Source organism: Saccopteryx leptura, chromosome 3 (assembly GCF_036850995.1).
Source record: "Saccopteryx leptura isolate mSacLep1 chromosome 3, mSacLep1_pri_phased_curated, whole genome shotgun sequence".
Taxonomy (NCBI): domain Eukaryota; kingdom Metazoa; phylum Chordata; class Mammalia; order Chiroptera; family Emballonuridae; genus Saccopteryx; species Saccopteryx leptura.
In genome coordinates, this window is record NC_089505.1 from 223,812,214 (window position 1) to 223,956,392 (window position 144,179).

Genomic DNA, 144,179 nt, shown 5'->3' on the forward strand with positions numbered 1-144,179 from the left:
AAAAGTGGCAGGCACTGCAGACTCAGAATCTTGACACGAGTGGAGGCACAACAATGTGGCAGGCAGCCCAGTTTGTCCGGAGTGGGGAAACCGAGCAGAGCCCAGGACCTCACAAGAGGATGTGTGCAGGGACCTGGGCTTCCTCATCAGTGGATGGAGCAACCCCTGGCATGCCTTCCAACCTGGAGAGGTCACTCAAGTCTATGCTACGGTAGCAGCCGTGGCTCTGGCCAGGGAGGGAGCAGCAGCTTCCACTGGCTCTCAGACACTCCAGCTGTCGTCTCTGGGAATGTGTTTATCCACCCAGAGGGAAGTGGAGGATTGAGAAAAGAGGCAGGATGAACTTTACAAACACTGGCCTGCTAGCTCCTGTGTGCTGGCCATGGACAGCAGGCCAAGGCCCGGGACACGCGGGGTATGGCGTACTGCACACTGCACTGATGAGATGGATTTTGCAAACTTATTATAAACAGATTACATTTCTTGTCCTAATGTGGCTGTTGGCTACCTGCCCATGAATTTTAGCCGTCAGGAGAAAAACAATTGCTTGAGCTGGGTGTTTGGTACTTTTACTTTCCAAACACGACTGGACTCAGGGCACCTCCAGTTTCCCCTCACCCCCAGCACACACACACACACTCGCTTTCGTATGCGTGTGCCAGTCATGGCGTTGACCCCCTTTCTGACGCTCTTTCCACCACCTGCATATGCTGGGAGTGCAGGGCCTCCTACTATGACTGTGGCAATATTTTGAATTTTCAGAAAAAGTCCACCATACATTTCACATTTGACAAACTCACTCTGGCTTCTGTCTCCAAACTCTTTGCCTATCAGAAAAACATTTAAATAGTCCTCCTCCTTCCCTCTCTCAAATCCTACCAGGCTCATCTCCCCGTCTGTGTTTACAGTCCCCCTCCTCATCCTTCTTCCTTTTAGAAAGCCCTCCCCATTTTGCCCTTATCCAGAAATGCCAACAGCTGTGCTTCCTGCCCAGCGTGGACCTACAGAGTCCTTCCTCTGAGCCAGGGAAGTGGGCACAGAACCGGCACAGAAAGAATGCCAAGGCCAGGTCCTTTCAGGGGCCCAACATCAAAGGCACAGGAAACCGCTCTGTTTCCCTCTCTGATGGCAGGTCAGCTGCAGCATCTCGCTGGGCACTGTCATTTCTCCAGGACCCAGCCCTGGTTGTCACTCCAGGCACCAGCTGCTTTGATCTCACGTGGCAGGGGGCCATTTTCTCTAGGTCTTTCCTTGATAAAAAATCCAATAAGCAGTAAATTTTGGAAGGGGATTGTAGATAGGCCATAGGGAGATGTGTGCAGCTACAGGGCGGGGGGTGCCTGCACATGCCTGGTGCCCATGCATACATGATACATACATGTACAGACTTACACCTGTACAACTAGAGCACATGCACACATTCACACATGCATGCACACTCACAATAGCATGTGTACATGCACTTACATGTGTGCACACATGTACACTCAGAGCATTGTGCACACTCACACAGCATCTACTCTTACATGTATAATCATAGCATGTGTGCACACTCACATGTGCACAACACTTTATGAGTGTACATACCCCCACACATGTGCATACTCATACACTCACCCTTGCATCCCATGTGCACACTCACAAAGTACACTCATTTGCACACAATCATAATTGTGCATTCACACATGCACATCCACGTGTGTACACATCCACACATGTGTGCACACTCGTACTCATACCACATGTGCACACTCATACAGCGTACATACTCACACATGCACAATCACATGCACAACCACAATTGTGCACTCACATGCAGAACCACAGCATGTGTGCATGCATACACACAGCACACATACTAACACATACAAAAACACAGCATGTATGCACACACACACTCACACTCACAGGCAAGCTCATCCACAGAGGAGTCACTGCTCTGGGCCTCTCACTCAGCACTTTGTTGGCCTATCTAAAACCAGTCTCTGCCTGGCCATTGGTAAGAGTAGCCAGTCTGTGTTCATGTTCACGCAGGCCAGGACCACCCCTTTTTTGGAACCCACCTGACAGCCAGCCTGAGGTGGGGCCTAAGGGAAGCCCTGGGGAGATCAAACCCTTCTAGAGGGGCCAGGACAGTCTTCAGCACCTGTGCCCAGAAAACTCGCTCTTAACATCCATACACAATTGGATGGTTCTTGAATGCCAAGATTGACTATATTTTGTTATATTAAGATATTAAGAGTAGCAAACTGTGCCATGGTTTATTTAACCGATTGCAAAACGTCAAAGATTTGTGTTGTATCCTGTCTTTGGCAAATACAAGTAATGTTGCTTAAACATTTTTATATGTCCTGCTGCTTACACTTGTGTGAGACAATCTGTAGATGAGTCCTCAGAGGCAGAGTCCCCAGGTAAAATGGTAAATGGGTTTGTGGTTTTGACAGATGTTGGCAAATTGCCCTCCATCAAAACTGCACTATTCTGCAAACACCTAGGATGAGTAAAAGTACCCGGTTGCAACCATCTTTGTGAACACATCATGTGATCACAACTGGACAGTCTGAAAGATAAAAAATGGATCTGGATGCAAATGTGAATCGCCTCTTTTCATGAATGGGGTTGAGGTTTTCTCAAATGCTCCAGGGCTCTTCGTGATCCACTCCTACGCCTCCCCAGCTCACCTCTTTTCCCACTTTCCTTTCCCATTTTGATTGTTGGTCTTTCATTGATATCTAAGAGTCTTTATATATAAGGAATATTTGCACTTTGTGATATTGATTAAAATAGTTTTTCTCAGTTTGACATTTGCAGTTTGAGTTTGTTTATGGTAGGTTTGGCCATGCACAGAAAACTTGACTGTTATGTAGTGATTTTCAACAATTGCTTTCCCCTTTTGGTTTTGTATTTTGTGTTTATTCTAATAAGGCATTCCTCCCTCTAAAGTGAAAGAGTAATGATTATTCTTTTAGAATTTTATCGTGTTTTTTGTTTGTTTGGTGACAGAAACAGAGAAAGACACAGAGAGAAAGGGACAGATAGGGACAGACAGGAAGTGTGAAAGATGAGAAGCATCAATTCTTTGTTGCAGCACCTTAGTTGTTCATTGATTGCTTTCTCATGTGTGCCTTGATGGAGATGGGCTACAGCAGAGTGAGTGACCCCTTGCTCAAGCCAGCGACCTTGGGCTTCAAACCAGTGACCTTTGGTCTCAAGCCAGCGACCATGGGGTCATGTCTATGATCCCATACTCAAGCCAGTGACCTGCGCTCAAGCTGGTCAGCCTGCCCTCAAGCGGATGAGACTGTGCTCAAGCTGGCAACATCAAGGTTTCAAACCTGGGTCCTCTACGTCTCAGTCTGACGCTCTATCCCCTGCACCACCACCTGGTCAGGCTATGGTGTTATTTTTACATTTAAAGATTTGATCAATGTAGATTTTGTTCAGCTATATAATTGAAGTATAAATTCAGCCTGTCTCCTCAGCAGGCCAGGTGACAGATGTCCATGTTTGCCTATCTGCTCTACTTTCCTTACAGATACATTCACTGTCCCTGTCCTCATCGACAATGAATCGGCTCCCACTTGGAAACCCACCCTCCACTCAGATCTGATCTGTGGCACTGGGTTACTTTCTTTTGAACTCAGCTTTCACAGAGCTAGTTCACCAAGATGTTACTTAAATTTTGCTGAGCTCTAATGAAGCAACTTCTGAGTGAATTTTGTCTCTGCTACAGGATGTCACAGAGCTGCAGGGTGGAAAGACTCAGAAATAAATGCAATGTTCATTTTTCTGTGTAAGAATATCCCTGAGGATGCTGTTCCCTCCTCTTCCAAACCCCGAGTCTGTTGAGTTACACTGTCTCCTCCACTTTGTCCCAGAATTAATCATTTTACAGGTTTTCATCTTAAAGAGAAAAACAAAAGAGGTTATAAAATCCAGATTCTATGCAGAACCAGAGACCTCTCTGGAATCCCCAGAGGAAGAGGTCCATGCTTGTCCCCTAGGTCAAGATGCCCACCAGCACCTGGGAAAGTCTCCCTGACAGTTGAGTGTGACTCTAAGTTCCTTAGGACTTAAGTTCAAGTTTCTTAGGGCTTAAGAGTAGTCCTAATCTTCTTCCCTAGAATGTGCAGTCACTGAGAGGCAGGCAATGTGTTGTTCTAGAGAACAAACATCAGGACACACCCTGATGTGACATCCATCAAATATGTGCAGACAGATGTCACGGCCCCACAAAAACCTTATCTCTTCCAGGACACACATAATCATCTTTTCCAACTGTTTCATGTAATTCAAGGTTTTCAGTAACTAAATGTGCTGGTTTACACTCTCAGGACACAATACAGGATATTTTACTCTATTGGTTAAGTCTCAGTATCATTTTACTTGGTTAAGTCTCAGTATCATTTTTTACATTTTATTTTGTCCTTATGAATTTCATTTTTCTTTAAAAAAAGAAATCACCCATAAGCTCACCACCTAGAGATAACCCCTACAAAGAAAAAGAAGTAGACTTTTTTCTGTATATGTGTATATTTTCCTTTTATAACATTGGGATCATAATATCTACAGCAGTTTTAATTAAAAAATAGTCTTCTACACATGCTTAACATCTGTGTAATATTTCGTCTTATAAATGTATCATGAGTTATTATCGGACATGCTGTTCTACAGACCTGAGATCACCAGTGACTACCCTTTGTGGCCACATTGATTTTTTCTAGGTATTTTTCTCTCTTTGTTCCTTACTGGCCTTAGTCACTATTATATAAGCAGAATTTGGGGTTTCCCCCAACCACTGTTCTCATTTGTGATCTGTGTGGACTTGAGCCCCAGTCCTTCAGGTCAACCTTAGGAGACTGTGTCCAATCTTCCTGTACATTGGTTTCTTCTTGTCAAACTGGACATGATAATAACATTTACTTCCTGGAGTTGTTATCAAGGAAATAGTACATAGCTGTGATTAACATCCAACTATTATTGGAACCCTTTCTAAGTTACAAGTAATAGAAACCCAATTCAAACTGGCTGAAACACAAAGAGAATTTAATAGGCTCAGAGGATTTTCCCCAAGGGCTGGCCACCAAGCAAAATCCAAACATTGATCTTTCATTTACAGATGGGTTCAGAGCTATGTTAATGTCACCAGGCTTCAGGTCTCCATCTGGACCCACTGCTGCTTCATGTGGAAGCAAGAGGGCGGTGCAGCACCCACACCATCCCCTCAGCTCCCAGCACGGTGAGCAGGCAGACCACAGAGTGTGGACTTGGCTCCTGTCTCTGGGAACTGGCACTAGGCCCAGATAAGGGGGAGCCCCACTCTGTATTTGGGAGATTTTCTCTTCTCAAGAGAAAAGCTCATGAATCTTCCTGACCATGAGTGACATCACTGACACTTCTGGGCATGCCCTCCACTCTGCAGCGAAGGGCAAGTAGACCTTTAAATGCAGCTCTTTCCAGCAAGACAGTCCCCACCAATGTGGAGATGGATGACACTGAGCCTCATCAGCAGGTCCCTATTCCTGGCTTTGACTCTTGTCGGACATCCACTGGACACCTTCCTGTGCTCCACTCAGGGTGGTCTTAGTGGCTGGTAGTTCACTGTCTGTCTTTACCCTTTGACTCTACCCAGCCTCCCAGATGAGCTTTCCATACTTGGTGACAGACATTGGCATCACTCTTTCCCTCTGCCCAGTAAGCCTGCTAAATTGAATCTGATATGTGCTTCTATTTCTCTAAGATGAACATTTGTCTTGCCTTAGTATAGGTCTGGTCACACACTGTAGTTGTGGGATGACAGTTCTGTCAGCTACAGTGCCGAGAACTATTTTTTAAGTGGCTTAAAATTCACAGTCCCTTTCTTTTTGCAACTCAATGTCCCCTTGCAGTATGGCCTGACCTCTGTACAGTCTCCATGGAGTGGGGGTCCAGGTGCTGTGTCCCTGTGCAGAAGTAGAAAGGCAGCCATGCTGTTGTCCACAGCACCTCCTCCCCTGCCCAGAGCAGTCCCAAGCTGAGCTGAGTCCAGCAGCCTCAGAAACAGGGAGGCAGCCCTTTCACTGCCCTTGGAGGCCTCTGACAGTCCAAGAGTTTCTACCTGAGGCTGAGCCTGCTTCTTCAGCTCAGAATCCAGCTCTCCTGTTGACTCCTTGAGCATCTCTGTAGCTTCCAAAACATATCCTCCACTTTTACTTGAGTCAGCGGTTGTCATTTCTTTTGCTATCCAGAGCCCTAGCTGATCGTCTTGTGCTTTCCTGGTTTTTATAGATTTACTTAGACTTTTTCCTTTCTCCCTCTGAAGTTTCCATTTAAACCCTCTGGTCACACTGGCAAGCCTTCTGCAGCATGTTCTTCTTGGATTTGGTTAGTACTTTCTGCTATCTGCCAGGACCCTGCTGTTCTGGGGTGGATCTGGGCTGTGGTCCAGGAGACACAGCTCTCCACTCTGACATATCCACATGCCCAGATGTTCTCTCTGTATACTTCCTCTCTTCTCCTTTCTCTTCCATAGTTACAAACTTTGAGAAAGAAGGAATGAAAGCATCACCTGAAACACCAGCTCCTTACATTTCCTTCCCAGAACTTCAAAGTGAATAGCAATGTACTACATTTACTCATAAACTATCACACCTGGAAGGAAACTTAGAAAACATCACAGATCTTTGATCAGTGCCACCTCTGATCGATTGGTTGTGGCTTCTCATCTGTGAGCTAAGAGAGATGCTATGCGTGATTAGTAATGTCTGCATGGATGTGGTAATGGTATCAACAGCAGAGGAACTGATTACTGCACTCCATAGCCTGTTTGCATTTTGCCAATGAGGAAACTGAGTCACAAACCTATCAAGTTGTCTAAAGCCTTTCAGGAAGACAGGGCATATTTGGGAATAAAATCTAAGTTGTCTAAGTTGTCATACCTTTCCTATCAATCTCAATGACTATCTGTTTGTGCTGGAGTTCATCAAAGTGTGCCTGCTGACAGCAGGCATGCCTCTAGTCCTTGGTGCTGATCCTGTGTCACCCACCTGTATACATGAGAGCAGGGCCTGGGGGAGCTGGCTGGTGCCTCGGGACCAGGGTAGCACCCCTGGGGGGACATTCAAAAGCAGGGCTGGTGCCTTGGGACAAGAAGATGTGAAGCACTGGGAAGGCATCCTGGGCAGTACTGGCCTGGAGCTCCAGGATTTGGAAGGCACCCTGGGAGCTGTACCAGGGTTTAGACTTTTTATCAGATTGCAATTGGAAAACTTCAAAAACTGCTTTCCCAAATGGAGTGTATTTTATCTCATTCCAAGTGGGGAGAAGACAAAGAGCCTGAAGGAACTCCCCAAAATGCTAAACTCATCACACTTAAGATGGGAGGTGGGGTCCAAATCTGGATGTGGCATGACTCCTTAGAGCCGCTGTGGGAAGATGGGGACCAAATGTCTTCAGCCTTCTTGCAAAAGCAAGCTCCTTATTTCAAAATCCATCCTGTTTGACTGTCAAAGTCGGAGTCTTCATAAAAGCCAGAATACATGCACAGAATTAGCAGGGGAGCCACTCACCTCCCAAATGGGGAGAACCATCAAGAAGCAGCTCCAGGGACTGGGTGGCAGCCAGCAAACACTCACTCAGCGAGTCCTGAATCAGGAAGGCCAGCGCAGGGTCCCCTAAGGAACAGACAACTGCTGCTCTGGGAGAGGGAGTGCATATGGACTGGGACCCATCTTCAGGACAGTCCTCGGTGGCCTTAGTAGGAGGACAGCATCCTGCTTTATTAAAAGTCAGTTGTTGGCAGGGAGAGCTGTCTGCCTGCTGTGTGGGCAGGGGCCCAATAGTGCTGCGGGCAATTCCAAGCCAGCACTCTAAGCTGACATCAAACCAGGAAAGAACACAACTGCCTTTTAGCTGATGAAGCAGTACTTTCTCTTTCTTTCTTTTCTTTTCTTTTTCTTTCTTTCTTTCTCTCTCTCTCTCTCTTTTTTTAACAGTTCTCTTGCCTGATTCCACTGTGGACATTTTGTGTATGTGGGCATGAATGTGAAACTCCCTACAGGCTGCAGCTGTGGTTAACAACGACCCCCACCCCACCCCTGGCTCATTGGCCTTCCCAACCTTCAGGCCCCAGCCCAGTCCTCCCTCCCCCGATCCCACCCTAGACAGGGGAGCAGAGGGAGCCCAGACTGTGGCCTGAAGTTATTTAATGGGTGGGGGTGGGGAGGGAAGAAAAATTGCTTTGTTTATCTTCTGAGTCTGGAAACTACAGAATTCCTCTGTTTCTAAGGAAGCCTTCATTTGTAAGTTTCCAAAAATAAAAAATAAAAGGAGGTTCACATCAAAGAAACTAGAGAAAACAGTTGTCTTTGTGAGTGGATTGGTTTATTATTGTTTTGTTTTTTAACATTAGGTTTGTTGAAGGTCAGCAAAGGCTGTTACGTTTTTCCCTATGTGCAATACATTCTCGATTCCTTCCTCTGTCACCTTATTAGTGAAGAAGATGAATATTTTAAGAGACAGATATAGTGTGTTTCGGCTCTGCTCAGTTCACACACTACGGGAAATGAGGTTTTATGGAAATATCTTCTTCTGAGGTTACAGCAGACTTGGGAGTCTTCTATATATATTGTAAATTAAAATCACTCAAACTGTCTCACTTTCAGAAATTAAAAAAAAAATTAAATGTGCTTCAGTGCACAATTTTAAAAGGCTTGTTTTACATTATTAATAGGCTAATTGGTTGTTGTTGGTCAAATAAGTTTGTAAAATATAATTTTTATATTTGCTTGCTTATAGTTTGCATTGGGGGCTGGGAAGAGCCAGGTATATGTCGTCTGTAAATTGCAAATTACCTTCCTGTTTGGGAAGGACCATTGTTTTGTTAATGTTTGCTAGACTAGAGGTTTTTGCTCCAGAAAGTTTTGAACTGAGCAGAGAAGAAGGAAGGAAGAAGCAGAGAGAAGTCATGTTTGCAGAGGGAAGAAGAAGCCATGTTTTGCAGAGTGAGAGCAGAGAGAATGCAGAATGCTGAAGAAGAAGCCATGTTGGCAGAGAAGGGAGAAGGTGTGCAGATGGGGAACCAGAGGTGAGGGGGTTTTGCGAGCTCTGCAGAGACTGGTGGGGCCTTTGATTCTAGGAGAAACCAGAGAAGATTCTCCTGGTTGTGGAAGCAGAGAATATGTCAGTGGCTTTGGGAGCCCTGAGTGAAACGGAAGTGCTTTCCCTGTGTCTGTGTTGCTCGTCGTCCAGTGCGAGGCTTTAATAAAGAAATGGCCCACTATTTTTTGGCTCCACTGTTTCTTTACTGTCTGCCCGAATCCAATGAGAACCTGCATGGGCATGGCCGTGATGGCGGCGGTCCCTCCCTGGCCTTACAGTTGTCTATACATGATTTCTCTGGGTCTTTTGCAAATGTGGAGTGAACAGTGCCCATATCAAATACAGTTTGTTCATTTATTGGCTGCTTTCTAACCTTGCACTCAAACAATAAAATTTCCATGGAGTAACAGAAGATAGGATGTTTTGAAAAAAATTTTTTTAAAGAGAGTCAGTGGAGATAAAGAATTTCAGCAAAAAAAATATTCTTGAACAAGTGTTATTTCACATGTGAACGTTCAGTGACATTATCAGGATATAAATATTCCATTTTAAAAGCATCTGTTATTTACCACATTATATGAATCACTGTACTCATGTAAATCTAAAATCATGTAACTGAATAATTTTTGCTATATACATTACTATTTTATGCATTTATTTTATAAGAGTTTTCAAAATCTTGTAAAAGGCAATTATATATGACACTAGAAAAGAAGTGACAAACATCATGTTAAATCCAGTCCACTTTTTCTTAAACTGTGTCTTTAAAAGTAAAAGATATTCAAATCACTGGATTTTTTTTTCTTCTCTTTCCACTCTCTGGTTACTTAAGAGAAACCAGAGCATTATCTTTAAGGTGAGGGAAAGGCTATAGGAGACAGTATTTTTTAAAGGAGTCTCAGGGTTCTTTCAGTTGGCACTGTGTTCTGCTTATTGTGTCTTTTCTGGTAAATTTAAAACATTAGCTACAAGTTTAACTACTGAGCTTTCCCGTGCATCACAGGGCAAAAAGCCCATCCTGTATTGTTGGGCAAAGGCCTAAGATGAGAAAAAAGTAAAACCCAGAGATAGCAGGTCTTTCCTGGGCAGCTAAACATCTGTAATTAAGAAAGCTCCAGAGCTTCCATGGTAGGTAATCTATTTCTAGATAAATGTAGCCATAGTCTTTTAGAGCCAAAGGAGAAACTCTTCGTTGAAGACCCTGAATGAGGGACCGGAAAAGCTCAAAGAAATCCATTTTCTGTGTTACAGGCAAGTATTTACATCACTAATTAACTTTTGGTCCAGGAAAGAAGTGATAACCTCTTTGGACTTTCAGAAGAAATCCAATATCCTGGTGATCAAATGAAATGCAGAGCAGGCACAGAGAATTGTGACTACAGTATTGAATAATGCAGTTGAGCCCTTCCAAGAAAGGCAGGGTGGGGGGAGGAGGTTGATCATAGGAAGCACCATTGATAGTATTTTCTTCTGCTGTCTGGAAAATCATCCAGGAAAGAAATCATGTCTGAAACATCTTTAAAAGTCTGTCTTGGCTTCTGGTGCTGGAACTAGATGCTGTACACTCACTGTTCCCTACTCTGTTTCTGTAAATACAACTAAATATCCTGGAAATGTTCCAATAGACAATGATAAAAAGAACTCTGAGAGTTGAGAGAAGAAAGACTGGCAAGAAACTGCAAGACTTGAGAAACAACGATTTGTTGTTTTCTGAGATTCTTTGACTCCCTGCTGTACCCTGACCTAGGCACAGGAGAAGATTGTGATCTAGGATCACCAATAGGCACAGACAAAAAATAAAAAACAAGCAAGCAAACAAACAAACAACAAAAAAACCAAACTCTAGAATATCCTTCTCTCTTTGGCTAAAGTCTGGGAAAGAGGAAACCCAGCAGAAACAGAAGTTCCAGCCACCACTTTACAACCCTGACAATTCAACCCACTAACAGCAGCAAAGCTGGGGGCAGTTCTGGCTCCTGGTCCAAACTGATGTACCAGTGGGCCATCTGAACCACCCACAGGCACAGTAGCAGTGAAGCCCTGTGTCTCCCTGGCCTTTATCCACTGACATAAGGAGACCCAGGCCCACCAACTTCTTCCCTACTCCTAAAGGTTGCCTAGCAACAGTCTCTGAATATGACAATCATTAACAAAACAATACAAAGTGATAAGTGATATATTAAAAAACAATAAAATCAAAATGTAACTATAAAAATTAATGTTCAAGTCACAGGAAGTCAATAAAAAAGAAACAGAAGAATGAAGAAGGAACAAACAGAAAACAAGTAACAAAATGTCAGACTTATCCTTAATAAATCAATAATTACTTTAAATATAAATGGTCTAAATATACCAATTAAAAGGTAGAGATTGACAGAGCGTTTTAAAAAATATGACCCCAAACTGACTTCAAGTTCAATGACACAAGCGGACTGAAGGCAAGAGACAAAGATACCACATATGGTAAACAGTAATCAAACTAAAAGTTGAGTGGCTATGTCAATATCAGACAAAGTAGACGTCAGAGCAAGAAAGTTACGATGGTCTGACCAGGTGGTGGCACAGTGGATAGAGCATCGAATTGGGACGCAGAGGACCCAGATTCGAAACTCTGAGGTCACAGACTTGAGCTCTGTCTCATCTGGCTTGATCATGGGTTCACCAGCTTGAGCACGAGGTCACTGGCTTGAGCGTGGGATCGTAGACATGACCCCATGGTCGTGGGCTTGAGCCCAAAGGTCACTGGTTTGAAGCTCAAGGTAGCTGGCTTGAGCAAAGGGTCACTTGCTCTGCTGTAGCCACCCGGTCAAGGCATATATGAGAAAGCGATCAGTGAGCAACTGAGATGCCACAGTGAAGAATTGATGCTTCTCATCTCTCTCCCTTCCTGTCTGTCTGTCTCTGTCTATCCTTCTCTCTGACTCTCTGTCTCTGTCAAAAAAAAAAAAAAAAAAAAGAAAGTTACTATGGGCAAAGAAGGGAATTAAATGACAAAAGAATTAATCCACTAAAAAGAGCTATCTGTAAACCAAAGAATGTTTCACAATATATGAAACAAAAACTAAGCAGAAAGAAGAATTAGATAAATCCACAACTGTGATTGGGAGCTTAAATTCCCACCCCTACCCACAAACACTACTGAAGAGAAAATCAGCAAAAGTAGAGAAGCAGCACAGCTGAGAAGATCTAGTTGACATTTATAGAACATTCTGTGGGACAACAGCAGAATATACATTCTTCTAAAGGGCCCATGCAACAGTCACCAAAATAGAACATATCCTTGGTCACAAGACAAACCTTAACAAATCTGAAAGAACAAAAATCATATAGAGTATGCTGTCTGACCCTAATAGAATTAAATTAGAAATCAAAACAAAAGGTCAACAGGAAAATCTGCAAACACTAATTCTTGCATTACAGAAGCAGTTTTTGAAGAAATTGAAAAAAAAATTAAAAATACATAAAACTGACAAAAATCAAAACAACATATTAAAATGTGTGAGATGCAGCTAAAGCAATGTTAGAAGGAAAATTTATGCCACTAATGTTTACATCAGAAAAGAAGAATCCCAAATAAATAAGTTTCTATTTCAGTGAATTTAAAAAGAAAAAAATGAACTAAAAGCAAACAGAAGAAAAAAAATAATAAAGAACAGAAATCAATAAAACTGAAAGCTAGAAAGAAATAGAAAAAATAATTGAAATGGAAATATCAGTAAAATTAATAACCTTTAGCAAGATTGGCAAAGATATAAAGAAAAGAGACACAAATCACCAATGGCAGGAATGGAACAGGAGAGACAACATGAAAAAGACAATAGGAAAATACTACAAACAATGCTCATAAATTCAAGCACTTTGAAGAAATTGCCCAATTCCTCAACACCACAAACTACCAAAACTCAGCTAAGATTAAATAATCTGTTCAGTTCTATGACTACTAAGGAAATTGAAGTTGTAATTCAAATTCACCCCCAAAAGAATCTTCAGGCCTACAGATTTTCCATTAGAAAATTTTACCTAATAGTCAAAGAATAATTAATGTTACTTGGACATAAGCTCCCAGTTCTTTTTATGAGGCCATCATTACTTTGGTATCAAACTAACCAAAGACAGTTCAGAAAAAAAAGCTACAGACCAGAATCTCTCATGAAACCAGATACAGAAATCATTAACCAAATTTTACTAATCAAATCTAACAACATAAAAAAAATAAGACAGCATGCCCAAGAATAATTTATACCAAATATGCAAAACTGATTTAATATTTGAAAATCAATGAATATAATCTACTATCTCAAGAGGCTTAAAAAATCATATGATCATATCAGTTGATGCATAAAAATCACTTAACAGAATTAAACACCCATTAATGATGGGGGAAAATACTCTCAGTACACTAGGAATAGAGGGGAAATTTCTAACCTCATGAGTATCATCTACTAAACCCTGGATCAAACATTGTATTTAATGGTGGAAGACTGAATGCCTTAGCTAAAAGTTCTGGAACAAGAAAGGACATCTACTCTCACCACTCTTATTCAACACAGCACTGAAAGTTCTAGCCACTTTAATAAGTTAGAGAAAAGACATAAAATCATACGGATTAGAAAGAAGAAATAAAACTATCTCTTGTTGTAGGTAACATACATATCTGCTTAGAAAATTTCAAAGGACCTATGAAAAACAAGATGTGTTACTTCCACTGGCTGCACTGACAGGCAAGTACGTGCATTTTTCTTAGGGGTTTGCTGTGATCAACAGCAGCACAGGCACGGAGGGTGCAGCTTAGCCATGGTAGACCAGGTGGACACCCCAACTCCGCCATTCCCAACTGTGTGCCCCTGGACACCCTCCCTGATCTCTCTGAAGTTTGGTCTTCTCATCTGAAATGAGGTTAATGATAGAACCTGGAATCTATCGTTGTTGTGAGTATTAAATGACAGCAAGTATGTAGATAACTGATTACTGTACTGTCGCAGCTGTTTGTTGTACATGCTGTTGTACATGATGATGCACTTTCTGCTATGCTGTCCCCAGGTACCATCATTGGAACCAAGGGACCTGAATTCCTCTGTGATTTCTCTTGTGACTTGCCAACTCACCCAACCATTCTGATAAGGTGGGGACAATAACCCCTCTCTCATAAATTCTTGCTAAGAACAAATAAAACAACACATGAAAGCACTTTGAGCACTCTGAGAATAATAATAAGAATTAATAATAATAACTGCCATTTGCTGAGCACCCCCTACTGCCAGCACCAAGGCTTCATTTTTACCTACAAGCTTTTGCTTAATCCTAATAGCCATAAACTATTAGTCTTATTTATGGTAATTGGAAAACTAAGGTCCCAAGGAATAATTTGCCCAAAGACATAGCTTGTGAGAAATAGAGTCCAGATTTGGACTCCCAGAATCTGACTGTTTTCTCATGCTTTCCAGAGACAGGAAGTCAGTGAGAGCAAGAATAGCTTGGCTTGGGTCTACTCCTACTGGCAAGGTGGGTATAATCTGGTGTGACCAGCAGTGGCGGAGCCAAGAATCACCCTTGGCAGTGCCAACTGGCTCCAAATTAGCAAACTGTCTGGGAAATAAGGTTCCCTCCAGTAGGCTACCAGGTGGGATGTTAATCAGAGAGTCATCCCTCCATTTCCTCAAGGATCCAGTGCGTTAGCTTAGGCTGAGGTGCATCACATGCTCAGATCTAAAAACAACTCTGTCACTGCTAATGAGGACTCTGTCTGGACTGAAGTCATTTATTCAGGTGCAGAAAAGCATAGCGTCATAGACTTAAAATAGGAACGGGGTCAGAGGGTCAGCTGGGCTTATGAGCGTCAATATCTCAGCTGGTGTTTCCTAATAGTTCCTGATTTGGAGAGCAAGTCCCTGCCCCCTTTTTGAGTTAAGAGGGGGTGAGATGCATGTTTTAAAAGCCCATGTCCCTTGCTTCCTTTTTTTCCACATGAGGTCTTTGCATTCATCTTTACTGTCTGTTCATGAGTTGTTTTGAAATATGCTAGGTACAGAAATGGAAATAGCTGTCTTTATCTCCCTAGGTCTGCACAATGGACCCACAAAGTTTTCTTCGGATATCCCTACCCAGAGTGCAACAAGGAAGCCCTTTGGCCAATTCCTATGATCCCATGGGAGGAAGTGGGCTGACCCCATGTTGGTTACTTCTATGAAAAGGTGCCTCTTTTGTGAAGGACGGTGAACTAGAGTCTAAGATCTTACCAATTCTGAGAGTCTCTGATTTATTGCCCTTTTATAGTATGGCTATCACCAATTCACTCAATGAATTCTTTCATTCAGAAGTTGTTGAAATGAATTCTGATCCAGAGAAGATTGCACAAACACATTTCTCCCATCTCTCCTCCTGGTTAGATACAATGACAAACTCTGAAAATAATCCAAGGGGCAACCAGAGGAAAACCCTGGAAGTGGGTAAGAGAAGTGTGAACAAGTTAGGGATTGTAGCACTGGAGGAACACCGTAGCAGTAGTGTGTCTTCTACCCGACATCCAACAGGAGAAGGTGATCTACGCTTGGTACTTCCTGCTGCCCAGTCTGGTAGTTGAAGACAGCCAAAGTAGATACGTTTTTGCCCCTTCCTGGTGGGTTTGAGATTTTCTTCCCTCATTGACAGACATCTGGAGTGACTAGGTGGCATTAGCAAAGGGGATTACACCATAACCAGCAGCCCAGCCTGGGAAGAAGCACTCTTGGTCTCCAGAGACCTGCGATTCCCTTTCCCATCTTGAGGCAGCAGAAGCACCAGCTGAGGAATTTCCTTCAGCCCCTCCCTCAGGCGACAGCAGGAAGGGCCAGTGAGAGCCCGGGAGACTATAATAGTCAGACAAAGGATCTAAAATTAAATTGTCATGGGACCCACAGCCCACTGATCTAGGCCAGGACCTGCTTGCTAAACCTAAATAGGGTGATAACTTGCTTAAAAAATAGAAATAAAAATTGAAATAGGACCCAGAGTCTCTTAACATAAAAGGCAAGATGTTGTCCAGATACAATTTAAAAAATACAAATCATATCAAGAACCATGAGAATAACATAGATGTGAAAAGATAATCAGCTGACACCACACCAAGATAAAGCAGACAGTATCTGAAAAAGACTTTAAAGCATAAAAATGCATAAGAAAGCCATTCCACTTCTCCTGAAACAAATGAAAAATTAAATAGAAAAATCTCAGGGAAGAAATAAAGATTATTTAAAAATTAAAGGAAATTATAGAGCTGAAAAATATAACAGAAAACAATCTCACTAGATAAATTCAATAGTACATGGATATGACAGAAGATAGAATCAATGACATTAAGGAAAGAACAATAAAAATCACTGAGTCTGAGTAACAGAGAGAAAGTAGACTGAAAAATTCTCTACTGTGAATGGGACTTTGAATGTCAAACTGGTGGCACTAATCACGCTGCAGAGGGGTTGTTTAAGAGAAATAATAGTTTTAAATAGCAACAATTAATTGAAAAGTGAAAAATTTTAAATGACATCATATATAATAGCATCAAAAATGGGGGAATAAATGGGACACAGAAGATTTTTAGGGCTGTGAAAACACTGTCTGTTACTATAATGGTGGACACATGTCTTTGTACATTTGTCCAAACTCACAGAATGGACAACACCAAGAATGAGCCATAAGGTCACTGTGGACTTTGGGTGATAATGACTTGTCAGTGTAGGGTGATCAATTGTAAGGAATGTATCATTTTGGTGGGAGATAATGACTGGGGAAGAGGTTGTGTGTGTGTGTGGGAGGGGGACAGGGAATATAAGGCACATCTCTGTTCTCTTAATTTTGTGGTGAACCTGTATCTGTTCTAAAAAAAAAAAGTCTTTAAAAAATACAGAGGAATAAATCTAATGAAATTTAATTGAAAACTGTAAGAGTATTATTGAGAGAAATTCTCTCCACACTGATCAATAGAACCAGAGTAATTTCAGTAGGGCTTTATTTTTAGAATCAACTTTATTTTATAATCTATTTGGAAAATTAAAGGACTGAAACATGTTGAATAAGAACATTTGTCAAGACTTGTTCTGAAGCTTCAGTGGACAAGACAGTGTGAAGTCTGTATAAGCCTAACAAACGGACCAATGGAACAGAAAAGCAAGGCCTAGGAAAGAGACTGCACATATTCAGTAACTTGAAGTAACTTGATTTGTGACAAGAGCACTGCCATGCAGTGAGGACAGGATGGATGGTCTTTTCATATCCTCTGCTGGGTCAACTGGATATTCATATTTAAAAATGAGTCCTGGCCCTGGCCAGTTGGCTCAGTGGATAGAGTGTCAGCCTAGCGTGTGGATGTCCTGGGTTCTGTTCCCTATCAGGGCAACCCATGAGAAGCAACTATCTGTTTCCTTTTCCCTCCCTCTACCCCTTCTCTTTCTCTTCTCTTCCCATAGCCAGTGGCTCGATTGATTCGAGTCTGGGCCTCAGGCGCTGAGGATGGCTCATTTGGTTCGAGTGTTGGCCCTAGATAGGGGTTGCCCGGTGGATCCTGGTCAAGGCACATGTGGGAGTCTGTATCTCTATTTCCCTTCCTCTCAATTAAAAAAAAAGAAAATATAAAAAAATTTTATAAATCATTAATAACTCAATAGAAAAAATGAGCAAAAGACTTGACCAGGCACTTCACAACAGAGGTGATACAATTTACTAATAAACATGAGCAGGGGTGCAAAGTAAAGTCACAAGGAGATGTGACTGCACATCCACCAAGCAGCTGACAAATAGACTAATCACCCCAAGTGTTGGAGAAGATGTGGGGCTACCACAGCTGCCATCTACTGACCAGGAGGGTGTAAATTGGTGCAATTACTTGGAGAATTGTTTGGCCATATCTTCTACAGCTGAGCCTTGTATGTCTTGAATTGCACGTAAATTGCATGTCAGCAATTCCACACCCAATTGAAACACATACCTTTGTTCACTGAAGACTTATATACAACTGCTTATAGCTATCTAGTTACAGGAGCCAAAGACCACAACACACACACACACACACACACACACACACACACACAAAACAACACAAAATTCTTTCCATTGACAATGGAATGGAAAAGTACATCGTGGTGTACTTAGCAGTGACATAGAACAATCTAACACAACACACAGAACTGGAATCTTCATATTTCAGTGAAAGAAGCCAGACAACTAAGAGGTACACTGGGTGGTTCTATTCACATGCAGTTCAAGAAGAGACCAAACTCATCAGTGAGGACAGAAGTTGAGATGTAGTTATTTGAGGAACAGGACTGGAAGGAGGCACAAGGGCACTGCTGGGAAGCTGGCCACACCCTGCTTTGTGAGCTGGTCAGTGAGTTCATAGGTTTGGACCTTTTGTGAAAATCTGTCAAGCAATCATCCTTCTCATTTGTGCACTTTTCCTTGTGTGCTTTACTTCAATAGTTCCCTTAAAAGAAGACTTGGGTTTGAAAAATTAAAAACAGCCACAAAATCTTCATTGCATCACAAGACTACTATTTTATATAATGTTGAAAACCATTAGATCCTGACCAGGCGGTGGCACAGTGGATGGAGTGTTGGACTGAGATGCAGAGGACCCAGGTTCGAGACCCTGAGGTTGCCGGCTTGAGAGCGGGTTCATCTGGTTTGAGCAAGGCTCACCAGCTTGGACCCAAGGTCACTGGCCTGAGCAAGGGGTTACTCGGTCTGCTGAAGGCCCACAGTCAAGGCACATATGAGAAAACAATCAATGAACAACTAAGGTGTCGCAATGAAAAACTAATGATTGATGCTTCTCAGCTCTCTCCGTTCCTATCTATCCCTATCTATCCCTCTCTCTGACTCTCTTTGTCTCTGTAAAAAATAAATAAATTTTTTTTTTTTTTGTATTTTCTGAAGCTGGAAGCGGGGAGAGACAGTCAGACAGACTCCCGCATGCGCCCGACCGGGATCCACCCGGCACGCCCACCAGGGGCGACGCTCTACCCACCAGGGGGCAATGGTCTGCCCCTCCGGGGCGTCGCTCTGCCGCGACCAGAGCCACTCTAGCGCCTGGGGCAGAGGCTAAGGAGCCATCCCCAGCGCCCGGGCCATCTTTGCTCCAATGGAGCCTCGCTGCGGGAGGGGAAGAGAGAGACAGAGAGGAAGGAGGGGGTGGGGGTGGAGAAGCAAATGGGCGCTTCTCCTATGTGCCCTGGCCGGGAATCGAACCCGGGTCCCCCGCACGCCAGGCTGACGCTCTACCGCTGAGCCAACCGGCCAGGGCCTAAATAAATTTTTTTAAAAAAGAAAAAACCATTAGAAACCAAGATGTCCTCTCACTCTCTCATTCTGAGCCAGAAAACAAACAAATCAATAGAAAAAAAAGTGGGTTCACAAGTGACTTACTTGTAGATAGTCCACACCAAGTGTCCTGGTCTCTTCCATCCAAAGACAGGCCAGCCTCCTTTCCAGCAGAGTGGCCTACTCATCCATCACAGCCCATCAGCTTCACTGAGCCCGAGGGTTCGTTTATGCCTGACTCCCAGCCTCTCAGGCCTTATACTGGTCCTCCCCGCTGTTCACCCAACACAAGGGAGGCAGGCCTGTCAGCCCTCCCTCGCTGGCATGCAGCTCACCAGTGACCTGTGTTTTCATCCCTTGCTGATTCTCCCCTCCCCCAAGGCATAGAATTGGGCACAGGATTTTTTATGAACTTCCTCCCTCCCTTCTCTCTCTTTCTCTCTCTCTCTGAAATATCTAGAGAGTTTTTGTTGAGATACTACAGAGCCTTGGCTGAGCAACTTGACTAAAATCATCCTGGCCCTTTTTATGAGAAAAGGCTCTAATTTGGAAGGTGTCTCTGGTGAAGGAAAAGACCTTTAACTTCAGAAGGGCAGATTTATTCCATTAGGAGAGGCTTACGGCTTTCCAGTCTCAACTGCTGCCAACCAGCATCATGAGAAGTGTTTGTGTCTGAATGTTTTTACAGACCATCCTTGTCCAACCTGTCATGCTGTAGCTGCTCCCCTCTGAGTGGTGGCTGAAGTTATGTGAGGAGATTGGAGCCTTTGAGAATACCCAGCATGGTCCCTGGTTACTGAAGAGGAGGACACCAAGGCTGAGGAAGAAAAGGATTTGCAAGTTGAGCCGTAAGGACACAGAAACACCTGGCCTTGACCCACACCTGGGGTTTGAGGACAGAACAAGATCTGTTGATCCAAAGTTAGCTGTCACCCTCTCCCCTTGGTACTTTTGTTTTGCTTCCTACCTTCAATGTCAGGCTCCACAGCCTCCCAGGAGGGCTCAGGGCTGTCTGTACCTCCTGATAGAGCAAATTGCTCCAAGCCCTTCTCTTCTGCACTGGGCGAAGGGGGTAGAGGAGAGCAGCTGCTGTGTGGAAGGGCAAACCCAGAAAGCACACGTCATTGCACTGGCTTACCCAGGACATAGGGAAGAGTAATGACCTTGGCCTCTGGGAATGTGTGGTTCAAGTCTCACTGGCACCTCTTAACCTCTCTGGACCTAGTGCCTGCACTTGCGAAGCTAGGATGATGGCTATGTCTACTATGTGGGTGGGACTGCTGTGAGCCGTGAGTAGCAAGTGAAGTGTTCAAACAGTGCCCACGCCGCTGAGGGACTGCAAGTGGTGAGGGCAGGTGATCACCCAAAAAGGTGAGAAAAAGAGACAAAGGTAGCTCTTGGCACTTGCCCTTTTGGTAGAGCCTGTCTATTGCCCAAGCTAACCACTAGCCTTCATGAAACCCTAGCCTCTGGGAAGGACCACCTAGGTGGGTTGAGACAGGAAAGGAGAATTTGATTAGTGGAACCCTGAGTAGGGCTGGGAGGGGTGCAAAAGGCAGACCAATGCCAGCTCCTTGACTGGTTAACCTCTGGGTGAAGATTTTGCCCAGCAGCTGGCCTGTGGGGTGGGGGACAGCCTCTGTGTGGAATGGTGGTGCTCTGACAACCTGGAAGTCTTCCCCTAGGAACTATGCCCCAGGGACCGCTCAGTTGATGGTGACACAGCTACTGTCAGAAAGCCATTCCTTTGGCTTAAATTTGGAGCTGTTAAAAAGCAGTGTCCTCACTAGCAGAGGAAAAGAGTAATTTGCCTTGATTGCTAACTCTGTGAGTTGCATGCAAGCAGGTTTCAAAGGTGGTAGGGGAGAGAACTTCAAGTTTGTCTCATGTCTGCAAGGAAATAGCAATGACAGCACAAGTTGCAGAGACCACTCGGTTCCTGGGCCAGCCCAACCTCAGATGTGCTGTGCTAAAGTGGCTCCTCATTTTACACTGTGCCTCTTCTCTGTGTTGCCTAATAACCCCGGAATACGCCTGAGAAGCACGGACCATCTCCGTTTTAGAGATGGAAAAACAGAGGCCATCCGTTTCCAGGGAGCAGAGCAGCCAACCCTAGGGGCTGAGGGTTCCTGGGCCCAGAGGCATGGGGATGGGGGGGGGAGACCTGGAAGGAAGGGAAGGGGCTTCTGAGGTCCAGGTCCATGAATGAGAGAAGAGTCTGCACACCAAGAGAACTGGGATAGAGTGAGCTATGTTTAGGCCGGAAACTTGAAATCTGGTTAGTTAACTCTAAGGGGCTCCTGCCTCAAAGCCTGTCTTTGCTTTCTGCCTGGAGTGCTCAGCCAGATGTCATGGACATCTCAGGTCTCAGCAGTCCCTCTCGACGGAGGCCTCTAGCACCACACCATTGCCTGCTGCCTTGCACTCTGCCTAATTTTCATCAGCGCTTGGATGGGTTCTGTCTGCAGTCTGTCCCCCATCACTAGAAGGCCAGTTCTTTCTTTGCCTCGATTTTACAGTATCCTGGCACCTGAAACAGGACTTGGTGTGGGACAGGTGTTCAGTAGATGACTGATGAATGAACGAACAAACAAACAAACGAATGAATGAATGAACAAATGGGTAGATAATTTGTGAACGGAACAGTTTCTCCTGTCACGCTTCATAATGACTCCGTGGGAGGTATCAGAGCAGCACCCGCTGCTCAATTCCAGGTGTTCAATCCTGAGAAGGTCATGTGGGCTCTTCTACAGTGGCTTCAGTAGAACTTAAAGTATTTAAAAGACAAAGACGGGCAAAAACAAACTCATTTGTGTGGATGAGGAATTATTCTTGAGTGACATTATACTTCATTTTAGTGATGTGACATTAGTGATCATCTGCAACATTTCTGCTTTTGCTACTAGGGTTTAATGTGCTTTTTTTTAACGTATTTTTTTAGAGACTTAACGTAGCAAAGCAGCTCCCAGACTCTCCTAATAAAGACGGCACCAATGGCAATAGGCTCTGGAGTACTTGCAATGTGCTGGCACCACCCCAGAAGCTGACACGCACCATCTCACTTAATCCTCACAACAGCCCTGAGTAGAGAAGACAAAACTAAGGGCTCATCCTTCTGCCATTCTGCCCTCAAAGCCTCCTTTCTTTTCCAGTTGTCAGGAGAGCTCACAGTGGGCAGTCAGACTCACCCAGGAAACCATGGCAGTGTGCCAAGTCACCTCCTTTTATTTTTTTTCTAAGATGTGAAGGTCATCCTGAAAAATATGGGTTGGGGGCCTCCCACTCTTGTAAAGTCTATTTTGTTCTTGGCAGCTTGGAAGTTAGCCTGGCCTGCATGGTCCAGTTCTGGCTTGGTGTCCTTCATAAACTGGACGCAAGGTGGTCTGGCCACCATGTTTCCATCTCCCCGCTTTGTCACATTTCCTCCCCAGTAAAGCCTACACAGGCACATTTCCACGTCTGTCAGATGGGATCCTGCCAGAGGACTTTGTGAGATGTTCTAGGATCAGGGAAAAAACAGCCCATTAGTTCCAACCTCCAATGCGTGGAAGATTTATTTTCTCCCCACTTGAGAACAATCATCAGGAGATCAGAGTTTTCACCTTCTTCTGCTTTTAATTTGTTATGCAGCCTTAATAAAGTCATAGGCAGTAAACCCAGAGTTTTCCCATGTTTTAAGTATTTTTGAGAGTTTGCTATAGCCAGACTCTGTAAGGGATATGAGGAACATTTCAGAGGTCAGAATGACTTGGTCTCTGCCCAGCGGACAACCCACAAGGTGAATGTGGTAATGCAGTGGTGGGATGGGGAGAATGGAGGAGGCCCTAACCCAGCCCAGGAGAGACAGGAGAAGACCCCCAGGCTGGGATAGTAAGCATAAAGGAGAAGATAGGCCTGACTGGTGGTGGATAGAGCATTGACCTGGGGTGCTGAGATCCCAGGTTCAAAACCTTGAGGTTGCCAGCTTGATCGTGGGGTTGCCAATTTGAGTGTGATCTCATACTTGCTGGTTGCTGGCTTGAGTAAGGGGTCACTAGCTGGGCTGGAACCCACCAGTCAAGGCACGTATGAGAAGCAATCAATGAACAACTAAAGTGCCACAACTACAAGTTGATGCTTTTCATCTCTCTCCCTTCTCTTGCTCTCTCTTTTCTCTCTCACTAAAATAATAATAATAATAATAATAATAATAATAATAATAATAATAATAATAAAATAAAGAAGCAAAATGGCTGGGGTGGTTCATTTTATGTTTCTACTTGACTGGGCTAAGGAACCCCCAGAATGCTGGCAAAGCATTACCTCTGGGTGTGTCTGTCATAGTTCTCCTCAATGTGGGTGGGCATCATCTAACCAAGCCCTGGTGGGCACCCAACTAAAACAAAAAGGCAGGGGATGAGTCTGTTTTCTCTGCTTGAGCCGAGACATCAATTCTCTCCTGCCCTCAGCTGTGGCTCCCGGTTCTGCACTTTCCAAACTCAGATGAGGACTTCACACCACCAGGCCCCTTGCTTCTCAGTTCTGTGGACTCGGCTGAGTGTAATCACCAGCTGTCTCCAGCTGGCAGTCTGCAGATCATGGGGCTTCTCAGCCTCAATAACCATGTGAGCCAGTCCCTAGAACAAATCACCTCGTATATGTCTATATGTGTCTTATTGGTTCTGTCTCCTCTGGGAACCCTAAAACACAGGCCACAGTGGGCAAAAATGAGTCCCAGCCTCAGTAAAAGGCCAGGGAAGATAAGGTCCTGGTCCCTGCAGGGATTTAGAGGAAATTCAGAGGCAAGGACAAAAGGAATAAGGGCAGAAGCTGTCCCAGAAGAGGCAGGCCTCATCCCAAATGCTGCTCCTGATTTGGGGAAGAAATGCCCCTGAAGAGGCAGACAAACTAAGATGGCCAATTCTTAGGAGGTTAGGGCCTCCTCCATTCTTAGCCCATCCTGTGTGTGGACTTCTCCCTTGGGTGGGGTGACAGAAGACAGGGGACTCATTCTGGGTGGCCTCTTGACCTTTTCACATTTCTCCAGCCACCCATGGGGGCTCAGAGAGAGAGAGCTCAAACTCAGCAAATGTGTGTGCACAAACCTCTATGCCCGTGTTTATTTATAAGGCCGTTTCAGACACTGGCCCATTTAGTGGCCAGATACCAAGCCTGCCCTTCCATGGAGCTGACTGTGGGCCAATGGACCGGTGCTGCAGCAGAGGCTTGGGCTGCAGACAATGGAGGTTTTGATGCCAAGTCTGGAATTACAGGAAGACTTTACCCAACTCATACTCTTACCCAACAAGCCAGTGAGACACGTGATGTCTGGAGGTCAAACGTCTTGATGTCTGTTCCCTCTAGTATTTGCTTGAGCTCGTGGAGGCTTCACGCTCTCATCTTTGCACTTTATTTGAAGTGCTTTTCTGGCTATGCTGGCGGCTCCAACACTACATTGACACTGACTTTAAAATGATGGTTACATCTCTATCTTCCTTGGGATGTGCACATGAATAAGAAAATATAGGGTGGTTTTAATGTTTGAACAAAAGTTACCATTTAAGGGGAAGCTCCAACTATAATTGCTGAATAAAATAAACACAGCTTACAGGGAGCAGCTTCCCCCACCCCTGGCCATGAGCCCTCGGTCTGCAGTGGGTGTGGGGAAGGCAGAGCAGCCACACTCAGACAGGTTCCTGCCCACTGAGAGCTCTCTCTTGTTTGTAGTTCTGGTTAGAGGTCTGGGAAAACAGAAGGAAGTTGTAGAGATATCTCCAAACCCTCGGTCCCAGAGTCTGGTGATGGGAAGCTGTCGATTTCCATTGCCAACGCACCATGACTTGCTGGGGTTCAGACCCATCCAGATGGAATAAGAACCTGCTGCAGCGGGACTGTACTCCCTGACCTCGATTTGACCATGCTGAACCTTCTTCCTCACTTCTTCTTGTGAAGGGGCAGGAAACGGGAGCTGGAGAAGCTTGGTTCACTGGTCAGGAGCCTGTGCAGGCATTTTCTTCCAGGCAAATGTTTTCTCTTTTTTTGGAAAGATCCCTTTTCAGGGTAGGGAGGGGACCAAGGATTGCTCTGGACAAAGCCAGAGTCTGGGGAGGGCAAGGCTCCAAACTCAGTTCATAGGGGTGTCTGCAGAGAGGTATGAATGTTGGGAGAGCCCCCAGGAACAGGTAAGAGGGACAAGGAAAGGACAGTGTGTCCACACAGCTCACCTAGACACTCTCCGCAGTCACCCAGCTTGCACTCTTGTCCTCGGATCATGCTGACCAGATGGGAACACAGCAAGAATAACTAGACAAATCGCAGTAAGGAAGGAACAGACAAGGTGGCTGGGGATTGCATCAGCAGTGGGCACTGGTGCAGCTCTGAACTTCCTGGTAAGAAAGGAAAACAGAGAGGCAGCAGCTCCTATTGTCACTAAGAAAAATATACCAATTCTTCAGGGAACAGTTTTTTTTCCTGGCAACAATTCTTGGAAGAATTCATGTGACAGAGGACCCCAGGGGAACATCCTTGTTTTGGGAAGGAGGCCACCTGGCCTGCAGGGCCTTGGAAATTCCAGTCATGCACTAGAAAGAGAGCCAGGGAAGGCCACCATGCTGGCCCAGTGTCCAGGAGGAAGGTGCAGTGGGGTGATCAGAGGATGTCTTCTCTAAGAAAGAGAGAGTTGAGGAGGTGCCCCCAACTCAAAGTGGAGGCCAGGGACTATTACAGACCACGGACCTGTCACTTCACCATCTGTAGGTTTTGCCTCAGTGAGAGAGCTTATGTCCATTCCTTAGGGAATGACAGTCAAGGGAAAGACAGGAAGACAGGCTTGCTCCCTGCCCTGGGCCAGCTGGAAGTGGGGAATTGTAAAAGTCGAAGTAAGTGGTCAGCATTTGACCAAAGCCAAGAGAGCAGCCCTGGGCCTTTGGGAGAAAGGCAGAGGTCTGGGGAGCCAGACAGGCTTGAGGATTATGTTCTTGGGTGTCTTCAGGCTCTGGGACATAGAGCAGGACAGACTGTGTCATGCAATGGTCATTGGAGCCCATTCAAATACCAACAGGAATCTTCAATTTAAGGTACAAAGAAGAAAACTTTATTTAGTGCAAACAGCAACAGGGTGATACACTATGGCTGTGAAAATAGCACTGCTGGCCCTGGGTGGCTAGCTTTGGTCAGTTAGAGTGTCCTCCAGAAATACCAAATTGTGGGTTTGATCCCCAGTTAGGGAACATAGGGGAAGCAACTAATGAACGCACAACTAAGTGGAACAACAAATGAGTGCTTCTCTCTCTGTCTCTCTCCCTTCCTCTGTCTAATATCAACCAATTAAAAAAAAAAAGCAGGATGACATCAGAGTAATGGCGGGGTAGGAAGCGATACCGATAAATCTCCCCCAAAACTCAACAAGATCTTCAACCAGAAACAGAAAAACCTATACTTGGAGCCTCCAGAAGCTTCGCAATACACCCAAAGGTATGATTGAGTGAAAAATTGGCTAAATATATAACCAAACCCTGAAGGAAATAGGGAGTAAGAAATGCTCTGCCTTCCTTACTAACCTAAACAGGGCGGCTTTCTCTGGTAACTGTGAATATAGAAACTGAGGCGGGCAAAGGGGGTGAATAGATCCAGGCCGTGGCACAAACGGCCGAACCAGGCTGTGGCACGGAGATCCAAGCCGAGGAAAAACTGATCCTGTGGCAACCCGGGCAATACAAGCTAACACTCGCGCCAAACCCAAACAAAGAAAGACAAGCGGGGCGGCCATTTTACCCGGTCTCCTGGTTGGCGTGCGCGCAGTTAGTGGGCGAGAGATTTCTTCCTAGGCCCCGAGAGTGGGTGCCCGTGTTGCCCCACGGAGAGGCAGGTTCAGAGGCCTTTCTGTGGGCCGAGGGCAGAGTCTCTGGGCAGCCCCAGCGCCCTGGGAAAGCCACGCACAGGAGGGAGTGAGAACTAATTCCAACGGTGGAGATTTTCCGTGCTGGAGGGGTTTCACTCAGAGGGAAACGCGGCCGGCCTCATATCCTGGTTTGCGCGCGCAGATAGTGAATGAGAGATTCTTCTGAGTGCCTCGGCAGTGCGCACCCGTGTTATCGCACAGAGGGGCAGAGTCAGGGGCCTTTGTGTGGGCCAAAGCAGAATCTCAGGCCGCCCCAGCGCCTTGCAAAAGCCGCGCACGGGGACGGAGCGAGACTCAATTCCAACGCTGCAACTTTTCCCTGCTGTTGGGGGTTTCACTCAGAGCATGAGACTGCTGGCCAGATATCCTGGTCTGCGCGCGCAGCCAGTGAGTGAGAGTTTCCTCCAAGCGCCCCGGAAGTGGGCGCCTGCCTGTGTTACCAGACAGAGTGGCAGACAGAGCCAGAGGTCTATGAGTGGGCGGAAAGCCCGCCTGATTATGCTAGCAGCTCTGACTGACTGAGCCTTACCCAGAGCCCTGTGCTGAGTGGAAATAGAGTGGGGAGTTGCCAGCTCTTTGAGCCTCTTAATATCCAGGCAGAGGCAGCAGCAACCCCATAGCTGGATTATCAGGCTACTAATTGAGGAAGGAAAGACTAGGAGAAAGGCTCCAGGAACACGGACTCTCTCACTGTCGGAGCCTATAAATGCTAATGAGCCTCGACTGCCAACGAGACTAAAGCACAATACATGACATTGCCATAGAGACTTATCAACTGCAAACCTCTACCTGAGCGTGCCAAAGGGGCAGAACCCGGGGTACAGAGTCACCGACCAGGAAGAGGGAGAGAAAAGAAAAAGCAAGAAGATAACCTCTCAAAATCAAGAATAATCTGCAGACTTTATAACCTATCCCATTTTATTATATTTGTTCATTTGTTTCTCTTCTCTTCATTCTTGATACTTTTTTTCCTCCTCCAATTTGGCCGATTAACTCTCTGCCGGTCTTACTCTCTCCTCTCCTTGAACTACACTACCCATAAGTGTTACATCTCCCATTATCTTTTCTCTTCTCTTCCTTTCTCTCTATGAGGGTTGAACTCCAAAACCCTTAACTCTCTATCTCTCTCTCTCTCTCCTTTCTTTTTTCTTCTTTTAGTGGTTCCCTCTTTTTCTCTCTCTCTCTCTTTCTTTTCTCCCTCTATATTAGTTTCTTCCTTTCTCCTTTACATCTCCTCTCATTCAAACCTCAATAACAAACAAATTATCTTATCTGGGACTCAAACTCATGTTTGTGGCATTTTGGGGGGTTTTTACTTCACCTTTTTAACTCACTAGCAGTGCTCCCATCCCTGGCTCTCCATTTTATCTAGTTCTTGTTCCACTAAATACAATAGTAATTTTTTAATTTGTCCCCCCATTTTTCCGTTTTCCTCTTATTCCTCTCATCATAACTCTTAGACAACCAACACCTAAAAGCAAATCATTTTATTCTTGACCCAAATTTTTTCCTTATTTGCTTTTTGTGGGTCCATACGCTCTTTTTTTTTCCTTTTTTTTTTTGCCCCTTTATTACTTTTCCCCAATTCAGGCCCTTCATCACAGGCATTGTTTGTTATAATTCACAGTTCACCACAAGATTTTCTCAAGAAAGAGGGGAGAGGAGAGGAGAGGAAAAAAGGAGGGGGGGAATAATTTCCTTTTTTAAAAATTTTTATTTTATTTTATTTTTCTTTATTTCATTATTAATTTTTTTTTTTTAAAAAACAACTCTTTTCGATTTTTTTAATTTTTTTTAACTTTTTATTCTTTATTAAATCTCATTAATACTATCAACAAAACCACCCTCAGATGCCATTAAGGAAGAGAAAATCGAATATCATGGATACAAAAGAAAGAGAGGTAACACAGCTAGATGAGGACAAATCTATGGAGAAAAAATTTAATATATTGGAAACCTTGGAGCTAAATGACAGAGAATTCAAGATAGAAATCCTAAAAATCCTCCGAGATATACAAGAAAACACAGAAAGGCAATTTAGGGAGCTCAGAAAACAACTCAATGAACACAAAGAATATATGTCCAAGGAAATTGAAACTATAAAAACAAATCAAACAGAGATGAAAAACTCAATTCACGAGCTGAAAAACGAAGTAACAAGCTTAGCTAATAGAACAGGTCAGATAGAAGAGAGGATTAGTGAAATAGAAGACAAGCAACTTGAGGCACAACAGAGAGAAGAAGAAAGAGACTCAAAAATTAAAAAAAAATGAGATAGCCCTACAAGAATTATCTGACTCCATCAAAAAGAATAACATAAGAATAATAGGTATATCAGAGGGAGAAGAGAGAGAAAATAGAATGGAGAACATACTCAAACAAATAATAGATGAGAACTTCTCAAGCCTGTGGAAAGAACTAAAGCCTCAAGTTCAAGAAGCAAACAGAACTCCGAGTTTTCTTAACCCCAACAAACCTACTCCAAGGCATATCATAATGAAATTGACACAAACCAACAGCAAAGAAAAAATTCTCAAGGCAGCCAGGGAAAAGAAGAATACAACATATAAAGGAAGGCCCATTAGATTATCATCAGATTTCTCAGCAGAAACTCTACAAGCTAGAAGAGAGTGGACCCCAATATTTAAAGTCCTGAAAGAGAGGAACTTTCAGCCATGAATACTATACCCATCAAAGCTATCCTTCAAATATGAAGGAGAAATAAAAACATTCACAGATACAGAAAAGATGAGGGAATTTATCATCAGAAAACCCCCACTCCAGGAATTACTAAAGGGGGTTCTCCAATCAGATACAAAGAACAAAAAAAAAACAGAGCCACAAGTAAAAGCTCCAAGAAGAACACAATAAAACCAAATTTAAACTGTGACAACAACAAAAAGAAAGAGGGGGAGAAGATGGAGATTAACAGTAGCAAAGGACGATGGAGTGCAAAAGTACTCACAAAATAGTTCGCTACAATGAACAGGGTAGGGACCCTTTTCATTACTCAAAGGTAACCACCATTGAAAAAACCACCACAGAAGCACATGAGATAAAAAAGATAGCAACAGAGGAAAGATGTATGGAATACAACCAAATAAAAACAAAAGATAGAAAAACGAAAAAGAAGGATCAAACAAGACACAAAACTAACAGAAAGCAAGATATAAAATGGCAATAGGGAACTCACAAGTATCAATAATTACACTAAATGTAAACAGATTAAACTCACCAATAAAAAGGCACAGAGTAGCAGAATGGATTAAAAAAGAAAATCCAACTGTATGCTGCCTACAGGAAACTCATCTAAGTAACAAGGATAAAAACAAATTCAAAGTGAAAGGCTGGAAAACAATACTCCAAGCAAATAACATCCAAAAAAAAGCAGGTGTAGCAATACTCATATCGGATAATGCTGACTACAAGACAGGAAAAGTACTCAGAGACAAAAATGGCCATTTCATAATGGCTAAGGGGACACTGAATCAAGAAGACATAACAATTCTTAATATATATGCACCAAACCAAGGAGCACCAAAATATATAAGACAGCTACTTATTGATCTTAAAACAAAAACTGACAAAAACACAATCATACTTGGAGACCTCAATACACTGCTGACGGCTCTAGATCGGTCATCCAAACAGAGAATCAACAAAGACATAGTGGCCTTAAACAAAACACTAGAGCACCTGGATATGATAGACATCTACAGGACATTTCATCCCAAAGTGACTGAGTATACATTTTTCTCCAGTGTACATGGATCATTCTCAAGAATTGACCATATGTTGGGCCACAAAAACAACATCAGCAAATTCAGAAAAATTGAAGCTGTACCAAGCATATTTTCTGATCATAAAGCCTTGAAACTAGAATTCAACTGCAAAAAAGAGGAAAAAAATCCATCCCACAAAAATGTGGAAACTAAACAACATACTTTTAAAAAATGAATGAGCCAAAGAAGAAATAAGTGCAGAGATCAAAAGATATATACAGACTAATGAAAATGACAATACGACATATCAGAATCTATGGGATGCAGCAAAAGCAGTAATAAGAGGGAAGTTCATATCACTTCAGGCATATATGAACAAACAAGAGAGAGCCCAAGTGAACCACTTAACTTCACACCTTAAGGAACTAGAAAAAGAAGAACAAAGACAACCCAAAACCAGCCGAAGAAAGGAGATAATAAAAATCAGAGCAGAAATAAATGAATTAGAGAACAGAAAAACTATAGAAAAAATTAATAGAACAAGGAGCTGGTTCTTTGAAAAGATCAACAAAATTGACAAACCCTTGGCAAGACTTACCAAGGAAAAAAGAGAAAGAACTCATATAAACAAAATCCAAAATGAAAGAGGAGAAATCACCATGGACACCGTAGATATACAAAGAATTATTGTAGAATACTATGAAAAACTTTATGCCACTAAATTCAACAACCTAGAAGAAATGGATAAATTCCTAGAACAATACAACCTTCCTAGACTGAGTCAAGAAGAAGTAGAAAGCCTAAACAGACCTATCAGTAGAGAAGAAATAGAAAAAACTATTAAAAACCTCCCCAAAAATAAAAGACCAGGCCCTGACGGCTATACAAGTGAATTTTATCAAACATTCAAAGAAGACTTGGTTCCTATTCTACTCAAAGTCTTCCAAAAAATTGAAGAAGAAGCAATACTTCCAAACACATTTTATGAGGCCAACATAACCCTCATACCAAAACCAGGCAAGGATGGCACAAAAAAAGAAAACTACAGACCAATATCTCTAATGAATACAGATGCTAAAATACTAAACAAAATACTAGCAAATCGAATACAACAACATATTAAAAAAATAATACATCATGATCAAGTGGGATTCATCCCAGAATCTCAAGGATGGTTCAACATACGTAAAACGGTTAACGTAATACACCATATCAACAAAAAAAAGAACAAAAACCACATGATCTTATCAATAGACGCAGAAAAGGCTTTCGATAAAATACAACACAATTTTATGTTTAAGACTCTCAACAAAATGGGTATAGAAGGAAAATATCTCAACATGATAAAGGCCATATATGATAAACCATCAGCTAACATCATATTAAATGGCACTAAACTGAAGGCTTTCCCCCTTAAATCAGGAACAAGACAGGGTTGTCCACTCTCTCCACTCTTATTTAATGTGGTACTAGAGGTTCTAGCCAGAGCAATCAGACAAGACAAAGAAATAAAAGGCATCCATATCGGAAAAGAAGAAGTAAAGGTATCACTTTTTGCAGATGATATGATCCTATACATCGAAAACCCCAAAGAATCCACAAAAAGACTACTAGAAACAATAAGCCAATACAGTAAGGTCGCAGGATACAAAATTAACATACAGAAGTCAATAGCCTTTCTATATGCCAACAATGAAACAACTGAGAACGAACTCAAAAGAATAATCCCCTTCACGATAGCAACAAAAAAAATAAAATACTTAGGAATAAACATAACAAAGAATGTAAAGGACTTATATAATGAAAACTATAAACCATTGTTAAGGAAATCGAAAAAGATATAATGAGATGGAAGAATATACCTTATTCTTGGCTAGGAAGAATAAATATAATCAAGATGGCTATATTACCCAAAGCAATATACAAATTTAATGCAATTTCCATCAAACTTCCAATGATGTTTTTTAAAGAAATAGAACAAAAAATCATCAGATTTATATGGAACTATAAAAAACCCCGAATAGCCAAAGCAATCCTAAAGAAAAAGAATGAAGCTGGGGGCATTACAATACCTGACTTCAAACTATATTATAGGGCCACGACAATCAAAACAGCATGGTATTGGTAGAAAAATAGACAATCAGACCAATGGAACAGAATAGAAAGTCCAGAAATAAAACCACATATATATAGTCCAATAATTTTTGATAAAGGGGCCAACAACACACAATGGAGAAAAGAAAGCCTCTTCAATAAATGGTGCTGGGAAAACTGGAAAGCCACATGCAAAAGAATGAAACTGGACTATAGTCTCTCCCCCTGTACAAAAATTAACTCAAAATGGATCAAAGATCTAAACATAAGACCTGAAACAATTAAGTACATAGAAGAAGACATAGGTACTCAACTCATGGACCTGGGTTTTAAAGAGCATTTTATGAATTTGACTCCACAGGCAAGAGAAGTGAAGGCAAAAATTAATGAATGGGACTACATCAGACTAAGAAGTTTTTGCTCAGCAAGAGAAACTGATAACAAAATAAACAGAAAGCCAACTAAATGGGAAATGATATTTTCAAACAACAGCTCAGATAAGGGCCTAATATCCAAAATATACAAAGAACTCATAAAACTCAACAACAAACAAACAAACAATCCAATAAAAAAATGGGAAGAGGATATGAATAGACACTTCTCCCAGGAAGAAATACAAATGGCCAACAGATATATGAAAAGATGCTCATCTTCTTTAGCTATTAGAGAAATGCAAATCAAAACGGCAATGAGATACCACCTCACACCTGTTCGATTAGCTGTTATTAGCAAGTCAGGTAACAGCAAATGTTGGAGAGGCTGTGGAGAAAAAGGAACCCTCATCCACTGTTGGTGGGAATGTAAAGTAGTACAACCATTATGGAAGAAAGTATGGTGGTTCCTCAAAAAACTGAAAATAGAACTACCTTATGACCCAGCAATCCCTCTACTGGGTATATATCCCCAAAACTCAGAAACATTGATACGTAAAGACACATGCAGCCCCATGTTTATTGCAGCATTGTTCACAGTGGCCAGGACATGGAAACAACCAAAAAGCCCATCAATAGATGACTGGATAAAGAAGATGTGGCACATATACACTATGGAATACTACTCAGCCATAAGAAATGATGACATCGGAACATTTACAGCAAAATGGTGGGATCTTGATAACATGATACGAAGCGAAATAAGTAAATCAGAAAAAACCAGGAACTGTATTATTCCATACGTAGGTGGGACATAATAGTGAAACTAAGAGACATTGATAAGAGTGTGGTGGTTACGGGGGGGGGGGGGAGGGGGGAATGGGAGAGGGAAAGGGGGTGGGGAGGGGCACAAAGAAAACAAGATAGAAGGTGACAGAGGACAATCTGACTTTGGGTGGTGGGTATGCAACATAATTGAACGACAAGATAACCTGGACTTGTTATCTTTGAATATATGTATCCTGATTTATTGATGTCACCCCATTAAAAAAATAAAATTATTAAAAAAAAAAAAAAAAAAGCACTGCTATGGAAGAGCTCTATCATCATCTGTGAGGTGGCCCCAGGGCCAGGCCCCTTTTCAGCTAGGCGCTCAGCTGGCGATGGTCCATTCCACTCCAGAGAGATGGCTTCCGCAGTTCATCTCTAGTCAGGGAGGAGCAACCTCCAGTCCTAGGTGGAAAGTGTCCCCAAGACAAAGGGAGCTGGCTGATATAGACAAAAGTTCCCACCCCTGGTCCCTGATTGGCCAGAATAGAGCTTCTCTGGTTGGTCAGACTGCATAACTCCACTGGATGGGGAAAGCCTCAGTCCTATAGGTTGAGATAGGGCTCCAGGAACTCCTTTATAAGGGCTGGCAGCAGTAAGAGAGTGCGAGCAGGCAGTTCAGTACAGAGGCAGGCTGGTTAAAGCAGAGGCTTCTCCTGGAATGTGCATAAATACCTGCTAGGCTCTGCTCTATCTATCTATCTATCTATCTATCTATCTATCTATCTATCTATCTATCTATGCTGAGTTAGCCATAAACCTTTCTTATCTTCTTAATCCTCAGTGATGCCTGAGGGGAAGAAAGAAAGAGGAGGGGAGGGCAAAGGAGGGGAAGGCAAGGGAGGGGAAGAGGGAGAAGAAGAGAAGAGGTGAGGGAGGAGAGATGAAGTGGGGGAGGGGAGAGAAGAGGGAAGGGGAGACAAATAAAAAAGGGAAGGGGAAGAGGAGAAAGAGGAAGGAGAAGGAGGGAAAGAGAGCTGGAAGGAAAGAGAAGAAGGAAAGTGTAAGGCTAGTGGCCACTGCCATGGCCATGCAGGTTCTCATTGGATTCAGGCAGACGGTAAAGGAACTGTGGAGCCAGAGGATGGTGGGCCATTCCGTTTATTAAAGTCTCCTAATGGCTTACGAGCAAGCAGGCAGGGCTCCCAAGCCCCTCAGCATTCCAGACTCAGCCGGATTCACAGGCCCCCACCAACCTCAGCCCGCTCCAGCTAAAACTGGCTGGGGGAAAAAAACCCTTCTCCAGCAACAATAGCAAGCAATTGCCCCTTCCGGTTTGCAGTCTGCTGCCCTGAGGACAAGCACCCGCAGCCTTCCATAGACCACACACACGGTGCTGCCCCAGTACAAGCCCGCTAACCTAAACTCACTTGTTATAAACTTGTTCGCCCAACAGAAGGGGAGGAGAAGAGAGGAGAGAGAAAGGAAGGGAAGGAGAGGAAGAGGAAGGGGAGGAGGAGGGGGAAAAGGAGGAGGGGAGAGGAGGAGGTAAAGAGAAGCTGGAAGGGGAGGGAGGGGCGGCAGAAAGAAATGGAAAGCAGAAAGGATAGAGAGCAAGACAGGAGGCAAATGAAACTTGGTCAAGAAAAGAGTCAAGGCCAGGACCGATTGGGAGCTCTTTGTTCTGCTGTCTGGATAGAACCATCACATAGGCTCCATAAAAGAAAAACTGAACTAATCGAGAGAGGTTGAGGAAGCTGAGCCAGTGGGCCTGTGGTTTCAGAGTGGTCCAAGCTATGTCATGTCACCATGGCGACAGTGAGGGAAGGTGGGAGTGGCTGGAGAAGCAGTTCATGAAGGGGTCTGTGAAGGGCATTCCTGTGGACACAGATTGAGCTGAGGAGACTCATAAAAGCTGTGGTGATTCTGGCCTTTGGTCCCCCCTCACCCTCTAAACACACCCACCAGTATGGAAGGAAGGAGGAAGAGAAATAACAGCAGACCAAAGGGTTAAGTAACCGGGAGATGGAAGGCTGGGGTTTACCATCAGGAGGAGGTGCCGTGCCTGGCTCTTGCCTGGCTGGAGGCTCTTGCCTGGCTGGGAGGCCTGAGGACAGACTGATTCTACCCCATAACCACATTGACTGTATCAAGGCCATTGTAGACATTAAAAAAATTGATACTGTGGCCCTGGCTGGTTGGCTCAGTAAATAGAGCATCAGCCCAGCATGTGGATTTCTTGGGTTTGACCCCTGGTGAAGGCACACATGAGAAGTAACCATCTGCTTCTCTCCCTTTTCTCTCCCCCTTCTCTCTCTCTTCCCCTCTCATAACCAGTGGCTTAAGCATGGGCCTCAGGCACAGAGGAAAGCTCGGTTGCTTCAACTGTCGGCCCTAGTTCGGGGCCACTGAGGATAGCTCAGTTGATTTGAGTGTCGGCCCCAGATAGGGTTGCCGGGTGAACCAGTTGGGGTGCATGCAGGAGTCTCTCTATCTCACCTCATCTCACTTAAAAAAAATAAAAAAAGCAATGATACCTTGATCCCATTTTGAATGTTTTGTGAATCTCTCACCTGATCTTCCCTGTCTCCACTCTCCCCACTCTTGTACTGAATTTAAAGCAAAGTATAAATTGGGAAGTTGATTTAAAATTTTAAATATGAACCACTGTTTATTATTTTAGCCTGAATAAGAAATTATTATTTTCTTACAGTTTGAGTCTTAAGGTTTTATAGAAAATTACAGGTTTTTATCAGAAAAAAATTATCTAGGTCTACTGAGCATTACATTTTACACAGACTTCTGAATTTCTCTGCAAGTGCCCGGTGTGGGGTTTGCCATGGGGCCTGCAGCTGAGCATTGTACTGAAGCAGTCATGGCTCACCTGCTTCACAATAAACTTGAATGTGAGTTCTCCTCTTCAAAGGTTTGAACCTCACCCTTGGCACATGCCTCGCGATGGCTGCGTCACCTCCATCACATCTGCTCAGTGATGTCCCAATTCTACTGAGTCACGGAGAACCACAGGCTGCAGATGACTGAGGAGCTCTCCTGTGGGTGGGCTGAGCATCACCTGCAGTGTGACTCAGCAGCCATCAGATACCATCATGGAAGAGTGGGGAGAAAAAAAGGGCAGCTTGTCCACAAGAAAACATGATGACGTGCTTGTTTTGTGGCTTCAGTGGTATGCTGGTGGTCAGATGTCAATTGCCATACTCTCCAAACCAGTTGGTCAAATGGAAACTGTTGTTTCCTTGGGCAGTGGGGAGGTCAAGGCCAGTATGGAAAAGGCAGGAGCAGCTGCGTATGTTCAGGCCCTTGGTCAGGGCTGGTGTGTGCCTGGAGGCCTCTTCTGCCCACAGGAGATGCTCCTGTGTGTGGGTGCTGAACGGCACCCTGCTCGGGTCGAGTCTGCTCCCGCTCACTGCAGTGCCAGCTCACAGGCAATTGCACAAAAAGGGAAGTCTGGGCCAGGAAACTAACCCTCTCTGTTCTTCCCACACCCTGCTCTTGACAGTCCTGCCCCTGCTTTGCTTTGGAAACAGCACGTGGGGTGAGTGTTGAGGAACCTGCCACCCAGGCCCGTGGTACACCAGAGCTGGGGAAGCAGGAGTTGGAGCATCTGGAAGGTCAGGGTGATCCCAGCTCCAGGGACTCTGTCCCTGTGTCGTGACCAGTGAGGGGAGAAAGAACGTTTGGCACAGCTTATCTTTCAAAAACACATAGAGAGTGTCAGAGTGATCACTATGCTTGTGTGACTGATGTGGCACCCAGTCTTCTGAGACTCACCATCTGTGAAGAAGAGATCCTCAGCCTTTGGGGAGCTAGGTCCAGTTGCTCAAGACAGATGTTTTGGGCCTCTCTCAGTCAGAAACTTATAGGGAGTGCCTGGTCTGAAGGAAGCCCAGGGAGCAGAGCCCCCAGAAGTGGCTATAGAGGTGGGTCATCAAGGCTGGGGTTCAGGGGATACCTACCAGAAGGAAGCTTTTACACTGAACTTTGAAAATCAAGTTTGAAGGTCCCCATTGAATTATTTTTCTTCTGTCCTTGTCTCAAATGCTGGGTTCTCCACCTGGACCTGCAGCAGCCCAGGGACTCAGCACCATGCTCTGGAATCGAGGCTCCTGCTCTGTCCCACCTTGGCCTCCCTCCTTCTCACTGTCTCTACCTCTCTTTCCGTAGTTACCTCTCGGGTCTCCTCATCGGTAGCTTGTCTCCTAGTTGTTGTTTGTTTTCTTTTTCTTTCTTTTTTTTGTAGTGTAAATAGTTTACTTGCTTATATGTAATGAAAAGATTAGAAAAGTAACATGAACTGCTTTCATAAATTTTCTAATATTTAACGAATTTTCAAATTTTTCCAAAAAGTAGGCCCATTGAAAGATAAACAGAAAAGAACAAACCAACATTGCTGTTGATTTATAGATTAATAAATAGGCAATTATTTTACCATATACTCATCAGCATGAGCTTTGGAAAACAACTGCTTGCAGTAAAGCCCCAACTATGTGTGTTGTATGGAAGGCAGGTGCTTGGTTATTGGAGTTGTGACTCTGAGGATCAAATAAAAGTAACTCATCATTTCCCAAAAACTGCACAAAAATAAAACTATAAAACAAATACACAATTTTAGGATACTGATGGCAACTAGGTTAAGAGCCTGTGGCCCATGTATACTTAAGATTTCTCCATGCCCACATGGAGCTTTCTAACAAGTGAGAATCTTACTTTTTAAGAATTAAATGAAAGCCATGGATTTTTGCCCCATAAAATGCACATGTCAAAATTCCTTGCCATTCATTTTTCAGAAGTTTCAGACTCCTCTAAAGCCCCTTCATAAAAGTTCAACTCTGTTTTCTGATGACATATAATTAAATGTGAGTGTAAGCACCCCCGTCCCCTGATGCTTTAGAATGGGGTCTTCCCATCTCCTCTGCTTTCCCCACTGAAACCCTCTCCACTTTCTTGGGTTTCCTTGCTCACTCCGTGGCTCCTCAGTGATTCCCAGGGGTCAAGGCCACGGGTTCCCAGTACCACTTGTCATGGCACCTAGAAATGTGGTCAACATTCCAGTTTTAAATGGGGCACATGGAGTAAGGGATTCTGAGTCTCTTTTTTAATGCACTGAATATTTGGGTCTTCCCACACACAGGTTGAAGCAGGATAAGCAGCACAAAAGTTGGTTGGATCAAAGTTTGCTTATTGGATCAGAAGCCGAACAGACCTAGGAGAAGGGTAGCTGCTGAACTCTGTGTGAGGAGACACCAGAAAGTGATAAATTTTCATCTGCGAAAATGGTGCCTGAGAAAACATGTGCATACTTTCAAGGAAACCATGAAGGCTATCAGTAGCTCACATTGGGGTTTGCTTACCAAAACTGAAAATACTGATATTAAGAGGGCCTGCAAAAAAGGAAAGAGACAGCATCTTCTACTGGCTTTAACACTAATCTATATAGTGGATAAGGAAACATATGGGTCTCATTATCCTGAGACATTATGTAAGTCATAGAATAAATAGGTTCAAGAGGGTTTAGAAATTATTGAAGGAAATTTAAAAAGACCTAAGTGAAAGGAAAGACATCCTGTGTTCATCGGTAGGAATACTTAATATTGTTAAGATGTCAATTATATCCAAGCCATATGAAAATTCAATACAATACAGAAATGAAAAAGCCTGTTCTCAAATTCATGTGAAGCTCGAGGGACTTCAAACACCCAAAACAACCTTGAGAAAGAAAAACAAAGTCACAGGTCAGAACTCACACTTCTCAGTTTCAAAACTCACTGCCAAGTTACAGGAATCAAACAGTGTGATACTGGCATAAGAGTGGGCATAAGAAGCAATGGCATAGGAATGTGAGTCTGGAAGTAATCTCATATTTCTGTGGCCAATTGATTTTGACAAAGGTGCCGTTTCCAGTCAGTGAGGGGGGGAACCATCTTTTCAACAAATGGTGCTGGGACAACTGGAAAAACACAGGCAGGAGAGTGACGTTGAACCTCTACCTCAAACTATATACAAAGTTCAGTCAAAATGGATTCATGACATTAATATAAAAGCTAAAACCATGCAACTCTTAGAGGAAAACAGACATAAATCTTCATGACCTCATATTTGATAATCGGTTCTTCGATTTCACATCAAAGACATAAACAACAAAATAAAAAAAATAGATAAATTGAACATCAAAATTAAAAACTTGTTCACCAAAGGATGTTATCAAGAAAGTAAAAAGAAAAAAATTGATGGGCTAGAAGGACATATTTGCAAATAGTATATCTGGTAAGGTATTAATATTCAGACTACATAAACTACAACTCAACAACAAAAAGATGAACAACTCAATTAGAAAATGCATGAAGGAGTTAAACAGACATTTCTCTAAAGAAGATACACAACTGGTGAACATAAAAAGATGTTCAAAATCATTAGTTATTAGGAACATGCAAATTAAAACCACAAAGGCATGCCACTATACACCCCCTAGGATGGCGATAACAACCATTTAAGAATGGAAAATGACAAGTGTCAGAAGATGCAGTGAAATGAGAAGCCCCGATCCATGCTGGTGGGGATGCCAAATGGGGCAGCTGCTGTAGAGAACCGTGCAGTGGTTCCTCAAAAAGCAAAACATAGAATTAGCATATGACTCAGCAGCTGCACGCTTAGGTGTGCACCCAAAAGAACTCAAATCAAGGACTCGAATAGATCCTTGGATGTCAGTGCTCATTGCAGCGTTCTTCGCAATAGCTAAGAGGTAGAAACAATTCAAGTATCTATCCACAAATGACTAAATAAACACAATGTGGGTATATACAACGGGAAAGTAGTCAGCCTCAACAAGGAGTGAAGTACAGACATATGCTACTGGAACCTTGATTCACGGATAAACCTTGAAAACACTGTGCTCATGAGAGGAGCCAGGCACAGAGATTTTTGACACTGCTTAGCTGAGATCCCCAGAAAAGGAAAATTCATGGGTACAGAAAGCAGAATGGTGGTTACCAGGGGTTGGAGGAGAGGGAGTGCGGTTAGTGTTTAATGGGCACAGAGTTTCAGTTTGAGATGATGAATAAGTTTTGGAAATAGAGGTTGTGACTGCGCAACATGGTGGACATACTTAACAGCACTGAGTAGTAAACATTTTTAAAGAAAGATTTAGAGAAATGTGTAGATTATGCCATCGTTATGAGTCACAGAGAACACGGTAGGACGAACCACTGGTTTTTGTCCCTAACGCTTCATTCCACATCAGTAAGAGTGACAGTGTTCCAGACTAGAAAGCCTGTCCCAGTCACAGAAGTGCCCCTGGAATTCGTGCGACTGGATGAGGGGAGCCTTGGGTTCTGCAGGCACCTGTCCTCTGTGCCGACACCTATGGTTACTGCAGACGTTCCTCAGGCAAAACGGATTGACCATTGCATTTCTGGCAAATTCAGAGCAGCTGGCCACAGTGTCCTTTGAGCAACACAGGTCACTCAAGTAAGAAGAGTCCTCCCGGCATGAAACAGTAACCTTTATTCAGGAATAACAACAAAGGAAACCATATTCTATTAATTTACTGGTAAGAAAGAAAAACTCTCTAACACACACATTGCACCAGTTACAGGCATTGGCAATGACTCTTCTCCATTTAGCATGCTTGCCTGCCAGGACTTCCCATTGAGTTCTAAGGCTGCTCACTGTGGACAAGGCAGCATCTGCACTAACAGTTAGAGCTCAGTCGCTGCAAGACATTCTGCCCTATCACTAGCGTTCCCTTGCTGCAAGAAAGAGGCTTAGTTAGCGCAGAAAGAACACAGTGGGAGGTGATGAGGGACTCAAGGAATTGGGGGGGGGGCTGCACCGGAGGACATGGAGAGCAGAAAGCACAATCCCTCTTAGTGGCAGAAACTGTCTGTCCTAGTGACCTGCTCACCCTCTGTCCCTGCCTCCCTCACTGTAGGCGCCTCCAAGCCAGGATAGGTCACACTTCCCTCTATAAGTAGCCCAAGCCAAGGAGAGAAAGCATTTTGCTTCCCAGAGTAGTCCCCTTTCTGCCCAAAACAGAGTGAGAAGCCATCCCCAGTAGGTCGCTGGAGGCCAACAGAAGGTAGAATGGAAAAGGGACAGCCAACACCCAGTCATATTTTATATTAAATCATTCCCTCCCTGGGGAAATATCAGATCCCAGTGGACTGAGAACAAGGTCAGGACCCATACAAGGCTCTATAAATATCACCTCTCCAGGAATCGTCAGGTGTGTTTGTGCCTCTGGAGTAGCTGGTGCCTGATGGAAAATGCATGGGTTTGTAGCTTTGGCGGAAGAGCCCAAGCTCCCTCTGCTTTCCCACAAAATATGACAACCCATGGCTTTGCTCTCAAAGCCTTGGTGGCAGTGGCCATGGATCCTCCAGGCGGATGTTTGGGCCTGGAGGGGCAATGCTTTCCCAGGGGAAACGCAGATGGACCCCCCTGGGCAGAGACTGTGGAAGCCTGGTGATGTCACTCCCTTTTCCTCATGCAGCTGATCAGGACATGAAATGACTCTCTGACTAGTGCAACCTGTTCCTGGTCTGAGCATTCTGCATATGGGTGCTGGTGCCAGGTAAAGAGGGCAGGAAGCCACAATGGAGGAGCCCGGCCGGCAAAGAGGCATTCCAAATTAGGCAGTGGGATGTAGGGAGCAGGTCAGGGTTAGGCACTCTTACCCACAGTAGGGCTAAAGGCAGAGGCAGATTAAGGTCGGTTGAGACACCAGGTGCAGAAGAAAATATTGGGCCCCTTAAAAAAAGAGAGAGAGACAGGGAAAATAAAAATACATGTGAACCATCTTTTTAAATAAATAAAAAATATTATGTACTATTAATGTTAAAATTGCACATATAGGCCCTGGCCGGTTGGCTCAGTGGTAGAGCGTCGGCCTGGCGTGCAGAAGTCCCGGGTTCGATTCCCGGCCAGGGCACACAGGAGAAGCGCCCATCTGCTTCTCCACCCTTCCCCCTCTCCTTCCTCTCTGTCTCTCTCTTCCCCTCCCGCAGCGAGGCTCCATTGGAGCAAAGATGGCCCGGGCACTGGGGATGGCTCCTTGGCCTCTGCCCCAGGTGCTAGAGTGGCTCTGATCACAGCAGAGCGACGCCCCGGGGGGGCAGAGCATCGCCCCCTGGTGGGCAGAGCGTCGCCCCCTGGTGGGCAGAGCGTCGCCCCCTGGTGGGCGTGCTGGGTGGATCCCGGTCGGGCGCATGCGGGAGTCTGTCTGACTGTCTCTCCCCGTTTCCAGCTTCAGAAAAAAAAAAAAATTGCACATATGAAACCAAATTTGGTGTCATTAGAAAAAAATGTAAAGCTGGGGTTTTGCAGGGCCCTTCAGAAGTCGGGGCCCAGGGTGCACACCCGGTGCGCCCACCGTTAAATCCGCCTCTGGCTACAGGAGCAGAGGCTGAGGTCAGTCACCTTCCTAGAAAAGTCCCAGAGGAAGGGTCAGGTCGGGCCAGGTGGCAATCAAGAGAGAGAAAGGAAACAGCTGACCCTGTGGCCATGCCTGTCACTCTCAGAAACATGCCAGCCCTCAGACAGTCCCTGTTTCATATGAGAAAGTGGGCACAACACTCCCCTCCTCAAGGCAAGCAGTAGGTGGCAGAGCCAGGGCTTGAACCAGCAGTCAGAGGAGCCAGCAAAGAGGACACGAATGGGGACAAGTAGGAATGTGGGACGTGGCTTTCCTGGGAATTAGGACTTGGGGGCTGGGCATTGCTGCCCCAGAAACCAGCTTCAACTGCCTCAGTCTTTCTCTGTCCCTTGCCACCTACTTCTGCAATGACTGAGTGACAGTAATGTTGAAGTTTGACTCCATGCCAAAACAAGGTTTTACCTCTGTGAACTTCACAGAGGTGACTGGAATCCAAGGCCAGGTCACAGCTCAACCTGCATACATCCAGCAGGAGGGTGGCTCCCACAGCACTGTCCCAGTCATGGGAGCATTGCCTTGGGAAAGAGCTTGTAGACATGTGAAAGGCATGCCCCGAGTGCCTGATGCTGGATGCCATCCGCCAAGGGAGAGGGTCTGAGGAAGGTGCCCTGTGGTGGGTCCTGTTGTCCCTGCCACCCCCTGGGTGAGGAGTAGGACTATCCAGCTTGTTGTCTAGTGCCACATGCCAAAATTTGCAGAGAACATTTACATGGCACCTGGCCTGCTCTGGGCTCATACTTTTCTTCTTTTACCGATGCCCTCTTTTCCTCAATATTTGAAATCTCACAAAGATGAGGCTACACCAGAAGTCACCAACAACTATTAAAGTTCAGTCTTTATTTTCTCTCTTGCCTTCTCAACCCACTCTCTGAAATAAGAGTTTGCACTGGAGCATAATTGTTGATACAGTAGCTGCTAATAAAAGTTCTGCACAGATCCTGACCTGGGACTATGCCAGTTTACAAAGAAGGCTCAGTTACTGGTCCCGTTTAACAGATGAGGAAACTCCTCCAAGAGGAGGAGCCCAGCCCTAGGTCTCGTGGCTAAGACAGCAACTCAGAGATGGAACGTGCAGTGTTGGACGCCAGCCCACACTCTGTTCCCTCAAACACAATGCTACCACCTCTCTCCACCCCCACCCCTGATTCCCACAGTCTTGCTAATTGGAAAGGACTTTTCAAGTAAGAATAATCAATTTCTGGAGATACACTTACCTGTCACACTCCACTCCTGCCCATAATATCGAAATTATTCCTAAAGCTTTCAGAATTGCCACCAAGTGCTTTGTCGGCATTAGATAATCCAGCTACAGCCTTCAAGACGGTCCTCAAAAGAGGGTTAGGATCAGCTCACTTTGTTCTCAGTTGGGTAATTGGTTAACGAGTGTTAACAAAAGATATTTATTTGCTGTGTGTTTGTTAAGCAATACTATTTGAAGTGGGATGGGGAGAGGGAGGAACATTTAGAAAGTTAAGTGAAACCCAGAGCTACACTGTCTATTTCAAGATGAAGGAAGAGATACCATGTGGAGAAATCACTTCTGCTACTGGCTGGTGTTTGAACAGAGCATTTCCTGTGCTTAACTCCCTGGTTAACTTTGGGAAAGTGCTTGTCTTTCCTCGGGGGTTGAGGGTACTATTTAAAACCTGGAGCTGCCTGGTGGTGGGCAATTTTTGGTTTTAACCACTAATAAAGCTAGCTCAGCTTGTTCAGAAGGAACCGCCTTCTTGACCAAGTGAAGCAACTCCATGCCTGCGGTAAAAGAGTCCATTCCTGGCATGTCCAGGACCCTTGCCTTTGCACACAGGTAGTTGGAACCACGCTCTGCCTTGGTGCTCAACTCTTCTGAACAGACCCAGTCTCTAACCAGCAGAACCCAAACCAGGTCAGACATAGGGATTAAAGTATCCAATGTTTGCACTACTAGCAAGATTAAATAATAATGATCATAATGAACATAAAACAATCAACCAACATCAAAAGACCTAGGTGTGAACTATGCTAATCCTAGCAGCCAAGATAAAACAGGCCTTTCTTTGAGAACCAGGTGGAGGGAGTGGGTGCAGATCATTGACTGAGTGTTAGGTCTCAAGGGACAGATGCTGGTTCTTGTTGTCGTACGTACTATAATTTGTAATCTGGCAGTGACTTCAGGGGCTCCTCCACATGTGGCTCAGAGGATCCAGGCTCAGACCTTCCACGTGCACCTCGATGGTCCTCAGGCTTCCTCGAGTGGAACTAGGGCATTTCCATGCTGCTCTGGGAGGGGAGGCAACCTAACGCCCCTGACCAGACAGTGGCAGGACCCGGCTTGGCAGAAGCAGGAGGGGCAGCCAGCAGGTGCTGAAGAACTGCGCACATACTGGTTCAGATGAAGAAGGGAAGGCATTCTTCCGAGTTCTTTGTGTGTTTCCTGTTACGTCACTTCTGTTAAAACTCAAACCTGGCTGCCACCCCTCTGAGGCTGGCAGTAAAACCCACTACCAACCCAAAAGGACCTGGGAATACCTCTGCACACTTTCCCCATCATGGGAAGGTAGACCACCCTGCCCCATGCCCACCTGCATTGCCCTCACGCCCCACAGTGACCCTGTCTGCTGGGGCTTTTATCACACAGCCCCGGAGACCTGGAGTAGAGAGCTCACTTTTTTCCTCCTGTTTGGGTGCAATTGGTATAGTTTTTAATACATTTATTTTTGTTCCTCACTAACTTAAAATGTATTAAAATATCCTGAGGGCAAAAGAACTGATTTAACTCTCTGATTAGAAGCACTGCTCTGGGCCTAATGTCTTGTTCATTTTGAAATACTGACATTAATAGGAAAATCACTCAAGCTCTTTCCTTACTTCTTGTGCTTAATTAACTGGCTCGGCAGGTGACTCAACCTTTTTATTTTTCAGAATGACATCAGACTTATTTTCCATTTTAATAGCCTGATTACTTCATTGATTTTTAAAAATCCAATTTCTCTTTCTAGTGCAACTTTTATCTATTTTTCCCCTCTACCCCAGGAAATGCTAACTTCCGTAGCAGCTAAACCTGTTACAAACACCTCTATTTATTTTGCATCCAGATGCCAAAATCTGAATTTGAAGAAGGAATTAGAGGTGTAATCCATATTTTCTAATTACCTAAACAATTTCACAAAGTGTTGGAGTTCTTAATATAATTAATGGACTTGTGCCATTCCTGAGTCCTGGAGATGGCATTGGGGTACCTGAGAGAAGCCACATGTGGCTCTCAGATCCCGCCTGCCCACAGGATTCTGAGCACACTTGTCACTTTCCCCTGTCAATTCAAGGAGGATGCATCCAACTTCATAAGCTTGTTTCAAGTGTATTTGACATTAGTCGGGAGGTTATGTCACATTTATTCATCCAGAAGCCCGCTGTCACTGCTGTGAGGTAAATTCCGTTGTTTACGGGGAAACATAGAAAGTACTCATCATACAGTTTGGACTCACAGCCTCATGGAAAAGTGGATGCCAGTTACAAGGGATCTTCAAGTTACGACACAGTTCCGTTCCTATGATGGAAACATGACCTGAATTTTGGTGTAAGTTGAAACACACCCTAGCCTAACACAAACAGGACACTTGTGCTTTTAACAGTCCAAAATGGCGTGCCTACAGGGATGCACTGGGGGTGCTGAGCTCCCCTCTCATGTGCCCTGTTACTGCGTATTCTGCTGCTGCGTGCAACCAAACTCATTCGCGGAGTCCGCAAATACAGTGCTAATGGCATAAGCCAAAACACTCATGTCTCAGTTTTTAAGTTTTTATGGTAGTGAGCATAGTAAACTTGAAATGTTATATGTCGAGACTGTTATAACCCAAGGACCCCCTGTATTCTCGTGCATGTGATGTTTGTTGGTTTCTTTTGTTGTGGTTTTGCCTGGCACTCGGGTAAGAGGGGTGAATTTCATTTTCTGCCACCCTGAAGGGGTTTTCCTCCATCGAATCCTCACACTTTATTTGAATTTTCCCATGATGAATCATCCTGATAAGGACAGGGGTGCTCATCCTGGGCCCTGTGTTGCTCATTTCTTGGGGGGGAGGGGAAATGGCACACACCCTTGAACAGTGGCCCACGGTAGTCTCAGACTTCCCTCCAAACAGGAAGGGGCCTGGACATGAGCCGAAGGCGAATTCTGTGCTGCTTGAGCTCTTCCCTAGGCTCAGTTACAAACAGAGAATTCCCCAGACAGGGCATTCAGGCCTTCAGTGATACTATTTTTGTTTAATCCAGGAGGAATCAAAGATATAGTGCATACACTAAGTACTCATTTAATGTTAATTTCTTCCTTCTGTAATATCTGCAGAATGATAATTTGAGGAAATTATCCTGGAAGAATATACTCTCTAATGGTAATATTCCCCATAAGAAGGATCTCAACCATCTGTTATCTATCTTCTTGCTCTGAGAATGTCCTTCTTTGTCCAAAAAACTATGAGGTTTGTTCTAAACAAATGTCCCATTTGAAGAAAATCTGAATGATTATGAAGTATGTCATGACAATTCCTTCAAATAGTTCTCTCTACCCCCTCCACTGTAATAAAAAATTGTACTAGGCACCAGGTGAGCACACATGCATGAGCTGGGTCCCTGCACTGAGCCGCTGACCCTCACTCAGAGGAACACAACATGACAAGCACCCATGGGCGGTGCGGTAAAATGAGGGAGGAGTCAGCATTGGTGAATGAGTTAGGGTGCCCCTTACCCCTTTAGATGAAATCACCCCAAACTGCTATGGGATTTTACAGGTTCTACAACCTGCTCTGAGGTTTGCTTCCACTGAGTCAGTTGCAGGTGTAATGGTCTCCATACTGCTTGGTCCCCTCACACCCAGGGCCAAGCCCAGCCCCTTGCTGATGTTCCACAAAACTCAGTCTTAGAAGACATTTGTGTGTGTTTAGCAGGCATTACTGAGTGATGAGAGGGCATGCCTGGCTCATAGAGATGAATAAATATTCACAAGAGAAATTGACCTCAGGGCTCCAAACTGAACATTAGAATAGGCATCTTGCTCTGGGATGTCTTCAGCCCCCACCCCTGCGGGTCTTAGTCTAGCCCACCAAGCCACGCCACAGTCCTCCCCCTGGCACCAGTGACCTGAGTGACTCCCCAGAGGGCCAGCTAACCCTCCACTCCTCCCGGGCACTCAGTCACACTGAAGGTCCTGGGTGTGTATGTTTTGGGTCACCTCTGCCCCCGGATGCCCAGGAGATAAGGAGATGGAGAAGCGGCTGGATCAGAAGGAGGTGGGGCCTCTCAGGACACAAGCTGTTTCCCACTGTCCCATTGGCCAAGTCCCACAATCTCTCTGCTGGTGTTGATATACTGGTAGAACTGGCCGACTCCTGGCCCCATCCCCAGGACAGCAGTGCCTTGTTATGGGGAAGCTGAAGCCTCTGCTGGGGACCCTGCCCGTCTGGCCTTCCCCGGGGCATCCATCCACGGCTTGTGCTGTCCTTTCTTTGCTCTCTGGGTTTGTGCTTGCTACCTACTTTCTTGAAACCTTCTCAAAACCAAGCAACATGTGTTTAGAGACCATACGTAAGTAGTAAAACTTATAAAGAACAGCCAAAGAATAGCTAACATAAAAGTCAGGAGGGTCACTATGCTGGTCGAGGGAAGGAAGAAGACACCATATGGGGACACAAGACTCCTCTGTGAGATGTTTTATTGTTTTACTCTGGAGTGTACGTATTCAAATGCGCATTTTATGATGATTCTTTTAACTGCTCAGATACACTTTATGTTCTTCTGTGTTGGGACACATTTCACAGCATGTGTGCTGTATTTCACAACAAAAATCTCTTTGAAGAAGCACTTTGCCAGAGCCACCTCTCCCTGGCAGCTCCCCACGGCCAGTCAGGCCCAGTGTGCCCTGGGGCGGACCCACATCTGCACTGCGGCTGCCTTCTTGCCATCCACAGCCACCCCAGCCATGTCCTGTCCTGTTTCGCATCACCTGTGGCCACTTCCACACGGCAACAATCTGGACAACCCAGTCTTCTACCCTCCCCACCTGTTCAGCACAACATGGAAACTATAAAAGAATGTGCTGCTGAGAACTCTGCTTCCAAATTTGGAACCACCTTCATCCTGAGTTGTGTCCCAGGCTGGTGGGTCTGCTCAGAAAGGCAGGGGCACATTACGATCTAGGACAGTATTGCTAGCCCAAGGTCACCTTCTCAGCCCCATGCTTAATGGGTGGCATAAGTGATTCTTCCTCCCTCTTCCCTGGCTTGGACTAACACTCCCCCATGACCTGGAGCCTTGTTGCCCTTGTTCTGACTTCTCAGGCCTTCTCTCCACCCTATCAGCTCTGGCTTCCTCAGACCGCCCACTCTACCATGCTCCTCACTCAGTCCCATGCTGGCCTCACCTTCCCCTGCATGTTGGCTTGGTGACTTCTCCTTTATAGTCTGTGAAATCTTCTTTGCAAACAGATCAATGCTGAGGAAGTCTGGGCGGCTGTAAGTCCAACGCCCAGCTCCACCTCCAAACAGTGGTCCCAGGCCTGGGAGGAAAGATGTCCAGGCCCTTTGGACCCTGACTCTGCCATTGACCAGACACCACTATCCATCTAAACTGTTTGTCTATGAGGTAGATTTGCAGAACGCAAACTATCAATACATGTAGGCCATCAGGAGGGGCATGCAAATTTTTGCTTCCTACTACAAATGCTTAGCCTGGTGAGAGGCTGTTGTACTCTACTACATCAACTCTTCTGCACATTGCAGGTTTGTGATAGGGAGCCAGATGACTCAGGGAGGACAGGCAGAGGCCACTGATCACAGTTGCTCTCCCCACTGTTCTTATCCCTTCCTGTGTGTGAGGTGGCACAGTGTAAACACTCACCTGGGCCTGATGCACATCCAGCCCTGCCTCTTCCTAGCTGTGTGCTCTCGGGCAAGTTGCTCAACCTCTCTGAGCTTAGTTCCCTCAAGCACCCAATGAGGGTGGCAATCTCTGCTTCTCAGACTGACAGAGGCTTGCATGAGACATGGGGCTAACCCACTAGCCCTGATCTGGCGTTTGGCTGCACTCCTGTGTGCTGGCTTTCCTGCTGCTGCCACCTTTCCTTCCTCCATGCCTCAGGGAGCACTACCTCTGTAAAGGAACATTACAACCTAAAAGAACAGCCAGAATTGTCCAGTGTCTCCCTGGTTCCCAGGAACCACATGGTCCCTGGTCTACGGCCCATCCCAACCCCAATGCAGTGGTCTTAGTGGCCTCTCGGGGGACTCCCCAGTCCTCAGAGGTCCTGCCCAGGGAGGTTCTCTGTCTAGCATCTTGGCCGTATGCAAAGAGCTGGACTGAAGTCTGAAATCACAGCTGGTGACAGCCAGGGCCTTTATTTTGCACAGGCAGAAGCAGACCAAAGAGGGCAGCAGGCTGGCCAGGGTGCCCGGCCTAGCTTGCCGGCATCAAAACCCAGGTGGAATCCACAGGGCTCGGCCTTGGGGCCATGCAGCCTGCTCCTTTGCTTTCAAGTACCCTCAGAGTTGGCTTTTTGTTATTTTCTCCAAGCCACATACTGAAGCAATGGATGACATGCCAGGTAAATATTCAAACCTCAGTTAACAAACAGAATACCACACTGTGAAGAAGAGACTGTGGAGAGTCTGTTGGTGGGAAAGCAAAGGGATCTTGTAAATGTGTTGGTGCAGGCTCCTTCCGCAGAGCCATTCTCGACCTCACCTGCACAGTGAGAATGGACCTCAACAGGTCCACTTCCCACCAAAACAGAGCCATAGATTTCATTACTGGGTCATGGTCTGGACCCCTTGGAGAGAAAGCAGGTTTATTTTCCTCGAAGAGTCTTCAAGAATGACTTCCCTCTGAGGGTGCCAGGAAGGCTGCAGTCCTGTCCATCAACAGTGGCGAGGCCGCTCGCCCCGATGGCTCCATCCCTGGACTGGCCTCCGGCTGCTGCATCACTACCTCTATCTTTGGGATCTGGCACTTCCTCCTGGAGTCTGGACCCTATCTCCTGGAATGACCTTCACAGCCAGAGCCCACCCAGCCAAGGAGGCCATTGTGTGGGGGGACAGCCACCTCCAGAGAATCTGGGAAGCAGGAAAATTTTGTGAGTTCATACTTCCAGCGGATGCTGCCAGCACTGGGCTGCACGGACCCCACAGCTGCCACAGAGTAGTGCCGTTTTCCCTTGAGCAGCTGTGAGTGGATGCAGAGCTGGAAGGCATCATGGCTTGCTCAGACATAAGGAGGCTGAGAGAGCAGCACCGAGCTGCCTGAGGTCACAGCTCATGAGAGCCTATACTCGAGCATTTCAAGATGGATTCGCCATTCACTCAGCACATCTTTATATTGAGCGGTCCTGATGTGCCCGGCACTGCTGGAGCAAAGGCACAGTCGAGAATAATTAGCCTTAGAGAATTCAGTGTATCCCAACAGAGAGATGTTGAACAAATAAGTACAGATTACATTATTACATTGGTAAGAGAAAGTGTTTCCAGGTCACAGGAAGGTTCTCCCAGGAGGTGGTATTTAAGGGTGCAGCATTGGCCCTGCAGGGAATTGAGAAAAATATCTCTGGTGAGGAAACAGCTTGTGCAAAGGCCCTGAGGAGGCCCACAGGGCCAGAACAGAGGAGAAGGGCCAAGTCATAAGAGGCAATAAGAAGTTAAAGACCTGGTCACCAATGACCTCACAAATCAGGAGTAAGTTTGGCTGTTACATGACATGTATCAAGACTCCTCTGAAGGGTCTAATGATGACATAACACAGTCTGACTTAATTTTGGAAAGGGCACTTGGCTACGGCACTGACTAGAGGGAGAGGGGCTTTGGCAGATAAATAAGAGATATCTGTAGGGAAGGTGACAAGTGGTGTCCAGTTGTTCAACAGATGGGTCACTGTGACAGGCTACCGACATCTCTGGTCTCAGTTTCCTCTTTGTGACAGGGACACTCACACCTTAAAGCACTGTTGGGGATTGTGTGTTTGCAAGGGGCCTACTACCTGTCTGGCATCAAGAGAATGTGGCCATGCTTTGCCCGTGAGACTCCTTGCCCCCCCCCCCCATTGCTTTTGTAGGAATAACTAAAATTGGCTTTATCTTTTGTTTTAAGATAGAGCAAGGTTCTTAATTTTAATGTGGTCAAATCTACCACTCTTTTGTCCCTTTGTGTTTTGTGTCTTGCCTAAAGAATCTTTCCTTCCCCACATGAGGTCATAAAAATATTTCTCTTATGGTTGGAAAGTTACATTTTTATAGTCAGGCTTTTAATCCATCTGGAATGTGTATCTGTGTGAAGCCGGCTCCCTACCGCTTGGCTGAGTAACTTTGAGAAAATTGGGTCCCCAGGTCCCCACGTGCCTGCCTGACAAATGAGAAGTTAGATTAGGTCATCCCGGAAGCTTCCTCCCAGCCCACAGCTGAGACCAGCTCGACCCCTGCGCTGCAGCCTGGGAACAGTGATACTGCAGTCAGCGCGAAGCCGGCGTGGCAGTGAAATCATTGTACAGATTTCTCCGAGGCAGGTTTCCCAAGACCCACTTCCTGGCCAGAATTTTGCTTTAAATCATTACTTTTTGACCTTTGAGCTTTAACTCTGTTGCATGTACCAGGCTAAGGAAGGAAGAAGAAGCCTCAGCAAGTGAAATTATTATCAAAACCATATATCCAACTACCCTTGCCTTTCTGGAAGTGCAAGAGATTCAAGTTTGTCCACAAAACTCTTTCAAACTAGCACTGACAGGGGCTCCAAGAGATGCCCTTGTTTTGCAGGTCAGTAATGAGCTTTGCGTAAAGTACCTTTGGAGTGAGTGCCTGGTGATAAAATAATGTACACACAAATAAAAACCCAGGCTCAGCGTTCACCCTGGCTATTATAACAAGATCAAAGGTCGGAGACCCTGTCAGTGATAACAGGGTGTGGGTCCATGAAGACCCTATGGTGGAGAGAGGGCTGGGTGAGGAGGAGCCAATGTTCACAGAGGGTGGTACAGGTTTAGAAAACACCTTAGCCCAAGCTCACGGAAGGCCAAAGGGGTGCACATAATCAAGATTCTGAGCAGGAAGGGGTGATGACTCGTGGGACTCAAGAGTTGAGAAGGAGCCTGTACGGAAGTCTAGAAAGAAAAGCCACTGGGCCCCGGGTCCTGCCCTGGTGGAAATTTGTCTGGATAGGGAGCTATTGGCCTGAGGTCTATAATGGCTCATTTCTTGTCAACTGGACTGGGCCATAGGGTGCCCAGATGTTTGGTCAAACATTACTCTGCATGGGTGTTTTTTGCAAGGGTGCTTTTTGGATGAGGTAAACATTTAAATGGACAGGCTGAATAAAACATTGCTTTTCCTAATGTGGATGGGCCTCGTCGATCTGTTGAAGGCCTAAATGGAATAAAAAGCTCCCCTTGTCTTGAGTAAGCAAGCAGAAACTCCTCCTGCCTGACACCTTAAGCTGGGACCTTGGTCTTACGCTGAAACCTCGGTGCTGCTTGGAATTTGAGGCTGCTGGCTTTAGCACTGGGACTCACACCATCAACTCTTCTGATTCTCAGACTTCTGGACTTAAACTGGAACAATATCTTCAGCTCTCTTGGGTCTCCAGCTTGCCAACTGCAGTCCCTGGTACTTCTCAGTTTCCATCATCATGTAAACTGATTCCATATAATAAATCAGTGTGTGACTGTGCATGTTCATAGTTGTGTGTATGGCCATTGGCCTGTTTTTCTGGAGAACCTGAAAAAATTCAATGCCCCATGAAGAACATGTGGCTCCCTGAGGCTCCCCACCCTCTGTATGAGGATGCAGTCCCCAGACAAGAGATCTCATGAGCCAAGCAGACACCCAGAGGGTCTACAGTGGTCACTTCACACTAGGATCAGAAGGAGATCCCCTCCTCTGTGTTCCAGAAGTACGTTGGTGCACACCATGTAATAGTGTGTGTGTGTGTGTGTGTGTGTGTGTGTGTGTGTGTCCAGTCTCTGCACTCTGTGGGGCCAATGGCTTAGCCCTTGAACAGTCCTTAAGTCTTTGTATGGCGAGATCTAGCCCAAGGCTGTCATGTGGATGATGCTCAGGTGTGGTTTTGAATCAATAATCACTCAGGTGGCAGTCATCAGGCAGGGCCAGAAGGTCCCCAGCCACCTTGACAAGTGGGGACAGAAAGGGCCGGCACTCTAGATATTTCCATCCCCAGTACACACCATCAGCTCTTGCTTTCAGGTAAAGCACTGTGGGATCCCTGAAGCCTCCAGGCAGGTTCTACCGTGTCAGGAGGGACTACCCATCCAGGGAAGGCTAGGCTCCAGGGCAGGCTCCTCCAAGCCTGGATGGTGCTATTTTCAAATGGCTTTAAAACTTGTAGAGATCAAAGGCCCATGGCCAGGACTGTGATGTTCTCATTCATGTAAGACTGACCTGCAGGGTGAGTGACACAGGCCAGCCCCAGGGCAGTGCTCATCGGCTGTGAGTGCACCCAGCAAGTTGCTTGCCTTGTACTATCCCTGGACTGTAGCATTCATTCTGCTTCCTTGTTTTTTAGAGCTCCATGATCAGAGCCCCAAACCTTCCTAACCACAATGGGAAAAGGGATCAGCAGAAACAGTACAGGACATTCAGTACCCTCCTGTTCCGCCTGCCCCTTTGTGGGCATCAAAACGCCCCTGTCCCAGCCCTATGAGCCTCTTGGACCAGCACCTGTCTGCTTCAGGGCCTTTCTGCCTTCTGTTTCCTCTTACTGGAAGCCTGTCTCTTCCTCCATCAATATTTGTCCACTTTCAATGAACACTGAATTGTGTCAGCTATGGTGTAGACCCTGGAGTACTTGGTCATACGTTTGCCATCTCTGATCTGATGGTTCTTGATGACCTTGGACTCTATGCTCCAGAGTCTCATAGCCATTGAACTTTAAAGTCATCTGGTAATGTCTGAGCTCCTCCCTTGACATAAAGATAAAAAGCAATGCATACAAGATCAGCAGTGAGGAGAACACAGATCCTAGAGGTGTCCCCATACCTCTTTGCCATGGTATTTCTCCCAGTTCTGACCTGGGTTCTTTTGGGGGTTTAGGAAGGCTGCTAAGAGGAAAGGCATCTATTCATTGTCAAGGTCTTGATGGATACTGTGCAGGTCCGACAGCTGCACCCACACCAACTGACAAAGCTCTGCCATGGGGTCCTTTGACTATGTCACTTGTCACAGATAAAAGACTGGCCATGGGCTTTGCAACCTTAAGCCCCAGTTAGAAGCTGAACCAAAGGAGAAATGAGGTAAAACAGGGGGACAGCTCTTCTGATGCAAGGGAACCTCTCTTCCCACCCTCCCAGCAAAGCCTCGCAGGTGGCCGGCATGGGGCCATCAGGCAACCTACCCCACTTCTTCCCATGGCTCTACCCCAGCCACCCCTAGTCAGCTGACTCGATGGACTGGTCTTTATTGAATGGTTGCTTCACTTTTTTTGTGTGTGTATTTTTCTGAAGTTGGAAATGGGGAGGCAGTCAAACAGACTCCTGCATGCGCCCGACTGGGATCCACCCAGCATGTCCACCAGGGGGCGATGCTCTGCCCATCTGGGGCGTTGCTCTGTTGCAACCAGAGCCATTCTAGCACCTGAGGCAGAGGCCATAGAGCCATCCCCACCGCCTGGGCCAACTTTGCTCCAATGGAGCCTCGGCTGTGGGAGGGGAAGAGAGAGACAGAGAGGAAGGAGGGGTGGAGGGTTGGAGAAGCAGATGGGCACCTCTCCTGTGTGCCCTGGCCATGAATCGAACCCAGGACTCCTGCACATCAGGCCAATGCTCTACCACTGAGCCAACCGGCCAGGGCCTGGCTGCTTCACTTTTAATCTGCAGTGCTGGTCCATGGAAGTCATTACTTGCCAAGCGACAAAGGTACAGCAGTGCAGATACACACATGTCCTCACACATCCACACACCGTGGATAGTATGTGGTGAGGGGGCAGTTCATGCCAATGAAGAATTCAGTCCACGTGTTGGAAAGCAAACCCAGTCACTGGCATGCCATTCCCATCACAGAGAGACAACACCCACGTTTGGTGCCCATTATTGGTCTGCAGTTGAATCACAGGATTTTGTTCCAAGACGAACAGAGAGGCCATGGGGTCCAGCTGTGGAGATTTCTTGTAGATATCATGGAGCATGGTGCTCTTAGCCCAGGTGCAATGTGGGAAAGCTTCTCCAGCTGGTAAGGGAACAAGCACGTCGCCAGGAACCCAGGAAATCTCTTCAAGAAAAAAAAAATAGTAACCCTCTTAACTTTTTTCCCAAACAGACAAATTTGACTTGTCAGATGCAAGTTCAACTTGTGGACAACCCACTCACAACTGATAATCTCCATGGTAACTGTTGAGTCATGTGATGGCACAGAAGGTGTAGTGTCTGAGAGCCCCACTTTCAGACACTTTCCTTCTGGTAGATTCCACGAAGTCAGCCTGGTTAATGGAAGCAGAATTGAGGCCTCAGGTTAAGTCATCGGCAGACATTCTTAAAATGAATGGAGATATTTCAGCACCTTCTCGTTCCTGGGCCTGTGCCAGGAGGGGCTCCAATGTGGCATCGCCTGGCTTCCCTCCTATTTAGCCAAAGTTCAAGCAGCATTCTGAATGCAGCTCCTACTGGGATTTTGTACAAAGAAAAACTATTCTCTTGTAGCCTTTAAAATATCAAAGGCTAGTAAGAGATGGAGCCAGGAATTCATTTCAGAATGACCCCAAGTCCTCTTTTTAATTAGTATTATAAATTTCTACTTCTGCCCTGGCCAGATAGCTGGGTTGGTTAGAGTGTCATTCAGAAGCTCAGAGATTGCTGGTTCCATCCCCAGTCAGGGCACATACAGGGACAGATCAATGTTCCTCTCTCTCTCCCTCTCTCTCTCTCTCTCTACCTTCCTCTCTTTCTAAAATAAATAAAAAATTAAAAAATAATTTTTTAAAGTCGCATAACTTTGCAAATGACATTTAAAAAAAATAAATATATTTCTATTTCTTAAATTTCCAGTTGCTTCACCCTGAAAACTACAAGTGTAATGTACATAAAGCTTGCCAGCCATGACATTTTATTCTCATACAGAAAACACTGTCCCCTTCCCAAGGTGTCTTTTAGTCAGGCTTAGTGTAACTCAGGTGACTTAATAAGGGCGGAAAGTTTGTTTTCATAGATTCAAAGAATAAGATACCTCTTGCCTTCAAAAATATTTATGACTTGCCCTGGCAAGGAGGTGACAAAGCTGCCACCCCTGTAGGTCCCACCGGGTCATGTACAGGTCCTGGGAGCTGCCCTTCATTCACAGTGACGTTGGTCTGCGGTGTCTGTGCCCAGGATACTCTGCTTATCCAAGTCTGCAGCACTTTGCATTGTCCGCCACAAGACAATTGTCCTGCTTTCTCCAGGCTAAGGATGTTGTGGGTCACTATGATTGCAAACATCTCTGGGGCCTCTTTCCCCTTTGTCTGAGATAGATCAGACTATTAATCCCTCGGAAACTGCCTCCCTCAAGTCTATTATGCAGGGTGTGTGTGCACAGGATGTTTTCATCTGTGACCTTAGCTGTGGCTGCCTCACTGAACAACCCCAATTCTTTTTTTATATTAATTTGAATGGGGTAACATTGATAAATCAAGGTACATATGTTCAGAGAAAACATCTCTAAGTTATTTTGACATTTGATTATGCTGCATTTCCATCACCCAAAGTCCAATTGTCTTCCGTCACCTTCTAACTGGTTTTCTTTGTGCCCCTCCCCTCCCCTCCTCCAACCCCCTCCTTCTCCTCCCCCCCCCATAATCTCCACACTCTTGTCCATGTCTCTGAGTCTCACTTTTATGTCCCACCTATGTATGGAATCATATAGTTCTCAGTTTTTTTCTGATTTACTTATTTCGCTCAGTATAATGTTATCAAGGTCCATCCATGTTATTGTAAATGATCTGATGTCATCATTTCTTATGGCTGAGTAGTATTCCATGGTATATATGTACCAAAGCTTTTTAATCCACTCGTCCTCTGACAGACACTTGGGCTGTTTCCAGATCTTCGCTATTGTGAACAATGCTGCCATAAACATGGGGGTGCATTTCTCCTTTTGAAACAATGCTATGGTGTTCTTGGGGTATATTCCTAAAAGTGGGATAGCTGAGTCAAAAGGCAGTTCGACTTTTAATTTTTTGAGGAATCTCCATACTGTTTTCCACAGTGGCTGCACCGGACTGCATTCCCACCAGCAGTGCAGGAGGGTTCCCTTTTCTCCACATCCTTATCAGCACATATTCTGTGTTGTTTTGTTGATGAGCACCATTCTGACCTCTGTGAGGTGATGATATCTCATTGTGGTTTTAATTTGCATTTCTCTAATGATTAGTGATGTTGAGCATTTTTTCATATGCCTATTGGTCATCTGTATGTACTCTTTGAAGAAGTGTCTATTCATTTCTTTTGCCCATTTTTTGATTGGATTTCTGGTGTTGAGATTTACAAGTTCTTTATAAATTTTGGTTATTAACCCCTTATCAGACGTATTGTCAAATATGTTCTCCCATTGTGTAGTTTGTCTTTTTATTCTGTTCTTATTGTCTTTAGCTGTGCAAAAACTTTTTAGTTTGATATAGGCCCATTTGTTTATTCTGTTTTTTATTTTACTTGCACGTGGAGATAAATTGGCAAATATATTGCTGCAAGAGATGTCGGAGAGCTTACTGCCTATGATTTCTAAGATGCTTATGGTTTTACGGCTTACATTTAAGTCTTTTATCCATTTTGAGTTTATTTTTGTGAATGGTGTAAGTTGGTGGTCTAGTTTTATTTTTTTGCAGGTAATTGTCCAATTTTCCCAACACCATTTGTTGAAGAGGCTGTCTTTTCTCCATTGTATGCTCTTACCTCCTTTGTCAAATATCAGTTGTCCATAAAGGTATGGGTTTATTTCTGAGTTCTCTGTTCTGTTCCATTGATCTATATACCTGTTCTCATGCCAGTACCAGGCTGCTTTGAGTACAATGGCCTTATAGTATAACTTGATATCTGGAAGTGTGATACCTCCCACTTTATTCTTCCTTTTCAAGATTGCTGAGGCTATTCGTGTTCTCTTTTGGTTCCATATAAATTTTTGGAATATGTGTTCTATATCTTTGAAGTAAGTCATTGGTATTTTAATTAGTATTGCATTGAATTTATAAATTGCTTTGGGTAATATAGACATTTTAATGATGTTTATTCTTTCTAGCCATGAGCACGGTATATGCTTCCACTTTTTTGTATCTTCCCTGATTTCTTTTATCAATGTTTTATAATTTTTCGAGTACAAGTCTTTAAACTCCCTGGTTAAATTTATTTCTAGGTAGTTTATTTTTTTGGTTGCAATGGTGAAGGGGATTACTCCCTTAATTTCTCTCTCTGACAGTTTATTGTTAGTGTATAAAAATGCCTCTGATTTCTGAGTATTAATTTTATACCCTGCCACCTTGCTGAATTCATTTATCAGGTTCAGTAGTTTTTTGAAAGAGACTTTAGGGTTTTCTACATACAATATCATATCATCTGCAAATAATGATAGTTTTACTTCTTCTTTTCAAATTTGGATGCCTTTTATTTTATTTTCTTGTCTGATTGCTGTGGCTAGGACTTCCAGAACTATGTTGAATAAAAGTGGTGAAAGGGAACACCCCTGCCTTTCTCCTGATTTTAAGAGGATTGCTTTTAATTTTTGCCCATTGAGTATGATATTGGCTGTGGGTTTGTCATAGATGGCCTTTATCATGTTGAGGTATGTTTCCTGTATTCTCATTTTGCTGAGAGTTTTGATCATGAATAGGTGCTGGATTTTATCAAATGCTTTTTCTGCATCTATTGAAATTATCATGTGGTTTTTCTCCTTCATTTTGTTTATGTGATGAATCACATTGATTGATTTGCGAATACTGTACCAGCCTTGCCTCCCAAGAATAAATCCCACTTGATCATGGTGTATGATTATTTTCATATATTGCTGGATTCGGTTTGCTAATATTTTCTTGAGGATTTTAGCATCTAAATTCATCAGGAATATTGGCCTATAATTTTCTTTCTTTGTGTTGTCTTTGCCTGGTTTTGGAATCAGAATTATGCTCACTTCATAAAAGGAGCTTGGAAGTCTGCCTTCCTCTTGAATTTTTTGAAATAGCTTGAGAAGGATAGGAGTTAATTCTTCTTTGAATATTTGGTAGAATTCACTTGTGAAGTCATCAGGCCCAGGACTTTTCTTTTTTGGGAGTTTTTTGATAACTATTTCAATCTTATTTGTTGTAATTGGTCTGTTTAGGTTTTCTGATTCTTCCAGATTAATTTTTGGAAGATTATATGTTTCAAGGAATTTGTCCATTTCATCTAGGTTGTATAGTTTTTTGGCATATAGTTCTTCATAGTATTTTCTTACAATATTTTGTATTTCTGTTGTGTCAGTTGTTATTTCTCCACTCTCATTTCTAATTTTATTTATTTGAGTCCTCTCTCTTTTTTTCTTGGTGAGTTTGGTTAAAGGTTCATCGATCTTGTTTACCTTTTCAAAGAACCAGCTCCTGGTTTCATTGATCCTCTGTATTGTTTCTTTAGCCTCTATGTCATTTATTTCTGCTCTATTTATTATTTCCTTCCTTCTACTACCTCTGGGCTTTACTTGCTGTTCTTTCTCTAGTGTTTTTAGATGCATGGTCAGGTTGCTTATTTAAGCTTTTTCTAGCTTCTTAAGGTATGCCTGTAATGCTATAAACTTCCCTCTCAGGACTGCTTTTTCTGTGTCCCATATATTTTGAGTTGATATATGCTCATTATCATTTGTTTCTAGGAATTTTTTTATTTCTTTTTTGATCTCGTTGTTAACTCATTTGTTATTTAATAACATGCTATTTAGTTTCCAAGTGTTTGAGTATTTTTCAGTTTTTCTGTTGTGGTTGATTTCTAGTTTCATGCCATTGTGATCAGATAAAGTGCTCGATATGATTTCAATCTTCTTAAATTTGTTGAGACTGCTTTTGTGCCCTAACATGTGGTCTATTCTAGAGAATGTACAATGAGCACTTGAAAAGAATGTATATTCTGCTGCTTTAGGATGAAAGGTTCTGAAGATATCTGTTAAATTGAGTTGATCTAATATGTCCATTAAGTCTGCTGTTTCTTTGTTAATTTTCTTTCTTGAGAATCTATCTAGTGATGTTAGTGGGGTATTGAAATCCCCTACTATTATAGTATTGCTGTTGATCTCACCCTTTAAATCCATCAAAGTCTGCTTTATATATTTAGGTGCTCCTATATTAGGTGCATAGATATTTGTAATGGTTATATCTTCCTGTTGGATTGCTCCCTTTATCATTATGTAATGACCTTCTTTATCTCTTACTATAGCCTTTGTTTTAAAGTCTATTTTGTCTGATATAAGTATTGCTACCCCAGCTTTTTTTTCATTTCCATTTGCATGAAATATTTTTTCCATCCTTTAATCTTCAGTCTATGTGCATCTTTTGTTTTAAGGTGTGTCTCTTGTAGACAGCATATGTATGGGTCCTGTTTTCTTATCCACACAGCTACCTTATGTCTTTTGATTGAATCATTTACTTTTATTTATTTTTTATTTTTATTTATTTTTTTGTATTTTTCTGAAGTTGGAAATGGGGGAGGCAGTCAGACAGACTCCCGCATGCGCCCGACCAGATCGGATCATTTAATCCATTTATATTTAAGGTTATTATTGATATGTAGTTGTTTATTGTCATTTTATTTATTTTTTTTAATTATTTATTTATTCATTTTAGAGAGGATAGGGAGAGACAGAGAGAGAGAGAGGAGAGATAGAGAGAGAGAAGGGGAGGAGGAGCTGAAAGCATCAACTCTCATAGGTGCCTTGACCAGGCAAGCCCAGGGTTTCGAACCAGCGACCTCAGCATTTCCAGGTCAACGCTTTATCCACTGCGCCACCACAGGTCAGGCGCCATTTTATTCTTTAAAACTGTATTCCTCTTTTGCTATATTGTTTTTCCCCTTTGATTTATTTACAACAGGCCCCTTAGCATTTCTTGCAGCATTGGTTTGGTTGTAGTGAATTTCTTGAGATTTTTTTTTGTCTGGAAAGCTTTTTATTTCTCCTTCAATTTTAAACAATAGCCTTACTGGATAAAGTAGTCTTGGTTGTAGGCTATTGTTCTGCATTACTTTGAATATTTCTTGCCATTCCCTTTTGGCCTCAAGTGTTTCTGTTGAGAAGTCGGAAGTCATCTTTATGGGGGCTCCTTTGTAGGTATAGCATTTTTTTCTCTAGCAGCTTTTAATATTTCTCTTTATCACTTAGCTTTGGTATTTTAAGTATGATGTATCTTGGTATAGATTTCTTTGGGTTTCTCTTTAATGGCATTCTCTGTGCTTCTTGAACTTGTGAGATGTTTTCCTGCCTTAATTTAGGGAAGTTTTCAGCTATGATATGTTTGAACAAAGTCTCTATCCCTTGTTCTTTCTCTTCTTCTTCAGGAACCCCTATGATGCAGATGTTATTTCTCTTCATGTTGTCACAGAGCTTTCTTAGAGTTTCCTCAGACTTTTTGAGTCTCTTTTCTTTTTTCTGCTCTGCTTCTGTGCCTTTTGTTTATCTTGTCCTCTAATTGGCTGATTTGATTCTCAGCTTCATCCATCCTGCTTTTAATTCCTTCCATTGTGTTCTTGATTTCTGATATTATATTTGTCATTTCTGACTGATTCTTTTTATTATTTCAATGTCCTTTTTTATATTTGCTATCTCTTTATTTAGGTGTTTGTAATGACCGTCTATTGTTGTTCTAATATCTTTGAGCGTCCTAACAATCATTATTTTAAACTCTGCATCTGGTAATTTGGTTATATCTGATTCATTCAGGTCCTTTTCTGGGGATTTCTCTTGATTCATTTGTGTTGCATTTCTCTGCCTTCTCATTTTGTCTGTTAAAAGAAGATTTTGGCCACTGGAGTCCACTGGGTGTGGCCTCTGTGTTCCCTAGGTGTGGTCTGTCTGAAGGCCTGCCACCTCCTCTGCTGTTGCTGCCTAGGGCGTTCGGGTATGGGCATTGCCATTGACAGCCCACTGGGGCTGTTGCTGTGGTTTCCGCCTCTTCTTTACGGGAGAGGCTGTGATCATATGCTTGGGTGTACAAGCCTCGATGTTCTCGGCCTTCACCCACCCCCGCTGGTGAGGTTATGCTCAGCCCTGAGGGCAGGGGTGAGCACTTTTGCTCAGCTGCAGGTCTCCACCTGATTCTGGGCTTTCGCCTCACCCCTGCAGGTGGAGCTTGCTTGTGGGATGGCTGCAAGCCTTGGCTCCATGGGCTGGGCAGGGCTATGTGCCCACGCTCAATCACGGGACTCCACCTACAACCCCAATTCTTAAGCCGCTGTGTGTGTGTGAGAGAGAAGTGCAAATGAACAAGATCACTCAACTGAGAACCGGCAAAGGTATTTATTAGAGTTTGCTCTAGCAAGGATGTCAGACACCATCACCTGTGTCTGGCAGAGACCAAGGCAGGCAGGGATATGGGAAGCATCACAATGGAAAAGGGACAGTTCCAGGTGGCTCTGACAAGAGGCTGTGGCCCCTGGGAATCTGTGAGTGGCCTGGCTAGAGCTGGGCATTCTTTGAGATTGGTTAGAGTACACATTTGACTTTCTCTCATTGTTCCTATTTGGAAGTGGGGCAGAAACTCAGGCAGCTCTCGGTTATCAATCAAGTCCTGGCAGTTGGGGGCTGAGTGCTGTAGGGGCTGTGGTTGGGCTTCCTGAATTCTGTTTGTGTGGTTCAAGTTCTGTCTGTGCACACAACTATCTTCTTCAAGAATTAGCTTGAAATTAATAAGAAGTCAAAACAGGTGGGGGTGAAGAAGAAAAGTATCTTTTAGCGCAAACAGCCACATGGAGATGGGAATCAGTGTGCTTTGAGAGAATCGCGTCCTGGGTTTCACATCAACTGCTGCCTTAGCCCAACTTAAGTTCCCCTGTGGCCTTGCTGACCTTTCCCTGTTACTGCTGGGAACTTGGGATCATATGTTGAGTTCAGCTTTGAGGACCAAGTGGGCCAGAAAGGGAACCATAGACTAAGCCAAATTAGCCTCCAGCTGTGTGCCTCAGCTTCTCTTACCACTTGCTCTCTCCCACCCCAGGGAGCCATCCCTCCACCATCCCACCCACTCAGCCTCCTTCAGGGTCTCCTCCTCAGACTTACAGCATGTCACCCAGGAGAGAGTTGTCAAGAAGGCAGACAAGGTTAATCTGTCTTTAACCAGGAGACAAAGCTCTAAGGAAAGGACTAAATCCCGGGTAATGGCATGTCAGACACTTATTGCAGGTGCTGGCTCTGAAATGGGCCAGATGGCGGCCCATTCCACCCACCCGTCAGGCAGCAACACTGTCTCCAGATGTGCTGCTTGTTTGGACATGGAGTTTCTGCCCCATAACATGCCTTCAAGCAGGAAAGTGATTCTAGATCTTTATAGAGGTCGCAGATTAAGGCTTGGGGGCCACATTCAGTCTAGATGTGTATTTTGCTTGGCATATATGGGTTTTAAGTCTTTTAATGACTTGTGAAGATTTAAAAATAGGAGACAGCCTTTCACATAAAAAGTATTTTCCAATTTTTCTTGGAAAAGGGGATGACAAGCAACACTGGGTTGTCTTCTCCCTAAGGCTGTTCAGCAGGAGAATGGTGCCCTGTAGGAAGTGGCACAACTTCTCTTTTTCTCTATAGTCTGTCTCTTTATTCCACTTGTCATTGTCACAGACTGAATGTTTGGTTCTCCCCAAATTCATATGTTGAAATCCTAACCCCAGTTGATGGCATTGGGAGATGGGGCTTTTGGTGGGCAAGTAGGTGATGAGGGTGGAACCCCCATAAATGAGATCAGTACCTGTAGGGCCAGTGGCTGTGCACATGCAGATTCACATTGGATTCGGGCAGACAGTGAAGAAACTGTGAAGCCAGAAAATGGTGGTCCATTCTGTTTATTAAAGTCGTGTACCAGCAGACTAGCAAACAGGCAGGGAAGACTGCTTCCCTCTCCCTCTCAGGACTCACCCGGACTCACTCACTGGACTCACAGTCCCCACCAGCCTCAGCACTCCCCAGCCAAACAGGCTGGGCAGAAATCAGGAGAAATCAGGGCTCGCAAGCCCCTCAACACTCCAGACTCACTGACTCACTCTCCAGGGCTCCCAAGCCCCTCAGCATTCTCCAGCAAAACCAGCAGGGAGAAAATACCCCTTCTCTGGAAAACAATAGCAAACAATGACCCCTCCCATGTGGAGGCAGGCAATCCTCAATTTGCAATCTGCCACTCTAAGGGCAAGCACTACAGCCTTTCACAGACCACACACACATGGTGCTGCCCTGTGCCAATGCAAAATGTAAGTGAGCAAACCTAAACACACTTTTTTGCCCAACATTCCATCCCTTTAGGATAGCTCACTTCACAATCTATACCACAGGTATCAGTGTGAGGAATGGCATATATTACATAAACAAACTATAGCAATAGCACAAGTTATACAATTGCAACAATTACAAAGGTACCCTTCACAATGTCTCCCTGAACACTTTGCCCAAGGCGCAAACTGTAGGCCCATTTCTAGCCCCCTACTCCATTGTAGGTGAGAGGGCCTGTGTAGGGTCAGTAGTCGTGGCCTTCGTGGCCATTCACTTGCAGGTTCACATGAGATTTGGGCAGATGGTAAAGAAACAGTGGAGCCAGAAAATGGTGGGCCATTCCTTTATTAAAGTCTTGTACCAGCCAATGAGCAAACATATAGGGAAAACACTTTCCTCTTCATTCAGAGCTCACAAAGCCCTGACACACTGTCCGGTTCCACAACCATGAGCATCTTCTCGGGTTCCTCCTAGAATCAAAGGCCCCACCAGTCTCAGCAAAGCTCGCAAAGCCCCTCACCTCTGGTTCCCCATCTGCACACCTTCTCCCTTCTCTGTCAACATGGCTTCTTCAGCACCCTGCATTCTCTCTGCTCTCACTCTGCAAACATGGCTTCTCTCTGCTTCTTCCTTCATCTCTGCTTGGTTCAAAACTTTCTGATGCGAAAACCATTCCTCCAGCAAACATTAGCAAAACAATGGCCCTTCCCAAGCAGGAAGGTAATTTGCAATTTCAAGGAGGACATATACCTGGTGCTGCGCAGCCCCCAATGTAAACTATAATCAAGCAAACATAAAAATCATATTTTACAAACTTATTTGACCAACAGCCTGTATAGTCCAGGGCTATGTCCATGGAAACTGCAAAGTGTCTTTGATGTGTCTCTCCAACTGGATGTGAACAGCTTCCTCATGCAGGAAGGCTTCCACTAGAGCTGTCCCCTCTCTCCATCAGGGTCTCTCATACTGTCCAAAAGTGGCATGTCCATTCAACAAGGGAGCTGGTGCCCCTCTCTGGTTGCAGTCCAAGAGTCCATTACCCCTCTCATTGATCAGTCTACAATAGACAGCCAAGCTATCTGTGCCAGTCACCAAGGTCAAAGTTCATTACAGGCAACTAGGTCCACATAGGGCCTCAGGCATACCCTCTCATCTCTGCCATCACAGCAGCTCTGAAGACGCTGCCCCAAGGAGGAGCATGTGGCAACAGTGGCCAGCCTCTCCATCTCTGCTCCAGAGAGCATGATGCCATCCACTCCTATGTACCATGACCACAGCAACCCTACCAGGGGCATAGTAGGTACTCTTTGCTGCTAGTTGTCTTATTTTTCCCCATGAGTTTTTTACATTATTTTTTTATTACTTTTAATTTATTGTGTTAACATGGATTCAAGTATCCCACTCACCCCTACCTCTATTTTCCCCATTACACCCCTTTTGACCCCCTGTTCCTAACTCCCACGCCCCCTTCCCTCTGGGATTTGCTGTCCTGTTATCTGTATTTCTGTTATGTATATATAATTTCATTAATCCCTTCACCTTCTTTGACCCCATCCATTTATCCCCCTTCCCTCTGACAGCTGTCCCTCTGTTCCCTGTGACTGTGCCTCTGCCTCTATTCCATTCCTTCGTTTACTTTTTTCATTAGATTCCACATATAAGTGAGATCATATAATATTTTTCTTTCTCTGCCTGGCTTATTTCACTTAGCATAATGATCTCCATGTCCATCCATGCCATTGCAAAAAGTAAGATTTCCTTCTTTTTCATGGCCGTGTAGTATTCCATTATGTATACGTATCACTGCTTTTCAATCCACTTGTCCACTGACTAACACTTGAACTGTTTCCAGATCATGGCTATTGTAAACAATGCTGCAATAAACATGAGAGTGCATATATTCTTTAGAATCAGTGATCTGGTATTCTTAGGATATATTCCTAAAAGTGGGATACCTAGGTCAAAAGACAGTTCCATTTATAACTTTTTGAGGAATCTCCATACTGTTTTCCACAGTGGCTGCACAAGTCTGCATTGCCACCAGCAGTGCAAGAGGGTTCCCTTTTCTCCACACCCTTTCCAGCACTTATTCTGTGTTGTTTTGTTAATGAGCACCATTCTGACAGATGTAAATGGTATCTCACTGTGGTTTTAATTTGCATTTCTCTGATGATTAGTGACATTGAACATTTATTTTTCCATATGCTTATTGGCCATCTGTATGTCCTCTTTGGAGAAATGTCTATTCAGTTCTTTTGCCCATTTTTTAATTGGATTGTTTACCTTTCTCATGTTGAGTTTTAGAAGTTCTTTATAAATTTTGGTTTAAACTTCTTATCAGATGTATTGGAGAATATGTTCTTCCATTGTGTAGGTTGTCTTTTTATTTTGTTAATTGTGTATTTTGCTGTGCAAAAGCTTTTTAGTTTGATAAAGTACCATTTGTTTATTTTGTCCTTTATTTTACTTGCCCATGGAGATAAATAGGGGAAAATATTGCTATGAAAGAAATCGGAGAGTTTACTGCCTATGTTTTCTTCCAAGATGTTTATGGTTTTGCAACTTACATTTAAGTCCTTTATCCATTTTGAGTTTATTTTTGTGAATGGCGTAAGTTGGTGGTCTAGTTTCATTTCTTCGCATGTACCTGTCTAATTTTCTCGGCACCATTTATTAAAGAGACTGTCTTTACTCCATTGTATGCTCTTACCTCCTTTGTCAAATATCAATTGACCATAAGGGTGTGGGTTCATTTCTGGGTACTTTGTTCTGTTCCATTGATCTGTATGCCTGTTCTTATGTCAGTACCAAGCTGTTTTGATTAATATGGCCTTATAGTACAACTTGATATCAGGAAGTGTGATACCTTCCACTTTTTTCTTCATTTTCAAGATTGTTGAGGCTATTCATGTTCTTTTTTGGTTCCATATAAAGTTTTGGAATATTTGTTCTATATCTTTGAAGTATGTCATTGGTATTTTAATAGGAATTGCACTGAATCTATAGATTGCTTTAAATAGTATAGACATTTTCATGATGTTTATTCTTCCTATCCATGAACATGGTATATGCTTTCACTTATATCTTTCTTTATTTCTTTTTCTATTGTCTTATAATTTTCCAAATACAAGTCTTTTACCTCCTTGGTTAAGTTTATTCCTAGGTACTTTATTCTTTTTATTACAATAGTGAAAGAAATTGTTTCCTTACTTTCTCTTTCAGATAGTTTATTGTTGGTGTATAAAAATGCTACTGATTTCTGAATATTAATTTTATATCCTGCCACCTTGCTGAATTCATTTATCAAGTCTCATAGTTTTTTGATAGACTTTAGAGTTTTCTATGTACAGTATCATGTCATCAGCAAATAATGATAGTTTTACTTCTTCCTTTCCAATTTGGATGCTTTTATTTCTTATTTTTGTCTGATTGCTGTAGCTAGGACTTCCAGAACTATGTTGAATAAGAGTGGTGAAAGGGGGCACCCTGCCTTGTTCCTGATCTTAAGGTGATTGCTTTTAATTTTTATTCATTGAGTATAATGTTGGCTGTGAGTTTTTCCTAGAGGGCCTTTATTATCTTATGGTATTTTCCCTGTATTCCCACTTTGCTGAGAGTTTTGATCATGAATGGGTGCTGGATTTTATCAAATGCTTTTTCTGCATCTACGGATATAATCATGTGATTTTTATTCTCCCTTTTGTTTATGTGATGAATCACATTGATTGATTCGTGAATGTTGTGCCAGTCTTGCTTCCCTGGAATGAATCCCATTTGATCATGATGTATGAACTTTTTGATGTATTGCTGGATCTGGTTTGCTAATATTTTGTTGAGAATTTTAGCACTATGTTCATCAGTGATATTGGCCTATAGTTTTCTTTCTTTGTAGTGTTTTTACCTGTTTTTAGAATGAGGATAATGCTTGCCCCAGAGTTTGGAAGTCTTCCCTACACTTGAATTTTTTGAAATACCTTGAGAAGGATAGGTGCCAGTTCTTCTTTGAATGTCTGGTAAAATTCACCTGTGAAGCCATCTGGTCCAGGACTTTTGTTTGCTGGGAGATTTTTGATAACTGTTTCAATTTCATTTGTTGTAATCAGTCTGTTTAGGTTTTCTGATTCTTCCAGATTGAGTTTTGGAAAATTGTGTGTTTCTAGGAATTTATCCATTTCTCCTAAATTGTCCAATTTTTTGGTATCTAGATCTTCATAGTATTTTCTTACAATCCTTTGTATTTTTGCTGTGTCAGTTGTTACTTCTTCACTCTTGTTTCTAATTTTATTTATTTGAGTCTTCTCTCTTTTCTTCTTGATGAGTCTGGCTAAAAGTTCATCAATCTTGTTTACCTTTTCAAAGAACCAGCTCTTGGTTTCATTGATCTTTTGTAATTTTTTTAGCCTCTATGTCATTTATTTCCACTCTAATCTTTATTATTTCCTTTCTTTACTTCCCCTGGGCTTTATTTGTTGTTCTTTTTCTAGTTCTTTTAGATGCAGGGTTAAGTTGTTTATTTGAGCTTTCCCTTGCTTCTTAAGGTATGCTGGTAATGCTATAAAGTTCCCTCTCAAGACTGCTTTCACTGTGTCCCATAAATTTTGAGTTGTTGTATGTTCATTTTCATTTGTTTCAGAAAATTTTTTATTTCTTCTTTGATCTCTTTGTTAACTCATTTGTTATTTAATTGCATGCTATTTAACCTCCAAGTGTTTGAATGTTTTTCAGTTTTTCTATTGTAGTTGATTTCTAGTTTCTTGCCACTGAGATCAGAGAAGATGCTTGATATGATTTCAATCTTCCTAAATTTATTGTGACTTATTTTGTGCCCTAACATGTGCTCTATCCTAGAGAATGTACCATAAGCTTTTGAAAAGAGTGTATATTCTGTTGCTTTGGAGTGAAAGGTTTGAAGATATCAATTAAATCCAGTTGATCTAGTGTGTCATTTAAGGCAGCTGTATCTTTTTAATCTTCTGTCTGGAGGATCTGTCCAATGATGTTAGTGGAGTATTAAAATCCCCTACTATTATAATAGTGCTGTTGATCTCACCCTTTATGTCCATCAAAATCTGCTTTGTATATTTAGGTGTTCCTATATTAGGCGCATAAATATTTACAATGGTTATATCCTCCTGTTGGATTGCTCCCTTTGTCATTATGTAGTGACTTTCTTTATCTCTTTGTTTTAAAGGCTATTTTGTCAGATCTAAGTATTGCTACCCCAGCTTTTTTTCATTTCCATTTGCGTGAAATACTTTTTTTCATCCCTTCACTTTCAGTCTATGTGTATCTTTTGTTTTGAGGTGGTTCTCTTGTAGACAGTATATGTACGGGTCCTGTTTTCTTATCCATGCAGCTACCCTATGTCTTTTGATTGGAGTATTTAATCCATTTACATTTAAGGTTATTATTGATATGTAATTATTTATTACCATTTTATTCTTTAAATCTTCAATCCTCTTTCTCACAATTTTTTTTTTCCTTTCTGTTTTTTACAACAGGCCCCTTAACATTTCTTGCAGAACTGGTTTGGTTGTAATGAATTTTTTGAGTTTTTTTTTTGTTTTGTTTTGTCTGGGAGGCTTTTTATTTCTCCTTCAATTTTAAACAATAGCCTTGCTGGATAAAGTAGTCTTGGTTGTAGGGTTTTTTTTGCATCACTTGAATATTTCTTGGCAATCCCTTCTGGTGTCAAGTGTTTCAACTGAGAAGCTAGATGTCATCCTTATGGGGCTCCTCTGTAGATAATTAAATGCCTTTCTCTACAGCTTTTAATATTCTTTCTTTGTCTCATAACTTTGGCATTTTCATTATGTTGTATTTTGGTGCCTTTTTAATGGGACTCTCTGTGCTTCTTGAACTTGTGTAACTTTTCCCCTCAGCATTTTAGGGAAATTTTCAGCTATGATTTCTTCGAACAGATTTTCTATCCTTTGTGTGTTCTCTTCTCCTTCAGGACTCCCTGTGATGCAAATGTTGTTTCTCTATGTTGTCACAGAGGTTCTTAGTGTTTTCTTAGTCCTTTCTGCCTCTTTTTGCTTTGCTGCTCTGCTTCTGTGCTTCTGTTTTAATTGTTTTCTAAATCACTGATTTGGTATTCTGCTTCATCCAGCCTGCTGTTGATTCTTTCTAATGCCATCTTCATTTCTGATTTTGTATTTGTCATTTCTGGCTGGTTCTTTTTAATGATTTCAGTGTCTTTTTTGATGCTTGCTATCTTTTTATTTAGTTGCTCATTATGTCCATCCATTGTTGCTCTAAGATCCTTGAGCATCCTAAAAATCATTATTTTAAACTCTGCACCTGGTAGTTTGGTTATTTCCATTTCATTTAATTCTTTTATTGGAAACTTCTCTTGTTGATCCATTTGGGTCACATTTCTCTGTCTGTCCATTTTGTCTGTGTATTAGGTAGTGCTGTCTGACATTGAAATTTTTGTATTGTCTTTATGAGGAAAATGGGCTTGGTGGTACTGAACTCCAAGGTACCTGTTTTCCTTGCTCTAGAAATGCTTCTTGAGGGTACTATTTTCCCTCCTGTTGTATGTGAGTATTGAATACAGTTGGTCCTTTCATGGGTACCGTTATTGCTTCAGGCTAGCTGGTTCTAAGGGTCTACCTTGATCATATGTATTAAAATGTCTGTCCTGTTGGGCGTATTTATTCTCCAGTATCTGGTGCCTGCTAGACTCCTCCTTTGGGCATGCTTCTTGTGTAGCTAACTGTGTGTAAGGTTGATGCTATCTGCCACCCACTACGAGTTGTGTTGGCTCTAGATCTTCTTGGGTTGGCATCAGACATTGTTTGTAACCTGCTGCAGGCTACCTGTCCACAGCTACTACTGTTTTTGCTGTTTGTGTCAGCGTTTTCTGCGCCTGGCAGTGTGAGAGGTGCCAACCTCTGTATAAGGATCAGCTTCCTCCTGCTTAGAGATGACAGCAGCTCCAGAAAAGCCCCAACTGCCATAAGATTTGCCTCCACTTTTCAGCTGCTTTACCTCCTCTTGCAGCTGCCTGGTCTTCCCATGGAGTCTTTTGTATGAAGACTGGCCTTCAGTCAGTCTGGCCTCACCGAACCAGTGTGAGTTCAGTCTGGCCTCACCGAACCAGTCCCTGTACAGGTTGCAAGCATGTTGTGTTAGGGCACCTGAGGTTGGCAATATGTTAGGGGGGCCCCCTACTTCAGGGGTCTTTTGGTCAGGAGCTCAATACAGGGAATGTGGCCCCTACTCCAGAGCCTAATTCCTTAGCCACTGTTGGATACTCAAATTTTATTTCTCTCCAATAAGGTGAGCAGCTGGTTCCACTTGAGTGGGGTCGACAGTATGTTCTGCAGAAGTTCTGGTGAGACCTGGTGAGAACCTGGTCTCAGGGAGGAAGACTGAGAGAATACTCTCCTGGGGCTGATTGTGCCTCCCCGTGAAAGTGGCTAAACCTCTCAACCTGACCCAAGAATAGGCTCACAGGGACCCACACCGTAAATGTCCATGCTCCAAGCCTCTCTCCCTTCCCCCTGTGGAATCTAGCCCATCAGGGCAGGATATCCAGCGTCCAGGCTGGCTGACTGTGAAGCTCCACCTTATCCAATGCACGTGAGCCTCTGTGCCGGTGCTGATCACAGAGAGCTGAACTCACCTCAGCTGGGCCAGGTGTGAGGAGCCCTTCCTTAGGATACCACTCTAGTAAGAAGTCTTAGGTCCTGAACCGATGCTCTCCACAGCTGGCCACTGGAAGTGGCAGCCCTGGGCCTCCCTGGCAGGAACCCACTACATACCAGTGGTAGACACTGCCTATGACTGGCCCTCAGCAACCTTCTTGGAGCTATAAGCAATCCAGAGTTTGTGGCTGCCTCTGCTGGGCCCAGGTGCACATGGAACTAGCAAGCTGCACACCTAGGCTGACTTTTACCCACACTGGGCCCCAAGAGAATGTTTGCTTAAATGGCCAAGTTTCCCTGAACTCTGCCTCCTGCAGCCTCTGTCTTCTGACTGCGTATTGGGCTTGGCCACTGAAGAAACCTCTGTTAGAGTCTAGAGCCTGTAGCAATTCAGGTATTAGGAGGAGTGTTGGGTATGGCTCAGCCCCTCAGCCACAGGTGTCAGTCTATCCAGACTTTTTTCACAGACCTCAGTAGGGTGTGGCCCCAGGAATCTGGTGGGTGTGGCCTCTGAGATTCAGAGGTGTGCTCTGCCTGCAGACTGAACAATTTCCTGTGGGAAAGAAGCACTAATCTTAGTCTCAGGAGTGTGTGGGAGAAAGCTCTGGCTTCAACACCAGAAATTTGAGTCACTGATGTGCCCCTTGCTTCCTAGTTTCTCAGCACAACCCAGTCTCCATGACTGAGGCAGGAGAGACTCCTGAGGGCAGAGCAGTTACTTTTCCCCAGGCTTATGCCATTCAGAGGGAACTGCTCCACCCAAGAAAGATGGCGACTGCAGGATTGGAGAATGATTCAGCACAGGGTTCCAGTGGCTGTCCCTCACAGTGTCTCTTCCTGGGCCTCCAACTTTACACTTTCCTCATGCAAGTCTAATCCTCTCAGCTCTCCCCCACCAGAGCCCCAGGTAAGTGGCTGTGAATGAGATTTTCTGCACTGGCCCTTTAAGACAGAATCTGCCTCTCTGTGAGCTCTGTCTTTTTCTTGTAGACAGAAACTCCGGTTCTTTTCACTATCATATGCTGTCTGGGCACTTTTTCTAGGCTCTGGGGCTCTAGGCTGGGGCTCCTGGCCTGGGACTTAGGACCCACACCTTTCAGGCCACCCTCCCTGCAGTGAGAGTCCCTCTGGACCTTCAGCTGCCATTCACTCCTGGGAGCGAGGCAGCCCTTTCTGTGTCTCCACCCTTCCTATCAGTCTCTATGTGACTTCTTCTGTGATCCCTGGTTGTAGATTCCTCTTCGTTTAATCCAAAGTTGGTTTTTTCAAGATGATTGTTCTTAAATGAAGCTGTAATTCAATTTGGTCCTGGGAGGTGCTAGTTGGAACGTCTGCCTACTCCATCACCATCTTGGACTCTCTCTGCTGCTGGGTTTTTATTTTCTGAACTACCACTGGCCTGGCTCTGAGGCTGCACATGGCAGCTTCAGCCCAAGCCTCCTCATCCTCAGAAGAGGAGCTAGAAACGCCTGCTCCCACCAACTCAGAGTCACTCCACTGGCACAGCTTCATCTTCAGCTCTTGTGGCTGCCGGCTCTTGGCCTGAAGCTGAACCTGTAATTGTGCCTCCAACAACTGCCACTGCCAACGTTCAACTTCCAAGGCAAACTGCAACTTGCGAACCCATTTGGCCTCCTTCTCCAGAGACCATTCCAGTTCCAGGCATCGTATCTGCATTTTTTAAACTATAGTTCTTTCTCTCGTGACCATTCCAGCTCATGCCATTGCTGCCACTCAGCCTGCAGCTCATTTTAGAGCTCTCGACCTCGGACAACATCTCATTGGGCTGTAAAAAACAGCCAGCTCATGGTCCCCAAAAGGACAGCCATGGGGAACCATACAATGGGGAGAAACAACCAGTCCTCTACCCCACTCCTCAAGGGTGTCAGCAGCTCCCTACCAATCTAATCCGAACCCTGTTCGCTGCACCAGATGTAGGGCCAGTGGCCACCACCATGCACATGCAGGTTTACATTTGATTCAGGAAGATGGTAAAGGAACTGTGGAGCCAGAAAATGGTGGGCCATTCCATTTATTAAAAGTCTTGTAACAGCAGACAAGCAAACAGGCAAGGAAGACAGCCTCCCTCTCACTCAGGGATCCCAAGCCCCGGTCACCTCCAGACTCACGGACCTCACAGCTGACAGACAAGCAAGCAGGCAGGGAGGAAATACCCCTTCTCTGGCAAACAATAGCAAACAATCGCCCCTCCCCAAGGAGGCAGGCAATCCGCAATTTGTAATCTGCTGCCCTGAAGGCAAGCACCCACAGCCTTCCACAGATCACACACATATGGTGATGTCCTGCGCAATGCAAAATATAAGTGAGCAAACCTAAACACACTTTTTTGCCCAACAGTGCCCTTATAGGAGAGACCCCAGAGAGTCCTCTCCTCCCTTCTCCCACATGAGGACACAGCAAAAAAAAAAAAATGACAGCCTTTAACCCAGAAGACGGCTCTCTCCAGAACCATACTGGCACCCTGACCTGCCAGCCTCCCAAACTATGCAAAGTAAATGTATGTTGTTTGTAAGCATTCTGTCTGTGGTACTTTGTTATAGCAGCCTGAACTGACGACTAGGGTCACCAACATGTCCCAGTGGATGTTGGACCCGAGCAGCTCAAGAATATCTGTGAAGAGGCTATTATCCCTTTCCCCAGTAGTTGCTTCTGGTGCTGGAAGGATACCTTGGGGAGGACTCTGGACACAGAAGAGCCACATGGTGGGCACAGAATGACCTCCCACCTGTGATCTGACCCCTTTTGGATTGAGGTGATGAGCATATTTTCTTTCTCCTGGTCCCTTTCCCCTTTCCCATGAGAAATGCCTCAGAAACATAGGACTGCTGGGGACAGAAGGGGTCAGAGTTGGCAAAGCCTGGAGTGAAAGTCTGAGAGCATGGATATAAGGCCTCTGATGCCTGGTACATGCCAAGCTGAGTGGCGGTGGGGAGACGTAAGGGGAGATCTGAGTCAGCTGTGTGACTCTACCCCCAGAAGCTCAGTTTCCTCATCTATCAAATGGGATAGGACTCTTAGCCCCTAAATTTATGAGGCTGCACTGGGTCTGTATGAAATGTGGCTATTAAGAAATATGGTTGGCTGTCAATTGTATCCTCTAGTTATGCTGTGGCAATAAAGAAACCCGAAACTCAATGTCTGCACCAGCCCAAGTTTCTCTCTTGCATATGTTATATATACATCCATCTTAAAACAGCAAGCCTCTCTCTACTCAATGTCACTTCCTCAGGCATACAAGGTGAAGGAGTGCTATCTGTGTCTGTGACAGGGGAAGGGGATGTGGTGTGTCAAACCCGAGGCTCAGAGGCCTCTTCCCAGAAGAGACACCCCTTATTTCAACTCCCATTTCATTGACCCCAGTAAGTCACAAGTCACCTCTAACTTCATAAAATGGTCCCAAATGTCACACTACACCTTCACAGTACAGCTGGCTCCCCAGCTGTGACACCCTGTCCCACTGCTCACCTCCAAGAAGACCTTCCAACGAAGTTTGCTCTAAGATATAGAAGAATACTTCCTTCTTCAAATTTTAAGTCTAACAATGAAATAATAATGCATATCTCAATAAAAAGATCCCTAAGACAAGATGCCTCTTTTGCTTCAATATATAAAACCAGCTTCTTCATAACCAGCTAAGGCTTCTCTTGGGTTTCCAGGCAGTTGAAGATTTGGGCATATTCAGTTTGATAGCACCACACCCATATGTAAATGCTTGAAAACAGCACAGCTATGTTAAGTGGGTGAGGCTGGGCTCTTTCCAACTCAGGTTTCTCCTTAAATTAAAAAGAATTCTCATGTTGGTTTCAGATTGTTAAATGTATACAGAGTGCTAGTGGATACTTCTTCCAATATCTCACAAGGGTTTGCCTATTTTCACTGTGGTGTAAGGACCTCCCTGGGAAGTGATGGGAAGTCGTGTCAGGTATGATAAGGAACTAGGGGAAAATGTAACCTCCACCAGAGCCCTCGGTTTGCTCCCCAGTGAGAAACAAAGTGGTTTTTCCTCTGCTGGGAAACACACAATGTGCCGATGGACAAGGAAGGTCCCTCTGATATCCATCTTTCTGATGCAACACATCATCATCCTGAGACCCCTTTAGAAAGTCCAGGTGAGAAGACTACAATATAAAAATGGAACAGAAACACCCTAATCCCCATTGTGCCTGGGCTATTGGGACATTCTTTGATAAAACAAATAAATAAAGGGAAAACGATTTGGAAATGCTCTCAGGTGGCATTACCAGTCCAAAATCCATGTGCCTGACATTTTGAAAGGCCAATACTCAAAAGTCAGAGTCTGGAGTATGGAAAGAGTTATTGATTGAGAAGTTGCCAACTGAGAAGATGGGAGCCCTAGTAGTATCTCAACTCCATCTGTAATGCCGGTGGCAGAGATCGTCCTCGTGCAGGTTCCCATTGAATTTGGGCAGATGGTAAAGGAGTAGTGGAGCCAGAAAATGGTGGGCTATTCTGTTTATTAAAGTCTTACAGTGGAGAATGAGCAAACAGGCAGGGAAGACCACTTCCCTTTCTCTCTCCAACTCACCCAGACTCAGTAGGGCTCCCCAACCCCTTACTCTGGTTCCAGAACCTAGGCTCATTCTCCTCTGCACTCTCTGCAAAACAAGCTGGGGCAAAAAAGTCCTCCAGCAAACAGTAGCAAACAATGGCCCCTCCCAAGCAGGCAGGCCATCCACAATTTGCAATCTGCCGCCCTGAGGGCAAGCAGCCACAACCTTCCACAGACTACACACACATAGGGCTGCCCAGGCCAATGCAAAATATAAGTGAGCAAAGCTAAACATGCTTGTTTCACACTTGAAACACACCGGTTTGCCCAACACCATCTTAAGAAAGTATGGAGTTCAGGCTTCTTTTATGTCAAGGAAAGGGGAAATTGGCAGGGCTAGAGGTAATTGACCACTGCAGACATCTGGGTACCAGCAGGGGTCTGTGGAAGAGCTAGAAATTTTTAAATCTCTTTGTTCCCAGTGAATTGACCCTAGCTGATCTTGAAGCTCTTGCAAATCTTTGATAAACAATAATTATTTTTGTATACATTTCCCCCTTTCTTTAAGAGAAGAACCTCTGGGCAAGGGGATATTTTTGTAAAATCTGAAGCTGCAAGTGGACTTCCTCTAATGATTAGCATGTCTGTAAAGCCAGTGGCCACAGCCACCATCACAGCCACCTGGCCATGCAGGTTCGCATTAGATTCGTACAGTTAGAAATGAAACAATGGAGCCAAGAACTGGTGAGCCATCACCTTTAATCCTAGCTTGCACCCGGCAGGCAAGTAAAAACACACACTGGGCTCCAAAATCCACTCATTCAGTGCTCACAAAGCTACTGACTTATCTGAGTTTCCTAGAATCAAAGGTTTCTAGCTCACCAGACTTATTCACCTCTATTCCCCATCTCCTTCCTTCTCCCTGCACAAACTCTGCACAAACTGGCTTCTCACTCAGCACTCCACCATCTTGGCTGCTTCTTGTGGCCTCCTCCCTCCATGTGACCTTTCTCTGCTCTCCTCTCTAATGCTATTCTCAGGAACTGGGAGAGCAAGCTCCCGGGTCTGTCCCCCTTTACAGTGCAGAAATCAAAACATTTAATCCAATATACAAAAAAGGGAAGTCTCTAATACAAAGTCACTTATCTGAGGCATGATGGGATTGCACCACCCCACATCAAAAAGGGTGGGAAAGGCTTAGTCCTAAAACCAAGCCCCAGGCTACAAGGATCCTGCCTGCCCACAGCCTGCCCCCAACACACAATATCACCTGGGCGACGGGCTTCCAAGTGGGCAGCGCCATCTTTAATAAAGTGAGCATAATATATTTTATCTGCCCAACAATGTCTATATGCAAGAACTCAGCAAGTAGAGCAAGATGGAGTCAGAGAGGCCAAGCATGTCAATATGCTGACAGGGATCTTGTATTGTTGTTGTTGGGTACTCATTGTGTCCTGGATCTTGTTCTCAGCACTTTATGTGCATTATTATTTAATCTTCACAGTAGCCCTATTAAGTAACTAGCATTATTATTTCTGTTTTACAGATAAGGATTATCTGTAGTATTCTGAATCTTACAAAACACTGCCAAGAACTGCATGGGCTCCAAAATAGCCCTGCCTAGGGCTTTATATACAGTGAGATAGAGGCCCCACCTCTCCTCATCTTCCCCTTGCTTTCCAGGGGCAATCACCACCTCCCCTTTTTCCTGAGAGGACCTGGAGCCCTCCCTGCCCCCTAACCTGTGGTGGGCCCTGATGTGAGAGTTGCAGGAGCTCAGCAGAGGTCGCACACCTCTGCTCCTTCTCCCCTCCTCCCATAAAATCATCGAAAGAGGCCAAAACTACAGATGTAGTCATGGCAATGCTGAGATTCAAACTAAGCCAGTCAAGCTTTGAGCCACTAAATCGTGCTGCCTCCTATTATGATACAATTATCTTATAATCTAATATGAAAGACCACCCACTGCTTTCTTTATTGGATCCTTTCAATAACTAGTCCTGCTGGTAACACAATTCCCTAAGGAAATAGAAAATGACTATTCTAAAATAACTCTGAAGGACACACCCACCACAAAGTGGTGGTGTTTTATGCAAATACAACCAAGGCGGTCTCTCCAGCCTGTCTTTACTCAGGGCAGAGAACCCAGGACTCATCCACCAAGGGGCCGTAGGTGTAGGTGGTTCTAGGCTGGGGAGGTGGGAGATGCCAGCTGGCATCAGGAGGCAAACGGGGGGAGGGGGGAAGAAAAAAGACTTAAAGGGTGATCCAAACAAAAAAATAACAATAAACAGATAAATAAAGGCTGCTTCCAGAATTTCAACAGCTCTGAGGAAGCCAAGCCTTTGACCCCAGTGAAGGTAAAAAACCGGTAGGACCTGGCTGGTTGGCTCAGCTGTAGAGCGTCGGCCTGGCGTGCGGGGGACCCGGGTTCGATTCCCAGCCAGGGCACATAGGAGAAGCGCCCATTTGCTTCTCCACACCCCCCTTCCTCTCTGTCTCTCTCTTCCCCTCCCGCAGCCAAGGCTCCATTGGAGCAAAGATGGCCCGGACGCTGGGGATGGCTCCTTGGCCTCTGCCCCAGGCGCTAGAGTAGCTCTGGTCTCGGCAGAGCGACGCCCCGGAGAGGCAGAGCATCGCCCCCTGGTGGGCAGAGCATTGCCCCTGGTGGGCGTGCCGGGTGAATCCCGGTCGGGCGAATGCGGGAGTCTGTCTGACTGTCTCTCCCTGTTTCCAGCTTCAGAAAAATACAAAAAACAACAACAACAACAAAAAAAAACCCGGTAGGCGGGGCTTGAGGCTACACCAGATGGGGGGCTTATTTGCATTACACATAACACTAGGTAGAGGTGCATCAAAGACCCTCCTCCTAACTGACCCTGGGGTCCTTATAAAAGCACTTCCAATCCTTGGGTGCTGTTTCTAAAGGAAGGAAGTATGTAGTTTTAGAAATAGTCATAGAAAATGCTAGAACAGTGTGCTCCATTTAAGTCAGGAGTCCCCAAACTTTTTACACAGGGGGCCCAGACTATAAAAAAACGATGAACAAATCCCTATGCACACTGCACATATCTTATTTTAAAGTAAAAAAACAAAACGGGAACAAATACAATATTTAAAATAAAGAACAAGTAAATTTAAATCAACAAACTGACCAGTATTTCAATGGGAACTATGCTCCTCTCACTGACCACCAATGAAAGACGTGCCCCTTCTGGAAGTGCAGCGGGGCCGGATAAATGGCCTCAGGGGGCTGCATGTGGCCCATGGGCCATAGTTTGGGGACCCCTGGTTTAAGTACTTCAAGGTCCCTCTTGATGCTGGAGTTTCTCAAAAGCTGGCTTGTGGGAAGCACCTCATTGACTTTCTTTCATAGACAAACAAGGGGAATAATACAAGGACAAGGAGAGAGACTGCTGTAACATTTTCTCACAGTCCCAGTCATTCAGAGAGCACCAGAGGAGACATTACCTGAGCTCCTCACTTAATATGACCAGCGCAGCCCTCAGGCTGCACGTGCTGTTGACCCTGCTTTGCAGAGGAGGGGCCAACTAAAAGAGGGGAACCCCCCCTCACCCCCTAGAGAGGAATTCATTTGGGTCACAGGGCCGTTGTCCCTCGGGCTGGCTGCAGCCAACACTGGGGGTTTATCCCCATTCCCGATGTAACTCCTTTGATTAGCATTGCTGGGAGGATTGAGAGAGGGGAGGCCAACAGCAAATTGCCCTGAAAGAGGGAACAGAAATGCAAGAGGAGAAACTGAGTGAGAGGAAGTGGGGGTGGAAGGTGAAGTTCCTGCCCAGGCATTGAGATGGGGAGACTTGCTGGGGCTCCGTCAGGACTGGAGCCCTGTTACCAGTTTTAACCTCAGGGGACTTCCAGAAGCGTCCTCCCCACAGTGGGCAGGTGCAGAGCCCTGCTGCCTCAATGCTGCTCCTGCTCTCTCCTGTCATCAGTCCTCTGTGCCACGCGTCCCTCTTGTCACTCAACCCTGTAAGTGATCCCAAGGGCCTCAAAAATTACTCCTTTCCCGTTTCCCAAACTGTTCTTTTTCCTAAGCATGGTTTCTGTTCTTTTTTTTTTTTTTAAACCTATTGATTTTAGAGAGAGAAAGAAAGAGAGAAACATTGATTTGTTGTTTCAATATTTATGCACTCATGGTCCATTCTTGTATGTACCCAGACTGGGGATCGAACCCACAATCTTGGTTTATCTGGACAATGCTTTAACCAACTGAGCTACCCAACCAGGGCCTGAACTGGTTTTCAGAATCCCCACAGAAATGCCTTTAAAATCACGCTCCACACAGTCAGGTTCGCTCAACACAAACTCATGATGAATGGGTCTGGGCAGGAACACTGTGGGCAAGTTTTGACAGTTTTAATAGGCTTAAACATCAGGTTAGGTTTTCTGAGGTAATCAAGCCTGGAGATAGGGAACTCACACAGGTGGGGAGGGCCCACTGCAAGGCAACCTTCCCTCTGTGGGTCCTTGTTTGGACAGTGACCCTGCAGACCCTGCTTCACACTACTCACCGGGCTCCCCTCAGCCCGCTGTGGGCTTTGGGCCCAAATGCCAACTCAGAGGTACCCCAGACCCAATTTTAGAAAACCATAAAGCCCGAGAGACATTTCTCCCAGCGATCTGAATTTTGGGTTTACCTTCTAAATTTTACAAAACTTATAAGAGTTATATTGTGTTAATATGTCAAACTTTTATTTCAAAAAGTAAAGCCAGTGGACTTGTTCAATATTATAGCATATGAAGCCAATCACTGGGAGCCGTGGAGGAGTGAGGGGGCAGCAAAGGCAATGGTCTGGCTCTCAAACCAGGAGGCAGCCAACAATCCTGTGTCTTTCCATTGTCACAAGTTTTCATGTTACCACGTGTCATTTTTTTAAACACAGGGATATAAATAGGATCTTCTCCATTTTGCAAGAAATAAGAACACTGTAGCCCAGAGAGGCAAAGGCTCTTGTTCAAAGTGTCCGGAAGGAAGGGGCAGAGCAAGGGGTCTCACCTGTCTTCTGACCTCACTGACTACTATTCATTTTACCACACGAAGCCCTCAGGGGACAGCAGTCCTCCTAGAAAGTTTTCATGGGGGGAAACGTCATGTCACCTGTCGTTTCAGTGGGGTTGGCTTTACATTCAAGGTGAAATGCCCAGCCCTGTTTTGACCCAAAAGGAAGAGGATGTCCCTTATACCCCCAGGTCAGGACCTGAGTAGCATCTTGAGTTTTCATTTTGTAGTTACCTCTTCGTGATCAGTGAGTAGATTTTCCAGTTCATGTATTTTCTGAAGCACCTGGGGCTCTTTGCATTTCACAGTGATGCAGGTTTTTAAAATCCTCAGGGAGAAGGAATCAAGAGAGCAAGAAGGGTGCAGCATTGACCTGTCACACTAATGGAGAGGGGGATGCAGTACTCAATACAGAGCGCCCACACAAGAAACTTAAAGACACAGCCTGTGAATGCTGTGTGGGACTTGAAGTTACAATCTGGGAGGGTGACAAAGAGCAATGATGAACCCTTGCAGTGTAGTGGCCATGGTTTTAAAGTCATGGTTGAGGTCAGGTTTGTTTTCTGCTGTGTTTTTCCACTGCAGAAAGGGGTGGGACTTTTTCTACTGGTGGATGTGTCTCCTTTTGGGGAGCCTAGCCTATGAAAAGTTGTGTAGAATGCAGTCACTCTCAGAAATGCCAGAAAGGCAGCACAGACAATGACCTTGCTCTCTGAGGAGCAACCTTTCAAAATCAGAAGAGGAAACTTCTTCTTCTTTCTTTCTTTTTTTTTTTTTACAGAGACAGAGAGAGAGTCAGAGAGAGGGATAGACAGACAGGAACGGAGAGAGATGAGAAGCATCAATCATCAGTTTTTCGTTGTGGCACCTTAGTTGGTCATTGATTTCTTTCTCATATGTGCCTTGACCGTGGGGCTACAGCAGACCGAGTGACCCCTTGCTCGAGCCAGCAACCTTGGGTCCAAGCTGGTGAGCTTTTGCTCAAATCAGATGAGCCCGCGCTCAAGCTGGCAACCTCGGGGTCTTGAAGCTGGATCCTCCGCATCCCAGTCTGATGCTCTATCCATTGTGCCACTGCCTGGTCAGGCAGAAGAGGAAACTTCTGACATTCATCTTTGGCAAAATGTTCACATGATTTAGCAAATAGTGACTGGAGATAAAGTAGAAGAACTTTGTTCAAAGATCAATCCCTGGACTGAGTCCATTCCCCTCTATCTAGCCTTAGTGGGGAGAGAGGCCCAAAAGCATGCTGCAAAGCAGAGCCGGGGCCTGGGGTCAAGGTGGCCTTGAAGTTGTCAGGTTACCTTGTACCATTTTCTGAACACAGGGATGGGATATAGATGGGACCCTCTAGCGCACCTCCACTGAAGGAGGGTCTTTAACAACTGTGCTAGGCAATCGGCTATTCACTGAATAAAACTGAAGTTTGAAAGGAAACATAGGCCAATAAGTTTATGACCTTGGAGTCCATGAGCAAGGACTCAAGCAAGACACAAATCACAAACGCAAACAAAGAATGATGTCAGCCTTCATCAGACCGTGACACTTCTGACTCAAAAACAGAAATCTTTAGAAGCTGAGATTAAAGACAAGTAAAGAGTAGGAGAAGATATTTGTAACATATTGTAACATACACATATTTACAGAAACATTTGTCCACTTACATAAATTCTGGATTATTATCCAGGCTCTATCAAGAACTTTAATTAACATATTAAAAAAAAAAAAACCAACCCAAGACCAAAAACCAAATAGAAAAATGGAGAAAGGGACCCTGGATGGTTGGCTCAGTGATAGAACATCAGACCCGTGTGGATGTCCTGGGTTCAATTCCTGGTCAGGGTACACTGAAGAAGCAACCATCTGCTTTTCCACCCCTCCCCTTCCCCCTTCTATCTTTCTCTCTCTCTTTGCCTCCCACAGCCATGGCTTGATTGGTTCAAGTGCATTGGTCCCAACACCGAGAATGGCTCCATGAAGCCTCCGCCTCAGGCACTAAAAATGGCTCAGTTGTGAGCATGGCCTTAAATGGGCTGAGCATTGGCCGGATATGGGGTCACCAGGTGGATCCTGGTCGACGTGCATGCAGGAGTCTATCTTCCCTCCTCTCACTTGGAAAAAGAATTAAAAAAGAGAAAGAATAATAGAGAAAGGAAATGACCAGCCAGTTTACAGAAAACACAAACAGAAAGTGGAAGGGCCCCAGAGACTCTTCGGTATCTTCATGGGGCACTTTTTTTTCCCAATGAGAGCTTATATTTATATAAATTTTATAAAGAAAAATTAAGAAAATGTTACCTATAGATTAAACCTAAGCAATGTGATTTGTTATTTTGTCAACACATATGAGGAAGCTCCTTTTATTGAAGTTTTGCCACCTTAAAGCTGCCTTTTGGGATACTGATTTTAAGGCAGTTATTAAGAAACAAAAGATTCAGAAAATGTTGACACCTACCCACCCTCACCCCACCTCCTTGCTCAAGAAATTCAAATAGAAAAAGTTGCTCCAGAAAGAAAATATGGACATATTTCTTAGCCCGATTTGAATCAAGTATGATAAATAGGATGGTCCCAAGAGGTCACTGGTCCCCTCCCTGTAGCTTGATACCCTCTGTGTCCCAGCGAAGCAAAAATTTACCTGCTATGGGTGTTCAGCACTTCCTCAATACTTATAAATCCCCCATTGTCACTTTTGAAATCTAATACCCTATTCTCCCTTTTCTCTTTTGTCCAAAATGTCATATACACCCAATATTGCCTCACTGTCTTTAGAATTTTCATGCTTATGTGACTTTTCTGTGTGCACGTATTAAAATTTGATTTTCTCTTGTTAACCTGTTTCTGTTAATTTGATTATTAGCCCAGTTAGAAAACCTTAGAGGCCCTGGTCAGTTGGCTCAATGGATAGGGTGTCAGCCAGGCATGCGGACGTCCTGGGTTCAACCCCCGGTCAGGGCACACATGAGAAGCGACCATCTGCTTCTCTTCCCCATCTCTCCCTTTACCCTTCCCACAGCCAGTGGCTCAGTTGGTCCGAGTGTAGGCCTTGGGTGCTAAGGATAGCTCGGTTGATTTGAGCACCGGCCCCAGACAGCGGTTGCCGGTGGATCTCGGTCTGGGTGCATGTGGGCGTCTGTCTCACTATCTCTGCTTCTCTTACCTAAAAAAAAGAGTTGCCTGACCTGTGGTGGCGCAGTGGATAAAGCGTCAACCTGGAAACACTGAGGTGGCCGGTTCAAAACCCTGGCTTGCCTGGTCAAGGCACATATGGGAGTTGATGCTTCCTGCTCCTCCCCCTTCTCTCTCTCTCTCTCTCTCTCTCTCTCTCTATCTATCTCCCCCTTCCTCTCTAAAATGAATAAATAAGTAAAATTTAAAAAAAAAAAAAGAAAGAAAGAGTTGTGGGCATCTTCCAAGTACCAAGTGCTATATCGGCTTTCAGGCGACAATGGCCACCCTGTTCCTAAACTTGTGGCTCAGCAGAGAAGAGGGTCCCAGCCAGGAATAAGAAGGGCACTGAAAGGATGGTGCTGGGGTCTTCCTGGAGTGGGTGCTGACCTCCCCTGAGCCCAGAGTAGCTGTCAGGCCCGTGTGGTGTGGCCTGGGGATCCCGGGAAAGGCATACTCATTCCTGACCAAGCAAGTTACATCAGAGACTTTAGGGCTTCTTTGGAAAAAGATAAACAGTCTCTGACCCCTTGCTGTATGCTGGGATCACATTGGGATGTTCCACTGATGTTATTTCATTTAAATTGGATGCACCTCCTCAGCCAGTGCTATGTTCATTATTGATATCAGGATTTCACCTCCCTTTCATGATGGTCACATGGTGTCTTAGTCTTGGGCCCATCATGCAGAGTTAGAGAGCCATATGCCAGACTCAGTGACTTTAGCAGGAATTGCCCTTGTAAGAGGCGGATTTAACAGCAGGCGCGACAGGCGCGCGCCCTGGGCCCCGGCTTCTGAAGGGCCCTGCAAAACCCTAACATTACATTTTTTTCTAATGACATCAAGTTTGGTTTCATATGTGCAATTTTAACATTAATAGTACATCATTTTTTTTATTTATTTAAAAATATGGTTAACATGTATTTTTATTTTTCCTGTCTCTCTTTTTTTAGGGGGCCCAATATTTTCTTCTGCGCCCAGGGCCTCACCCAACTTTAATCCACCTCTGGCCCTTGTCTCTTTTGATACGAAAAAATTTGGAATTTGTTCTGCTTCTTAATAATGTGTGTCCCCATCCCACACTTGTGGTAAGCATTATTCATTTTTAAAAAATCTGTGACCCATAGTAAACCTTCAGTTGATAGTACAGGTTAAATCGTGTTGGACCAAGTAGGAGGTGGCAGCAAGAGAACAGCCTCTACCACATTCTAGTCCCGCACCCTGACACACCCATTTCCCTGTCCCTGAGGGCTCCACTGGCCAGATACCGTGTAGGTTTTAAAGGAGTCCACATGAGAAAGCTGTTGTGTTCGTCTCCAAAGCTGGAGCCAGGACATGCAGCACGGCACAGCATGGGGGAGCAGCAATATTCTTTCCAAGGTGAAGTTAAACTAATCTACAACTACAAAAAAGTAGTTTCTCAAGTGAGAAGCGGGGAGGCAGAGAGACAGACTCCTGCATGCATCCAACCAGGATACAGCCTGCATGCCCACTAGGGGTCAATGCTCTGCCCATCTGGGGCATTGCTCTGTTGCAATGGGAGCCATTCTAGCACCTGAGGCAGAGGCCATGGAGCCATCCTCAGCGCCCGAGCCAACTTTGCTCCAGTGGAGCCTTGGCTGTGGAAGAGGAACAGACAGATAGAGAGAAAGGAAAGGGGGAAGGGTGGAGAAGCAGATGGGCGCTTCTCCTGTGTGCCCTGGTCAGGAATCAAACCTGGACTTCCACACACCAGGCCAACACTCTACCACTGAGCCAAGCGGCCAGGGCCAAAAAATATATATATTTTTAAAAACACATTTAAAATTCAGTTTGGACCTCCCTAAATTCTTAAAATTAGAAATGTGTTGATCTTAGCTTCTTCTTTCTTATAGAAAGCTGGACTCTTGAGCACTGTATTGTCAGTGATGTCCGGTAAAGTGGACAGTTGTCTCACCTGAACCAAGTGCCTCACCTGTTCTCTGGAGTGTGGTGACTTGGGATAGATCAGGAACTGAGCAGAATTTTGATTGATCTTCTTATCTGTATCTCTGCACCTCAACTTCCTGCCAGAGTATATCACTTTATTCTCCCTGTCCTTTTCTGAGGTGCCTTTAGCCTCTGAATTTCAATCCACCCTCCCCTGATTGAGCTGCCCTCATGCTCTGCAGTCTTTCTCCCCTTGATCCTGGGAATGCCAAGTCTTTGGGTCTCAACAATCCAAGACTCTCCCATATGGTGGTACACCGATGTCATTAAAACCCATCCTCCTCCTCATTCACCCAGCATTCCTGTTCTGCCTTGCTCCTCCCCAATCCACCATCTTCCCACAGGGCACCCTCAGAAACTCAGTGTGCACTACTTCTGCTGTTTTGTGCTCAATGAAGGGGTCTAAACAGGAGTGTGCCCAGGCCAGCATGTGCTGGAGGAGGGGCCCAAACTTTCAAGGAGAAAAGGCTCAAGAGAGTGGAAACCCAAGGAAGATTTTCAGAAAAGCAGGGTTCCCTAGGTGCGACAGAAAAGATATTTAGACAAACAAAGAGGCTGAGAGGGTGTATTCTGAGTGGGGTAGAGAGCCAGCCCCACAGAGGATGGATGGAGCTATAATGCTTGGAGAGGGTGGGGCGTGCAGACTCCAGGCAGGTCAGGAATAAGAGAAAGCTCAGAAAAGAGCAGGAGGGGGCCTGTAGGCTGTGGAGGCCTGAAAGTTGAGCTAAGGAGCTTGACCCTTCTCCGGGGGCAATGGTGTCTCTGCAGGCTTTGAGGAGGAACTCCAAAACTGTAATTTGTGTCTATTTTTTCTTCCATCTTTGGAGTAAAATTTGCAGTCAACTGCTTTTAAAAAACAACAACAACAACAAAAAAACTCCGTTATATTCTATAAGCATATGGACCACCCTCCTTTTCCTGTTCTGGCTGCAGTTTCTCAACCACACTGATGTCAGATGGTACTGAGAGAGGCCAAAGGCAGATCTCAACCCAGTTCAAGTCCTTGTCACTGAACAAGAAGGAATAAAAAAACACGGCAGAAAGATTGAGCAAAGCACAGTACATTTACTAAGAAGACAGTACTCACTCAAGAAGTGAGAGTGGGCAACCTCGGAGAATAAGACATGCCAATGGGCTCTGGATGAAAGATTGTTATTAAACATGGGCAAGAGGATGGCCCTGGCCGGTTGGCTCAGCGGTAGAGCGTCGGCCTGGCGTGCGGGGGACCCGGGTTCGATTCCCGGCCAGGGCACGTAGGAGAAGCGCCCATTTGCTTCTCCACCCCCACCCCCGTTCCTCTCTGTCTCTCTCTTCCCCTCCCGCAGCCAAGGCTCCATTGGAGCAAAGATGGCCTGGGCGCTGGGGATGGCTCCTTGGCCTCTGCCCCAGGCGCTAGAGTGGCTCTGGTCGCGGCAGAGCGACGCCCCCTGGTGGGCAGAGCATCGCCCCAGGTGGGCGTGCCGAGTGGATCCCGGTCGGGCGCATGCGGGAGTCTGTCTATCTCTCCCCGTTTCCAGCTTCGGAAGAATACAAAAATACAAAAAAAAAAAAAAAAAGAAAAAAAAACATGGACAAGAGGAGAGGACAGAGTGGTCCTCTGCTTCTGACATTGGTGGGGTGACTGCCAACATGGCTCGTCCTTGCCTCTCCTTTCCAGAGAGTGATTTCTTTTTGGTCTTCCCAATTGGAGGAAATTGGAGAAGAGCAAGTGGTTCTTGAAGGGTCATGTCTGTGATGCTCCAGCCAAGACAGAGAAAAGGGGGAGAAGAGCTTGAGTCCTTTGTTTTTTGTTTGTTTTTTTTTAATTCAATGAGAGGAGGGGAGTCAGAGACAGACTTTTGCACATGCCCTTATTGGGATCCACTCAGCAAGTCAACTAGGGAGTGATGCTCTGCCCATATGGGGCGTTGATCCACCACTCAACAATTGAACTTTTCTTAGTTCCTGGGGCGGAGGCCATGGAGCCATCCTCAGTGCCCTGGGTCAACTCGCTCCAATCAAGCTATAGCTGCAGGAGAGGGAGAGAAAGAGTGAAAGAGAGAGAGAGAGTGAGAGAGAGAGAGAGAAAGAAGAGAGAGGAGGAGAGGTGGAGAAGCAGATGGGAGCTTCTCCTGCGTGCCCTGACCAGGAATCAAACCCAGGACTTCCACCTACCGGGCTGACACTCTACCACTGAGCCAACTGCCCAGGGCCAAGGCCTTCGTTTTCTATTCTAACTTTCCTACCGCATATATTACCCCTGAGAAATTTCAATTCCATAATCACATGAGAAGATAAAGCAAGTTTTGTAGTTGCTTCAGGCTGAGATTGGGCATAAACCCTGTCCATTTTGAGATTGAAAATCTCTTTCTGTCTGATCTAAGGGCCTGAGCTTTATATACCCTGGATGCTGAGGTATGTGCTAGAATCCTTGGAGTGTCATCATCTTTAAATGAAATTGTTGTAACCTAGAAGATATAAAATTAACAAGAAGATTACAAAGCCATGGATCAAGTAATAAAAGGAAGGAGAATAGTTACTAATGGACCAAGGAGTGAAAAGTGGAGGGGAAAAAAGTTGTTCCTGTTTTAGATTGATGATATATTTAAGTTCTTTTCAGACCTCTGTGTCAAAATATATGTCAGAGGTTAGGACGGACATATACAAGATCAGAGAGGGAGCCACAAACTGCAGCCACTGTCTGCTCCCTGTTTTGCAAGCAGTTGAGTTCGGCGAACTGGTTGTTAAAATGGCACATATGATCAGGGTTCCCTCTAAGGTGGGTACCTGGGCAGCCGCCCAATGTGGAAATCACAAATTTACATTCCTTACTCTTTTTAACATTCATCTGTGCAACAGTGTATTCTAAGCAACCGTAGCAATGTTCATTCTGTCTATAGGTAAAAAAAATTACAAGTGAGAATGCCAGTCAAGAAGCAATATGGAAATACCTTAAATAACAGTTTGTTTTTTGTCAAGTATTATTTAATATTTTTTCATTAATATTTTAAAACTCTTTCTTATAACATAATCAAGTTCTGTGTACTTCTTTTATTGTGCTTAAGTATTAAATATGTGAAATAATAAACTACCTTTTGGTATATATTTTTTAATATATACATAAAACGGTTATTAAGGTAAAGAACCTGTTGTAAAATTATTTGAATCCCACCACTCGTCACAAGTCTCACAGAGTAAAGCTGTGAAAGGAAGAGACCCCCTTGTTTAGCTAACAATCTAATGCAAGTTTGTTGACAAGCACTGCATTTGCCAAAGAAGTGTGTATTGCCCCCAGGGTCTCCCTGAGTGGTCTGCATTGTTAGTTCCTGGGTTGTTTGTTCCCATAACCCCGTAACACAGCCTCATGGTAAGCAAGTTCTTGCTAGGAGACTCAGAAACAATGGGACACAGTGGGTATATAGCTCACAGGCTCCTGCCTGAAACCCTTTGGTTTACCACACTTAATTCAAATTAGGCTAAGGCAAACTGACGCCAGGGGATATGGTGTTCTTCTATGGAGAGCATTCCAGAGACCCATGTATGGGGGGATGAGGCTTTCATGGTAAGATTTATTTGGGGTGAAATGGAAGGCTGCCCACAAGTTCCCAGTGTCTCATCTCCGCCCATCCCACTATGGGAAAAGTCTAGTCTTGTCTCCATTAAGCCTAGCAAAAAGACTGGTAGCCAGAAATCCTGTGCCAAGGTTTAATCCATATGAGAGTTTAGTCCAGTCCAGGCACTGTGTTCCTGTACTCTGGCCTGCACTCAGAGCCTGCACTCAGAGCCTGCACTTGGGAGCCCACGTGGCTGCCAGCCGGCACTGCTCCTAGGGCACAGGCCTGCTTGGAAAATACACAAATGAATGGAGGCAAGCATGAGTTCCAAGTGAGAGAAAAGAGAGATAGATCTTCTCTGCTAGGCCTGAATTATACACTGCTCACAAAAATTAGGGGATCACAGAACGTGCAGATACTCTAGTATTTTTAGCCTTTGTATAGTGCATTTTCACATATGAAATAAAAATTGGTTTTGCATCTCATTTGAATAATCAAACAACTTTGTTTGACTTGTTGTTTGCTTTTCTGATGTTCTTGTTTAATTAAAAAAAATCAAATGCTTCTTTTTTTATTGCTTCATATTCATTTTGAAATATCCCCTAATTTTTGTGAGTATATTAGTATCTTGAGATAGTCACTTTTTTAAACTAACCAATCAGCTTTTTAATCTTTTGTGGCTTTTTATGGTTCCTCTCCCTAACCAATCAAATCCTCTTTCTAGGCTTGACTGACAGGCCTCTAGGGCCACTATTGCATACCTCAAGATGAAAGCTCCCTTGCGACCACACAGTCTGGAGATGTTCCCTGGGGAGACAGAAAAGCAGGTCCTTACACAGGTGAGGGAGGAGTGTAATTCCTTTAGTGGGGCAAAACTGCAATCCCCGGGGGTGTCTGAAACTAGGATATCCCAGTAAAGCAAGCAGGCTTTTTAATGTCTGATTCCTCTCCCTCCCTTCCCTTATTTCTATCTAGGCATCTACAGTAACATCCCAAGATCTCTTTCCTGAAGCAGACTTTTCTGTTTGATTCTTTGGGGTAAGAAAGGGAGGAGGCTCAAAGAGATTTTTTTATTTGCTTTTGTTTCCTGTGCTTCTTTTGTTTCCTAATAAACAACTTAAAATCAATATTCAAAAAGCAGTTTCAAGGTGACAGAACTTTGGTCCTTGCAGTCCCACCTTTTGAATAATACAATTTTACATTCCAAAAGAGAGAAGTTAATAGACAAAGAATCTTTGCTTTTTAAGTAGATACAGGAACACCCCTCCCCCCCAACAGACTGGAAAAGAACCATACCAGTTCTGTATTAGCTTGCTTTTGATACTTAGACTTAATTACTTAATTACATGCATTTTAATACTATTCAGCTTAACCATATAAAATTTCTTTTCAAGATTTTTTTTTACAAATCTTCTACAACTCTTCTAGTTCCTTTTAGTTTGCCCCTTTTTTAACTCTTTTAAAAATAATCAAGTTTAGAACAAACTGTTAGCATAGGAAGCTAGATATTAATAAAGGAAAGGAGCAAAGGGAATCAGCCATTAAAAAGCCTGCATCATTAGGCCCCCCAGGGGACCTCTGCATTCTCTGCCCTTGGGACCTAATACCCCCAAGTGGGTAGAAAGGAGGCAGGAAGAATTGTTACCAGTCATTACTCAGGAAGGAATAAAAACAGAAGAAAATCCTCTTCTGGGCGCATGCCCAGTAGAAGGCAAGATGGGAGAGAGGGAGGTGTTTCCACTTTGAGACATGCACAGTAGCAGCTAAGATGGTGACCATAGGGGCGGAGCTTAGCCTGGGAAAGAATCAGATTGGAAAAGGGGCATAGAACCTTGGAAGATCTAGGAAATAGATTGGTTAGGGGGAGGACAACACAGGCCCATGAAAGACTGGGAAATTGATTGGTTAGTTTGAAGAAGTGGCTGGTCCTTCCCAAGCATAAGGTAACATAATCTAAGCTAATCAAGTTTTCTCTCTCTCTCTTTCTCTCTTTAACACATGCTCATCCTGTGTGCTTGTGTGTTCTCTCTCCACAGCAGCCATGCAGCTGCGTAGACTTCAAGTGCAGGCTGGAGCCCAGTTGGGAATAGAGACTATACTAGTCTGACAGGAACAAAATCTGAACAGACTAAGCTTTGACATGAACAGAACCAATGGCACAGAATTTGTGGACCCTGGCCCTTGTTATGGGCCTGAAGACAAGGTTGGACTTTCATCACAGCAGGATGGAGTTGAACCCGGGACAGTGTTTACTGCAACTTCAGGAAACCTTACCACCACACTGTGTCCTCTCATATGTGGGTTTCCCAAAATGCTTTTCTCATGACCTCGTGAAAGGGCTCCATTTCCATTGGCAACAAACCCACTTTTTTCCTATTTTCTTAAAAATATATCTCCACACATTGTACCTTCAATTACCAAAACCATACAATTGCTTTCCAACCTAATTAAAATTCCTAACTCTTAGAAACTTTACTTTCTAGTGACAACTAAAAGTAAGAAACATTCTTTTAGACTGGCAAATTTATGAACATATTTCATAACTTCTAGAAACAGGATTTTTCACTGGCCAACACACTCATACTTTCAAGAGACATAGTTCCTATTAAGTACAAGACATATTCATTAACAGCTCCAAATTTACTTTCTAGCTTATTTGTAATAAAAAGCCCAAAGTAGGTAAATCTAGATAAATTGTTTTAGTATTTTGTTATTTCAAAATATCTAGATATTTAGTAACTTTATGATTTAACTTAGCAAAACTCTGAAGTTTTAAGTTACCAAAGACTTTGGAAAACTATGTTTAGGCACATATATATCTATCTATATATCTATATATATATAATAGATATAGATATATAGATATATAAAATTATTACTGAAAAAAGGGGGTGGGGGAAGGGTATAAAGAAGGAGAAATATAAGGTGACAGAAAATGATTTGCCTTTGGGTGATGGATATACAACATAATCAACAGTTCAAATGTTATAGAGATGTTTACCCGAAATCTATGTACTCTTTTTTTTTTTTTTTGTATTTTTCTGAAGTTGGAAACTGGGAGGCAGTCAGACAGACTCCCGCATGCACCTGACTGGGATCCACTTGGCATGCCCACCAGGGGGCGATGCTCTGCCCATCTGGGGCGTTGTTCTGTTATGACCAGAGCCATCCTAGCGCCTGAGGCAGAGGCCATGGAGCCATCCTCAGCGCCCGGGCCAACTTTGCTCCAATGGAGCCTTGACTGCGGGAGGGGAAGAGAGAGACAGAGAGGAAAAAGGGGGGGGTGTGTGTGGAGAAGCAGATGGGCGCTTCTCTTGTGTGCCCTGGCCGGGAATTGAACCCGGGACTCCTGCATGCCAGACCGACGCTCTACCACTGAGCCAACCGGCCAGGGCCTTATGTACTCTTATTGATCATTGTCACCCTGTTAAAGTTAATTTTCTAAATAAAATTTTTTAAAAAGCCAGTCACAGAGGCCCTGGCCGGTTGGCTCAGTGGTAGAGCGTCGGCCTGGCGTGCAGAAGTCCTGGGTTCGATTCTCGGCCAGGGCACACAGGAGAAGTGCCCATCTGCTTCTCCACCCCTCCCCCTCTCCTTCCTCTCTGTCTCTCTCTTTCCCTCCCGCAGCGAGGCCCTATTGGAGCAAAGATGGCCCAGGCGCTGGGGATGGCTCCTTGGCCTCTGCCCCAGGCACTAGAGTGGCTGTAGTCGCAATAGAGCGACGCCCTGGAGGGGCAGAGCATCGCCCCCTGGTGGGCAGAGCATCGCCCCTGGTGGGCGTGCCGGGTGGATCCCGGTCGGGGGCATGCGGGAGTCTGTCTGACTGTCTCTCCCCGTTTCTAGCTTCAGAAAAATACAAAAAAAAAAAAAAAAGCCAGTCACAGAAATACAAGGACCATAAGATTTCACTCCTATGTGGAATCTAATGAACCAAAAGAACTAACAAGCAAATTAGAGATGGACTCATACATATAGAACAGACTGACATCTGTTGGGGGTGGCTGGATGAGAGGGGTGGAGGGGTGACCTAAAAAGGACCAAAAAACTCATGGACATGGACAACAGCATGCTGATTGTCAGGGAAGAGTGTAGAGGAGGATATAGTGGGGGATAAATGGTGATGAACTAAGATCTGACATAAGGGGTGAACATATAATACAGTGCACAGAGATGTGTTGTAGAATTGGGCACCTAAAACCTGAATAACTATGTTAACCAGTGTCACTTCAATAAATTCAATTAAATAAAAACTTGGATCACCAAACAAAACAAAACAAAACAACAACATGCTTCATTTTAGTTACATCTATTTATTATTTCTTAACAACGCTTTGAGATTTTAAAGTCAATTATTACGCAAGCTATTTTCTTGACAAATTTTGTAACAGAGATAAATAACATGAACTTATTTTTGTAAACCCAGGCAAAACAAACATATTTTATGTTAATAACTACAAAAGACATCAACCAAACTTAAACTAGCTTTAATAACAAGTATTTTCCCAGACCACATGATCCTTAAAAAAACAGTTGGGTTAGTTTTTATTTTTTACCACACACATAAACAGTATTACTAATAATTGTAGAGAAGACAAGACTTTTCATTTGTCCTTGACCTTTAAGGAGGCTGGAGGAGAGACAGGGAAGGTATCAGGCTTGGGTGACTTCAGCATGGTGAGTTTTAAAAGTGCCAGTTTTTTTCTTTCAATTATCTCAGCTATGTTCATTTCTAATTACCCAGCAAGAAGACCTGTTGAGACTCTCAATGAAAGTTTCAAAGGCCATGAATGAGCAGTGGAAACAAAGAAAGTCTTGGCTCTACTTCAAGGCATTATATATGTAACAGCCTGAAGAGTTGTTTAAACAGGAGGCTAAGTGCTTAACAAGGTTGAGAATATCTGGCTCCCAAAAGAGAAAAAAATACGAATAGAAAGTGTATTGCAAAAATCAGGGTGGATCCATTTGGTTGCCAGAAACAAGCAGTTCCTAGCCTGCAGTGGTTCCCTGTCACCCAGGAACCACCGGGATTCTTCTAGAGGCGTTTCCCACATGCTCGTAGGCAGGCTTACCATTGGTGTTGGTGGTGGCTAGCCACTCTGATGTTGAATTTACAGGAGACTGAACACCTCACCAATGATAGTGACAAGAAAAAGGACTGAAATAGAAGAAAGTGAAGACATCTTGGCTGATTCGCTAAAAGTTGATACCAGACAGCACCCAGGGAAGCCTCAACCGGATCCAGTTCCTTGTCACTGAACAAGAAGAAATTCAAGAGTATGACAAAAAGATTTTGCAAAGCACAGTACATTTATTAAAGTGATGATATGCACTCAAGAAATGAGAGCTGGTGACCTTGGAGAACAAGATACACCTTTCTGGATGGACAGTGTTTGTTAAATTGAGCAAGGGGAGGGGACAAGGTGGTCCTTCACTTCTGACACTGGTGGGGTGACTGCCCACGTGGCTCGTCTTTGTCTCTCCTCTCTAGATAGCAATTTCTTTTTGGTTCTTTTACTTACACGAAATTGGGAAGGAGGAAGTGAGGAACAGGTGATCAGGGAAGGTCACAACTCAGATGTTCCAGCCAACACAGAGAAGGGGAGGAGCAGAGCTTGAGGCCTTTGTTACCTATTCTAACTTTCCCGCCTCACCACCAAGTTCAGGGGTGGCCTCTCTCGCCCAGTCCTGCTTCAGCCAAAGCTGGAGCAGGGCTGGGGAATGTCTGTCGGCTTCAGCAACATCCCTGCATGTGACTGTTACCCAGCAGAGTTCAGACCTCTAATGTAATCAGGAAATTCTAGTTCTGACTGGTGCTGGGCCTGAGGTCCAGGAGTTTTCTGCTTCCCTCTATTGGTTCCCAGTGAACCACTACAGTATTTGCTTAACATTTCAGAACAAATGAGAGTAGCTTGTGAAATTTTTGTTTCTAACACAGCTAGAATTTTATCGCATTTTCCTGTCACTCCAGGGCATAAAATCCCCTAATCCTATACCTGGAATGATCAGAATAGAACGGAGATATTACCTGCCTGTAAACGCAGACATTTTTATTTTGTAGCTACTGTCCCTCCCCGTTAATGTCTGGTTTTCTGTAGTGGAGTCTGGAGTGTGATGGTGCTGACAGATAAGAGTTGTAATGAGAGAGGGAAAGGCGGAGAGGTGGGGGAGGCGGTGTCAGGTGGAAAGCTGGGCGGAGAGTAAACACAGCTCCAGTCCTCAGTCCAGACTGCAGGACACGCAGTAGGTCTGCAGAGGGACTGCAAAGGCCTATGAAAGCTCTCTAGTCAGGAGTCCCGGCTTTTGTGTAAGTCTGGGCTCCCTTCTGGGGAAGCAGAGAACAGGCTGAACTAGTCTGGCAACTCTGGCCCAGGAACAATCCCCCAGGGCCTGACTCCAGTGAATGAAGTCATCAGGGGTTGGGAGGCAGGTCTAATGTGTGATTAACTTTTATCTCTGCTGTAAAGGAACAGCCTTCTGTTCAGCCTGGGAACAATAAGGAAAAGTGGCTGTCTGGAGGGACTGTATGGTGCTTGGCTCCCACCCTCAGGCAGCAGTAAACTGAGGCAGTCCTGAGAAAGTGGGGGGGCACCCCTGGGAGACAGCCCAAGTGAGGGGGCTCTGGATGAAAGGAGGTGGTCCTTGTTATTCCAGTAAACCAGATGTCCTGGCTTCAACTTCAGCTGCCCTGGGAGAACAGCACTTTCTCCTGCCTCTCCCCTTGGCTCAGGCCTGACCATGGACCTGAAGCCTTATAGAACGACCTAGTGATTTTTGAGTCCTGCCTCAACCAGTCTGCACTGATTCCCTTAGTGAGCACAGAAAGCCCAGAACCTCCTCCCCACACACACTCACCTGTGCAGGAGACTGAATTTCCCAGCCCACAACAGAGCTCAGACCGCAGAAGTCATTATATTTCTAAAAGACACATCTTTTCCTGTCACACCTCTGGCAAAAGTTCCTACTTCAGGAACACTTGAGCCTGGCACTTGAGGCGCTGTCAGACTGGCTGGGAATCCTGAGTTCTCAAACTCGAGACAAGGGGAATGTCATAGGTGGTCCATGCAGGTAGAAGCCAGTGCTTACTTGGTTTGTATTTTGTTTACTCAGTTTGGACACAGACAAATATATCAGAAACAGCACAACACAGCAAGCATGGTGTGACCATTTACACACAGCCTCACTGTTGGGAGATAGCAGGGAGGGGTGAGGAGCACAGGTAGGACTAAGACAAAGTCAGCAAAGGTGCCCAGAGAGCAGATCTTAAGCAGGCACTTCCCCTCAGGGCCCTGCCAGTGCAGGGTTGGTACCAGAAGTGAGTGCCTTTTTCTAGTTTGCTCCTGGACCTCAGTTGCCTTGCCCTGGTCAGCCCTGGTGAATGAAGATAATGCTGGAATGGAGTGTGGGTCCACCCAAAGGGACACTTTGGGTAGTCCACTTTGCTCGTCCACTTCAGGCAGTCACTGCTAAAAGGCAACACTGTGAGTCCCACTGCTGCCAGCAGACACAGAGCTGGTGGCCAGCAAAGTCAAGGGACAAAATGAACTCAGAAACAAAATTATGGCGTCAGGCTAAGACTTAAATTAACATCATGCTTTATGAAGGAATAAATATTAAGAGCCAGCAGCCCGCTTGACCAGGCGGTGGCGCAATGGATAGGGTGTCAGACTGGGATGCGGAGGACCTAGGTTCAAGACCCCAAGGTTACCAGCTTGAGCGCGGGCTCTTCTGGTTTGAGCAAAGCTCACCAGCTTGGACCCAGGGTCACTGACTTGAGCAAGGGGTTACTCGGTCTGCTGTAGCTCCATGGTCAAGGCACATATGAGAAAGCAATCAATGAACAACTAAAGTGCCACAACGAAAAACTGATGATTGATGCTTCTCATCTCTCTGTGTTCCTGTCTGTCTGTCCCTATCTATCTCTTTCTCTGACTCTCTCTCTCTCCATCTTTGTAAAAAAAATAAAAAAAAAGAGCCAGGAGCCCAACTGCTCTCAGCCCAGTAAGTGGACGGTTGGCTGCACCCAGGTCCTGGCGGGATTCCTTCGTGATCACAGGACCCCAGGAGAACCCCTTCATGCAGCCTCACTCTAGGATTCATTGGGTAACAGAGTAAGAGAAAAGCAGAAAAGAAGAAAAAATATTTTTTTAAAAGCACACAAAACACATAACAGCAAAAATAACAATACATTGATATATGCCAATAATACTAGCAGCTATTGATATAATTTACCTACTCCAAGAGAGAAATTATTAGATTGGGTTTCTAAAAAATCTAGCTATATCCTGCTTCTAAGAGACCATCTGAGACAAAACTACATAGAAAGGTTAAAAATAAAGAGATGGAAAAACATGCACTACACCAGGGGTCCCCAAACTTTTTACACAGGGGGCCAGTTCACTGTCCCTCAGACCGTTGGAGGGCCGGACTATAAAAAAAACTATGAACAAATCCCTACGCACACTGCACATACCTTATTTTAAAGTAAAAAAAAAAAGGGAACAAATACAATATTTAAAATAAAGAACAAGTAAATTTAAATCAACAAACTGACCAGTATTTCAATGGGAACTATGGGCCTGCTTTTGGCTAATGAGATGGTCAATGTCCGGTTCCATATTTGTCACTGCTAGCCGTAACAGGTGATATGACGCGCTTCCGGATCCGTGATGCGTGTATCCCACGTCACCGGAAGTAGTACTGTATGTGAGCCATGCTGCGCTTTGTGGCGCTGCCACATACAGCACTCCAGGAGCACAGGATGAGGATGGATCCTGTGCTCCTCTCACTGACCACCAATGAAAGAGGTGCCCTTGTCGGAGGTGCAGCGGGGGCCAGATAAATGGCCTCAGGGGGCCGCATGTGGCCCGCGGGCCGTAGTTTGGGGACCCCTGCACTATACAAATGCTAGTAATAACAGACCAACTATAATATAAGGAGAGAAACCTCACAATAATCAAGACACTGATCCACTCCAAAGCCATTATCATTCTAAATGTATCCACACCTTATGCAGGCACACCTTAAAATACAGTGAGCAAACTGACAGAATTAAAAGTTGTAGGGCAGGAAGAAACTATTCTCTACCTTCAAGGTTCTTCCAGCTGGACTAAAAATCAAATAGAAACAAAGCAGATTAATGAGATGTTGGGCAGATAAAATATATTATGCTCACTTTGTTAAAGATGGTGCTGCCCACGTGGAAGCCCATTGCCCAGGTGATAATATTAGTAGCCTTTCTTGCTTGGGATGGGCATGTGTGTTAATATGTGTTGGGGGAGGGCTTTTGCGCCAAAAGGTTTTAAAAGGAAGAGAGATCATGTTGTTCTGGGGAAGAGTGATTATGTTCTAGGAGGAGCCCATACTGAGAGGAGAGCAGAGAAAGGCCACGTGGAGGAGAGGAAAAGCAGCCAAGATGGCAGGGTACTGAAGAAGAAACCAGTTTGTGCAGAGAGAAGGAGATGGGGAACAGAGGTGAATAAGGCTGGTGAGCTAGAAACCTTTGATTCTAGGAAACTCGGATAAGTCAGTAGCTTTGTGAGCACTGAATGAGTGGGTTTTGGAGCCCAATGTGTGTTTTTACTTGCCTGCCAGGTGCAAGCTAGGATTAAAGATGATGGCTCACCACTTCTTGGCTCCGTTGTTTCATTACTGTCTGTCTGAATCAAATGCGAACCTGCATGGGCCAGGTGACTGTGATGGTGGCCGTGGCTACTGGCTTTACATTTGGCGTAGTCTGTGGCAGGATTCGATACAGTTCAGTATGGAGCCACCACCACCTTTGAGCGGTGGAGTAGAGGACTGGCTGCTGTTATGGTTCCCCATGGCTGTCCTTTTGGGGGCCATAGGCTGGCTGTCTTTTATAGCCATGTGTGAGGAAACTGAGAGCTCTGTGGAAGAGGCTGCCCAGGACATGCAAACCGAGCAGTGGAAGGAGCTGGAGCAATCGTGGGAGAAAGAGATGCTGATCCTGGAGCTGGAGCAAGCACTGGAGGAGGTCGACCAGGTTCATGAGATTCGCTTGGAAATGGAGCAACCGCTGGAGAAGGAATCACAGGTTCATGAGTTGCAGATTGCCCTGGACATTGTGGAGAGCCAGCAGCAGCAGGAGGCCGGAGTTGGGGCCACAGGACCTGCAGAGCAGAAGGTGGCGGCAACCTGGGCCTCAAGCCCAGCAGCAGGAGCTGATGTTTTCAGTTCCTCTTTGGAGGATGAGGAGAATCGGTCTGGAGTTGCAATCCGCAGTCTCCAGAAGATGAGAGCCCAGCAGCAAAGAGTACTTGCTATGCCTTTGGTAGATCTGCGATTTTGGGACATAGGGGTGAATGCCATCATGCTCTATGGAGCAGAGATGGAAATGCTGACTGCCATTGCCACATGCTCCTTCTTGGGACAGTGTAAGACCTGCTAGGACAGCAGGGATGAGAGGGGAGGCTGAGGCCCCACGTGCTTGGACTGATTCCTGGACTGTGACCAAAGTGAGCACTGGCTCCTTTGCTGGATGGACTTACGGATTTTGAACAATGTGAAATACCCTGATGGGGGTGGGGGGTGGCTTTGCTGGAAGCACTCCCCTGCCCCGGGAAGCTTTTCCCATGGCTAAGAGAAGTCTGAGGACATTTGGCGCTTTTGGCAAAGTGCTCAGAGACTGGTGAAATGTACCTTTGTTATTGTTGAAATTGTATGATTTGTCATGTTGTTGTAATTTGTGTAATTTGCCTAATTTCCTTGCACAGGGATGCTGGTGGTGTAGATTGTGGGTAGTAAAGTGAACATAGGGGTGGATTGTTGGGCAAATAAAATATATTATGCTCACTTTGTTAAAGATGGCGTTGCTCATGTAGAAGCCCATCGCCCAGGTGATAATATTAGTTGCCCTTCTTGCTTGGGATGGGTGTGATTATGTTAATATGTGTTGGGGAGGGCTTTCGCGCCAAAAGGTTTTTAAAAGAAAGAGAGATCACATTGTTCCGGGGAAGAGTGATTACGTTCTAGGAGGAGCCCATGCTGAGAAAGCAGAGAAAGGCCACGTGGAGGAGAGGAAAAGCAGCCAAGATGGCGGAGTGCTGAAGAAGAAGCCAGTTTGTGCAGAGTTTGTGCAGAGAGAAGGAGATGGGGAACAGAGGTGAATAAGGCTGGTGAGCTAGGAACCTTTGACTCTAGGAAACTTGGATAAGTCAGTAGCTTTGTGAGCACTGAATGTGAGTGGGCTTTGGAGCCCAGTGTGTGTTTTTACTTGCCTGCCGGGTGCAAGCTAGGATTAAAGATGATGGCCCACGAGTTCTTGGCTCTATTGTTTCATTACTGTCTGTCTGAATCAAATGCGAACCTGCATGGGCCAGGCAGCTGTGATGGTGGCCATGGCTACTGGCTTTACATGAGACAATAACCAAATTTAACACATATGTATGTATGAGAACCCACAGAGAGGAGAGAATCAGAGACAGAAAGGGAACATGGGCATATAAGACACCCTGAGCTAGGGATGAGGTAAGGTGCCTTGGCGACTTCAAAAGGCCATTGCAGGGTGTTGGGCAAGTGAGTTTGTAAAAATCTGTATTTTCTTAGTTTGCTCACTTTTATTGTTAAGAATGGCGCTGGTCTGAAATTGCTAATTATTACCTTCTTGCTTGGGAAGAGGCTTTGTTATGCTAATGTGTGCTGGAGGAGGGGTCTTTGTAGGCCCAGGTAGTTTTTTAGAAGAAGAAAGGAGAAGAAGAAAAAGAAGTCAAGATGGCAGAGAAGGAAAAAGCAGCCAGTTTTTGCAGAGAGGAGAAGGGAGATGGTGTGCAGATGAGGAACCAGAGGTGACTGAGCTGGTGGGAGCCTTTGATTCTAGGAAAACCCGGATATATCAATACTTTGTGAGCTCTGAATGAGTGCGTTTTTGAGCCCTGTGTGTTTTTACTCACCTGCTGGGTGCGAGGTTAGAATAAAAGAATGGTCCACCAGTTTTTGGCTCCATAGTTTTTTTTACCGTCTGCCCGTATCTAATGGGAACCTGCACCTGCATGGCCGTGATGGCGACGGCGGCGACTACTGGCCATACATAGGGAGAGCACCTAGTCAATAATGAGTAGCTGCCTAGCCTTGTAGATAGGTAAGAAATCATTTCTGGTTTTAGCTCTTGTCATGGCCCAGGCTTTTAATTTAAACTCTTCTGGGTAGTTAAGGAGCAAGCAAAAGTTTCTCTTAAGCTTCACAGGGTCTCAGTTACCTTTAGCTCAAAACAATCTGCATACTACAGAGGCAAATTTTGTGGTGCTGAGTTCTGAAACCTTACAAAGTCAAAGGTTTTTATAATCTAACTTTATCAGAAATTGGTAAATCAAGCAACTGAAAAAAATTAAGATATAAAAGATTTGGAAAATAAAAGTAACAGACATTGACTAATGGCCGTGTGTGTGCATGTGCGTGCGTGCATGCGTGTGTGTGTATGTGTGTGTGTGTGTGTGTGTGTGTGTGTGTGTGTGTGTGTGTAACTCTGCAACCAAAGATAGTCATCATTTTCTTTGGCAATACATAGGTCATTTAAAAATTTGGCCACACACTGTGCCACCAAGAAGGACAAACAAATGCTAGAAATCACCTGAATCGCGCAGGTACTATTTTCTAAACATAACCCAGTTAAATTAGAAATCAACTCATTTTTGGGACTCTAACTCAGACGTTAAAGAAGACATTACAATTGAAATTTTGGGGACATGCAGATAATTCAAGTACTTGAATTGTCATTATGGATGACAACTAAAAAAACATTTAAATAAATAAACAAATTTGTTTTTAAAGTATGAAACTTAAAGTAACTTAGCTAAGTGTTCAAATAGGAGTTACAGCATAAGGAACTTCCTGAATATGATCAAAGATATCTACCAGAAATGTACTGCAAATTTTGTAACTAACGATAAAATAAATTTAGGAAGTATGCCCATGAACTCAGGAACAAGACAAGGAGGTGCAGTATCAATGTATCAACACCCAGGAAATCACTCTGAAAGCAATAAAACAAGTAAGAGAAATAATAATAAGGATTAACAAAACAGCAAAATGTCTGTTGGGCAAACAAATGTGTAAAAAGTGTGTTAGGCTTGCTCGCTTGTGCTTCTGCTTAATTGGTGCATGAGCAGGAGGCAGTGCCAGGTAATGCTGTGAGTGCTTGCCGTTGGACGTGGGACGGCAGATTGCGAATTGCAGATTGCCTGCCTGCTTGGGAGGACCCATTGTTGCTATTGTTTGCCTGGGAAGGGGTCCCCCCCACTCCCCTCTTTTGGCTGGTGATTCTGAAGAAAGAGGAAGCGTTTTTCCCTGGCTGCTTGCTTGTCTGTGGTTGCGAGACTCTAATCAATGGAATGGCCCACCATTTTCTGGCTCCACAGTTTCTTTACCATCTGCCTGAATCCAATGAGAACCTGCATGGCCAGGGCACTGGCCCTACAATGTTCTTATTTGTAAGAAGTAGGATAATCTACATAGAAGATTCAAGAGGATTTTCACATAAACTATTCAAATGAAAAGAGTCCAGAAAATGTGCTAGATTAATATCCACACATAAAATTTAGTGCCATTTTATGCATTTGTTATATCAATTAGAATAAAAACAACAACAACAACAAGAAAACAAAAGATCTCGTTTATATTGGTAACAAAAACTAGAAGATATCTCTGTATACATTTAACAAAAGATGTGCAAGCTGTTTTGGTTTTGATTTTGTTTTGGGGGGAGTTTTTTGGTTTTGTTTCTTTTTGAGAAAACTTTGGCCATGAAAGAAACTATGAGTAAGCTGAGTGGTTTTCCATGTCCTGAATGAAAAACTAGACTTTATCAGGAAAGATATCAATCTTGACTTAATTATTCTCTAAATTCAAGACAATTTTATCTAAATCTCAAAGAGTATTATTTGTGAAATTCAAACAAGCTGATAATCAGCAAGGCTGATTATAAAGTGATAATAATGAAGGGATAGCAAATATATCAGTAAAAACCCCAGAAAACTCAGACACTCCCTGTACGTGCGGGGATTTGATAGATGACAGAAAGGTCGTTACAGATTATTTAAAAACCGCGGCCAGTGGCTTCATTCAATAAATAACTTAGAAATAATATGTTGTCCGTACAAAAATAAGTTATTCATGTCACAACACACACAAAAATAAATCCTCTGTTAATTAAATACACAAGTGTAAAAAGCAACTAATTTAACCCTTTGAGTAGTACAAACGTTCATGTACGTCCTCGTGCCTTCTGACCATCCAGAGTACAATTGTACAAAAATTTTTATTTTAAAAATTTGTAAGGCAACATAAAAAAAAAGACAAATGTATATTCCTCTTGTTTCCGTAAATTGGTTATCAAACAAACATGATTTTAAGTTAATAAAACTGGAACTGGAACTAATTTCATTTTTTGAAAAAAAAAAAACCCAAAAATTCACTCCCAGGGGGTCAGTGAGCATGAAAAAACCTCACTACTCAAAGGGTTAAAGAATTTGGAAGAAAATATAGAGACTCTTTTTATAAACTCAGTGTAAGAAAGTATTTGCTCAAACTAGATACAAAAAGACAAACTTTAATACAAAAATAAAAGACTCAGTATTATAACAAATAGGTTCACATTAAACATTTTAGAACATTATTCATAAAAAGGTTAAATGTCAAGCCAGATATAGTTACTTGCAATGCAGCCAGATAAATGACAGGGTCAGAATCTAGAATATATGGACACCTATAAATAAAAAAAATAAGGCATCCAAATGTCAAATGAACATCTGATTTGCTGGTCAATTTCATCAGTAATCAGAGAAATGCTAACTCAAACAACAAAGAGATATCATCTCTGTATTAGGCAGATTTATCCAGAGAAATGGGACCAACAAGATGTGCATAAATATGAAAAGAGATTTATTTTAAAGAATTGACTCATGTAATTATGGTGGTTGATAGGTCCAAAATTCATGGGGTGGACCAGTAGGCTAGAGACTCAGGCAAAAGGTGATACTGCAGATGAAGTCTGAGGGGCAAATTGCTGGAGAATTTCTTCTTGCTTGGGGAAGTCAGCCTTTTATTCTAGTCATACTTTAACTGATTGGATGAGGCTCACCCACATTATAACGGGCAATCTGCTTTACTCAGAGTTCCCCATTTTCTATGTAAATCTCATCCAGAAACACCCTCCCAGAAATCCAGAATAAACTTAGCCAAATTGATGCATAAAGTTAATCATCATAACATCTAGTGCATTATATTGGTGAAAGTGTTCATCTGCCAGCACCAAGTGCTGACATGAATAAGGAGCACAGGGAACTCATACTATGTTGATGATGTAGAGTAGGGCCATTCCTTTGGAGTGTGGGGATCCACACTGGTGACACTCACATATATGTGCATAAATATGGACTGTAGCCTTGTGTGTACAGTGAAAACTCTAAAAGGTACTAGAAAACCATCAGTAGGAAATAGATGAATGAACCATGACACTTTCACACATACAATATTATATGGCAGTTAGAGAAATGAGTTAGAGTAACGTGGATCTGCATGGATAAGTCTAAAAACAATGAAAAGTGACAAAACCTAGTGTCAGAAGGATATCTACAGTAGGGTAGTTTCCATTAGATTTAAAGATACAAAACAATACTATGTATTATTTCTGAATGGACACTGTAAGAAAAATCTAAAACCTATGCTTGAGAGTAATACACACTAAAATAAAGGTTGGGGTATTCAGAAAAATAGGGATAGGAATGAGATCAGGAAAACTATCAGCTCTGTCTGTAACGTTCTCTGTACTATTTTAAAAAAAAACATTTAAAAAGATTTTATTAATTTTAGAGAGAGGATAAAGAGCAAAAGGGGGGAGGAGCAGGAAGCATCAACTCATAGTAGTTGCTTCCTGTATGTGCCTTGACCAGGCAAGTCTGGGATTTTGAACTGGCGACCTCAGCATTCCAGGTTGATGCTTTATCTATTGTGCCACCACAGGTCAGGCTTGTGTACTATTTTTAAAGGCCTAAAACAAATGTGGCCAAATAGTAATACTTAATGAAGTTGGGTGTTTGTTATGTATTTCTGTATACTTGTTCTTGTGTTTAAAATATTTCCCCACAAGAAGTGTGCAGGGAGGTCTGGTGTCAGAAGAGGATATTAAAAGAGTTAGCACCTAAAGAAGCAGGCTGTGACCTTGGGGTGCTCCTACATGCTGGTGACAATCCCCAGAGAGCAGCAGCATTGCAGGAGCCCCAGGGTGGCACGGACAAACAAATCATAGGGTGACAGATGCAATGGACCTCCCTGTGGGATGATGAGTCTGGACACACAGTAGGAACCCAAAGGCCAGGACGGCACATAGACAAGAGTGCAGAGGAGGGCTCTGTCTGCAACATGGTCAGTACAGTGAACCATTCATGGGCTTTGGGACTGTGGTGATTCGCTGCTGTACGTCATGGTGGTACTTTTCTTCAGAGAGGGGTTGGCCCATGTCCATTTGGGTAGGTTCATATGTTTCTCCCAAGAGACCTATCGACAGAAATAAAGTTGAGTCACTTGTGTGGGTTGACTCTTATGACCCCAGCACTGAAAATCCTAAAGAGCAGACATCACAGTGTTTTTCTGTAAGAATTGGTTAGGGTTTAACTTTTCTTGTCTGGCATTCTGTGTGGCTCTCAGGCACAGGGCTGGATCAGGCAAAGGGGCATGTGCTGAAAACAAGGGTCATCAAGGTATGAGTTCTGCCACCTCCTGCCCTGAGTTTAGTTTGCTCTGTTTTTGCAAAAAGTGATTTTAAAAAACGATTTAACATGATCCTTAAATGGAGTCAAGAAATGAAAAAAGGACCTTGTGGTAGCAAGAAATAGAACTGAAGTTTGCCACCAGGGCTCCACGTCCCTGACGGACTGTTCTTGGTACCTGAAGGCCATGGCTGGGGGGCCATGCAAGTCAGTCACTTGGGAGAAGCTCATCTCCAGCCTCTGCGCATTTTAAAGTGTTAGATGCCTTGTCTTGAAGTATTTTTTTTCTGTCAGTTCTCATAGGATGCTAGCCAGAGCCAGTTGTCTCCGCCTCCCTGGTCCCCGGGGACTCTCATAGGGCCTGGTAGACAGCTACTGACCCACAGTGAGTTTCAGGGGATGGGGCAGCACAGTGGTGAGATTTAAATCATTTAATAACCTGTTCTCTGCCCTCATGACTGTTTTAAGTATAAAGAAACGATATACTAAAAGGAAGTTTATTATTTCATGCATTTAGTACTTAAATAAGAACAATACAAGAGGTACACAAAACTAGATTGTTATAAGGGTTTTAAAATATTAATGAAAACTATTAAATAATACCTGACAAAAAACAATAAAACTGTTATTTAAGGTATTTCCATACTGCTTCTTGATTGGAGTCCTCACTTGCAATTTTTTTTATCTATGGACGGAATGAACATTCCTATGAGCGTTTACACTGTTGCGCAGATGAATGTTAAAAAAGAGTAAAGAATAAGGAATGTAAATTTGTGATTTTCACATTGGGGCAGCTGCCCAGGCACCCATCTTAGAGAGAACCCTGATTACAAGTGCCATTTTAACAACTGTTTCACCGAACTCAACAAAAAATTAGGTATCAGTTCTACTGAACCGGTGCGAACTGGCTGAATCCCACCACTGGGACAGCAGCTTGTTAACAGTTTTCACTGTTGGGCACTTGAGAGAGGCCAGCCTCCAGGATAAAGCTCATGTCCCACTGCACTCAGAGCAGCCCTGGCTGGGAAGGACGGAAGGAGGGATGACACATGGGCTGGGGACCTGCAAATGAGTCCAGACATGGGTCCTAACACCCCCATCAAGGCTTCATCATTGTTGGTGAAATGTGGACACCAAATGAACATGACAAGAATAGCCAGCCACCAGCTGGACCACGAGGCCCTGCATTCCCCTGTTGTCACCGTCCATGCTAGCTCTGGAAGATTTCTCCAACACACGAACGCAGAATTATGACTCCACGGAAATCACAGGAAGATTTGCAGGATAAAGCCATGTTGAGAATAAATTGCTTTGAGTGTAGAAACAGAAATGCTGGCTGGTATGAAGGAAAAAGGCCTCTCTCAGTCCTTCCCAACAAATGGGGAGATCTGGGGAAGTGAGAGAAAGCTAGCTGATGAGCACGTGATGTGTGGGAGGCCAGAGGAACGCTGGGCTTCAATAAGCAGAAGTGTGGAGTGCAGGCACACGTGGAGCCCAGCCCATGGCCCCTCGGAGGACTCCCGTGGAAACCCAGGCTGGAATCCTGGGGAGCTTCCCCTGAGCCTGGGTTTAAGGGCCTTCAACTAAAGTGGGAGTAAGCCGAGATAGCTCCTCTTGGCCATCAGCACCCCTTCTGCTTAACCCTGGCCTTAGAGGCTGCCAACACTGGTGATGCTGGCACTTTCAATATTAGTACATCGTTACCTTCTTGTATCACTGAGTTCAATCTGTAGGTTGAACTTTATCTTATAGATAAGATCAAAGATATTTGAATCACATTACCATAGTAATGCCCGTGTCTGTTTGGTATCGAATGGCTTCGTGGGCTGGGCACTGGGCTGGGTTCTGGCCTGTGTTACCTATGAAAGGGCCTCTTGCCAAGGTAGTAGGACCACCATTTTACAGAAAAGGAAACTGAGGCTAAGAGAGGCAAAGCTTTGAATTTAAATCACACAGCCAAGTAAGTGCAGAGCCAAATTTTAGTCCAAAGCCATTCTTTCCATCCCTCTGCATAGCAGCAGAAGTAAACGCCCACTTTAAAATGAGAATACCAACATTAGGTATTAAATAGTCTCACAGAATCATACATTTGCATGAAAATGGAAATTTTGTAGTACAAATGCCCATTGATAAGTGTTGAAAATGCCTAGTTGGAAAATGAAAAACAATGGATATCAGCAGAGGGTCTGAGACGATGCTGTCTTGTCTTTGACAAGACAATTTTAGGGGCGAGAGACAGTCTACGCTCCTCTCTCTCTGGCTCTCCCCACTGCTCAGGTCAGGCTGACCCATGAAGCCTGTGTCTCCCCATGTGGTTTGTTTTTTTTACACTAAATACATTGTTTCAATACCAATTCTCCAATTCTCAGCACCAGCTGGGTGTCCTGCAACTCAGTTCAGTTCTGATACTAACGTAGTTAGAATAGTCCCTACAGGTGACGGCTCAGTTTCTCCACCCCAGCACGGCCTCATCTCAGATGCCAGCGGCAAACAAGGTGCCGGACTACCCGCGCTTCTGCCTGTCTGACCATGAAGTCAGGGTTCCCCCACCTCTTCCTCAAGTCCAAAGATTTGCAAGAACAGCTCACAGAACAAAGGAAAGTGCTCTTCTTATAATAGCTTATTTTATTTTTGTTTATTATAGAGGGTACGATTCAGGGCAAGGAGTTTCCGCACCCTCTCTGCTGTGCTCCCTCTTAACACCTCTACGAGTTCACTGACCTTCAAACCCCCAGACTCCATTACTTAGGGATTCCTATAGAGGTTCCGTGACACAGGTACAATTGACTAGACCAGGGGGAGTCAACCTTTTTATACCTACCGCCCACTTTTGTATCTCTATTAGTAGTAAACTTTTCTAACCGCCCACTGGTTCCACAGTAATGGTGATTTATAAAGTAGGGAAGTAACTTTACGTTATAAAATTTATAAAGCAGAGTTACAGCAAGTTAAAGCATATAATAATAATTACTTACCAAGTACTTTATGTTGGATTTTTGCTAAGTTTGGCAGAATAAATCTTTATAAAACAACTTACTATAGTTAAATCTATTTTTTTATTTATACTTTGGTTGCTCTGCTACTGCCCACCATGAAAGCTGGAACACCCACTAGTGGGTGGAGGGACCAGGTTGACTACCACTGGACTAGACCATTGATGATCAAACTCAGTCCCTACCCTTCTCCCCTCCAAGGAGTGTCAGTGATGAAATTGGAAAGTTCTAACTCTCTAATTCTGGGGTTGGTTTTTCTGGCTGACTAGCCCCATCCTGAAGCTATCTGGGGCCTTCCCATGGGTCATCTCAATGGCATAAAAAAGGCAGTAAATTCTAAAGATTTTAGGAGCTCTGTGCCAGGAACTAAGTACAAAGACCAAAAAATTATTTATTATTATGCCTCCTTCTCTAAATCCAGGAACTCTTTCCCAAGGCCCAGGCCCCCAAGACCCCGAATTCATAGATTCTCAGGGAAACTTTCAGCTTAACTGTCATAACTAGACCTGACAGCTTTGCAAATATTTGCCAGATAAATAGGAACTATATCACATTTTTATTTGGCTTATTAATTTGGCCATGTTTTCTGTAGTTGACCCAAGCATCCTCCCACTGTGGTCAGAGAACTCATAACCTGCTTTCTATTTGGGGAACTTAGTCATGATTTTTTTTGTTCTAGTATGACCATATATGCTCTGATTTGTAAAAGTACACACACTTTCATCCATCCATCCATCCATCCATCCATCCATCCATCCATCCATCCATCCTCCATCAATCTATTCAGCCAGCCAACCAGCCAGCCATCATCCATCCATTCACAGTGCTCTTCTAAATCTCTGAATTTTTTTTCTTTTTGCAAGAGAGACAGAGAGAGAGACAGATGGGGACAGACAGACAGGAAAGGAGAAAGATGAGAAGCATCAAGTCTTTGTTGCATTGCCTTAGTTATTCATTGATTGCTTTCTCATATGTGCCTTGACCAGGGGGCTATAGCAGACCGAGTAACCCCTTGCTCAAGCCAGCGACCTCGCGCTCAAGCTGGATAAGCCTGTGCTCAAGCCAGCAACCCCGGTTCTAGCCTGGGTTCTCCATGTCCCAGTCAGGTGATCTATCCACTGCGCCACCGCCTGGTCAGGCTAAACCTCTGGATTTTTATAAAGCCTGGGCACAACAGTTCTCACATCATCTAGGTCATTCAACTCACTGCTTTTCAGCATCTTGATATGAAATACTCACCTGCAGCCCTGGCCCCCTGTACTCACTTTCTCTGTCACTCGATATGGCTATGAAGGCAGGGACACTGCTGAGTCTCTTGCCTGATACTTATGAGGGCAATAATAGAGGCTGTGATGTCTCTTGCCCTTTCAGTTTTTGGTCAGTAGGACTGCAGAAAAGTGTGGAAGAGATGCACAGAATTAGAACTGTAAGGTTATCTTTAAATAATACTGATGACGCCCTGGCCAGTTGGCTCAGTGGTAGAGCGTCAGCCTGGTGTGCAGGAGTCCCGGGTTCAATTCCCGGCCAGGGCACACAGGAGAGGTGCCCATCTGCTTCTCCACCTCTCCCCCTCTCCTTCCTCTCTGTCTCTCTCTTCCCCTCCCACAGCCAAGGCTCCATTGGAGCAAAGTTGGCCCAGGTGCTGAAGATGGCTCCATGGCCTCTGCCTCAGGTACTAGAATGGCTCTGGTTGCAATAGAGCAGCGCCCCGGATGGGCAGAGCCTCGCCCCCTGGTGGGCGTGCCAGGTGGATCCCAGTCGGGCGCATGCGGGAGTCTGTCTGACTGCCTCCCTGTTTCCAACTTCAGAAAAATACTAAATAAATAAATAAATAAATAAATAAATAAATAAATAAATAAATACTGATGACGAAAACTATTCATTTTAGAACTAGACAGAAATGGTTTGAATTATAGTTTCTACCCCTTGTACTTAGAAACTTTGAAGTTACTTAGCCTTTCTGAGCCTCTGTGTCCTCATCTGTAATAATGCCTGTGTCTCGGGACTCCTGGGACCCAGGAACAGCACATATTTTCTGCAACAACACCCGCATACTACCTGTACAAGGCAGCTGAGACCACTGTGGCCCCAGCGTGGCAGGAGGAAGCAGCGCCCAGCTAACGTTAACCGTCAAAGCTGGTCTAGGTTCCCTTACTTCCTGGGTCTCATCAAACTCTCCTGTTGTCACAAAACTGGCAGAAACATACCCAAATACAATGCCCTGTGGCTGCTGGGGACAGACAGATGTCAGCACCGAAGGAGGGCCTCCATGTAGAGTGGAAATGACTCAGAGCTCATTAACAGTAATAGCTGACAGTACTGAGTGCTCACCATGTGCAGGTGTGCTGCTGAGCGCTTCCCATGTGTTAGTGCCTTTAATGCTCTCACCTCGTGAGACAGGTGCTCTGATGATCTGATAATCCCCTTCCTACAGACAAGGAAATTAAGGCCCTGAAAGTCACCCCAAATCACTCAACTGGCCAATAGATTCACCTCCAGTGAGGTTCCATTTGTATCAGGTTTGAAAAACAGGAAAAACTAATCTGTGGTGATAGAGATCTGAACAGTGGTGACCTGGGCTGGGGGTGGTAGTAGAGGGTTATAAATGTACATCACACACACACACACACACACACACACAGACAGCTTTTGGTGAGCTGTACACATTTTAAAAAAGAAATCAATAAAATAAAGACAATGGCCACAGTCTGATCTGGGGATTTGCTGGCTCAGTTGCTAGACCCAGGGCCACCAGGAAGCACTGGCTCGCACTGGGACTGTGCCGTGTGGCCTCTCATTTCTCTACTCTCACCCTGAGCTACTCTGCAAATCTTTTGTCAACGTCTTCAGATACCAGGTGTTCACCCATGGCATCCGTACCTTTCTCACTTTTACCCAAATCTCTTAATTCCTCACACTTTTTCCCTTCTTGCCAGGCTAAGGAGCTGTATTGATTATCTTTTGCTGTGTAACAAATTAAAAGGGACCAAACTTGGCCCCTTAAAACAACAATCATTTCTTGTCTCACATTGTCTGTGTGTCAGGACCGGGAACACAGCTGGGAGCCTATAACTCAAAGTGTCTCATGAGGTTGTGGTCAAGCCACTGGATGGGGTGATAGCCAAGTCTGAAGACTCGCTATGGGGTGCAGGGGTCTGTTTCCAAGCTCACTCCTGTGGGTGTTGCCATGTTGCTGTTTCTTCACCCCGGGCCTCTCTGCAGTCAGCCTCATGATATTGTTGACTCCCCTAGGCTGTGTGATCCCAGCAGAGATAAGAGAGCACCCAAAATGGAAGTCATGGTCTTCTTATAACCTAATATCAGAAGTGACATTTCATCACATCTGGCCTATTCTTTTTTTTTTTTTTTTTTTTTTTTTTTTTTTTTAGAGAGAGAGAGAGAGAGAAAGGAGAGAGAGAGAAGGGGAGGAATAGGAAGTATCAACTCCATATGTGCTTTGACCAGGCAAGCCTGGGGTTTCAAACCAGCAACCTCAGTGTTCCAGGTCGACACTCTATCCACTGTGCCACCACAGGTCAGGTACATTTGCCCTATTTTTTCATCAGAAGCAAATCCCTTGGTCCACCTTACCATCAAGGTACAAGGGAGGTGGGGCCCCTGGGGGCCATCTCAGAGACTTCTTGCCACAGAACCCCAGTTGTTTCTCTGAAAACAAAAGGAGTAGAAAGAGAACTGACCCAATATTGCACATTTCTGCTTTCTCTGAGTCCTGGTGGTGGGTGGGACCAGTGTTATTTTCAAGGTTTAAAAGCACATTCCCCTTTCACTGGGACAATTTCAAATAGTCACGTGTAAAGAACAATTACTTTCCAGGACCTTCTATAGCACATGTGGTGGAGTCCTTTCAGAGAGCTGTTCTGGGGTGGAGTGAGCATGCAGCCCCTTCCAGCACTCTGTAACAACGGACAGACGAGTGATGGCTTCATGGAAACACCTTGAGTGCCTACCAGCAGGCTTCCACTTGTCTGAGTTTGGGAGTGCTGGGGTCCTGAGAGAGCCAGGGGTCTCCTTGTCAGGGTGCTCCCCCAGTGCTAATGAGTGAGTGGTCTGGGAGTGATTTGACCTTCAGGAGCCCTGATTTCCAAAGGTTCTTAACTGAGAGAGTATGTTGGTGACACCCTCAAAATGTATGTTTGTGACACCAGGTCTGAGTGTCTGTGCAGGTGTCCCATCAGCAGGAGGGTGACACAGACTACCCTCTACCGCCATGTCTCCCCTGGGCCAGCTCCAGGCTGGGCTCAGTGGGTCTTCATGGTGGGTTCAGCATACATCTGTCCTAGTACCACGGGAGGCTCTCAGGGCACCAGCAGTGGGAACCACGAACCTAGAGTAGAGGTGTGTTAGGGAGGGATAGCCTCTGGGCATATGCTCAGGTATGGCGGTGTGTGTGTGTGTGTGTGTGTGTGTGTGTGTGTGTGTGCTGGGCCCCAGTGACCACATCCCACGATCTAGGAGGGGACAGTAGTCCAGATAGAAGAGCCAGTTTTTACTCCTGGTCAGCCCCTGTGCTTACCTGCTTTATTCTGCCTTCTGTAACCCTCCTCAGGGTGTCTGTCTCCTGGCCACTTCCTCCTGGCTGGAGAAACCTTTGAAGAAGGTGCTGATTTGGGGTGGACCCAGAGTTAGCCTCTGCATGAGAGTCTCTGCAGTTTTACACCTCACCCCACCCCCAAATCCTGCCTGCAGATGTCACATGTGGTTCCTGTTTATCAAGTAACCGATCTGACCTTGTCAGCTTCAGTCACATCCAAGGGGCAGTCGGCTGGCCTGTCTGAAGCAGGAGGCTGCTAAGTCCTGGGAGGCAGAGTTTCTACATGAGATCAGAGGCCGGACAATGCTGAGTGGGCTTTAGGACACCTTATCCTGAAGGTCACCACTAAGGTAAGGGGAGGAAACGACATTGGGGTTCTGCATCCCCCCTTCTCCCTAGCTCAAATACTAACTTGGCTAATTCCTTCAGCCTCGTTTAGTTGTTTTACCCATCATAGAGCAGAAAAATATCGAGAGTATTTCAAAATATCAATGTGGAAGAACTCAGAAAATAGTGTAATGTGACAACAGCAATAAACACCGCGCATGTGCTAAGCATCGGGCCGCGTTCTGAGCAGGAGGCCAGACAGAGCAATGGAAAACAAAGAAACACATGAAGAACACTTGGCTGAGTAATAACACAAAGAAGGCAGGGTAGGACGAGGAGTGTGTTTTGTTATAGTAAGAGGTTCAGACAAGGCCGACATGAGCAAGGAGCCTCACACCTACCTGGGGGAAGGACAGGACAGCCACAGAGGGAGGCAGTGCTTGTGTGACAGCAGTCTGTGTGAGAGCTCTTTCCTGGGAAAATGCCACCCATGAGACAACAGAGCATTGGTGACACTGTGAGCATGTGCCACAGCCATGGCAGCACTGAAAGTGTCTTTTGCTGGTTTGTTAAAAGTAAGGAATAAAAATCCCTCACTAAGGATGTGATGCTGAGCAAGAGGACAAAGTCTAAACTTCCTTCACGGCCTAGTTCAGCTCCAGCTGGTCCGTCTCCACCACACCCACTCCCGCTTGCAGCTCCAGCAGCGGGTCCTCCCGGCTCCCTAGCTTGCCTCCATCTTGATCCTCCTTCTAAACCAGGTGTCCCCAAACTATGGCCACGGGCCGCATGCGGCCCCCTGAGGCCATTTATCCGGCCCCCGCCACACTTCCTGAAGGGGCACCTCTTTCATTGGTGGTCAGTGAGAGGAGCATAGTTCCCATTGAAATACTGGTCAGTTTGTTGATTTAAATTTACTTGTTCTTTATTTTAAATATTGTATTTGTTCCCCCCCCTTTTTTTTTTACTTTAAAATAAGATATGTGCAGTGTGCATAGGGATTTGTTCATAGTTTTTTTTTTATAGTCCAGCCCTCCAAATGTCTGAGGGACAGTGAACTGGCCCCCTGTGTAAAAAGTTTGGGGACCCCTGATCTAAACCCTCCAGTCCACCACTGCAACTGCTCTATGAGAATTACCATAAACATCACCTCCTCCAGGAAGGCTCCTACCACTCCTGCCCAGGCCGTCTCTTACCCTGGGCATCCCTCCATTACTATCCTATTGCTTGGGGCCACTAGGAGCTACTCATGGACCTGCCTCCCATTTTTAGTGTGACAAAATGCTTGTGAGAATGGGGGCAACGGGGCATGGGACAAGATTTCCTGGATGATGTGGAAGTGAACCACCCTGTGATGTGTGACCATGCAAGGGCCCTTGTCAATTCAGAATTACTCCAAATACGTCTAGTGGATTTACATTTTTGTTTTATCTTTATGATTAGTAGTGACTTTTATGTGATTGAAGAATAAAGAGTGGTGCTTTGGGTCACAGTTTGCAGAGCTGGCTTCATATGCGTTTGGACAGACCTGCCATGTTTCTGATAGTGACACACACAGGACAGAAGGACGCTTTCCTTTCAGAAAGTTACAGGAGATGCATTGCCCTGTGACAGGATTCAGGAGCCCACCAGAGGGTGGAGGCGATGCACAAATTACCTTACCTCCTCTCACTGTTCTGGCAATGGGGGGTGGGGGTGTCAGTGACTATTTACTGAGGCCACACACCTGCCCAACGCCCAGTCTCCTGACCCCTCCCTGGAGTCAGCATCTCAGCTTCCTCAGGGGTGAAGAAAAAGGAAGCCAGCCCTGATCTGGAGAAAGACTCCATTTCCTCAATTCCAACGCACACAATTGTTCAGATTTTAATTATTCTGGAATCAGGATATGTTTTACAATTAGTGGGTACACTGCATATGGCATTTTTTTTCTCCCTCCCACAAAACAATGGTGTGTCTTACAATTGACATCTTAGAAGCAAAGAAAATAGCACTTAAAATCACGAGGTGGCAGTTGAAGGTCCACCATATTAGACCCCTAGAAGCCATTGTGAAAATCATGCTTTGTTCTATCTTAAATGCCTGTTGATGTGAACTCAGAGCAACCAGATTCCTAGAACCCTGAGGTCCCCTGGCCACATGAGGAACATGGGCAGACAAAGGGGAATGGAGTGTGGTTCCCGCCACACACGGTCAGTGATGCCAGCCTGGCCACTAGCCATTGTACTTCTCCTTTGGGAATTCCAGAGAAGGCTGCCAATGACAAGAGGTGATCTTGGGACACACAGGCCTCTGTAAGGCTTAGGATTCCGGAAATCAGTGGCCAGAATCGTGTCGAGCCAGACAGGACACATAAGAGAATACAATTACAGGGAAGCCAGAGGGACTGGAGGTGAGGAAGGCCGGGTGCATGAGGAATGGCCATTGTGAGCAGGCCCTGGTCTGGGCACTGGGGGCATGTCCTGCTCACTGCCCAGAGTGCATGACCTCGACATGCAAGCCCTCACAGTTTTCCTTGAACAAACTCAATCCACCGTCTCAAAAGCATAGAAGTGCTGTGTGAATTGGCACCCTCTTGGATTGCCATAGCAAATTAAGGCACTGAGAAGTCCTGCAGTAAAGAAAGTAAAGAACTTTTGTTTAATGTTCTCTCAGCTTATTGGATCACAAAACACTTTTATTCAAGTAATAGCTTATAAAATCTTAAGATATTAATTTTCTGCAGAACAGTCCCTGGGCAATTGTTCTGTGTGATCAGAACCATGAGAACTGACACCCAGGGTCATCACTCTCCAATTGACGCTGCAAAGGAGAAAACAGTGGTGAAGGGAGGGGCAATATCAGAGAAGAGGTTCTTTGGGGGCCCGACCCCTGACCCTGGGCATGGAATTGTGTGGAGGCCCCACTTCCACACGGCCATCTCTGGGAAGGTGGCTTTGGCCTTCACAGGACCCTTCATGGCAGTGGCTGCCAGCACTGGTCTGACAGGTGTACCTGTCTTGGGTCTTTCTTGAACAACAGCAGAGAGAATTCCAGGTGCCAGACTGGGGGGCTTTGACCAGAAGCAGCCCCCATGGAGAAGTGTGGACGGTGGGGGAGGCATGTTCCTATCTACTTCATCAGGGATCAGTTTTGACGGAGCTTTACATAGCACAAGGGCCGACTACAGCCCACATACCCCAGATGTGTTTTTCTGATCTTCACAGTGACTATTGAAAACCAGGGGGCCTTGGCCGATTGCCTCAGTAGATAGAGCATTGGCCCAGCGTGCAGACATCCTGGGTTTGATCCCTGGTCAGGGCACACATGAGAAGCGACCATCTGCTTCTCTTCCTCTCTTTCTCCCCATTCTCTCCCTCTCCCCCTCTCATAGCCAGTGGCTGGATTGAGCCAAGCATCAGCCTCAGGCACTGAGGATAGATAGGTTGATTCAAGTATTAGCCCCAGATGGGAGTTGCTGTGTGGATCTTGGTTGGGGAGCAGGAGGGAGTCTGTCTTGCTATCTCAAAGAAAGAAAGAAAGAAAGAAAGAAAGAAAGAAAGAAAGAAAGAAAGAAAGAAAGAAAGAAAGAAAGAAAGGGAAAGAAAGAGGGAGGGAGAGAGGGTGGGAGGAAGCGAGGGATGGAGGAGGAAGGAAGGAAGGGAAGGAGGAAGGAAGGAAGAAAACCAGGCAAACTTCATAGAGATATCTAGATTTCTGGCTTCTCTTGAAAAATTGAAAGCCTGGACTTCTGGGGTCTACACCTGGCAATGCTAGCCAAAATTACTCACAAGAGCTCCGTAATTGCAACACTGAGCCTTCCCATCTCAGCAATCCCCACTCCTCTGACTGCCTCATGCCCAGGCGGCTTCTCTCCTGGGAACGTACAACCCTACCTGGCCCCATAGGCATCTGGGTTTGCAGCCTGTGTGCAGAACATGTGCACACAGGAGAAAACTTATGTATGTGTACATGTATGTGTGTATGTGTGTATATGTGCATGTGTATGTCTGCATAGGTATGAAATCCATCTTGCACCCACATCCAAACTCCCTGGCACGCCTGGCCCAGGAAAGGGGCTATTTATCCAATTAACACCAAGACGCCCTGCAGACTAGAAGGACCCTGCCTACAAATTCTCTCTGGCACTATGTTTCTCTGAGTTCTCCACGACAGACTATGTCACCCATGAGAAGGGCAACGACTCTGGGAGCTGGGAATGAGAGGAGATGACATCTCAGACACATGTCTGGGCAGCTTTAATAACACTTAGACATCAGGATGCCAGTGCACAGTATGCTAAGATTTGAGGAGGTCGGTGAGCATGGCACTGAGCTAGCTGTTTATTGCATGGAGAAAGTTAGACTTGGTTGCTATCACAGGTATAACCGTTCACAGCATACAGAATTTTCTTTTTGATGGTCATGGCAATACTGTGGGCCAGCTATTTTTATTTTCTTACTCTGAAGATGAGGAAACAGAAGTTCACAGAGGCTAAGTGATTGGCCCCAGGCCACTGCCCTTAATACCAATACTAATGTTAACAGCCGTAGGCCCCTCCCAGATAGGGCTAAGTATTTCACACAAGCTTTCTCATTTAATCCTGACTCTCTTTTTCGGTCTAGAGGGGGAGAGTGAGGCCTAGAGGGGTCTATGTGAGTTCTGAACCCATGTCCTTCCCCGTAATAAGACTAAAGGCCATGCGTAAGGGCTGATTAGTGAGGCAAATGTGAGATTAAACCCAGGTCTTCAGTTAGATCTGCACCCATGTCACTGTTACTCCTCCTTCATTTTCAAAGTTAAGGTTCTAGTTGCCTGAGTGAAAACAATGAAGGATGCCTGGTCTGGAAATCCACGGTCTGAGCTTCACCCAACAGCTCTTCTCAGTCTGTCTATACCAGGGGTCCCTAAACTACAGCCCACGGTCAGGGCGCATGCGGCCCCCTGAGGCCATTTATCCGGCCCCCGCTGCACTTCCAGACCGGGCACCTCTGTCATTGGTGGTCAGTAAGAGGAGCATAGTTCCCATTGAAATACTGGTCAGTTTGTTGATTTAAATTTACTTGTTCTTTATTTTAAATATTGTATTTGTTCCCATTTTTTTTTTTTTTTTTACTTTAAAATAAGATATATGAAGTATGCATAAGGATTTGTTCATAGTTTTTTTTTTATAGTCCAGCCCTCCAGTAGTCTGAAGGACGGTGAACTGGCCCCCTGTGTAAAAAGTTTGGGGACCCCTGGTCTATGTTTTTCCTAGACACAGACCAGCTGTGCTTGTGACTCTGGTCAGTGCAAGGGTTCAGCTCTGACCTGGGTTCCAGCCTGGCCCTGAGACTCAATGGAGCTGGGAACATGGCAGTTGCTGACATCTTAGGGCTTCACCTGCCTCACTAGGGACATGAGCACAGGCCCAGGGCAGGGCATGTCATGGGCTTTGGGGTCTGGCAGGTTACAACTGGGTGGGGCTCAGGTCTGAAGATGGTGAAGGAGGGGTTTGCTTCTTATCACAGGCAGAGTGGCCAGCACACCACAAGCAACAAGGAGAGAGCTCTGAAGCATCTTGGAGCAAGGCTGGAGGTGGACCTGTGGCCTAAGCATGTTCCAGGGACAGGCGAGGGGTGTGGCTCCTTCATCTCAAACCATCACAGCCACACATCTCAACAGAACGAGGTGGAGAGCTCCTGGCCGCTTTCTGCAGAAGAGCATTGCCCATGATAAGGGTGCAGCCAATTAGGAAAAGGCCTGCCCAGGACCTAGGCCCTCCCACCCACCTCTGGAACTTATAAATCGGAATGGCCTTCAACCACTCAGCCCCACAGTCCCCATATCTCAGGAAGATCTCAGGCGGCAGGTGGCACTTGACCCGGCATCCCCATGGCTCCCTACAGTGCCATGCACTGAGCCATTCTGCTCTTCCAGAAGCTTCTGTGCCCCAGGTGAAGCGGTTGCTGAGTTATTTTTGCTCCGTCCCTGGAATCACTGCTGGGCTTATTACAAAACCCTATGTAGGGCCAGTGGCCGCCGCCCTGACCATACAGATTCTCATTGAATTTGGGCAGACAGTAAAGGAACTGTGGAGCCAGAAAATGGTGGGCCATTCCGTTTATTCAAGTCTCGTAACAGAGGACGAGCAAACAGGCGGGGAAGACCGCTTCCCTATCTCCTCACAGGCCTCCATCAGTCTCAGCACTCCCCAGCCAGACAGACCGGGTGGAAATCTCAGGGCTGCCCAGACCCTCAGCTCTCCCTCTTCCTCTCTGGACTCCCCAGCAAAACAGACCAACAGTAGCAAATAATTGCCCCTCCCCAGGCGGTAGGCCATTCGCAATTTGCTATCTGCTGCCCTGAGGACAAGCACCCGCAGCCTTCCATAGACCACACACACATGGTGCTGCCCCAGTACAAGCGCGCTAACCTAAACACACTTGAAACACAGTGGTTTGCTCAACACCCCAGCAGCCCTCGTGCTCAGCATTCAGGATCCAGGGAGGACAGGAACCCTGTGCCAGCTTCCAGTTCCCATTTTCATGCCCTATCTGCAGGTTTGCCATCCCCCAAGGGAAACCCAGGTGGAGGGACCATTAGTTCCCCAGCTGCTGGATCATGCTCCACCATTCTTTTTTTTTTTTTTTTTTCAGTTTTTTTCTTTCTTTTATTTATTGATTTTTAATGAGAAGAGAAAGACAGTAAAAGAGAGGGAGAAAGAAAAAGAGGGGGAAGGAGCGGGAAGCATCAACTCATAGTAGTTGCTCCTATATGTGCCTTGACTGGGCAAGCCCGGGGTTTAGAACCGTTGACCTCAGCATTCCAGGTCAGAGTTATCCACTGCGCCACCACAGGCCAGGCTGCCAGTTTCCTTGTGATAATTTTCTTCTCTCATTTCTGTTTTCTTCTTGTTTCTTTTTTATTATAAAAACAGGATTTGTATTTGTTCCCATTTTTTTTTTTTACTTTAAAATAAGATATATGAAGTATGCATAAGGATTTGTTCATAGTTTTTTTTTTATAGTCCAGCCCTCCAGTAGTTTGAAGGACGGTGAACTGGCCCCCTGTGTAAAAAGTTTGGGGACCCCTGGTCTATGTTTTTCCTAGACATACTTGGGACAACTTTTCAACTAAATAAGAACTAGGTTAGTACTCTTGAAAAAAATCTTAGCTATTCAGAAGTGACACCAATCTTTGCTATTCCCTTTGTTAATTTTCTTGGTGCTTGACCATGTGGTGGTGCAGTGGACAAAGAGCCGGCCTGGGATGCAGAGGACCCAGGTTCAAAACCCAGAAGTCTCTGGCTTGATCGCGGGCTCATCCAGCCTAAGCACAGGCTCACCAGCTTGGATGCTCCACCATTCTTGAAGATTGGAAACTTGTTTAAAAGAAAAGAAAGAGCAGCACTTCATGGAGCTGCAGCAGCCCTGACGAGCGCCGAGTCAGAGGAGGGGGTGGAGGTTGAGGGGCGGAGAGAGCGAGCATCAGCAGCCAGGAGACCTCGGAGTCCTCCAAGTACATCCTGTGAAAATGCAACACTTTCTGGCCCCTGCCACGGCCAGCTCCCATCCGTCATGCATTCTAACACTTGAAAGTAATTGCAGTAGTTGGAGCCGTTGGCCTGGCCTGTTTTCCTTAACAGACTGCATCCAGGTGCCCCTCCCCCAGCTTCAGGGGAAATGCCCCTTGAGGGGCGACCAGGTCAGAGCACCTTTGAGGGACTAGACTGAGGAGATGGAACAGGAAGGGGGTGATTCTGGAGGGCTCTGCTACAACAGGTAGATGGACGAGAGCATTCCCTGCCAGGAGCTAAAGGGAGGAGGACCCTTGGGGAGCGTGGGGTAAGGCTATATAGAAAGGGAAAAAGGAAAATAGGACAGATGTGGAAGACAGTGAGAGTGAACAGAGGGGAGGGGAAGAACATTTCCAGGTCTGGGTTGACAAAACCTCTTCCATGGAAAAATGTGCAGGACACAGGAGGATGGGGAGGATGTGAGGATCTCCCGAGTTTCAACCCAATTTTCAGGAGCAAATGAGCTCTTTTAAAGAGCACAATTCTGAGACCTGGCTGGGTAGCTCATTGGCTGGAGTGTTGTCCCAATGAGTCAGGGTTGTGGGTTTGATCCCCTGTCAGGGTGCATGCAGGAGTCAGTCAATGGATGCATGGATAGGTAGAATGACATAATGATTTCTCTCTCTCTCTCTCTCTCTTCTGTTTCCTATCTTTCTCAAACAATAAATAAAAAATATTTTTAAAAAGCCCAAATATGAGAAGCTGCTTTAATTCATCTGTCTGGGGAATGGATCAGGGAGGCCACAGGAGGGACAGTCCATGGAGGCAGAGAACAGGTTTTGGCATGGACCTTTCAGAGCCAGAAGGTGAGAAAGCTGAGGCCTGACACCATCAAAGTGATTTGCACGTGGAGGGTCCTCTAACCACTAGGCTGTAATAAAACCATCCAAAATATGATAAAGCTGGATGCAGAGGGGCAGTGCCAGTGATCTCTCCGTGAAGAGACTACACACGCCATCTTCCTGAGCAGGTGAAACCCAGGTAGCTGATGGCATTTGGCTATCTCTTGTCTCTAGCAGATGTTAATTTTACAACATGGTATGCTTTAATGGTATACTAATAAAAGCAGATTTACACATCCCAACAATTTCTTCAGATAAGCTTCCTATGTGCATTTAGCAATTTACTTCACACTTGGTCATTGCTTTCAGAAGGAATCCATTCATCCCTGAGTGCCTAAAAAGCTGGTATGGCAACTGAACAATAAATAAGAAAGGGCCCTCACTGTATAGTTAAACTGAATGACAGTTATGATCAAGGTATTGAAGGAGGGCCAGGGGAGCCTCAGAAGGCAGGGCTGTGCTGAGGACTGGGGGTTATGGCATCTTTCCCAAGAAAGCCGGGGTGAGCTCAGTCAGCATCTTTCAGCCTAGCTAAGGAGAGCTCAGCTCAGACACCAGCTCTGACTTGCCTTCTTTGATATTCTAGCTGAATGCCCCCCCTTTTCCCAGTGAGGAAACTAGGGGCCAGAGTTGGGCAACAGGGTGTGATTTAGAATCTGGATCCATGGACATGGGGGCCTGAGCAGCTGGCAAACACCTTCCCCAAAAGTGGTCAAAACCCATGTCAGCCCCTCTTCACCCTCCCACCCCTCCGCCATCCACACACAAAATAACATTCACAGGAGCAGCCCTTGGGTTATATGAGATACTATAGAAAAACGCTCATTTTTTAATTTGCATTACATTTCATTATATAATACCTGTGGGGTTATGTTTTTGCATAAAAATTAGAAAACATAGCTAAATGAAATGAAAAAAATTAAAGTCACTTGTAATCTTATCGCCATGTACATTTATACTTTGTGGAATATCTTTCTAGTATATATGTTTCCAGGTATTTCTGTCTGCTTATGCAGCTGAGTGGTTTGTAACTGCACAGTGATTCATTCACCCTATATATGTGAGTGTGTGTGTGTGTGTATATATCACATAAATGATAAATATGTATACACACAGACATATATATGACCCTATTTGCACACTTGTTTATAAGCTTTCTTTCCAGTTACCAGTACAGTATGAACACTCAGAATCTCTCCTGAACACTTGCTCTGTATCACTACCCCTTCCCACAGTCCCAGAACCAGCAGCATTATGGGTATTAAACCCCTTTAGTCAGGTGGGCCTCCCAGGCAGTGGGGCTGGGCCTGGCAATTGTAGTCTACACAGAGTACCAGAGGGTCAGAGGCAGGCTGAGCCAAAGAATGGAGAGTTCTAGATAACAGAGTGCAGATCAGTGCCATGGCCAGCGTCCAGCAGCCAGGAAAACAGAACTGGGGAGCAGGAAGTAGGCCAAGGCTGCGTCTGTTGGCCAGGGACAAGGACGCCCAGGCAGCCTGCTGTCTGGCCTCTGCTGCCCCATGCCTCAGCCGGGATGTGGTCCAGGAGAGCCAGCCTAGCAGACAGCAGTCAAAGATGGGGCAGGGTGGGAAAAGGACAGCAAGTTAGGGAAGTGTTGATGCTCAGACTAACGTCTCTGCCCTCCACAGCAGTCAGTGGGATGGGAAGTATAGGGAAACCATCGCCCCGGGGCACTGCAGCGAAGGCGGGGCCAAGGAGGGAGGGAATAGACAGAGGTGGTCCAGAGCACAGGGTGCCCCGTCTGGAACACTTTGTTCATTATTTTTATTTGCACCTGGTTGAATGAGGTGGCACGTGTGTCTGGGCAAGGAACTGAGAGGGTGGCTGCACCCTGGCCTCCCCAATGTCAGATGGAAGGAGGGGGAAATGAGGCTGGGATTTGCCCTTGGACTTAACCAACACAGTAGGAAGCAGGAATGAGACAAGTTCCTTCCACAGAAATCTGAAAACAAGGAGGCAAGTTGATCAACTTATGAAATTGGAACAGGTGGCAAAAAAAATCCCAGAAATGACTGGGATCCTGGAGAAAGATGGTAAGAAAATTCACATACATTTACCCTAGAAAAGCCAGGTTGAGGCTCCCCCAGGCTGGCCTCCTCCCATCACTCCACTGGTGCCCACAGACTGAAAGCCCTGGCACAGCACCAGGAAGATAGACAGCACAAATCTTCATCCATCCATCCTGTAGGGCCCCACCCCAGGGCCAGCCATCCGTCCCGCTGTGAGCCCCCTCCTTTTCCTGACACTCATAGAGCATCTTCTTTTCTCTGTGGGCTCAATCCTTTGAATATAACCTAGGACTCCATGGGCAGATTTTACTTCACCCAACACAGTGGGAGTGATTAGAGGACAAGGTCTGTGTCTAACTAACAAAATGTAGCCCAGAACTGGCTCCAGGGTGGGTGTTTCATACATGTTTGCTAAGGGCACCAGGAAGGGCACCAACACTTTAAAGGCAAAAACGTGAATATGTGGTGATATGTGAAGCTTCAGTCAGTTTCATTCTAGAAAGCTATTCTTCCCACCTTTATCTGTGCTCTCAGGCAATCAGCGTGCTATGTGCACTGGAAATACAATGATTAGTAGGAAGACATGGACTTCACCCTTCAAGGAGCCGGTACTTGAGGTCACAGAGTCAAGGTGACTTCAGATACCCATGATATTGGGGGCACGGCCCCATGGGAAGAAGACTCTGAGATAAAGACTGTATTAATTTTCTGGGGCTGCACTGACAACGTACCACAACCCAAGTGTCTTGAACAGAAATGTACCCTCTCAGTTCTGGAGGTGACAATCTGAGATCAAGGTGTCAGCAGGGTTGGTTCCTCCAGAGGCTGTGAGGAAAGGGTCTATTCTAGGCCTTTCTCCTTATCTTATAGATGGACATCTTCATGTTCACATGGCATTATTTCCGCATCTGTATATGAAAAAGGGGTCCAAATTTCCCCTTTTTATAAAGACACCAGTCATGGTTGATTGTAGCCTGCCTTAATAACCTCATTGTAATTTAATTACCTCCCTAAGACCCTGTCTCCACACGTGGTCACATTCTGGGGTTTGATTTTAGCATGCCAATTTTGGGGTGGAACACAATTCAACTCCTAACAGAGTTTAGCAGGCAAGTGTTCACTAGTTTGCTACGGGATGTTCTCAGGATCTCCGCCTGTGGAAGGAGGGGGAGGAAGCAGGAACAGATTGTGAGAGAACAGAATGGTGATATGGGGCTAGCAGCCTCAGTGGACCCCAAAGGGAGCTAGAATGGCCCTGCAGAGCTGTCCCAAATTAGGCCAAGGTGGTCTTGCTTTCATACCTCCACAGTGATGAGTGGTCACACCAGGAAGGTCTAATTTGGCCTCTGCAGATGAGGTGGTCCTTAGAGACCACAGCTGGGGCTGCCAACTACACAAGTCCTTCCTGTGGGATGGCACATCACAACCTCTAGCATGGATGGTACACGTCACAGAGACAAACCCCACTAAGGTGCTGTGGAAGGGGGGGCATGGTTCCCTCCCAGGAGAGATCAGGAGAGAATTCATACAGCAGGTGTCATTTGCCTCTGAATTGGTGCATGAGAGCAATGACTCATGAGTCAAGTGGGGGCTCAGAGGGCCAAGGGACTTTCCAGGTGGGAGAGCAGAGAGGGAGAAAATGTGGCATAAACGAGCAGGGCCATTCTTGGTAACGTGGAACATTTGCTATGAGCTGGAGCAGGGAGGTTGTAGAGAGCGAAGGAGGCTATAAAATAAGGTCAGGTCTTGGGTCAGCAGGTGACAGGAGCCACCAATGTTTCTAAACAGGACACTGACTTAGAGCCGCACTTGAGAAAGTGACCAGGGCAGCACTGCAGGAAGTGAGTTTTTAGTGAAAGATCCAAACTCTGTTGAGTTCCCAGAGTAAGGATGAAGCCTTTCTGGAGTAGTGAGGTGGACGGGTGGGATGGGCAGAAGACGGACCGCTAAGGAAGGTGCCCAGGATGTGCCACTAAAAGCAAGGCAGGAAGGAGGTGGAGATGTGACTCTAGGCAGGGAACTTTCCAAATAGAAAAATCAATAGAGGAGCAAATTTGAAAGAGAAGACCATCTCTATGAATTTATTCAACAGGCAGTTGAAAATGAGGGATAAGATTTTGAGAACCTCATTTCAGGGCTGAGATGGTAGATTGGGAGCTCAGCCACAGTAAGTCTGGAGAGAGCCAAGACTTGACCACTGTCTCTAGGGACTTCCATGTGGGAAGACAGGACCAATGTACAGAGCCATCAGCCCCTGGTGTGGGATCCACTGCAGAAGAGTCAAAGGGAGGTGTGGGGGTGCAGCTGGCAGCGTGGACCAGGGTAAGGCAGAAGACACTTGAGTTGTATCTTAAAAGAGCAGTGGAATTTGCTTAGGAATGGGGTAGAGGTGGAGTAACTTGGGAGAAGGCCCAACAATGCAACTGAGCCCTCAGTAATGGTGAGAAAGGGTTGACATTAGAGGATGGCCCACTAGGTCTCTGTGCAAACAAGAGAGTGGTGAGTGGAGAGGGTGCCACAGACTGAACCACAAGTGAAGGGGAGCTTTAAGGAAACTGTCTCTCTACTCACAGTACTTTTGACACCAAATGTCTGCATTTTCCACACCAAGCAAACTCTCCAGTTCTTTGTAGACACCAACAGGATATCCTATACTTAATTTAGTTCCGACACTAACTACTCAGAATTAGCATAGACCCCACAGGGCTCAAGTCCATAAAACTTTCCCACTTCAGATGCCAATCACAAGTAGTGGTTCCCCAGGTTACCTACACTTCTGTCTGATTTGGCTACAAATCTGGGGTTCCCATGATCCCCTCCTAAGGCTCAATAATTTGCTATAACAGGTCACAGAACCAGTGAGACAGTTTATTCACTATTACTGGTTTATTATAAAGGGTATTATAAAGGATGCATATGAACATCTGAATGAAAAGGCACATGGGCAGAGGTCTGGAAGGTTCTGGACTTCTGTTCATAGAGTGTGGGGTGCACCTCCCTTGGCACTTGAATGCATTCACCAACCTGGAAGTTCTCCAAACCCCTTTAGTTAAGGTTTTTATGGAGGTTCCAATACATGGGCATGATTAAACCATTGGCCACTGGGGATTAAACCACCTCGGTCCCTCCTCTCTCCTTGGAAGTTGGGGGGTAGGGCCAAAAGTTTCAACCCTCTAATCACAAGGTTGGTTCCTCTGGCCACCAGCCCCCATTTTGAAGCCACTTAGGGGGCCTTTATTAGTATAAATTCAGCTATAATTGAAAGGGGCTTATTATGAATAACAAAAGATGCTCCTCCCACCCCTAACACTCAGGAAATACCAAGGGTTTGGGGAGCTCTTGTGACTGGAACTAGGGAGCAGTGAAGGGGACCAAAGCTTTCCCACCCTGAAGCTGCCTTTCAGGATACTAATTTTAAGCTGTTTATTAAGAAACAAAAGACTCAGAAATACTCTTTGACCCTCCCCCTTCCTGTCCAAGAGACTCAGACAGAGAAACTTGCTTCAGGAAAGGAACCATAGAATGTTCGCCTTAGCTGCCCAACTTGAACTAGTGTAGTGGGTGGGAGGGCGTGGCCTGTGTTAGTGTCTCCCTGTGTGGCATTGTTTCTGGGTTGCCTAGCCAGAATTTACCTACCATGTGCATTCCACTTCCTTAATTACCTGTAAATTCTCTAGTCTTACTTTTAAAATCTCAGACCTCTACTCCCCCCCCCCCCCCACTTTTATTCTTTGTCCAAAATGACCTATGTATCCAATGTTGCCTCCCTGTCTGGAATTTTTATGCTTATGTGAATTCCCTATGCTCATATATTAAAATCTGATTTTCTTCTGTTAATTTGTGTCTGTGAATGTGGTTATTAGTCCAGGTAAAACTTAGAAGGTGGAAAGAGAAGGTTTTTATTTCTTTGAGCCCCCACATCCTCCTCCCCAAGAGCTGCAGCTTCCCTGTCACCCACCTCTACCCCTTAGGGTTGTTCAGCTTGGCTGCAGCTCAACCTAGAACTTTCCTGTGCAGACTATCCCTGGGTGCAAGGCCTGCCACCCAGGTGGTTAGAGGGCACATGCTGTGAGATCGAGGGTTCTGCTGTGCTTCTGCAATAGACTCTGTGCCCAGCTGCCAGCCACCAGGCAGCATCTACTGAACAAACAGATACAAGTGTCGGAGGCTGTATGGCCAGTAGTGGCAACCATCACGGCCATGTCCATGCAGGTTCTCATTGGATTCGGGCAGACAGTAAAGAAACAGTGAAGCCAAAAAATAGTGGGCCATTTCTTTATTAAAGTCTCACACCGGCCGACGATCAACACACACAGGGAAAACACTTCCCTTTCACTCAGGGCTCCCAAAGCCACTGACACATTCTCTGGTTCCACAACCAGAAGAATCTCCTCTGGTTTCTCCTAGAATCAAAGGCCTCACCAGTCTCAGTGGAGTTTGCAAAACCTCTCACCTCTGGGAGGTCCCTATCTGCACACCTCTCTCTGTACATGGCTTCTTCTCCAGCACTCTGCATTCTCTCTGCTTTCACTATGCAAACATGGCTTCTTTCTCCTTCTCCTACTCTCTCTTTTCAAAACTTTCGGGTGCTGAAAACCTCTCCTCCAGCAAACATTAGCAAAAACAATGGCCCTTCACAAGCAGGAAGGTAATTTGTAATTTCACAGATCACATATACTTGGTGCTGCCCAGTGCCATTTTGTAACAATAAAAGTGAGCAAACTCAAAAAATACAAATTTTACAAACTCATTTGCCTAACAGAGGGCAGCCTTCCCACAGCTTCCCCTCAAGGGCAGAGACTCTGGAATCTCATGGGGGATGCCCCACAGGAGAGTGCTCGGAGGGAGGCCCAGTGCACAGGCCTTCAGGACCCCAGCAGAGGTTTCTCCTGGGCAGTTTAATGAGGAAGCAGCCTGCCATTTCCTCCCTGTCATAAATGCCTCTGCATATTTGAAGAGGACAGTTAAATCATTCTTGAGTTTCCCATCTCCAAACTAAACACTTGGCCCTGTAACTTTTTGGGCAAATTTTAAGGCCCACATGTTGAGGAAAAGCACAGTCCCCATCTGTGGGGTGAGTGGGGTGGGGCTTCCTATCTCCAACCCAGACTGCATTTTTCCAGAAACTTGGTCTGCCTTGGGATCTTTAATTACATGTAAATTTAGGAGTTTCCCCGTGCCTGAGCTGTAATGGGGTGGGGGCCGGGGTGTGTGCTGGGGGCAGGTGCTACCAAGCTCACATTAGCCCCTGCCGGGGGGCTTCCATTTCTCCTGTGTTCAGAAGCCTATGGGGAGATGAAGAGGTACATGGGGATTACTCAGGAGCTCAGTCTGCTAAAACTTCCTGTCCAGGTCCCCTGGGGCTGGGATGGGCTCCAAGAGCCTCCTGAGAGCCAGGCGGCCTGCTGGGAAGGCTGCCCTCTGACCCTGAAGCTGGCCAGACCTGTTCCCCAGGTCCCGCTGGTGGGGGCTGGTAACCTTACCCTCTAGTCAACCCTCCCTCAGACTGCCTTGCTGAGTGCTTCCCTGAACATGTTTTCACTGGGTTGTCTGAGAGGCCCCTCCAGTGTTCTCTGTCCCCAGCTTTGCCTGCTCTAGGCAGCCTGGCCGGGAGCCAGTTGTTACACTCTTGGTCTCCAGGCCACATTCTGCCTTCAGAGCCCATGGCTGCTGGTTCAGCTGAGCTTCCTGAACGCGGAAGCGCTATTACAAACTCATATCATCACTCACACAAATTCAACGTATCTTTTTTAAAAACAAAAAGTTATTTGGACAGTGCTGATAATTCTTTATTTTTTAGTTTTTATTTTTTTTACAGAGACAGAGAGAGAGAGTCAGAGAGAGGGACAGACAAGAACGGAGAGAGATGAGAAGCATCAATCATCAGTTTTTCGTTTTGACACCATAGTTGTTCATTGATTGCTTTCTCATATGTACCTTGACCGTGGGCCTTCGGCAGACCGAGTGACCCCTTGCTCAAGCCAGCGACCTTGGGTCTAAGCTGGTGAGCTTTTTGCTCCAGCCAGATGAGCCCGCGCTCAAGCTGGTGACCTCAGGGTCTCGAACATGGGTCCTCCACATCTCAGTTTGACGCTCTATCCACTGCGCCACCGCCTGGTCAGGCCAGTGCTGATAAGTCTGTGTGCCATCTCATTACCCCCAGCACTGGATAGGGAGGGAGGGTCAATCAGCACGTAAGGAGACAGAACTTGGGCTTACACAGCTCTGAACATAACAAAAAACCACCTTCTCTCAGGCTGGGGGAGATGGGCTGTGTGCACTCTTCACCAGCAAGGATGTGGTTCTCACGTGATGCCTTTGTTAAAGATTGTAGAAGTTCTCACTTCATGAAAAATGTGCCTTGGGAACGACTTTAACTTACCACCCCCCAGGTAGAGATGCCCTAATGTGCAGCCCTGGCCGAGTCTCTGCTGCTCCATGTGTGTCCTTCTGATTCTTGTGTCCCTAGCACCCAGGGCAGTGTCTGGTGCTTCAGGAAACTTAAAAATAATTATTGACTTTGTGGAATATTTGAATTAACTTATTAGAGATGTGAAGCCCCACCTGGATATTTACTCAGGGCAAACTGTACACTCTGCTCTACGGGCAGCAGGGCAGGGATTCAAGAAGACAAAAATCACACTTTCCTTTCCCAAAATGTTTATAAAGCTACCAGGAAGACAAGACATAAACATGTGGAATGTAAATAAAATGTAAAATTATGTGCTCCAACTGTGCCAAAAATGTGTTCACAGAAGCAAAGCTCTTCTTGCCAAGCACCTCTGTTTTCTAAAGCACTTTTTCCTAAAACATTGTCCAGGGTAGCAGTCTCTCAGGGTGTCAGATGAGAAAAATCTTGGTGGTTAGGTGAATTTAGGACCAGATTAGACAGATTTCTGTGCACAGGATTTCTTAAAATCTTTTTTTAAAAAGTTTATTGAGATTAAACATATATATTATAGAGTTTACTGATCTGATTTTCAGTGTACAATTCAGTAGCTTATAGTTTCATTACAGAGTTGTGCAGCCATTAGCATGACGTAGCTACAAAACATTTTATCACCCCAGAAAGAAACCTCGTGAACATCTGCACTCATCCGTATCTCCTTCCCTCCCACCGTAGGCACCAATAATCTTTCTGTCTCTATATTTTCCGATTCTTGCCATTTCACATAGGTGGAATCATCCACAATATGTGGCCTTTTATAACTGGCTTCCGTGACACAGTGTTTTCAAGGTTGATTTATGCTGTCGTGTGTATCAGTGCTTCATTCCTTTTTATTGAGGAATAGTATCCCATTGTGTGCATGTGGGACATTCTGGTCATCCAGGCATCGGTTGGAGGATATTTGGGTTGTTTTCACTCTTTGTCTGTTATGAATAACGCTGCTGCAAACATTCATGAGCAATTTTGTGTGACTATGTTTTCAATTCTCTTGGGTATACACCTAGGAGTCGAATTGCTGGGTCATATGGGAACTCTGTGTTTAACTTTGGGGAACCACCACAGTATGTTCTAAAGTAACTGCACCATCCAACATTCCCAAAACAATATATAAGAATTCCAATTTCCCTACATCTTCTCAAACATTCATTATTGTCCATATTGTTTTTTAAATTAAGTGGGAAGCAAGAAAGCAGAGAGACAGATTCCCATATGTGCTTCAACTGGGATCTACCAGCAAGCCCCCAATTGGGCAATGCTCTGCCTATCTGGGGCTGCTGCTCTGTTGCTTGGCAACTGAGCTATTTTAGCACCTGAGGCAAGGCCAAGGAGCCATCTTCAACACCCAGGGCCAACTTGCTCGAACCATTCAAGCCATGGCTGTGGGAGAAGAAGAAAGAGATAGTGGGAAGGGGGAAGGGGAGGAGTGGAGAGCACACAGGAGGGCTGTGTGCCCTGACCGGGAATTAAACCTGAGACTTCAACACACTGGGCCTACGCTCTACTGTTGAGCCAACTGGTTTGGGCCTATCATCCATTTCTTTTATTCTACCATCCTAGTGGGTGTGAAGTGTCTGTAAGGTATTTCCCCGCCAAGGAATAAAGAAGGGTGTAGCCACCAAATGTGGAATAGCAAAAGCTTTATTTAGTAGAGCGCATCCTGGACAAAATTCTCTGGTCTACAAACCAAGCCAGAGAAACGCGCAGATTCTTCCACTGGGGTAATTTTTAAGGTTGGTAGGGTGATGAAGAGTTGATATGATGTGGCAAAATTTTACTGGCTGACAGACAGTCATTCTTTTTCAGGGTGCTCCTGGGAGGTTTCTTTTTGGTGGGCATGGATGTGGGCGGTTCCAGCCAAAGTTCCCAGGCCTGGTTCCTCACTTGACCTTCCCCCATTGCCAACCGACCTCACATTCCGACGTTTTATGTTAGATAGGGGAGCCGCTATTTGTCTGGCTACTTCCTGCTGGTTAGGGGCGTCGTGGGGAAGGGAGGTTGGAAGGTGGTGGCTCTGAGGGGAGTTGTGTATATGGGTATAGGAGCATCTGTTTGACCATGACTCGAGAAACTTTGCAGATGTGGTCCTGTAAGGATTTACAAAAGAGGAGTAAATATGAGTAATATGCTGATAATTAGAAGAGGACCTAGGATAGGGGCAGCACAGGTGAGGATGGGTGGCTGCCACAAGGAGTTAAGTGGGTTGTAGGAGGAAAGGTCCTTGTGCAGTTTCTCTTGTAGACGGTTGAGGACCCCGATGCTTTCTTCCATTGGGCCAGTCTCATTGAACAGCATTGCTTCTTGCTTTAACTCACTCTGGATTCAGGTTTCTGGTGGGAGGGACAGGAGCAATAGGAGGGTCTGCGGGGCCTAATCTTTTAGTGAGCTGGAGACGGGTAGGGCCCAAGGTTCTGACTGCCAGTGGTCCTGTATGAGGACAAGCTTGAGGTGAGAGAGATGGTACCAAAGTGTTTGTCCTAGGAGCTTGGCTGCAGTAGGAGTAGTCAATATTACCGTATGGGGTCCCGTCCACCTGGGCTGTAGGGAGCCGGGCTAGAGCTCCCTCAGAAGAACCCTGTCTCTTGGTTGGAGGGGGACCTCTGGGTGTGCTTCATCTGGACCCCCTATGGGAGGAAGGGTCCAGTCTGCATGTTCCCTGAGAAGATGGCGGAGTAAAGACAGAAAGGGGAGGTAGGTGGCGAGAGGAGGGGGTTTTGGCTAAGAGAGAAAAAATTGGGAATTCAGTGTCAAAAGAAGCCTATTAGCCCTGGCCAGTTCACTCAGCGGTAGAGCATCGGCCTGGCGTGTGGGGGACCCAGGTTCGATTCCAGGCCAGGGCACACAGGAGAAGCGCCCATTTGCTTCTCCACCCCCACCCCCTCCTTCCTCTCTGTCTCTCTCTTCCCCTCCCGCAGCCGAGGCTCCATTGGAGCAAAGATGGCCCGGGCGCTGGGGATGGCTCCTTGGCCTCTGCCCCAGGCACTGGAGTGGCTCTGGTCGCGGCAGAGCGACCCCCCGGAGGGGCAGAGCATCGCCCCCTGGTGGGCAGAGCGTCGCCCCTGGTGGGCGTGCTGGGTGGATCCCGGTCGGGCGCATGCGGGAGTCTGACTGTCTCTCCCCGTTTCCAGCTTTAGAAAAATACAAAAACAAAAAAAAAAAGAAGAAGCCTATTAGACCAAAGAAAGAAAGAATCTGAAGGAATGCAAAAAAGAGGATTCTGTCCAAATTGCATGTCAGAGATGGCGTACGAAGAGGAAAAGAAGGGGTCCCATCCACTCCCATAACTGAGACCTGTGAGGGAACTAGAGGTCCAGAGTCTGAAGGCAAAACAGAGAAGGTAGCCCCCGTGTCCACAAGAAATGAGATGTACTTACCCGCTACCTGTAGTATTACCATGGGCTAGGTGAGGGTGATGGGGGTCTCTGAGTCTGGGCCACATCAGTTGTCCATGAGGCCGAGGAGTTCTAGCGGTGGGCCCGACTGGCTGGCTTGGCCTCCCATTTGGGTGGCTTGTCTTCCATGTAGAGTCACTGAGGAAGAACCTGTTGCAAAAAAAGGGGCAATTGCTCCACCAGTGACTGGGCTGCTTACAGTTAGGGCAGGACTTAGTGGGTAGACTCAGGCAGGGGCACTTTTGGGCCCAGTGACCCTCTTTGCCACATTAAAAGCAAGCTCCTGGTGGGGTTCCTCTCTGTGGCCTGGACTTGGGTCAGGCACCTCCTGTGCCTTGCCCCTGTTGCTCTGCCAGCCTCAGGGCTGCCACAAGAGTCTGGGTTTGGAGACTTACCTTCTGCTGCGTGCTGGCCTGGCGAGCAGCCTTGGCCTTTTTCTACTAGCTGTGACCATTAAAAACTTTAAATGCCATGTTCACAGGTCTCGGATAGGGGTCAGGGGGTTGAGAATAATTGGGGGGGACTCCTGGGGAGCCCAGCACCCAGATCCAGCTAGAAATGCCAGAGCCAGAGGCAGGACAAGGCCAGGCCTTCTTGCAAGAAGACTGGAACTGGGCCGTGGGGTCAGGAGCCCTGAAAACCCGTGTGAAGGCCAATGGCTGGTGCTGGAGAGCCTGACAGGGGAGGGGCTTAAGAACCCAGAGGAGAAGGGAGGGGCTCCTGGCCGGCGGAGGGAGGGGGCTTCCTGGAGGGAAGAGACCTGAGTGGAAGAGGTCTGTAGAGGGACCAGAGAGGGGTCCTGAGAGAGGGGCAACCCCTGGGATTGGGCAGGAGGAGGAGAGAGTTTCTCAAAGGGGTAGGTGAAGGAGGAAAGATCAGGAGTGGAGGTTTCTCTGGCCAAAAAGGGTCTGCACCATAGAACAGGTGGCACAGAGATTAGGACGGGAGCACGAATAACTAAAAGCCCTGAATGTAAAGGATCTCCGACCAGTTCCCAGTTTTTTGGCAATAGTTAAATTGGTGAGGATATTAAAATCGAAAGTCCCTTCAGGAGGCCACCTGGTCTGGTTATCCAGTGGGTTCTGTGGCCTGGCCACAGTGGAGAAGAGGAACAGTTTCTTCTTCTTTAGGGAGGGAGAGATTTCGGATAAGACAACTCCAGGAATGTTTTTGAGTCAGGTTTAGATTCCTGTGCCTCCCATGGCCGGCCTCAGTTCTTGGAGTGATCAGAGATAAGAATTGGCATCCCACAACTCAAGCTCTGGCCACCGGATGGTTAGGTAGAGTGGGAGTGTTTGGGACATCTCTACAAGCGCACACGCGCGTGCACACACACACACAGAATAGATAAGAGGACCCTGATACAGCTGTGATTATGGACAGGGAGTCTCAGTGGAAAGAACTGAGTGGAGGTTGGAGGCAGGGGACTTACCGCACCATGTGCTGAAGTGGGTGGGAGGTTGGAGATCCTGTTCTTCCTCGGAAGGGAAGGGGAGAGGAGCGGCCCCAGCAGGTTTCAAGCTCTTCCCAGGTTTCAGCACCAAATGTAAGGTATTTCCCCACCGAGGAAGAAAGAAGGGCATCACCACCAAATGTAGAATAGCAAAAGCTTTATTTAGTAGAGCACATCCTGAACAAGGTTCTCTGGTCTGCAAAATGGGCCAGAGAAGTTACTCAGATGCTTCCTCTGGGGGGTAATTTATAGGGTTGGTAGGGTGATGGTGAGTTGATATAACGTGGTAAAATTTCATTGGCTGACAGACAGTCGTTCTTTTTCAAAAGGCTCCTGGGAAGTTTCTTTTTGACAGGCATGGGTGTGGGCGGTTCCAGCCAAAGTTCCCGGGTCTGGTTCCTCATGTGACCTTCCCCCATTGCCAACCAACCTCACCATGGCATCTCGTTGTGTTTTTTTCCATTTTCTAAGAAGTAATGATGTTGAGCATCCATTCCTGGACTATGGAATCTTTGACATAGTGACTGCTTTGTGAATCTTTACAAGGGAACAGAGTAGACAGCAATTCCCAGGGTGCTGGACCATGGACTCATCCTTGCAAAGGGCAGCTTCTGGAATTCAAGTACACATGTCAAATGGGGAAGCACTGACCAAAAGCTGTCTGCGCCTGGCAAGATGAGTTTGGTGAACTCTGTTAGGTCATTACTTTTACTAGTCTTGTTTAAAGTAAAGAAATCTGAACTCTGCTGCTTTACGTGGAACTTTACCAAATAAAAAGAGAAAAGGAGACTAAAATTTCTCTCTTTGAAACATTGTGAAAATCCTGTTGTTTGATGGGGAGAGTTGAGAAAGTTGGACCCAGTGTGTCCCTTTTGTGGCTTACAGTGGCCACATGCTACAGAATTGTACTGGTGCTTCTGCCCTTGAATCGGTTTGGGCACAGACCAAGCCCTGGTGCTGAGCATCTTGGTAATGCTGAACTGCTTCAGCCTCACTGGGGGTGTCAGGGTCCCAGTGGTGGTTGCACAGGGCCACAGTGCACTCCAATCCCACCTCCATCCAACATACATAGTAATGAGGTCCTAGGTATTCCAGCCTTTATAAAGCAAATGGGCTATAGGACAGAATTTCCCAAGTGTGCTAAGCAGTGTATTAATCAATGTCCTAAGCAGTGCCCAACCACAAGTCCACTTATTGTTCCAGTGTCTTCTCAGGCATATTCTTCCTCTGTGGATTTTTTTCCAGCAGGAGATTGGCCTGCCCTCCACAGACCTAACAATGACCTCATCAAAGCCCTCTTATCGTGTCCTGTTCCTTTGACCCCTCCTGGGTGTCTCTGCTTGCTCTGGGTATTCCCACCATTTACCTGCCTCACAAGCCACTCACAGCCCCTCATCTGAACCCTGTGAAGAATCTTGTGCCAGAGGCTGACATTTTCTCCTCAATACAATTCAAATGTATCACCATCTTCGACACCTAAAACTATAATAGTGGATGACTTTTTTAGTAAAGACAGAGAGATGAAAAAGGAGACATTTTGTTAGCATAGGTAGCTAGATATTAATATAGGAAGGGAGCAAAGGGAACAGACATTTAAAAACCCGCTTCATTAGAAAGCTACAGCTTCATAAGCTCCCCAAGGAACCTCTGTATAATCTTCGCTCAGGACCTAATCTTCTAAGTGGTCAGGAAGAGGGAGAAATAAAAACAGCAGGAGAAATTTCTCTGCTGGGCTCATGCCCAGTAGAAGTTAGGATGGTGCAGGGAGAGGTGTTATCACTTTGAGACAAGCACAGTAGGAACTAAGATGGTGCCCATAAGAGGTAGAGCCTCGCCTGGGAAAAGGATCATATTGGATAAGAAACACAGACCCTAAAAGATCTAGGAAATGGATTGGTTAGAGAAGGGTCCAATGCAGGCCATAAAAGATTAGGAAATTGATTGATCAGTTTAAAGAAGTGCCTGGTTCTTCCCAAACCTGAGATAGTATAATCTAAGATAACAAAACTCTCCTTTCTCACTTTAGTTCTCTCTCTACCCGGGTAACATGTGCGCACCTGGGTCACTCGGTTCATTTACCTTTTCTCTTTCCATAGCAGCCATGTTACCCTAGCATAGGCGTGGCCAACAGTTCTGCCCCCGGGCCAAATTAGAAAGAAAACTTTTTTCACGCTCTGGATGAAATATTAAAATTAAAAAATGTTAATACAAAAACAATTCATTTAAGTAAACAAAATTTTATTATGTAATTCATTTATGAATAAATGTGAGTGAAAAACATTTTAATATACAATATTATTTTAATAAAAATATAATTACATACTGTATAAATATCCAAACTGTATCGCAATCAATTGGAACGATATTTAATTAATAGAATGAGCTTGAAGGGGTTATATTGCAAATAAAACAATTATTTCATTTTACAAACAGCCTGGACACATTTTCAGTTATCAACTGTAGCTATTGTCTATACTACAGTGCCACTTGATTCAGCACACTTGACCACAAAAATAACGAATTGTTTGACCTTGGGTGCGCACTGGCAAATTCCACCTAAAAGAATGTGGGTTTCACATCGCTGCTAAATGTCAAACAATTCATATTGAGTATAGACTAGTACAAAAGTTGTAAATCTTTATAATGGAATTTTTTTTTTAAATAAAGAAGTATCGGGAATTCATTTGACCAATTATTGGAAGTTAACCTAGATTAGTCACACACAGAATTCTTTTCTGTGTATCACTATCTTCTTAAATATTTCGATTTCTAATAATCAAAGATACTTCCACTTCTGAGTAGCTGAGATTTTAAAGTAACAGAGAATATTAAAAATTTAGTTGCAGGCCAGATCCGGCCCACAGGCCATATGTTGGCCATGCCTGCCCTAGCAGCTGCTTGGGACCTGGGGCAGACCATGCAGGCTCCAGGCAGGGGCTTGGGCACAGGGTTAGCTGAAACTCAGTCAGGAAGAGACTAAGCTAGTGAGATGGAGATGGAGGCTGAACTGGACTAAGCTTTGCCATGGATTGCACTACTACAGAATTTATAGGCCCTGATGAAGAAAAGATTGGATTTTTTCACAGCGTGATATTTGGAGATGAGACATTGTGAACTTGGGTGTAGCCTTCCATTTCAACCCAAATAAACCTCACTTCAACACCCCCATATGTAAGTCCCCTGAATGCTTTCTTTGTGACTTCATGAAGGAGCCCTATTTCCATAGCAACAATTTGAGTCTCCTATGTTTTGTAGCCATGACCTTAGTTGAAGCTATTGGTGACCTGGTTTTCGTAAGCCACTATTTTGTTGTCCTCTTAGTCTTCTTTGTGTGGAGTCAATGACACCTGCCTCCTTGGTCTTTTCATCACCTCTAACAACTTAGAATAACTGGTCATGCTACACTCCCAGGCTTTTTCTCCTGAGTCAGATTCCCCTGCTCCCTTCTTTTTATGGAGAGGATCTCAACAGGGCCCCTCACATTTCAGCCTCACAGACTAAAGGAGCATAAGGCCCTCTAAAATGTGGGGACAAGCACTTTGGAAAGACCAGGAATCTCTCAAGTCCTGCATTCTTCTCAGAAAACTTAGTGAAAAGTACTATAACTTACTTTATAATTGCTAAAGCTTATTATAAAGTTGCAATAATCAGTGGGAGTTATGTCAAAACAGATACACAGATCAGTGGAACAGAATTGGGAGTCTAGAAATAAACCCACATTTACATGGTCGATTTATATTTGACAAAGGCACCAAGGAAATTCAATGTAGAAAGTACAATTTTCAACAAATGACGCTGGAAAAATTGGCCAGTGATACATGACACAAAGAAAAGAAAAAAAGAAACTCACTTTTTACTTCACATCATATAAAAGTCAACTCAAAATAGATCATAGATGTAAGTGTAAGAGCTAAAAATCACAAAACTCCTAGAAGAAAACAAGGGAGAAAATCTTAGTGACCTTGGTATTGGCACGAATTTGTTAAATTCAGCAGATAACATACAAATCATAAAATAAATAACTTGTTGACTGGACCTCATCAAAATAAAAAATAATAAACTTCTGCCCTTTAAGAGACACTTATGAGAATAATAAAGAAAACCACAGATTGAGAGAAAATATTTGCAATATCTAGACAAGTATATAAGGAAGTGACCAGAAGACAAGCATAATTTTTTAAATGGGCAAAAGATCTGAACAGATACTTCACCAAAGAATGTATAAGGCCAGCCAATAAGCACATGAAAAGGGGCTCTACCTTGTTAGTCATTAGGAAAATGTAGATTACAACCACAATGAGATACCACTAAGCACCCACTAGAATGGATAAAATGAAGAAGACTGACCACACCAAACCTTTGCAAAGGTGTGAAGTGCTGGAATACCCCATTCACTGTTGGTGGAAAACGAAGGTCATATGATCACTTTAAAGAGCATTCTCTCAGTTTTTTTCAGAAGGGTTAAAAATATTTTTACCATATGACTCAGCCATTCTACCCTTTTATATAGTCCACAAAAAATGAAAACATAGATTCACATCAAGACTTGTACTCAAATGTTCAGAATAGTTTTATGTGAAATTATGCAAAATGGAAAGCAGCCCAAATGAACCCCAGCAGATGAGTGCATTAATAACTCATGACATATTCATACAATAGAATGATACTCAAAGAGGAAGGAATTACTGAGAGCCATAAAAAACATGACCGAATCTCAAAATAATTATGCTGAATGGGAGAAGACAGGCAAAAAAGTAGTACATACTATAATTATAGTTATATGAAATTCTTTAAAATACAACTAACCTATAGTAACAGAAAACAGATTGGCAGTTGCCTATTGAGGGAGAGGGCTGGAAAACTGAATAACTAGAAAGTGGTGGAAGAAATCTTTCTGGGGTGATGTGTATGTTCACCATCTTAAGTGTGACGACAGCTTCAGAGATGCATAAGTACGTCAAAATGTCTCAAATGTACACTCTAATTATATACAGCATATTACATGGCAACTATGCTTTGCTAAAGCTGTCACAGAAAAAAAGAACACTTATCTTCTGGAGATACACACTGAATGTTTTACAAACAAAATTATCTAAGGACTAAATTTTTCCTCACGATAATACAAGAGTGGAGTGTGAAGTGGGTGTTGACATCAGTCTCAACGGGAACAGCAAGCAGCACAGGGTTCTTCTGCTCTCAGTTCAGGGGTGATACAGGAGACGGGCCCCCCACTGACAAATGTTGAGACTAGGTTCGTTTTCATGCATGTTTGAAATACTGCATTGAAAAACGACTACTGGGCAGTGGGACTCTGACCTAAGTATGTGGTATAGCTTACTGTCTCTTTCTCCCTTTAGCACTAGTGAGAGGCCTTGTTATCTTGGCCATAAACCTCATTAGGTTTCCTTTAGTTCAATAAAAAATGTGTATAGATGAGATAGTCTACAGGAATTGATTAAAATTGATGTGAAACACAAAAAATTAATAATCAATGCAAGTCTTTTTGGCAGGCTGGGTTTTCTTAAAGTGGGGACATATGGCAGGGGCTAAGAGATCTTAACAGGAAGGGTTTGAGAGTGTTGCAAGGCTGTCTTGTGTAACAGTTTATAGATCAGAATAACAGTGTGCATCAAAGCAGTGAAATAATTGAGAAATGGGGACAAGGAGTTAGACAGTAAACCTTGAAGTCCTCCTCAGTACCCAGCTCCTCAAAAGTAAGCATCATTATCCCTCCCCACCCCTTCAGCATCAACACTGCAGTCACAGGGGCTGGAAAAGTACAAGCCTGCCAACAATTAGAAAAGTGTCCCTCTAATGAACAAGCCTGTCTGTGAAATTTTCTTAAATGTCTTGTTAACTCTCCTATGTTAAATCCCTATATTTTACTGTCTGTGAGGATTGATAACTTATAGCTGATTGGAGGCATCTTGTAAGCTTAGTGCTACATGGTGGGCATGCAG